We start from the raw sequence: 105,464 nt of genomic DNA on the forward strand, positions 1-105,464 counted from the left end.
CTAACAAAACCAAAACTATTGTAGCAGTAAAAATAGACATATTCTTAGGGCTGAGAATTTTATGCAAACTTGAAGTGGAAGATTTGAGGACTCGACAATTTATGCTCCAATAAACACAGGGAGATTGTTTTTGCTGTATTCCAATATTATGGCAGCTGTTCCTAGCTAAAGGCTTAACTGTGGCTACCGAAGAAAAGCAGCAATGAAAACAAAACAGAGACAGACAAACATTTGGGGAAAAAACCCCACATACACACAACCAAGTAAAATCCTGTAAGTTAAGTCCAACTGCCTCCAAAATTAAAAACATGTTTTATTGTAAAGTTGCACTCCAATTAGTACCATAATTCTTTATAGACATAATATACAGTAAAATATTTTACATGTAGCACACCAGGTGTACGCTTATGATGTTACAAAAATTTACAGTTGAGGATCCTTCTCTGACAGAGTCGGCAATCTAAGTGCGTGACATCGGGTCCTAGAAAGATGTTTAGTGGTACAGAGCAGGCCCTTGTGTCACCACTGACCGGTCTCTAACACGTTCAACACAGAGATGTCAGAAACGCTGCATGTTCTGGCTCAAGTTTCTTTCACACTATTTACAGTAGTTGTGAATGATGGTTCCTTATTATCTAATCTCCTTGTTCTAGAGGCGGCCTTTCACTACCAGCTGTTCAGAAATGGATGGTTTCTCTTGGATGAGGGCAGCTTGCACGAAAACAACAGAGTGGATGACTTAGGAGAGTCTTCACTTGGGGAAAACAAACCAAACAACTTCCCCCACAAAAAAGCGAATGAAAAACCCTGACACACCTCCTCTTCCTCTCCCACATCTGTTATTCACATTCTTCCCTCTCCAGACACACACATTCATATGCACATGTAAAAATATAAACAGTAATAAAAACTTGGAAAGAAAGTCTTACCCACTGCCTCATAAAAGGCTGGGACCTTTTTTAAAAGTGTACATTTCAAATATAAATTAGAGCTTCTTAAAACGTCAAGCTAATAAATGCTTAACATTAGAGAAAGGACGACATTGGAGGAAGCCATGGCTACCTTTGTACTGCAAGTGTAAACAACACATGTCCTGCCACAGTTCACACTGCTTTCTTCCTACCCAAAACTGCAGAAATATCTCCTTCACCTGTGCTTTAAGCTAACTGCGGCATTTCTGCATCATACCCGTCACATGAACGGTACTTTCAGATGGAACCGATACCACCGAAACACGCGAGATTCTGTGAGGACAGTTTACAGTAGTGTAAGTTTCCTTAATGCTTGGGAAAGAGCAAGTTAGCATTTCATTCTGAACCGAGCGTGGGGTCTGTGCTCACGTTTGCCACGGAGCACTGAGAAAAACCAAAGGGGAATAAACGAGACCATTGCCTGGAAATTACTGGAACTTGTGAATTAAGTGGCAGCAGGAGAATGTACAGCTATTTGTTTACCTTCCTGACACTTGCTGGCAGATTTGCAAAACAAACCACAACTGGCAGAGAGAGGAGATACAACCTCTGGCCCTAAACAGAAATATTCAGCTCTCCAAGTACTGGAATATGCTTCGGCTTTGACTTGTTTCCTCGGTGCTGTCTACCCTGGGCCGTTTGGCCAGGGATGTTATTACTGCAGTAGAACCTCTTTTCTTCACCTACAGGGGAGTAGAATACATTAGCATATACAAAATCTCCAAAAAGTTTAAGTTCCGAATTATCAGAGAATTATTTGCTGTGAGAGCACATAGAAGGAATTCACAGAGAATATTTCAAACAGCAGTGCTCTGAACTACCTGGCAGTGCTTAGTGCCTGTACGTGTAAATAATCTACACAACTGGCAGCACATTCCACACAATCCTTACCTGAAGTTTTGACTTCTCCTTTGCCTCTTCGCTCTTCTCTGGGGAAAGCGTATGAAAGACAAAATTCCTTGAGTTTCGAGGTGCGTTTGGATTAAGATCTGACATTGCTGCGAGTTTCTGAAGGACAGCTTTAGGTCTGTTCAAGAGAGACCCATTTTTTATCTGAAGAACAAAGAAATGCTGCATTAAACCACTCCCACGAACAAGGCAGCTCTTTGAGCAGGTTACTCTTAACAGAAAAGACCACTCCCCACTGAAATGCTGCTCGCTGCCACACAAAGCAGAAAAAGGCAGAACCTAGGCTGAGCTGACTTTGCTGGGTTCTACAGATGCAGTTTGGAACCACCATTTTCAGAACCATTACCAACCTGGATGTCACTGGCAGGTCTGAACGCTTCAAAAGGGTTCCTGGGTAAGAGCACTGCGTCTTGTACGGCCACTGCTGGGCTCGCTGGCAGAGACGAAGAGGAAAACGTCAGTTTCTGAACTTCACTTGAAATAATATAATTTTTTTATCAACTGAGGAACTTAGAATTGCCAACAGACAGTAAAAACCATAGGGGAAAAAAAAAAAAACCTGCATCAAACTATACTATGAGCCACACAACCGATAGGTGACCGGCAATTAGTTCTATCAGTTAGAAGGGAAAATTTGGTTTTGAAACAGCTTTGCACACTTGGGAGCCATGTTTTTGCCACAACCAAGGAAAACTTAATTTTATTCTCACTCCATTATGTAGTTTTTCTTTAAGTCACAGGTATTTGGAGAAACTGCTAAGCTGAGTGTCACTTACAGTCTACTCCGTGACTTAAAAGGCAAGCAAATGAAGAATAAAAGTCTACACAAAGATGTAGAGGATTCACTTCCACTCTACAATTTTTTTTCCAGAAGCAGTGTACTATTTTATTAAGTAAATACACACAATTATCATCAACCTTGCAGTCGCGTGTTTTCAATGCTTTTACACCTTTAGCTTTTCAAGTTCTGGAAGACCTGCGCTCGGACTGGCGTAAGAAAACTAAACACTAGAGTTTTCTGATCTGTGGCGTGCTTCACTGGAGACCATGGGTGACGAGTGGAAGTTAAACTTTCTCTTATTTGATTGTCAATTCAATAAAAAGTAAGCTTACCTTTCTTCTGTAGTGACTTAGCAGTTACTTTTTTTGCTAGTTTCATGAATTGGCTGTCTTCACCAATTTCTTCCTCCTCCTCTTCCTGCTCTTTATTTTTTTCCTTCTGTAGCAGAGAGAAGACACTTTGTAAAACTGAAAGAGTTCATACTAAAAATTTACATTTCATTCAGTATTTTAAGTAGACCAAGTCTTTTCATTATGTAAATTAATATATTCATTTTTATTTACTTTCTACTGTAGAAGTTTATTGCAATTTCTCAGATATTTTATCACCCTCATTCTATCAATGAACATCAAACACATAGCATCACATTCAGCTGACAAATCTGACTTAATACGAAACTTCTAAAACTTCGAGTTATACTCCCAGCATAAGAGACTCATTTCAGCTTTGAAGCCGACTTGTTTTGCCTTGTTTTGCCGTAGCTGTTTTGCCTCTCCCTTCTGAATTCTCTGTACAATACTTGTAGAAGAGAAAGAGCAGAATTCACAATGAAAAACAGAGACGTTTACGAAGGGTATTTTTTCCAGAGTTTAACTTGAGGAACTAACAATTTTACATCTAGCAACAGTATAAAGACTGAGCAAGGTGCTTTTCTTGAAGCTAATTAATACCTGCTCACGAAGCCACTGTTCTCGTTCAAATCGCTCTTTCCTCCATTTCGCTTCTGTCTCATCAAACTGCTCATTTTCATCATCATTATCTGAATCTCTCTGAAACAAGTCAATCTGTGAAGCATAATCTAGACAAAGGAAAAAAGTTAACTATCAATTTTAAAAGAGGCATAAAATATGCAGACTAGTAAAAAAATCCCAAACCCCCAAAACAAACAAAAAACCCAAACCAGAACCCCCCCCAACCCAATTTAGTTCTGAAAGACTTTATTTACTTCTGAAGGACTACCGAGTGCTATTTCATACACACACACGCTCTTTCCAATCCTTCACCCCCATCTGTTAACTCGGGATCAGAAAGGCACCTATGTTTTTCCATCTGAATCTCCTCATTCTGCCAGGGCCGTCACTGTGCAGGTCACCATCGATGAGGTATCTCTCCTGGTACAAGCGTAACTGACGCTTGTCGTCATCGAGCATTGCCTTCCTATCAACACAGGAGGAAAGGGAGCAAGTCAGACCAGATTATACCCGAGCCATGACTTCACACACACAAATATATACTAATACTGTCACCAACATGTGAAATTTCTGTATTTGATTTTCTAATTCCACTTCATTAGGGAGTTCCTCATCAATTATCTCTTCTTCATATTCATTCAGGTCTTCACCATCATATTCATCCTCGCTTCCCACATCACTCCCTGACAGCTCTGCTTCATCTTCCATGAAATCTTGCAGTTTTCTATAAAAGAAGGTTAAAAGAGTTCAGCTTGGTAGACCAATAATAATCACACGAATCTTCTGAAAGCAAGATTTGTCTTTTGACATAAAAATGAACACATACCCTAAATGAGAATTATGATTAACTTTTGGTAAGACTAAGACTTGAGTTCTTGCACATTTACATACACAGCCTGCCAACATGCAACACCCCAAATTATTGTCATCCACCAGATTCCTTGCCAGTTGCCTACCAAATGCAATGGCGACGGTAACTGCCAACTACATGGTTTACTTCTTAGAACAAATAAAGCTCTTAAGGCATGAGGAATGACAGCAATACTCTTGCACACCTTTTTTTGGTCAAAAAGTGTTGCATTGCTTTCATCGTGGCTTTTTGATTTCCATCCATAGTGAAAATTATAATGAAATCCTCTATAACCCACCAGCAATGTCGTTAAACTCATGCAACGTGACAGCACCAAAGCAAAAAACCAGCCAGAGTCAACACCATATAAAGCTACTAATGCTGGGGAGGGAATAATTATACACCAAATTTCTAGTGCTATTAATATTCTATTCTGCCTGGCAGTTAAGATACAAAAAAGATATACTTACAGTTTTTTCTTCAAGCCCTGTCTATGTCTCAGCAGTTCTTCCTCCTCATCGCTGATTTCTGCTTCTTCAGCATCACTATCTCCACTTTTTTCATCCTATCAAAGAGAAAGTTTTCAGAAATTAAGGAGTTTCTGAAAGTGGATTGCTTTGTAATGACAGCTTCTTCTGTTCTTCAATCAATAAACACAGACTAAAACACCAGAGATTTTTCAGATGATTTGCTATATCCAGTATATCATAATATTTAGGACACATTTTAAATGATCCAAACATTGCTCAAACATTTCAGTAGCTTCCTATAGAAGTCATGATATTTTGCATTGATGGTTATATTAAAAAAAACTTAAGCAGATAAATGGAATTCTGTCAGGACGCTGCAGCAGTTGCCTTGCTCCATCAGTTCATACCTCTGCACTATCAAAGGCGTTGTCATCTGTGACAAGCTGAAAATCACCAAATTCTTCTTGCTCCTCCTCATCTTCCTCTTCCCTAGGGGAAAGGTAAGTGAAAGAAACACACATTTTCACTTCACCTCCAATGATGGCTTTGCAATAATTCAAGGCAAAATTTCAACGACCACATGAGCTGGTCTTGGGCAATTACCTGTGAGTGCTCAAAGAGCTACAGTCTCTCAACAGCATTTAGCTTTAAATGCACCAAATCCCCACAAGCATCAATGTTTTAAGACCTCAGGTCTTCACTGGCAGAAACCACGGCACAAGCACTAACTTCTGAGTTCGTTTCCCTCTAAGATTCCTCTTGGTTCCCTCTACCATTCCCATTTGTTAAGTCTCATTATCCTTTTGTCAGGCAGCCTTACACCTTTCTAGTTTCATCAACAGAAAAAAAGCAAATATCCAACTCACATTTGGTTATGGTTCCTGTAGTTTGGCAACAGCCCAGAACAGAACCCAAAAGCCCTACATTCTAACCATCTTTTCCCAGTTTGATGAAAGTTCTTCAACACTTCTTTTACTATTAGTGATAGACAAAGAAGAATTTCCCTTCACAGGAGCTGTGGGAAACAGCATATGTTGCTGATTTAAAGAGCGACTGCTTTACGTCCAAAACAGACCGCACTTCGAAATGATGTCAAATAAGAAGACACATTAAGAGTGAAGAAAGACAGCTACCACTAAAAGCTTTTGTAAATTTGAGGAAGAACAATGCTAACCTGTCTGTGGGAAAGGAGCCCGAACAAAGCGCTAGAGCTTCTGCCATTGGATCTTCTATGTCACTGTCTTTTTCTGCCTTGGAAGATACCGAAGATGCCCACGTTGGAGAACCTGCTGCAAAAAGTAGTAAGACGGCAACTTGTTAGACAGATACACTTCTACTCTTCAAATGTCAGAGGGCATCCTAGAAATGACAGTTAACATGCTCCCATAAAAAGAAACAAATTGTTAGAGCTCTCAGAAGTCTCGGAAGTTCCACGTTCTGCATTAGCGCTCAGAACTAAAAGGGACCTTAGCGTAAAGCTTATAAATCAAGCAACTAGCAAAGCTGAAAACAGAATTCAGGACATACTCTGAGACACAAATTTTCCTGAGCAAAGACTGAGCAATTCTTCCATGTTCTGCTTTTTGTTGCTGCTGGTATTTGGCACATGTTCAGCTTGGCTGCTAAACTGTCCAGAACACAAGTCCAGTAATTCATCCATATTGGCATCCATTGCATTCTCATCCATACTCGCCAGAGGCAGCTGATGCTTTGTGGACTGGTATTTATTCCGATGTTGTCCAACATTCAAGAACCTGAAAGAACGTCTGTGATTAGAAAAATCTTGCTGGTCTGTATGTCCTATTTCTGTTAAAGGACACAAAGCGTCACCTTTTACACCTATCACTTACCCATCTGCATCAAGCAGCTGGCTCTGAGTGTCATCTTCCAGAGAAAATTGAAACTGTGACTCCCCAGCCCCCGGAAATAAACTTTTCGGCTCAGGAGAGGCATTATACAGGTCCTGGGAATCTTCTATGGGAAGAGAGGGCTCAGACGTCTTTCCTGAGCTCTAGTCAAAGGAATGTAAAATATACAAATTATTTGTTTTGCAACACTAGAAATCAAAAGTAAGAACGGGATAAAACATTTAAGCTATTTTAAATAATCAACATCATGCAGGAGTTAAGTATGTCCACACTGCTCTAATAAATCACAGGAGTTCGCTGACATCAGATGTTGTATAGCCTGTGTAAAGTATGCTTAAAAAAATATTTATGATTTACACATTTTAGATACCAAAACCAGATTACAGCATCTTTTCTTTGATGTTTTTGAATGTAAGTTTTTATAATGTCATTTTTATCCATTCCAATTTCAAACTTCAAGGACAGTTTGCTTTCCTGAAGCCTTACTCATATAAAAGCATTTCACTAGATGCCTTCTCCTGGTATTACTTTTTTGATAGATATGACAGTCAAGATAAAATACATTTATTCACTACCCATTGTGTTAATATATAATGGGAAGTGGACTGAGAGCCTTACCTTGGAAGCAGAGCTGATAAAGCTTGTTTTGAAAAAACCCGGGGAAGGCGACCTGAAACCTCCTGCTGCAGACAAAAAGGTCCCCCCACGTGATATCTGTTTGTTACAGGGCTGATAGGACGGAATCATGGAGCCAATCAACTCGAAGCTGCTGTTATGGCTGTTCTCTTTTGCTAGTGCTGGTAGAGAAAATGAATCATCATCCTCTGAAAAGAAAACAAGTATTTAAATACAGTGCTTAACAACTTTTTTTTTTTGGTGATCCAGTAAAACCTCAAGATACTATTTTGCAACACAAACACCTTGCTAAAAATTCATTATTCTGTCCTCATGTTGGATTTCTTTCTTCATAGAGGATGCATATTGCACTTTTTTACTGAATTTCATCTTTATTTCTGTTTTAATATTTTTTCCAGTATCGTTTTGAACTTAACTTTCCTCTAGTTTTCTCAAGCCCTCATTTCTTTCATCAGTCTAAACTTTTATAATCACACTGTATTAACTATACAGGTGATGAAATAAGAAAAATATTGAATACTAGTCCCAAATAGAAACTTCTACATGTGCCATGTAAAAAAATATGCTAGGTACGGTAATAGTTCTACTTTACCTAACTTGGTAGGTGCTTTGTCTACAGCTTCTTCCATTTCAAGTTTCTCATCAGGAAGAGAATATCTGCAATTCATTAAATAAAAGGTATTTACTAATATATACAAGATGAATTGCTATTGTCTGTCAAACCAAATTGCAAAAAACAAGGTAACACACAAAAATACATCTAGTACATTTTGATTAAGAAACAGCTTATTCCACTAAACAACAACTACAGTCATTAAGTTTTTTTAAAGAAAATATGCATGAATGCACATATACTTACTAGAACAAGATAGAAAAAATACTTATAGAATCTACTTTAAATCAAGACACCTATGTTTATTGATCAAATTTAAAATTGCTCAGGCACCATTTTTAAAGGTTGGTTTATTTACCCCATTTTGGAGGAGCTGTCCTTAAAAAGCATCAATGTAGACTCTGTTGAAGGTGGTTTGGGAACAGAATCACAGTGCACAGATTTCTCCAGCTTTTCTCCATCAATTGATTCTTTGTCGGTTTCTTTATCACCGTCTTCAACGTGTTTCTCTTCTGTATCTTCATTATCTTCCTCTGCTTCATCCAGCAGAAATTCCACATTCTAAAAAACATCCCCAAACACAGCAGAGATATGGTGATCATTGCTTTGATCTGTCAACTTCCTTGCATACTTTTCAAGAAAGTGTTTTAACAGAGGATGAAGGTGAGGGACGTTCACGGTTCTTACATGCACCTATTCCTCTCCGAGACAACCGACACAGAGGTGCTTGGAACAGCCAAGCTATTCTGATCCTTTTGAAAAGGAAAGGCCATGACAAACCCTACCGCAGATCAGACAGGTGACCTCCATTTGTCCCCTGCTAGCAATGAGCCAAGGACATATAAAAACAGAAAGTGTCACCAAAATCTTTTATACACTTATATTTGTTTTTAATATTGTTTAGACAAATAAAGCAAATACTAATAAATTCAGTTTTAGACAATTCAAACCCCAAACATACTAGCTCGAGCAATTTTTTACCTTCTAGGAAGAATTCTCGGCAATTTCCCTAATATTTATAGTGTACAAAAGTCTCGTGTCACTGGGGAGAAGCAGCAGAATTGAGAAGCTGACTAGGTGATGTAAAAATGTTACACACGGACCTCATGATTGCCTTCTTCCTCCTCTTCCTCAGACTCATCTGTCATCTCTTCTTCCTCCTCCTCCTCCTCCTCCAACATCTCCTCATTATCCAGTTTAAACAATGCTTGCCGCTTTTGGCGTTCCTCAGTCCTGCGGAGTTTCATGGCCTCCTGGAGTTTAGCCTTCAGCGCTTGTAGCTTTTCACCTGGACAGAAAGGAATAAATTAATATATTAGATATACTACAGTGAATCCTTAACTTCACTGCCTACAAGCATCCAATCTAATGTAGCTACACATATAGAAAGGGAATCAAAGAATTCCATGGTTTTAAGTGGTTTTATGCATTGATCTGCCAGCTAGAAGAGCTAAAGCAGTGAGTTTCAACGAGCTCAGTTTAGAGACACCACGCAATATCATGAATTATCAAGATTCATCATTATCCGTAAGTGCCACTGGTGCAGCACTCTGAATGAGAATCAGGTCTGTCTCTCCACTGCGCCTTTTGGGAACAAGAGCATCCAATTGCCGTGGGCAGAAGTGCTATAGCACATGAAATAATTAAGAGCAGCTAAAAATAACACATGCCCATAGAACCAGCCAAATAATCTATTTTTTGTAACAGATACTATGGGAGAGTCACACTCCACACATATTTTTATTTGCAAATACATAAAATTCTACTAGAAACCGCAGTATAGAAATAAGGAATCATGAGAAATCTAATAAATGGTAGTAGTTCACAAGAAGTCTGAGAGTTACATTCCGAGGGTTGATGGAAAACAACAGTGCAGACAAATGTTTATATGGATTTTCGTACAGATGGGCATAAATCCAGAGAAAAGCCATAAAGATCTGACTGAGGCTGTCCTACACCAGCCAGTGCTATTTAAGAGGTCTATCAAGATCCATTTTTAAAACAGGGCTCTCCATTAGAGGGAACACACATACTAATTTTACAGATGAAGATGCCTTCGTCTGCATTTCATAGAGCAGCATTGGGAAAGGGGAAATGAGAGAGAGAAAAAAAAAGGACAAAGAGTTTTCCAATTCAACCATCATCACTTCTCCTCCCAAACCAACCTGGCTTCGTGTGGACTGTTTCATCCAGGCTCTCTGCAGCTAATACTGCTGGCACCACATCTGCTTTCAGTTCCTCTTTTCCTTCAGATGTAGTCTCCTTACGAATAATGTTCATGTTTACGGTCCGTTCAACTTTGGATTTTGACGTTTTAAGAGTGTGCTTCAAGAAACGTGCTTTCAAGGCTTCTAATTCTTTAAAATACAAATTAATTAAATTTCAAAATGCAAGTTTAATTGATAGAATTTAAAAGCATTGACTGCTAAAGCTGTATGAAGAGTAGGTCTTGAGACTATTTTTTTCAAGGAAGTCAGTTAAAAACTAAACCTTTACTATTTTAATATTTGCTTAACCGTTCTATTTGAGTAACAAAACAATAAAACATTACAGCATATTTTGCTCTAACTTGTACTTAATTGATATTAGCTAACATTAAATTACCTTAGCATTAACTGTGATTTATCCACAAGACCTCAGTTCACTTCCACTCTAGCCTTCCAGCCACCAGGCTTCTCTACATTTCTGCTAACACAGATACCTAAAACCAGACTCACGCCTGACAAAAACATTGTTTCTTGGCAGAGATCAGTTTCCTGCATGCACAGAAGCAGCATCCAATCCAGACATCTTCTCATACATAATACATTTAATGGAATTATAGCATTGCCTAACCATTTGCAATCTTTCCCTGAATCAAGGTCAGCTATTTAATATTGATTAATAGACGTTAAAATTCCAGTACCTAAAAAGACATTCAAAACATTCCTGCTACAAAAGTAAGTTTTCCCTTGCTACCCAGCCTTGCCTTTTAACAAAATCCATGGTAAACACTCTGGAACACAGGCCAATTTTGTTTCCAGATAATTACTGTACGCCTTGTTTTGAATCAACTTGAAAAAAGTGCCAACATAATCCACTATAACAAAATGGAAACAAATTATCCATCATTAAATAGCATTCTGAGCAGAGCATTCCTTCAAGCTTTCAAATACTAAGGACTCAGAACCTCCCTTTTAAACACTATCTGAAAGAAAAGCGATACCAACATCAAGAAAAGAAACTGTATTGTTAGGTGAACATGCTTGACTTTTCTACCACCTAAACATTTCTCAGAGATTTTCCAGTTAAACTCAGATTAACTCTGCTTCCTTGGGCAGATATGACAGGATTACAACAATAAAAGTGATACCTTTATTTGAATCGGCTTCATCGAGGTTTATAAAGGATTCATTGCCAGAGCAGATTCTTGGCCTGATGGACAGGTCTATTCCCAGCTCACGGAGTTTATCCAACTTGGACTTCCTCACTTTTTCAGGCTGTGCCCCCAATCCAGGCCCCACTTCTTGATTGCTTTTTTCACATTCTAAGTCTGGTGCTGCTTCATCTCTTTGCTCAAGGGCATCTCCTCCAACTGCTAGGGGAATTTCATTCTCTTTTTGCGCGCCACAGTCAGTGCTTAGCAAGTTAGAGTGCTGCTGTTCTTCTGTGTTATTATCAGCTGTTACAGTCCTAGGTGTAGGAGTCTCATCACTGTCCTGCCAGGGCTTTTCACCACAGTCTTCTGACAAGTTCTTCCCTACATCAGCAAGAGGCTTGTTCACAGTACTATCAACCTCTCTGCCAAGGCTTGTTTCTGGTTCATTAGCTGCTGATTGATCACCTTTGATTTGCCCATCTTTGCAATCCTTGCCCAAATTCTTAGTGTCTGCAGATTCTTCACTTAGGGATAGATGGTATTTAGTGGACCTAAGGCCAGCAGAAAGAAATATCACCCATGGCTATTGTGAAAGGGGAGAAGAGGTTGACAACAAACTCAGAGAGGAAGAGATCATTTCCTAATTATTGTCATTAATGTGTAGGAAGAAGTGAAGGACAGAAGTCTGGAAAACTTCATTTTGAGGAAATAAGGAAGTGTAGAGTAGTGTAATGACTTTGTACTGGTTACATTATCAGTAAAAAATTCCTGAAAGATTTTGTGACTACAGTAGCTTAAGTACTTTACTACATATTACTCAAAAGAAGAAACAGTCCAAGTAAAATGTCGTGGTCCAGTCTAAACGACAGCAAAGTAATTCTGCATGAGCATGTTACTTCATCTGGAGTTACTACTAGGCCCTGATTACTTCAACAGTACGACTGCGTCAAGAGTGCAGAATTGCCTTATGTTAACGCTGACACACTCCCGATTTCCAGGTGTTCACAGAATTTAAGAAGCCTAAGAAGTTTCTTAATAAAACTTTCCAGTCACAGCAACAGCTAAAATTAAACCACATAAAATCTGTGAGTGTACACAGATCAGGTGTGTACATCATACAACACCCATAGCATGCAACAGTCTGGTTATCCCCAAGAGCGAAGCTGGCATCTCCTCAAAATTTATAAAAAAAAATGTAAGGAAGGTTTAAGTCCTTACTTCAGCAATGCCATGGCATTTCCTTGACATACGGGTCGAGGTCTACGCTTGAAGAAGTCGTGAATGCTTTTGGTCTCAGGCACATGATATGGGAGAGACACGGATGATTCTACCAGAGAAAGAAAGTGAAAAAAATTTAAAGAGTCAGAGGCATTTATTTGATACCTCTGAAATTCAAAGAGGCTTCACACAAGTATTTTGCAGCAAGAGTTGGGAAAGTCTGGGAAAGAGTTCCAGCAGCAACAGTCCTGAAGACCCAATTTGCAACATGTCCATGGATTCACTAGGAAGTGAACTGTGATGTTAATACCAGAATGGCAGGGCCAGTTTCAATGCTATTACACGCCTATCAAACTCTAAATATTGCATTAACTTTACACAACAAGTTTATCGGCTCAAGTGTTTGTAGAATGATTTTTTTTTTCATTAGTTAAAAAGATACCTTTTAACAGGTCCTTGAATAAAAAGTCTTGCACCCTTCAACCCAGAGTAACTCATGGTAATTCTCCCCTGATTTTCTTACCAGTTTATACCCTCTATATAGAAAGAATTTAAGTTTTACCTCTAATAAGTCGTTGGGTCTCACTATGTAGTTGTTTAATGGCTTCTTTACTTAACCTTGCTGCTTTTCGCTCCTTAAGGAAAGGAAAGAAATGCTTTTGAAGTCAGAAAACAAAATATGGGACTCTATCTATACTTTCTAAATAGCTTATTTTTCCCTTTCAAATACAAAGCCAGAGTAACGCAGCCAGTTAAAAAAAAAAAGATTAAAAATAGCAAATCAACAATAACATTGGACAGCATGCATAAAAAAAAAATTTGAGCGACTACAACAAACAATGGAGAGCTCTAAAGAGAAGAATACTTCACCTTCCTTTTTGGTTCTTTTAATACAGGTTCCTCGTTCTCATCATCAAATACATGTTTGTAGCCTTCACCCTCAGAAAAACGTTCTTTGTTCTACAGTGCATAAAAAGAGATTCGCTTATTTGTCTAGAGACACAGGCAAACAAGAAACAAGGAATTGTACAGAATCATTGCTAGTCGTCAAAATCAGCAAGTATTCTCGTAAACCAACACAAATGCCCCATAATACTTATGGTAGATTTCCAAAGCTTCTACTGTAGCATTATCTTTATAACTTTCCAAGACCACACCCCACCATCTTTAAGAACAAAAAGCAGAGAACTATTCTCTCCTCTGTCACAGCAGAAGTGCACCATTATCAAAAAGAGTTTCATACACGCCCAGGTACAATACTTCCCACTAATAACCAGTAATCTTGTACCGCTATCAAATGTTACCTTATATTTTTTTATTTTGTTTTTCACTGCCGCTCGTATTGATTCTATCGACTCTTCGTCCTCTGGGGGGTAATCATTTTCCTCTTCTAAGCCATTATCAAACAGTTCTTTGTCATCAAGAAGACATCCGCTGTCATTAAAAGGATACCTCTCACCACCATCTACCTGCTTGCCATAAAAATAAAGTATTGGTGTAATTCATTTCAGAAGGTCCCCTTCAGTTCTTTGACATTAATTTTACTGTCAAAAGGTCTTGATGAAAGAAGTTAGAAAAAGTACATGCCAACTTCAATCTAGCATCTTTTGTGTCCTATAAGCCAGCTGTATTCCCTTTACAGCACTGCAAAGTTGATAAGGGAATTCATGGAGCAGTGTTCCCTACATCTATGATAAATAGGGAATTTCAATAATTACTGAAGACCAAAATGGCTTAGAGAGAATCAATTAACACTTGAAACATGCATTTTATAAATAGCAACAATATGCAACCTCCCAAGCAGCCATTTTATTTAGACCAGAATTCCAGCACGAAAGTAGCCCAAAGCTTCCTCCAGAAACTAGCACAGCAATGTAGAGAAAAGCCAAATCAGCAATCAAAGCAGTTTGTGCACGTAACAAACCCCCAGCGAACCCAAAGAACTCAAAGAATTTCTGCCTGGCTTAACATGCACTGACATTAAATAACCAAGTGTTGGGGTTTGTACTTTCTTTGCAGGTGAAACTGGCAGACTTATGCGGTGTTCCGTGGATCCCACAGCTGCTGTAGGAACGTGGGCACTAGCAATGCTGAAGCATTGAAACACAATAAGCAAATACAGTAATAAATTTAACTTAGTTGAGAAAACATCTGAGATATTCTGCCAAAATACATACCTCTGCTCTAGGCTTCTTTTCTTTTTTCAGCTGTTTAATGGACTCCGTTCTTCCCTCCTTCTCCTTTCTCCTTCTTGATTTTCCTACAGCTTTTTTTTCTGTCTCTTCTTCAAAATCACGTTTGTGTTGTTTATGTTTTCTGTACTTTTTCCCCGATTTTAGTGGTCTCTCCTCTTCCAACTCATTCTCAGGCAAGATAGAGTTTCTGCTTATTTCAAGGTTTTCCATCTGCAAACGGTCACCAGTGTCACTGTCATCACTGTCTAGCAGACCCTGGCGAATCCGACGAGGTTTCTTCTTATTCTGGGCAGTAATGTTCTCTTTTTCCTCTCCATTTTCCTTGTCTCCACCCAGAATATCATCCTGCGCAAAAGTGCCACCATCCTCTCCGTCTTCGCTCTCGCTGTCCTGAAGCGCCTTCTTTCTTTTTGCTTTTTTATGTACAAAAATCTCTTCCTCTGAATCTGACAAAATACATTAAAATAAAAGAAATGATGAAGAGGAGAGGAAAATTCCATAAGTTAATTAACAAACAATCAGTTAAACACAACATTACACATCTGTTAAATTTCACAATATCAACATCTATAGCAAATCAGCTTGAACTCAAGTTTTCAAAATCCACTTCTCCCTGTAGTGCAGTATATAGTTGACCCAAATTGATGTTCTAGGCTTTTAACCTTTAAAAAAAAAGGCAAAGCCGAAAATCCTTCACCAATAGATTAGCAACTTGCCTTGATATAGTAATAAAACCCACAGTAAGTAACTAAATAAGTACATAAAGGAAATACGCAATTAAGACACACACATCCCATTTACTATTTCCCTTTCTGTACCTCAAAAAACACTTTTCAGAGATTTACAGATGTCTGCCCACATTCTGAGAAACACCAAAGGCCATTTGGATTCACACAGGTCAAGCAGTGACAACTTCCTAAACAGGTATTTATAACATAAACGAAAAACACTCTGCTGAAGGCAGCGGCCACCAAGCAGTGCAGGCTCATGGGAACAGGACAGACCTCCGCCATCGAGGGATGCCGTCCCTTTGCCGAGGTGACGCGGGGAGGCCGTTTCACAGCTGCCCTGTCCACTGTCGGAGTCACTGTCAAGGGTCTTCTGCACGTCTGAATTCAGATCTTCTAATGGAAGCTATAAAGCAAATAAAACATCCTTACTATGATAAGCATGGTGAAGGAACAACTCTTGGAGCCTAAATTAATTCCAAAGCCTTGGCAAATCCCTTACACACAATTATATACACACACATTATCGTTATATTTTAAGAATTAACTGGCATTTACACGAAGGGAGATCACGCTACATCAACTATTAGTGCTATTTAGGTATGCTGAAGGTGAGCTTCAACACACAAAAATAAGAGCAGGCACACTGGCTGAGCGCCACTGATCATTACTTAAAACCATTAGAATGAAGAGAATAACGATAAGTGCAAAACTTTACCGTCCCACACCCGCGTTTCACCTGAATTAATTCAATTACAAGGGGCGGCGCGGCCCAGCCCTCGCACCCCTCCCGGCATGCCCCGCGCCCGCCCGGGCCCGGCACCGCCGCCGTCCCGGCATGCCCCGCGCCCGCGGGGCCGGGCCGCGCGCCGCCTTCCCGGCGGGCACCGCGGCGGCCAGGCGGAAGGGCGCGCCGCCGGGTACGCCGGTAAGCGTAGTCGGTGCGAAGCGAGGAGCGAGCCCGGTGACGGCGCGGTTCCACCACCCAGGCTCAAGGGCGGCCTAGGAGGCGCCACTACTGCTGCCGCCGTCCGCCGCCTCACTCGACTACCCCTCCCAGCTTTTCTCCGCTCCGCAGCCAGCTGACCCCCGAGGCCGCTGGCAGGCCGCGGACTGCTGCTGCGACAACAGCCACCACCGCCAGCCGGTTGTGTGGAGCGGCAGGACTCACCTCAGTGGGGGCCGCCGCCATAGCCCCGACCCAACACCGCTCCCGCCGCACAGCCGCCTCGGAAACCGCTTCGAGTCTTCGCGCGCTGCCCCGGCCGCGCCCAGCCGCGGAGACAGCCAACGGCTGCCCAGAGTTTCTCCGGAAGCCCTTCCCCTCGCCTCTTGATTAGGAATTTTTTTCCTCGTAGCCCCGCCCTCTCCACCTGGTCCAATCACCGCTGGCGCTCCGAGGCCACCCGCACGCCCTGTAACCCCGCCCTGCGGATGAGGGGGGATGAGGCGGGATGAGGCGGCCGCGGTGGCGGCGGACCCGGCGGTGCCCCCGGGGGCTCGGCCTGACTCCGGTCGTGCCCCCGGGGCCAGCTGGGCATGAGAACATCCCTGCTGGTGCGGCACGAGGCTGCGTGGGTGCCTTTGGGGTCTGTGGGCCTGGCCCGGCCCCCTGGGCTACGCTGGCCCTTCAGAGTTCAGGCCGGGCCCTGTCCTACGAGGGGCCTGCGTTGTGAGGGCAGCCTGGCCCTGCTCCCAGAGCCAGTGTGAGCGAACGCCAGTGTCTGGTGCTGCCTCACTTCTGGAGGCAGCAGACCTGCTCCCGGGCATCTTGCAGGCTTGTGCTAGTGCGAGTGCAAAAGCCATCCCCCTTGCGATCGGGACAGGTGAGTACAGATGAGCCTGAGTAGAGTGAAACCCCGCCTGTAGTGCTGCATCCAGCTCTGGAGCCTCTTGTGATAGGACAAGGGGTAATAGTTTTACACTAAAAGAGGGAAGATTTAGACTAGATATAAGGAAGACATTTTTTACAATGAGTGTTGAGACACTGGCCCAGGTTGCCCAGAGAGGTGGTTAATGCTCCATCCCTGGAAACGTTTGTTCCAGGTCAGATTGTATGGAGCTCTGAGCAACCTGATCTTGTCAAAGATGTCCTGCTCATGGCAGACTACATGGTCTTTAAAGGTCCCTTCCAACCAAAATCATTCTATGATTCTGTAAGTCTCACACCTCAACTCTTTTCTCTGCATCTGCTCCATATAAAGCACTGCCACCACATAACACCACCAAGCCTGCAGTACATAGGCCCCCAATTCTGCCAAAGAGGGGAAAGGATGGCAGGTTGAGCTCAACCCTCGTGCTCAAGAGGCTTCTCCAGATCTGTAAGAATTCGTGCAAAAACATAGAACTGCTTGATCTGGTTTAAGTGGCTGTGAGGTGTGTATCACTGCTTCTTTCCCTCCCCAGAACTTGGAACTTCGAGGGGTGTTTGCAACCCACTTCCAACTGCTGACAGCTGGAGGGAGAGCAGCGAGCTGGGGTGAGTGTCAGGGCCCTTGTTCTGAACAAGTGACGAATGTTTGGCACTTTTTAACAGTTAGATCTGTTTTGTAGAACATACTGCTACAGTAATTTTTTTTTCTTCCAAATCAAAGTGCAGTAATCTGCTGTCACTGAAGGCAAGTCCAGAAAAGAAGTATGTGTTCTGGAGTGTTCGATACTGGTCACAGTTTTGTGGGGGATAAGGGGCAGATGGACTAATCTGCTACAATAGTTCCATATAGCCAACCAGGCTGAGAATGGAGGAAGTGAGAAAAGCAAATGTCCACGAAACCCACTGCAAACATTGCAATACAGCTCTGGTTTCCTGTAGCTGCTACAGGAGCTACAGTAATTTAAGAATTACTATTTAGTAATGGGGGGGACAGATGCTGGCTCTGCAAAACCACCATTAATCCATATAATTAAGAGATTGGCTCTAACCTGCTAGATAGAGTCAGAAAGAAGAGAAAAAACAATCCTCAGTTTTAGTAACAAATGAAATTGCCTGCTTTTAAAAAAGGTTTTCAGTTTTGTGAATAAATAAAACCTTGGAGGTTTTAGACTGTTGCGCAAATGTAAACAAAACATATTCAGCTAGTATTTAAGACTGTCTGCCCTTTTTCTACAGAACGCTGTGTTCTTTGCTGAAGGAGCGCTTAACTGTGTAGACATTTGCTTTCTGATACTGCTCTCTTAACTAGTAACTGGCAATGCAAAAAGGCATTACACTAGAAATTCCTGGAATTTGGGGATCTTTCCCCAAAAAGATTAAAAAAAATGCTAGCAAACCATTTATTGTACTTACGCAAAGCTGTAACCTTATTGCTATGCTGGAATGGTTTTGAGAGTCAGTGGGCAAGAAAAAGGTGGCAAAAAGATGAGCTACCTGCCACATCAGGTTATTTCTGATCCCAAGGTCTCTTACCCAGAGCGGGCGCACAAAGGCAGAATCGGTAACTCTGGGTAAACTCTTTGCCATTAAGGAGATTCTAAACTAAATTCAAACTTTTTTTTTTTTTTTTAGCACAGGGTAAAGTGCCATTTTAAAACGTTCATTTTTTAGAAGCTAGTTTATGAATCTTTTTTTTTTACTAAATAACATACCCCTTCCACACCTTCTAGCCTTCTAGCAGGTGAGATATTTAGAAGAAAATCTTCGGAGCTCAGCCTTGTCCTCACCAAATTAGGTCTTTCTGCTGGAACCGTGTGGCTGTTTCTAATGGAAGGGACGCTTAACATACAGAAATAAGGTTCTGACTGCTTTGGCAGTCAGGATGCCTCAATGTGCGTGTAATATTTATCAAGTTAATTGCTTTGCTGACTTTTTTGAATTCATAACGCTTTAAGTATAGGCTTGAGTTGTCATACTCAGCATCTTACAGGACCAAGCCTTTGTATTGCAGATTTCTTGAGGCAGAGATTGTATCTTTGTTTTTTTTAAAGTACTGTTTGCGTAGCCCTACATATACGTTTTTTTATCCACAGATATGCTGAATAATAGCATGGAGATGTTGCCAGACATCACGGGGGTTTGTTACTGGTCTTGTAAAACTGGTGTTTCCCTGAAGTGTCAGCTGGTGTCAGGCGATGGTGTGAGAATCTCAGATTTCATTTCATTTTAAAATACGGTTTTGATGTTTCAACTTGGAAAATATCAACCCTGCAGGTTAAAAAAGGCAAATAAAATGGACTCGGCATTTATTATTTATAAAATGTTTTGACTTCTGACCTTCTTGTGAGTCAGCTGAGAATTGTTGGCTAAACAGAACCCGAGGGGCGTGCGAGGAAGCAGCTCACCGAAATAGCACAAGCTGCTCAAAAAGGCGAAAAGCCCGTAACCCCCTTATTTAAAGGCACTTGGCCTGAAATGTTGGCTTTTAAAAAGACAAATGTATTGCCTGTGAGCCCTCTCCCTGCCAGCGCTGGCCAAGACCAGCCCGCGGGATGCTCTCTGACAGGAGGGCCAAAGGGTGGCCATGATGCCCCGGAGCCCAACGCCCGCGACGGTGGGGCCTGGCTGGTTCCCTGCCGCTGGAGTGAGCTCCCACGATGGCTATTGATCGCTGTGCCAGTGGCCAGGCAGCCATTAGTCCTCGCTGGGCCCACCATCTTGTGCCTGCACAATGGCTCTGGAGACGGCCCTCAGGTGCTCAGTGCCCAGAGGTTCACACGACTTACACACCTCAGGTGTTTTAAACCCCTTTAGGGCTGGTTTATTCGGGGTGTAATTAATTAAGCTGGGCAAGTTCCCCGTTTCGGGGTGCAGCGGGGGACCGGTGGGAGCCGGAGTGGGGTGGCTGTGGGTGGAAGCACCCACAGAGCTGCTGTCACAGAGTGGTTTTGGTCACGGTTCGGTTAATTATTAAACCGGTGAACAGATGTCGGGTTCGGGGAGGGGGGTAAAGCGGGAGGGACGACACCGGGGTCGCGGACACGGGGAGACCCCTCAGGCGCGGGGCGGGGCCGCGCGCGTGAAGCCGCCGCCGCAGCCGTCACCTGTTGCCGCCGCGGGGCCGCGCCGGCGTCGAAAGGGTGCGGGCGGCGTGCGCGCCCCCGCCGGCAGGGGGCGAGCGCGCGTGCGCGAGCCGGCGGCGCCGGGCGGCGTGGAGGGGCCTCATCTTCCTCCTCCACCTCCTCCTCCTCCTCCTCCTCCTCGCCCGGGGGGCGCGCGCGGCGGGAGGCGGCGCGTGCTGGCGGCAGGGGCGCGCGCGGTGCTCGGCGGCGCAGCGGGGGGATTGTTTGCGCCGCCGCTCGGGGAAGCGGGGAGCGATCCCCCCCTTCCTCCTCTTCCTCCTCTTCTTCCTCCTCCCCGCGCCCCGACGCCGCCCCCACCCCCCCAGTTTCTGCACCGGGAACCCCCCCAGCTGCCAATATTCCCGAGATCAAGCGCTACGCGGCGGCGGCGGGGCCGGCGGCGGCGCCCGGGGCGGTCGGCGGGGCCGGGGGGGACCGCAGCGAGGCCGCCGCCATGGAAGCGCTGGGACCCGGTGAGAGCCGCGGGGGCGCGGGGGGGAGCGGCGCGGGGGCCCGGCCGGCCGCGGCCTGGCGGGTGGCGGTCAGCGCCGGCCCTGTCAGGCTGCGGGCCCGGCGGGCCGTGTCAGCGGCGGGGACGGAGGCCGCGGGCCCGGCCCCGGCGGGGCAGCCCCCGCCAGCCTCGGGCGTTCGCGGCCGGGCTGGCAGCCGCCGCGGGCTGGGACGGACGGGCCGGTCCGTGCCGCAGGCCGGGCCCAGCGGGGAACCGGCAGCAGGCCGCCGGCGGCGGGGTGACACCCCAGCAGGCTCGGAGGCGCGTTGGCACCGCTGGGCGCTTTCCCTTCCCGAGCAGGCGGTCGATGAACTTTGGGAGCGGGTCTGCCCTGACAGCCCGTGCCAGGCGGGCGGCCGGGGTTTGTGCCGGGGCTGCGGTGTGAGGGACCCCCCCGGAGCGAACGGGCCGCGGGGACGGCCGGGCTCTGCCCTGGGGGGGACAGCAACAGGGCGAGGGGGGATCGTGGGGGGACTCCGCTTGTGCCTTGTGCTGTGCCGCCTGCACACCAGTCCTGCGAGCTGCACCGTAGCAGGTTGTGTTTTTGACATGAGGCCATTACTAAGAGTTTAAGGTGATGCCTTCTGAAAATAGGGGTGTTATTTTCTTTAACAAACTTGGGTTAAATATCGGTGGTATTTTGTATGTGGCATTTTCCTGCTTCTGTCTTATCCCATGATTACTCTTGTATTAAATGTCTGCAAGATGTATTTTGTGACCTAAACAGTCTGTGCATCTTACCCATCAAGTTCCAGATCAAACTATTGATAGTGTTAATTTTGGTGTGATAGGAAATGTTTATTGACACACAGGTGCAATTCCAGAAGAATCCAGATTTTAAGCCAGCGGAGGGCCGACTCGGGGAGTCTGCTCTATGTGTATATGCTGTCGCGTGTCCTCTCTAGCTTGCAACTGTAGAAGTAGATCCTCTTTTAGTTTTGTAAAACTGCTTCCTGTCTGAAGTAACTTGGTTGAGGGTGCTTAGTACACAATGGACACAGAGTAGAAGAAATTAAAAGAGTAACAGTGCATGTAACCCTAGTCAGGCTGATCAGGTAAAAATCTGGATAAAAATCAGTGTGACTTGCAGGGTGGCCTGGCTTCAAATGGGAAAACAGTTCTGAGCTTGTTGTCTGGAATCCTTTGAGAAATAACTTCAGAAAGGAGTAGATGTATGTTTTATCTCCCTGTATCAAAACCGACTGAGGTCAGCGTTGCTATGCTGTTTACAGAACTTGTCAATACCGAGAGAGGAAAATAGGTAAATATAGTTGTCATTTAATCTCTTGCAGGAGATCAGTGCCTGCACTTACTTCAGACTAATTAGCATGGGATTAATGGATCATCTCTCTAGTATCCAAATAAGCACAGCAAACTTTGATTGCCCTTGATGATACATGCTTGCCCAGACAGCTGTAGTGTTTTAAAGTAACAACTGTACCCCACAGCTGGTTTCGCTATTGCTCTGCGAGCTCCTCCTGACGGGTGGCAATTAGTCAGGGGGTGCGGAGCCAGCAATGTGTGGCGTGGGACGTCTGTGGCCCAGCAGCCACCCCGCTGCTGCAACTTCGGGAGCTGACGTGTCGAGTGGGCTAGGGCTGCTTGCATGCTCTAAGTGTTACTTCTGCCTAAAAATACTTCAAGGTTACTGTCCTCAGACCGGTAATTTTAATTGGTAATGTAGTAGCCATTGGATGGCTTACAAACCCAGTGTAGAAGGCTCCTTGGCTTAGTTTAGGATTGTGTTAAAGTTTATTGCTGCACCCTGAAGTGTACCCAAATAGGAGTTTCATCCTCCCACAGCTGATCTGCCTCTTTTCTCTCCTGGTATAAACTGTGAGTCTTTGACTTAAATGGATACTGGCAGGTTGACACAGTTTTATGATACTAAATTTCCTCTAAGTTTTATGATTGGTTTACTATTGCATTCTTGTATTGTAATATTTATTTTCCCCTCTCCTTTGCTACTCTACAACAGAGGGAAGAAGCTTTGATTGCACTAAGCATTGGCAAATACAGACAAAATCCATGAAAATATACTAATTCAGTTTGCTTTGTGTGCAGTGTCAATTGAGGCAGTGACAGATTTTAAAAAAAAAAGGTCTGTTTAATCTTGTTAACATGGTATCTCAGATCTTAACACGTTGAGGAAGTTAACTAAAGACTTAACTAGTAACTAGCTTGCGTGTGAGTACTTTTTCATGCCTCTAGTAATTTCCTTTCTAGAACTGTTCCTGAAGTCCTTACTTTTGTCCAAATAAATTATCTTCCCCACATCTGTTAGGAGTCTATACCTGACTTTATGCTTTCTCCCTTACTCTTCTTTTTAGAAGAAAGCCTAAACCTTTCCTCACTCCTTTCCTTGTGTTGGAATTTTAAATTGGCCGAAATTTGCTGTAGGGGAAAAGTATTTCACTATTAACAAAAGCGATCTGTTTGTGATGTAAAGGAAATGACAAAACTGTTTTAGCTTAGATCCAATGTGGAAATATGCTTTTAATTTAGTTTAGAATAAAAATATCCCTTACCCATTTCCAGATAATATCAATTTTCAGATAAAAATTAGGGACGTATGTCCTAAGTATGCAAGGAGTGACGATCATTAACATCTGGACTTTATAGTGGAGGGAAAAAAAAAGAAAAAAAAAATGTGTCTTGTGTGGCTATTGGCTAGTTCTAGAAATGGTGGCAGGAATATATTTATCTTTATGTTATATAAAAATGCTTAATATGTAAATGGTTGCATTCCATCTCAGGACTATGTCAAGTTCATAACCACAGTCATGAATAAATGTCACTAAAATTTTGAGGATGAATTATGGCACTAACCTATATATGCTTTAGGGAACACATTTTTTACCTGGAAGTTCTGAGCAGCTGGGAGGCTGCGAGCCACTTGGAACACCTCCATTTGCAACCTCAGAAAGCTACTTAAGATTTCTTTCTGCCCTGTCAGAAAGATGTTTCAGCTAAAGTACACCTGAAATGATACTGCACTGAATGATCAATTACATCTCATGCATATTTATTTGACTTCCCTAGGGCCCCCAGCAAGCCTTTTCCAGCCGCCCCGTCGGCCAGGCCTGGGAACTGTTGGGAAACCCATCCGCCTCCTGGCCAATCACTTTCAGGTTCAGATCCCCAAGATTGATGTTTATCACTATGATGTAGATATCAAACCAGAAAAACGCCCCCGAAGAGTGAACAGGTATGAGTTGTTTAATAAAAAAAATTAAACAGTGTCTATGTCTCAATTGAAGAAAACTGTACAACCTGGAAATTCTTCATCTGCTAAAGGCCAGTTTCTGTTCGTACCGTGGTTAGCACTTGCTTTTCAGTGAACTGTAATATAATATTCTCCTTATTTTTATTAAGGTGTTTTGCAATTGACCTGTAATCTGGAAGGCTCTAGGAAATGTACTAAGCATTGAACTACAGTTGGTTTTATTTTCCGGTCTACAAGTGAATGTCCCTGATAATTGTTCCACACTCTATTACACAAGCATGTGTTAGCAGCTGAGGGGAGGGAATTCAGCTTGTGGATTGATGCTAATCTTTTAGGGTCCACACATGGATGCTTTGCCAGTAGAATCAATCCACAGAGCACCCCCACCCACCTCAAGGCAGATGTTTGCTCCTGCGTTTGAACAGCTCTCCAGATTCCACTGCCCGTGTCTCTGCTGACAGTACGGGTACCTGCCTCGTGTGTAGACACCTGTATGCTGAAACTTCGCTCTCTTAATCTGGAAGTGACTTTTAAAACTCCTGGTGTTGACTTGGGTACCCTCTAGTGCACTCCTGTTTCTGCTGTCTTGCTTATTTAAGAAAATGGGGAAAAAGGAATACATAAACATATAAACTATCCAAGACTGTTGTTGGATTTTTGTGTTCTTCAACCTAACTCACTAACTTCCTCTGTAGAGAGGTGGTGGACACTATGGTGAGACACTTTAAGATGCAGATATTTGGGGATCGGCAGCCTGGGTACGATGGGAAACGCAACATGTATACTGCACACCCGTTACCTATTGGCCGGGATAGAGTAAGTGTTACTATAAGCAATTTTAAGTTTTTGTGGGAAAACTGTTACAGTGTTGTTTGAAAAGTATTCTTTTATTGACATAAACCCAAACTGCCGTCACCCATATTAGTATAGTCTTGGAAGTGACAGGCAGTGCCAGTCAGGGATCTCTAGGAATTTATTGGTGTTCTTTTGAACTTTGTCGTCTTTGGATTTCTGATTCCCGGCTCTTTAGTTGGAGAATTTGTCAGTGATAGTGTGAATTAGTATGTTGTGCTCTTTCAGCTGTAGGGGAAAAGTATTTCACTATTAACAAAAGTAGACTTTTTATTTTTTTTCACCCTGATGGAAACTTCCTTTTTCTCTGTTCTAACCCTTGTTCTGGTTGCTAAGTGCTAAAGTAGTTGTAGATGACAAAATATACTGTTTTGGTTTGGCTGCGCTGTTGAGGTACGTCCTCCTGTTCCATAAGAACGTGTGGCGTAAGTACCGGCAACAACGAGATCAGCTGCACTGGCCCTGTGTGTTCTGGGCCGTGCTGCCAGCACCCTGGCTCTAACGGATCGCAGTCTGCGTTAACAGGTCCTGATACACAACTTAACCTGTCTGCTCTTCTCCCCGGGGATCTGGTTCTTGCTGGTACGGTGCCACGAGGAACACATAAAATGAGTTCACACTTATGCTTGGGGCTGATAGTGTGTGAGAATAATCATAGAATCATTAAATAGTTTGGGTTGGAACAAACCTTTAAGGGTCATCCAGTCCAATCCCCCTGTAGTGATCTCAAGTACTGTGCTAGAACTCTGAGACTTGTGTTTCCCAGTGAGCCTTCTTTTTGACCCAAAGGGTTGGTTTTGCCTTATGTTTGGTTCACAAGACATCTTGCTATTAATCGTCTGACATAAAAAAAAAAAAAAAAAAAAAAAAAAAAGACTCACAGTTCTCCAGAGCTTTGATGTCACCATACTAATTACTACTTAAAATTTACACTTAAAGATACCTCACTGCGGTTTCTCAGATGAATAAATTACAAGCTTTCAAGATCTTAAGGAAACCAATTGTAATATTTCAAGAGAATTACACAAACTAATCGTCAGAAATACAGATTCAGAGGTTACCTAGGAGAAAAACTTAAGGTTGCTTAGTGTTGTGATAGTCTGCAATCCATTACAAAAGCTTGTGCTTAATTCTGTTCTGACTCTTGTCAGGTGGACATGGAGGTGACACTTCCAGGAGAGGGGAAGGACCAGACATTCAAAGTGTCCATTCAGTGGGTGTCAGTCGTCAGCCTTCAGTTGCTGCTGGAAGCTCTGGCTGGGCACTTGAATGAAGTACCTGAAGATTCTGTACAGGCGCTTGACGTAATCACACGGCACCTTCCCTCCATGAGGTGAGTGCTTTGGGTGCCTTCCTGACTGCCTTAATCTTATCTCTGTCCTAACGTTTGTATTAGTTATTACTTGCTGCTATTATACTGCTTTTACACGTTCCTGCAGTAGAAGGGATGAGGGATGCAGTTGTGTAATTCAATGCCTGCCTTACAAATTTGCACTAGAATAGGGAAATCTGATCTGAACTCAGGACTTGTATCTGCTGGTCATGTTTCTAATAGGAATTTGTCGTAGCCTTTCCAGCTGCGCTGTCGGTAAAGGCTTTGTGTGCTTGCCATAAGTTCTAACGTACTGTACAAATTTACCATAATTTTAAACACTATAGGCATGAATCGAACAAGATGTATCAGAAAAGAATGAACAAAGTGTTAATTTTCTGATTTTTTTTTTTTCAGGTACACTCCTGTGGGTCGCTCCTTTTTCTCCCCTCCTGAAGGTTATTACCACCCCCTGGGAGGCGGCAGGGAGGTCTGGTTCGGTTTCCACCAGTCGGTCAGGCCTGCCATGTGGAACATGATGCTCAACATTGATGGTATGTGGGAAATTCTGTCTCGCTAATGTAACGGAGTTCTTGCTGCTTCTAAATTAAATGTCCTCTTTTTTTTATCTTAGTGTCAGCAACTGCTTTCTATCGTGCCCAGCCTATCATTGAGTTCATGTGCGAGGTCTTGGACATTCAGAACATCAACGAGCAAACCAAGCCTCTTACGGACTCCCAGCGTGTCAAATTTACCAAAGAAATCAGAGGTAAAGGCTTGTTCTAAAGCTGCTGCAACAAAATACTGGAAACAGGCTCGCATTACGTTGTAATGAAAATTTGCAAGGCATTGGGAAGCTGGTGTGTTCCTTTTTGCCCTCATTTTTCTCAACGGTGACACCTATGCCTCAATTTATTTAGATGACTTTTGTGTTGGGTTTTCAGGTCTAAAAGTAGAGGTTACCCATTGTGGCCAGATGAAGAGAAAATATCGAGTTTGCAACGTTACTCGGCGACCAGCCAGTCATCAGACGTATGTATACAAGCACTTTCTGACCATTTTTAAAATCCTGAACCCATTAGATATACTAGGTACATTGTTTATGCAAGAATAGTTGGTTCTGGAGGTGAAGCAGCTGTGTCGCTTTACAAGCATGTTTAGTCTTAGTGGAGTAGAGAAATAGTGTGGGTTTAGACCACTGCTTTATTTCCTTCAACAGAGGAAAATTGAAGCTATATCCTGACTTCTTAAATACAGTTATCAAAGGCTATAATTTTTAAAATAGCTATGAAAAATTCAGTATATAAAATCTTTTCATAAAGAAGAGATACAGTAGCTAAGGAAAATAAATGTTTTTCCATACCATTTTTTTCCTTAAAAAAAAGAAATCTTGAAAAGTCTAACCAGAACAAATGTCCTTTATAGGTTTCCTCTGCAGCTGGAAAATGGGCAGGCTATGGAGTGTACAGTAGCTCAGTATTTTAAACAGAAGTACAGTCTGCAGCTAAAATATCCTCACCTTCCCTGTCTCCAAGTAGGACAGGAACAGAAACACACATACTTACCGCTTGAGGTAAGAATCTCGCTTTCTCTTGCATTGCGGTGGCTCCTCTGTGGAACGGTACCAGGCTGCCTCTCGCTGTTCCTGTGCAGGTGTGTAACATCGTGGCAGGCCAGAGATGTATCAAGAAGCTCACGGACAATCAGACCTCGACGATGATAAAAGCAACTGCAAGATCTGCACCGGATCGACAGGAAGAAATCAGCAGACTAGTAAGTGTTTTTTCCAGCTAAACAGTTGGCATTTGTCACTTCTTACGGCTCTTCCAGAAGCATTGTAGCATATGTAATGATAAACAGAATGACCAAGAACTGCAGAAGTTAAAAAATCTGACTTCTTTAAAACAAATCCTTTGAAATAGAAAGCCTGTTCATGGCAAAGAGGACAGAGCCACCTGAAGCATTCGGTCTAGTTACATACTTTCCTTGTCACCAGGTGAAAAGTAACAGTATGGTTGGTGGACCTGACCCATATCTGAAGGAGTTTGGAATTGTTGTCCATAATGAGATGACGGAGTTGACAGGCAGAGTTCTGCCAGCACCAATGCTGCAATATGGAGGCAGGGTGAGTTTTCCATGTCTTGTACAATACCTTGTCCTGAGGTTATTTAAATTCATTAAGTGTTCTCTATATCTTCTCATAAGGCTTCCTTTGTATGAGCGCTGTGTTCGGCTATAGTCAAAACAAAGCAGCATTTTATTTTTAATTTGCCTTTGGATTTTTATCTAGAACAAGACTGTGGCCACACCAAACCAAGGTGTGTGGGACATGAGAGGGAAACAGTTCTATGCTGGCATTGAGATTAAAGTTTGGGCTGTTGCCTGTTTTGCTCCTCAAAAACAATGCAGGGAAGACTTACTAAAGTAAGTATTTTCCTCTTTATTCAGGAAACTTATTTCAAGGTTTATTTTCCTCCTATTTCTGAAAGGCGTTATGCAGTATAAGTTGATTTTAATGCATCGAACAGTAAAAAGAGGAAATGACCGTTCTGCAGTGCCTTAAATATTTACAATTTGGGAGGAGACTATGACAAAGTTCATAACCTAATTGGCCAGCTAGGAAGGCATTAATTCCCTTACCACTGAGGCTGCGTTTCCTGCTCTGGAGACTGCATTCTGCTTGTATTCTGTTGTTTTTACAAATTGTTCATTCTAAAACAGGAACTATTTTTTTTCTTAAACTTTTCTGCCTCCCAGGCAACACACCCCGCGTTTTTTCCCCTGTCCTTCAAATTACTCTACAGAATCCTAAAGATAGAGGTGGTGTGAACCACTGAAATGTTTGGCAAAAATCATAGCTGCAGTAATGCTCAGATAAGTTTGATGGAGGAGTAAAAATCTACCAGAGCATCAGCATTAGTTTGGGAATCTGCCTCAGTGTTCAACTCGAATGTATGTTTGTTTCCCCAAGACTTCTAAGATTGCAGAAACAGAGGCTTATGAAACCTCCTCAGACAGGATTAGAATCCTCTTAGTGAGTTTCTTAGAGTGATAGAATTGTTAAAAAATCATTACTGTAGTGTCAAATTGGAAGCGCTGTGAAATAGCGGAAATAGCTTATATCTTGTTGATTAAATTAATAGCAAAGTGAAACATAGTGAAAAAGCCAGGACAAATCCATTTATATTTCATTTACAGGAGTTTTACTGACCAGCTGCGCAAGATCTCAAAGGATGCAGGGATGCCCATCCAAGGCCAGCCCTGCTTCTGCAAGTACGCCCAGGGCGCAGACAGCGTGGAGCCCATGTTTAAACACTTAAAACTGACTTACGTTGGTCTGCAGCTGATTGTGGTGATTCTACCCGGAAAGACGCCCGTGTACGGTATGGAGAAGAGGCTGTCAAGTGTTAAATAGTTGTGTGGCAAGTGGGCATCTTACTGTGCACTCCCATGGTAGGAAGCAGGCAGAGCAGGCAATATGTTCCATTTAAAAGGTGTTTATGAAAATGGGTTTGCCAGACCTGATTGGAGTACTTGTATATTACCAAAGAGTGAACTGAACCTTTGTTGGTGAACTTTTAAGGATATGAATTACGATAACATTTTGAGGGCGGGGGGAAGAGAAAGCAGATGGAACTACTGACCGTTTAGGTCATTGGAACCACTAACTTCTTTTTCTGTCACAGCTGAAGTGAAGCGGGTTGGTGACACTCTCCTAGGAATGGCCACTCAGTGCGTTCAGGTAAAGAATGTGGTAAAAACCTCACCACAAACGCTGTCCAACCTGTGTCTGAAGATAAATGCAAAGCTTGGAGGAATCAACAATGTGCTTGTACCTCATCAAAGGTGAGATTAAATCTAAAGCTTTCCTTGAAGTCTGGATTGTCAAGCAAGACAGTGTCATTTGGTTTTGTCTGCTAAAATGATACACTACGTGCTTTAGAAACACTCCCAGTCTGAAGTGGACAGAGAAGGATACTTACACATTCAGACTCTGCCTAGTGTAAGCCCTGTGCCGAGGCTCATCTCTAGTGTTAGAGCCATCCAGTAGTGCATGTGAAAACAAGCTCTCAAAGGCTTTTTTTTTTTCCCCCCATATCTCTTTTTCCTGCCTTTCATAAAATCATAGAATCATAGGCTTGGAAGGGACCTCTGGAGATCATCTAGTCCAACCCCCCTGCCAGAGCAGGGTCACCTTAGAGCAGATTGCGCAGGAACGCGTCCTTTGGGTTCACTCTTCCTCTTGCCACAAGCATACTGTATTTCAGTCCAAATTGAAAGAAAAGGAGTAAGGAAGAGTGACTTGTGATAAATGCTCATAACTTTATCTGACTTCAGTCCTTTCCTTTTCACTTTCTGTTCTCTCTGGACTGCAAGAGTTTGAGGCAGAGAAACTTTGTCCTTAAAGATTCTGGTGGGTTTTAGTTCTGTTGAATGGTTTTGGATATACCTTCCTTGGTTGTAATTTTTTGTCCTTCCTCACCCCCCTTCTTTGTATTACTGTTGTTAATATTTATTACTTAATAAATCTTAATCATATTAAACAGGCCCTCAGTGTTCCAGCAGCCAGTGATCTTTTTGGGAGCAGATGTCACTCACCCTCCTGCTGGGGATGGGAAGAAGCCGTCCATCGCTGCCGTGGTGGGCAGCATGGATGGGCACCCGAGCCGGTACTGCGCAACGGTGCGCGTCCAGACCTCCCGCCAAGAGACCTCCCAGGAGCTGCTCTACAGTCAGGAGGTGATCCAGGACCTGACTAACATGGTGCGAGAATTATTGATCCAGTTTTACAAATCCACTCGTTTCAAGCCCACAAGGATCATTTACTACAGAGGGGGAGTATCAGAAGGGCAGATGAAGCAGGTATTGTCTAATGATTTCTTGTTGCTTGTGAAAAGGGATTGGCCTTGAAAAATATATATATATTTAAGTGGATTGCATTTGCTAAGGGGACAACTAACAGTTTCATTGAGTTTTCCTGGGCAAGCACAATGTACAGTTATCCTGTCTGATTGTGTTCCTCATGAAGTGGCATTTGTACAGGGGAAAAAAATGAAAGTAATATTATATGTACTGAATTCAGCACCTAATAGTGAAATCTTCTACTTCTAGGTAGCTTGGCCTGAACTGATAGCAATCCGGAAGGCCTGTATTAGTTTGGAAGAAGATTATAGACCAGGAATAACCTACATTGTTGTGCAGAAAAGGCATCACACCAGACTATTCTGTGCTGACAAAACTGAAAGGGCAAGTAATGTTGACTCCGTAAGAAGGAGGTGATGGCAACAGGAAAGTAAGATTGTTTGGTTAAGTGGGGTGGAATCCATCTCGCCCACTAAAACGGAATTAACCTGCACGAGCAGTAGCAGTTCTGTGCAGTAACATGCTTTCTCTACCAAAATAACCAGTTCCTCCCCTTTTTTATTGCTCTAGATCAAGCGGTCAGATGGAACAGCTTGTTCCGAGCCCCTTTTGGAGTGGGCGTACTCTATATCCCTGTATTTGTGTATCTGGAGCTGTAGCCTGGGTTTTTATAGTCTGGGATTCCTGACTATAAACTGAACTGGCTGTTCAGCTTGTTGCCTGTTCTGTCTCCACATGCATCTGGAAGAGTTGCCTATGGCACAAATCCACAAGCCGACTAAAGAACCTTCTTTAGGAAAGTTCTTGATCTTGGATTTGCTGAAAAAATACAGATCTCTGGGGTGTGAGTGCATACAAGGGTATGAAATAAATTTATTACAGAAAGCCTGCATTTTCAGATCCTGAATTACTTGTGTAGGCTTTATCCCACTCTGCAATTTTAATGGTACTGGCAAGTATTTTATTTTTCTCTGATGACACACCAATTGGATTTGGTGAAGTTTCTAAAAATGGACTCACAGAGAACATTTTCATTCCTCCTATGTAAATGACCTTGATATTTTTCCACCTTCTTGAGCAGTAAATTCTCAAACAGCTTTGAGTGGAGCCTACCTTAGGAGGTATTTTTGGGTCACTTCCAAAAAAAACCCATGGGCTAATAATAAACTTTCCTCAATAGGTGGGTAAGAGCGGCAACGTACCAGCAGGCACGACTGTGGACAGCACGATCACGCATCCTTCTGAATTTGACTTTTACCTCTGTAGCCATGCGGGAATTCAGGTAACATTTCAGCTCTGCTGTGCCCAGGCTGTGGCACTAAATCCTTGTGGTTGTCCTGATGAGTCCCGTTGCTTCTGTTTACAGCTTGGCAGACTTACAGTCACGTCAGTTCGGTGCCGTTGGGCACTTACTCTTCAGTGCACTGGTGGGAGGCACAACCTGCCGGTACCACCTCTGTCTTAGTTGATGCTCTCCAGCTGACCGCTCGTCTGTTCTCCCCAGGGAACCAGCCGGCCCTCCCACTACCAGGTCTTGTGGGATGACAACTGTTTTACTGCAGACGAACTCCAGCTGTTGACGTACCAGCTGTGTCACACGTATGTCCGGTGTACGCGATCGGTCTCTATTCCAGCTCCTGCATACTATGCCAGGCTGGTCGCGTTTAGGGCCAGGTACCATCTTGTGGACAAGGATCACGACAGGTAAGGAACTGCACCTCGTCATCTCGGTAGCCGGATAACAGACCTGAATTATACGCTGCTTGGCGCAGTTGTTCATGGTTCTGTGTGTGTGTGTCTGCGTTCTTGCAGTGCCGAAGGCAGCCACGTGTCAGGACAGAGCAACGGCCGTGATCCGCAGGCTCTGGCAAAGGCAGTGCAGATCCACCACGATACTCAGCATACCATGTATTTTGCTTGAGAGCATCTGGGCAGATGAGGCAAAACCAACAACCCATGCAGTCCTGAAGTGTTTGGAATGCCGACTGCTATAGCTCGGGCCCAGCTGCCTCCAGCCTGCCCACTACCAGCAGCTCTGAACAGTCGCACTGAATCTGTACTTCACAGCAACGTCTGATGCACCAACACAATTGAGCCATTTGTTTCATTATTTTATGTAATAGAAATTCATAGACTGTCTTTTCTGATGCATTGGACTGAATTTTTACCTCAAAGCGCAAAAGGCCGATCATCCTAAAATTTTTAAAGGACTTGGCACGAAAGGTTTCTATTGAATATTTTGCTAGCTATCGTTTTTAAGTTATCTCCTCATCCCATTAGTTTATCATGACGACTGATTCCCCGTCTCCATGCGCTGCTTAGTGAGTATGCATATTATGGCAAAATGTTTTACTCCAGTTAAATGTAATTGTTCTATTGTGTGGGGCCATAGATTTTTTAATGGAGATTTTAGACTTCACTACTGTAAATGCCTTTTAACAAACATAACTTTCACAGGTATTGCAGTTTTTTGTCAGTTTTACTGATTATCTTTTTAATCTCTGCAGACTTCGGCTGCAAAGCAATTGCACTATACTGCGAGTTCAAATAGGTGGTTCTTGTTCTGTGAATGTGTAATATAACCAGATAGTGATGCCTGTCAGTAGATTTTAATTATAATGGTTACAAATAATACTGCCATGGTATCGTAACAAGTACTGAACCATCATTTCCCCCCTCTAAAAATTATAAAAACAAAAAAAAATTAGCTTTTAGGTATTTTGCAGACTTTTACAAAAGTGCCCACTTTATGCTGCTGTGTGGTTTGATAAATCTAAGTGATTTTAAAACTTTTTTCTCATAGAAGGTTTAACTTTGGCAATAAATATTTGTTTTTTAAGCCCCCCCTAACAGTGTAATTTTCTAGCTGAGGATTGTGCATGAGTTTAACCAACATTCTCGTGTCGTTTTCTGAACACACAATTTGGCAGTTTCTGAAACTAATTAGAAAAGACGCACTTCCATGCTTTTTTTAAGAATTATTTTTAACTGTTTTATATTCACTGTTGGTGTCCTGTCTACAACATTTTTTATAAGCTTGGAAACTGGGTGTTACGTGTAGGAAAGGCTTGCCAACCTGTACAGTCTGAATGGACTGTGTGACAGGCAACCTAAGGACTTGTACCAGCATTTTAACCTCTTTTTCCCTGGGAATCTGGGTTGCGCACACAACTGCATCCAACAGCATGTTTAACCAATCTAAGTCTCATAATCTGATTCTGTCCCAGCCTAGAAATTAGGGTTTTTTAATCTGCTTGGCTTTTTTCAACTGCAGTGTGTGATAAAGAAGAGGGGCTTGGTTTCACTGAATGCTCTTGGAATCCAGGAACAGGGTAGGTTAAGACTAGGTTCCTCCTGGTGTTAGCATGAGTTAGCGCAGATGAAAAGCTTATTCCTAAACTGAGTAGAGCCAACAGCACTACTTTGATAACAGAACTTTGCGAAGTCCAAGAATTGCACTGTGGTCTCTGATGCTCGGGTGGGGTTTGCTGCTAAGTTGTCTGCTGTTCCAAAGCTTAGGAACCAGCCCCCTCAAAATTTCAGCAATAGGAAATGCTGTTTCCTTCAGTCTTTAAGCTTGTAAATACATTAAAGTTTACATTTCTAAATGCTGGTTTTTTTCGGTTGTACCAGAGTACACTGAACTAAGTCTTCAAACAGTTTTATAACCTTCTTTCAAGTAGTATGTCTCATTAAATTAAGTTTAAACTTTTTTTTCTGTTGAAAATGAGACTGAAGTGAACTCTGCTCCTGGCACGTACTGTGGACAGGTTCGGATTGAAAAAAAAAAAAGTTCTTTTTAGTTTTTTTTTTGAATTTTTTTTAAAGAATACCTCACTTGTGTAATAAAATCAGGACATGTGGGTGGGAGACTGACCGCTGCTTCAGCTAGATGGCTGCTTTTCTCAGTACTCGTTCAGGGAGAATACAAAAATCCCCTTTTTAGAATGAACTCTGACTGACCCAACACACATGGAGAACTTTGGCACCTTGAAAAAAGACTGAGCACCCTTTTTTAGGTTATAGGATCAAAGATCGCTATTTTGAGTTTGTGCACTAGCCGAGAATGTGACTGGTTTAATCAAGGGTGCATAAGAAATACTTAATTTTATCACCAGTTAGTTAGTTGTTCAGTGCCAAGCACTCCTAGTTCAGATTGAGTGAAGCGAGAGCCTCTCCTTTGTTTGCCTGTGACCGGACGGAGTATTTAACCTCAGACTGTGCAGAGTGAGACCTCGGCTGGCCCTGGGACGCAGGGTGAGATCTGCGACTCCATCTCCGGCTAAAACGCCGGTGACAGTGCAGTGCTGCAGCTTCGGGAGGGGAGCGCTGAGGCTCAGCGCCGGGAGAGGTCAGGGTCTGGGCAGCGCTGTCCTCTCCGGGTCTGATCCCAGCCCCGAGGTCGGGCTGGAGGGTCCGGATGAACCCCTTGGGACTGACCGAATCGTTATGCATGTGTCAATCAATGGGAAGATGTGCATTCTGTAGATGTAGTTCTTAGGGTGTTTTGGGTTTGTTTTTGGTTTTGGGTTGTTTTTTGGTTTTTTTATAAATAAAGCCTGTTGGCCACTGTTTAGCTATGTGGTGTGAAAGATTTTAAATGTAGCAAAGTTTAAAGAGTTGGGGAAGGGGGTGGTTGACATTTAAAAAAAAAAAAAAAAAAAAAGGCAGAAATCCCATTTTCAACCCAGTTCTGCTTGCTTTGTGAACAGCTGAATTCTGAACAAGCTCTGGCAATCAGTAGTTAGCCTGTCTCGACCATTTGAACAGCCTGGCTTACGTGTTCTTGTTGTGAGCACCACAGTTCTGTGTCGTGCCTGTAGCTGCATCCAAAGGGCGCAAGCGGTGGCCGTGTCCAGGCAAACAAGCCCCTTCCCGTGGCGCGTCTCATCCCCACACCCGCCTCGGAGCTGCCCAACCGCAGCTTCGCCCAGCCCTGGGGAAGGGCGCCCCTGTTCAGATCCAGTGTTTGACAAAACCTACCCCCGAACTACCTTCGTGGATGTGCTGTAGGATTTTTCTTGCTCAATAGCAAGGGAGTAACTCTGCTTTCATTTTTGGAAGGCAGGGTTCGGAGGGCATTGTATCAATACTGTCTCGACTACAAGGTTTTTTCCTTGTGCACTGGAGGAAAGATCTTGTAATATCACTTACAGATTTTCTTATACCTTGCTATTGACATTTTCATATTTCTATGTCTAGAGGCTGAAACTTCAGTGTAAAATGTTTGCATTTGTTCATTTTGACTTATGATGTAATTTTTGTTTCTCTATTGTTAGACTTGTAATGTTTAAAACTGTATTTTATTAACTTTGGACTGGATGTATGTCTATAGCAATACGAGGTACTCTTTCTAAACTGTTATGGGTGGGTTAGCAGCCCCATGTTGCGATAAGATGCTGGTCGTGTACAACTTGCAATGTATTTTTTTTTTTTTTTAGCCTGCAGGGATATTTTGTGTTCATGTGTCCAAAAATAATAATAATAATAAAAAAAATACTGGCATTCTTGTGCCAAATGTTCTGTTTTTCCTTGTTGATGTCTAATAAATGCAATGTACAGAGTGAGCAACCGCTACTGTTGCCTGTAAACAAATGTCTTAAATAATTTAACTTCTAATTAAAACTTGTACACAATGTGTAACCTGTGGAACTCATTGCCACAACATACTTATTTCTGACCTGGTAGGATTTAGAAATTGATGGAAATATACGCGGGTAACATCCGTAGTGACACTGAAAGGAGGCCTTACACTGCCCGTGGACGGAGCCTGTGCCCACCATGGGGGAGATATTCAGAACAGGTGGGTTTTTTTAACCTTCTCAGAAATTATCTAGCAATGTCTAAAGAAAATATGGTGTCAGCAGACTCTGTATCTACCTCGAGAAGTGGTTCTATAGTAGAGAGTCACAAATTAATAAATGGAGGAGGTCTTTGCTTCTCTTATTTCAGGTGACGGTTTCTTTCCTCAGACAACTGTACTTCACTAAAAATACTACAGAAAGGGCAGAAAAAGCTTTTGGACAAAGCCAAAACCTGACAGCACTAAATGAAATTGGGATATGTGATGGTTTAAAATAACCTGCGTCTTCAGCAGACCCCTGCTCTGGGCTTTAATTCTTTTTGCAGTAGAGATCCTGCAGGTTTGGGAACTGGGATTGTTCTGCCTCAGGCTAAACCCAGAAGTGGTGTGGAACTTTATCCCAGCGCCTTCCTAAAACAGTGTGAAAACAGCCCGGATGGAGCCCAGGGATGCGGGGCCAGAGCTGCCCGAGGCCTCCACAGCGGCCCCTGTGCAGGGACATCCCCATGTGCTGCAGCGAGGTGTGAAAACGCTTCAATAATTGGAATTTCTGTGGCTTTCGTCCATTACCTGACACAATTCAGACTGGGATTACAAACCTGCTCCCACCTGGCGTTCTCTTGAAGCAATGCTTCTGAGGTTTCTGACTTCATTACCAAAGTCACACCACCGGGTCAGTATTTTCACTCGTCACTCTAACAAATATGGTGGAAAATGGGGTGTTCTGCCCAGTTTCGTTGGAGCGGGACCACAGGGGGGTCCTGACCCGCGAGGCCCTAAGCACCTGAGGAATAAAGCAAAAGCGCCAACGCCAGAAGTGGTTCCCCCGCCGCTTCCTCCTGGGCCTGGCACCCCAAAATGGGTCGAAAAAGGGGAAAAAAACCTAAACATAAAAAACGTCTCTGGCTGTGGAGTGGAGGACAAGCCTGAGCGCGGCCACCCCCGCGTCTCCCCATCCCCGGTGCTGCCCGGAGCCCCTCACCCTCCGCCGCCAGCCCCCTCCCGCTCGCGCCGCCTCGCTCGGGCCCAAGATGGCGTCAGGCCCGTCGGGCGCCGCCTTTGTTGGTGGCGGGGCCGGGCGGCGGCGGCGGCGCGTGCGCGCTGAGGCGCGGCCAGAGACGGCTGCGGCGGGCGGCGGAGCAGCCTCGGCCCCGGCCCTGCCCGGCCCTGCCCGGCCCCGGCCCCCGCCCGCCGCCCCCGGCTCGGAGCGGCGCCCGCGTGGATGGGATGGAAGCAGGACCCTCGGGAGCAGGTAGCGGCGGCGGCGGGGGGGCGGCCCGGGGCGCACCGTGGGGTGAGGAGCGTGTAACGGGGGAGGCTGCAGCGGGCGATGAGCGTGCGGTGGGGGGAGGTGTGCACAACGGGGGCCCGCTGGGGCGGTCTGTACGGGGAGCGGTGAGGTGGGGGGGGACGGGGGGTGGAGGGCGATGGGGGGAGCCCGCAGCGGGGGGTGCGGGATGTGCAGTGGGTGGGCTGTGCCGTGGGAAGCGGGGGGCCCTGCGGTGGGTCTCGGGGTTGGGGGGGGTGCGGTGGGGGGCGAGGGGCAGAGCGGGCGGGGGGGGCGGTCTGTGTGATGGGGCGATGCGGGGAACGCGGCGGGCTGGGCCTGCGGCCCGCCCGGAGGGGCTGAGGGGCAGCGGGGGCGCGCAGCGAGGGGACGGCGGGCCCGGTCAACCCCGGGGGGCCCTGGGAAGGGGGGCGATGGGGCGGCCGGGAGCAGCGGAGTGGCCGGTGCGGGACAGGGTCGGGGTGCGGAGCCGGGGAGCACGGGGAGCCCCCCAAAGCGCGGTGCCGGCCCTGCGCGAAGGGCCTGCTTCGCACCGGCGACCGGCACAGTCCCTCCAGCTCCCTGTCCCTCCCCACTCGTGTCCCCCCCGGCTCCCCGTATCCCCCTGGCTCCGCATCCCCCCGGTGCGGTGTTTCGGGGAGTGGGGCCGGCGATGCTGCGCGTCGTGACAGCACGAAGCGGTTCCTCTCCCCGCACCGGGGGCATGCGCGGAGCCGGGGCTGCGCAGGGTGAGGGGCCGCGGGGGCTGATCTCCAGAGTCACCCTCGTGTCCCCGGGTCCCCCCAGCCCTGCCTCCACACACACCTGACGGTGCTTTCCATCCCAGACCCCTTGTGCTGGGATGCTCCGCGAGGGTTTGGAGAACTGTTCCCCAAAATTCATTTGCCCACATCGGCAGATGCTCGCTCGTGAGCATCGCAGTCTGGTGCTCCTCTAATTTGCACAATTTTGGTGCCTAAAATAAGGCAGAAGGAGGGGAGGAGCAGTGGGGACCACTGGCCTTTCACGGGTCTCGTGCTGGGAAGTTTGCTGCCAGCTGTAATGCGGTGGTGCGGTGAGATTTTGACATCAAACGGCTGCACATCTGCAATCAAACTTTGGTCCTTCCTTACGGTATTTAATTTTAAGCGTGGCATGGAGATCTCTTCGTGTCTGTGTTACCTTCTGGCTGTCGGCGCTTTGTGTTTGGGGCTGATTTATTGGCCTCTGGAAGCTGTGATTTGGTGGCTGCGCGAGGGTATCGCCGGCTTTGCCGGCGCCTCAAGGCGACGCAGATAACACTGCTGGCACCCTCCTACCGCCAGCCTTAAATAATTCTGTTAAGGTGCTTTAAAACAACCTGTCAGATGGGATGTGGCCATGCTCGGGGGGCGTGGGTTTGGGTTTCGGTCCCGCTGATGGCATGGGGGTCCCCAGGGCCGTGGGGGTTGTGCTGGAAGTGGGGCTCTGATGCTGAGCTCTTGTGAGTTTCCATTTTCCTCCCCAAATCTGGCTGGGGGGCGTCTGCTCCCACCTGCATCACCCTGCATGCAAGGGAGACTTTTAGCCCGTGTCGCAAGAGCTGCTGGGGATCCTGCGCTGCCATAGCATCCCTTTGCCCACTGACAGACCCCAGGTACAGGGCTGAGCCTCATGTACAAGCTCTGACGCTGCCACGCTGCGACCTGCCAAGGTAATAAAGCAGAGACCCGGCGTGTGCCTGGATGTGCCCAACGTGAAGATGCCTGGAAAGGCGGCAGGGGAGCCTGGGACATCTTCTGACCTGCAGGCACTGCTTGGGGGCACACACATGCTGATTTTAGAAACTAAAAGTCAGTTTCCCGCCAACTTTTAGTTTTCTTTATCCCTCACAAACTTCCTAAAAGCTGTTAATCTTAACCGTTGTCTTCCTGTGCTAAACCCTGCAAAAACCCCAAAGCTATTCCGTCTGTTGGATCTCTTTATCTTCAGGAAACATGAAATCGTACGTGCCTGTTTCTGGGACGGGATTATATCAAGAAGCAAAGCCGAGAGAAGCACCTTGCCTGGAGATACGGCACGGATGATTTATCTCTAAACACTTTGTGCAGCCTCTCTCTAAACCCAGGGAAGAACAAAACAGGGACGAGTTACTAAGATGGCAGACGTTAAAAAGAAGCCAAATCAGGCAGAAAAGTGCTGCCCTTTCGGCAGGGTGATATGTGGCCGAGCTGCATGCGGGTTTTAACCTCCTCACTGGGAGCCCCCCGCCGGTGGCTCTGCAGGGCTGCCCATGGTGCGGGGCTGCAGTGGGACACAGAGAGGAGTCGGCATTGCCTTTGTCCTGTCCCCTCCGGCGCTGGGGCTGCCTTTGTCTGCTGCTCCCGGCTTTGTGCGTCCCTGTCTGCTGCCTGGATGGTCTGCAGGAGTGGCACAAGACCCCGCGGGGCTGGCAGGAGGGGTGGCAGCCTTTGCCAGCTCCAGGTGCCATTATCGGGGACCCCGGGCTCGTGGTGCGGGGTCACACAGTCCGGATGAGCCACCTGGTGCATTTGGTGCTCTCATGGTGCTTGGTCGCTTCTCACACCCCATCAGAGGGACCGAGAAGGGGGACGCAGAGCCGCTGGGCAGCCAGGGCTGGCTCAGCAAGACCCTTGTGGGCTGGCTCATGCCACCGTGGGTCGAGCCCTGTCCATGGGGCTGGCGTCGCCGCACTGCTCTCCTTGGAGTCAAAGCAGCTGGTTTGCAGTCCCTGTGAACGGGTGCGGCGATGCTCTTGCCACCATTTGTTGTGCTCCATTGTACCATCTGCAGGTTCGATCTCTGGCTCAGCCGGGACTGCAGGACTGCGCATGTCTGGGTGCGGGGGCACCGGCCTCGGCTGTGGCAGGGCAATTTTTAACTTGACACTTTCAAGTTTGTCACCTGTGATTTCTGAGCGGAAAGCTGATGTTTGGCAGGGCACAATGGTGCCCTTTGCAGTGCTTGGCGCTCGGTGTCAAGGATACAAAGAACTAAACTGCTTTCAGAAGTAAATAGCCTAGTAAAACAGATTAGAGCCTGTTGTGGCGCGTTTCTTGGACGCAGCCACCACAACGCGAGGCAGGAGCAGCGTTTGGGCAGCTCAGACTTTCCCTCGGAAGACAGGCTGTGGTGCAGAGAACACATTTAATGCTGTGCATTGACGGCTGCAGCCAGAGCCCTCTGCCCCGTGTGGGTGTGATCTGCTTAAACTCAGTTTCATGCCAAACCAAAAAGCGCCTGTGGCCGCCTGAACCCAGTTGTGCTCACGGCGACTCAGGGAAAGAGCAGGTGGCGGGTGCGACGTCTGGGCTGGCAGAGATGAGATGGTGCTTTTTGAAGTCTGGGCTTTGTGGGTCGGCATCGGTCAGTGCTTAGAGCTGGTGGTTTTGAAGATGTTGAGCCTGGAGACTGGGAAAGCCAATTTTGCTCGCCACGCTAGCAGTTGCCTTTCCAATTGGTGCTGCCGCACGATGCAAGGGTTCACTTATCTGGGGGTCTTCTGGGGCTGGTTTAGGGTGGGAGGTGGCTCAGGGTGAGGATGGACCATGCCGTGTGTCTGGCAGCATTGCGTGCCGCAGCCCCGCTTACTCCTCTACGATTCCCACTGTGTTTTGGCGGCGCCGGGTGTGTGGGGAGGGGGCCGTCGGACCCGCCGCCGACACAATAAAACTGCCTTTTGTCTCGTCCCCGTTCCTGCGGCCCCTCGGCTGAATGCGGCGCTGGAGAGGATTTAAATGACATGGTAATTTCATGCCGTCCCACCGGCGGCTTTGCCCGGGTGCAGGCAGCTGTTGGGCAGCGGGTCATGTTCCCCAGCTGTTACAATAAATAATGGAAACAAAGCGTATTCCAGCACTAATTACCCCAAACGGACTTTCACCTTGGTCATGCTGCCCTTGCCGCCGTCTCTGCCCGCTGGTGCTTCGCGCACACCCGGCGAAAGGCTGGCAGCGGCGGCAATGCTCCCGCCGCCGGCGCGTCCCCAGGGCACGGCTTTTGTGTGTGAAAGTCTGTGATTTCTCCCAGGCCGCTGAATTTATAATGGCAGGCGGATTTCATCCCGCTCACTGGCCGCATTGTGCTGCAGGAACAACACTCCAGCCCCCGGCCCGGGTGCCTGCAATTTACATGACAAAGTGGGAGCCTGTGCAGCTTGCCATGGAGAGTCGAGGTATGCAGAAGCCCCCTGGCTCCCGGAGGTTTGGGTCGCTTTTTAAAGAGGCTTCTTCTACTGAAGGGGAACCGGCACATTTTGCTGCTGGTCCCTTTTCTGCTGCTCCGAGCAGCAGCCGGGGGCTGCGGGCACAAGGTGCCTGGGGATGCTACGTTGCGCTGCCCAGGGTTCCCCAGCACAGCATCCTCCGAGCCAGGCAGAGGGCGGCTTTTGGGAGAATTTGCACTGAGGCAAATCATGGGGGGACTCTGAGCACCCCGGGGCAGGGACGTGGCATGGAAAGGTGTGAGCCCAGCCTACGTGTTCACCAAAGGGCTTTGGGGTCTCTCCCACCTGGGCTGAAGCAGCCGAAGCCAGGTGAGAGCCTGTCTCACATGTCGGAGATGCCGGATGCTGCAGCTCCTGTTGGGCACTGAAAGTCACCTCTGGTCCCCCTCCCTGTGCTGGCTGCCACCACATCACTGTCCTTATAAATAGCTATGTCCTGGGTAGGGACTGCTGCACTGTGCGCAGGCAGTGGGGGATAATAGCTTTTTAAAAATTTTTGGATCTCAAAGTAATTTAGAAAGGAAAAGTTGTTATCACTCCCTGCTTTGCTGTTGAGCTCCAGACAGACTGCGCGACCCCTGCAGCAATCCTGGGGCTGGGCTGCTGGGGTGGCTGCTCCGGCTTGTCGTGTTCGAGGACCGTGTGTCTGTGGTTGCCAAAATTATACCCTCTGAGTCAGCCCAGGGGTGAACTTTCCCATCCTCAATGCTGGTCTTGTGTCCTGCCCTGGTCTTTGCAGAGCATCTCCCTGCCATCGTAGTGCTGCTCCCTCCAGCCAGGCTGCCCATTTATATTATCTTGCATTTGCAATATCTCATGGCTTGTGTCAAACTCCTGAGCCAACTTTTGTGTTCCTGGAGGCTGACTCCTTCACCTGTGATTCATGATCCTAATTGCAAGGCTTTACGTTCATAAAGCATCTGGTGATCCTCTGGCGAGAGGGTTTGTGTACAGCAAAGTGTTCTTTTCAGGCTGGCTGGGGTTGCGGGAGCATTCCGTCGCCCCTCTGCAGTGCGGCTCCTGCCAGCCCCAAACCTGCTTCAGCTCCTCTCTGGCACTGAGGTGCCACCAGGCAGCTGCTGAGCCATGGCTGCTGCCCTGCAGCTGCAGGGACACCGTGGGCACATGGAGATGTTGTCCTGCTCACGCATGGCTGCTGGTATCGTCTCAGGGGTGAGAAGATCCAGAAGAGGAGAAACTGCGGGTGCTGGCATTGACGTGGTCGCAGGGAAGGCAACGAAGAGCTGCTGATCCCCAGCAGGTCTTATGAGTGGGCTGCATAGTGCCTTGCTCAAAAGGCAGAGCAGGGACCAGAGGCTTCAGCAGCGCTGGCAAATACCTGTTTGATTGTGAACCATGATTTAAAAATGCATCAGCTTGCAGACAGGGAGCTGGCGATTGCCAAGAAATGTTCGTCATGTGGAGACATGAATTACACCGCAAGTAGCTCATCTGAAAATCAGTTTCTTAAAATTAGTTGCCCCTGGAGCGTGGTGCAGCCGTTTGTCTCAGTGGTGCTGGCAACCGCCCTGTCCCGGAGCAGCTGCGAGTGCCTGTGGGGTCCAAGCCCCGCGTCGGCCTCCAAGATCCCTGTCCTGCTTATTGGACTGCTCCCAGTCCCACATTGCCTCATCCGAGGAGGTGCTGGGGCTCAGTTAGGCCCAGGCTCGGGCTTCTGGCAGATTTTGGAGCTCCCAGGCTCCTGCCGCAGGGCAGAAGCAAGAACAGAGGTCGGCTTTGCAGAAGTCAGTGCTGCGGTTCAGCCTCCGGATGCTCGCAAGGGTCATCCCATCCCCCTGGTGTCCTGCAGCATGGTGGCCTGTCGGCAGGAAAAGTCTTGCAGAGATGGGGTGCAAAATAAAAAGCAAATTTGAAGCTGAAGTTGCTGTTCTTCTGGTTTTCTGCTTCTGATATTTTTAGCCTGGGATTGAAATTTGGATTTAAAAAGAATGTGGATGGGAGCAAGGGGTGCTAACAGCACCATGTGTTCAGGAGCCAAAATTGGAGCTGGGACGCTGTTTGGGGGCTGACTTGGACAGTTGGCCACCCAGATGGAGCGCTCCTAATGTCCCCATGCTGCGCCCCCCGCACCCGACCCAGCTGTCCGAGACCTTGCAGGGTTGGAGAAACAGAGAGAAGATGCAAACTGGGGTAGGTGGAGATGGGCAAAGTGGGAACAGTGCAGCAGGGGCAGATCTTGCCTCGGAGAGCAGCGGTGTTGAATGTTTCTTTGGCAACATTTTAAGATACCTTTGAGTCCAAGGGTGCCTTCAGTTTAGAAACATAGTTCAGTCCCGTGGCCGTGCATTGGTACCCTTCCTTCCATCTCCAGAATTTCATTAGTAAGTCTGTATAATGGGCTTTGTGGAAAAACTGGTACTTCCCTCTGCGGGTTTGGGGCCACCCTGCTTTAAGTGGGGATTTTTTTAATATTTTCAGCTACCTCCCATAATCCATAGGAGGTTTTCATCAAGTTGTTAATTTTTTCTGGTTTTATCAGCAGTTTCTCTGGAGTTAGTCTTCCTCATCGATGTTGAACAGCATGGGTTTTTTTGTTGAACAGCAGTTGAGAATTACGTTGAGGAGGGGTTAAGGTTAAAAGGAAAGGTCAGTTACTGGGACTTGGGTTATCCTGCAACGTGGAGTTTGAAACGCCGTCTTTAATCACCAGTATAAAACCAAAGTGCGCTGTTATCCTGCAAAATCTAGCAGTTAAATAATCGGGTAGTGCAGATGCGATAATGTGTTTCCTGTTCCTTGTGGCATCCTCCCTCGGGCAGCGAGTTTGGTGGAGGATGGAGGGGAAAACACATGTGTCTGCAGGTCCCTGGTGACGGAGTATCCAGGGAATCGCATCCCCTTGGAGGGGCACAGGCAGCTCGGTGCCAGTGGAGCTGGTTCTGCTCTGCCATGGGAGGTGGCAGATTCCGCAGCCTGTGCCACATGAGCGGGTGGGGAGGGAGGCAGTGGGGCCGCTGACAGTTCCCCAGCCCTTTGCTTTGCCTCCGGCAGAAGTCCTGGGCATCTTGACAGGACTGTGTTTCTGTCCCTGGAGCAGATGCAGTCCCTCCTGCTGGGCAAAACCTCCCCATTGTGCTGGCGCTGGCTTGTAAATCAGCAGGACAGGGGCTGGCCTGGCCGTGGGACAAAGGCTGCCGGGATGTCCTGGCTGAGCAGTCTGTGGCAGGACCACCCCAGCCCTGGCACCAAGGGGGCCTGCGGACCCCTTCCCCGCTAAAACTGACCCCAGGTGTTCGACAAGCTGAAGAGCAATGTATTTGGAGGAAAATGGGTGGAGGAGGGGGTAGAGTGTATCCATCAGCCACAACTGGCAAGTGTGAAGCATGGAATTGGGTGAGACCGCTCTGCTCTCTTCTTTGGGGTTCGCAGTAGCATCCCGTTTCTCCTCACCCTGCGACCCAGCAAGTCCCGCGCCACCTCCGGCTCGGCGCTGGGGAGCTGTCAGACCTCTATTTTTTGGAGCTATTTTTGGAGCTGCCCTTACAACAAAGCTCTGCATGCCGGAGCCCAGTGTGGATCGGCTTTGAAGTCACTGTCGCAGCCATGCTTGGCCTGCTCTGTGCTTCTTGGTTGGCAAAGGCTGTCCTGTGGGATGGGATGCTGGGGATGCCCCAGAGGTGCTGCCAGAGGGATTCCTTCCACAGGAGCCGGGGAAGGGATGGGCAGTAGAAAAACACCGCAGCCCTGGGAGGGCCAGCCTTGGTCTAAGCGCATCTCCACTAGTTCAGTGAGCCGATCTCTCCCACACGCTTCAGGCGAAGGTTGCTTCTGCTGCTGCAGGCCTGTGGTGAGCTGTCGGCACAGATACGAGGCTCTATGTGCTTTTTAAACCAAGGGCTGGAGAGTTTCTAGCTGCTGTTCTGGTTGTTTGCATAGTGGGCACTTTCAAAGCTCTTTTAACGTGGATATTAGGTACAACCTGTCCTTTGGTGCCAGGAGAACCAAATGTGGCCTTCTGTCCCCACATCTGGTCGGGAAATGTAGTTACGGGTATTGCTGTGTATGCCAGAATGTGGGTGTGCCTGTGGCTGGGGCAGGTGGTGGGGAGTCCCTTGTCTTCTGAAGGTCTGTACTGCTGCCACGCGTGGCCCCAGATGAGTTACCTTCCCTAAGGCAAAGCAGAGATGATTTATCTGCTGGTGGATAGTTTGACACCTGCACAGCTGGTCAGAGCAGAGCGGGGGGCCTGGCACTGCCCTTTGATGGCTTGGCTGGTGCCAGCGCTCACTGGATGGTGCCCAGGGAAGCTGCTCCCAGCTGTGCTGGTCTGAATTCTGCCACCACCTCCTCCTGCCAGGAGCTTGACTGGGAGACCTCCTGGATCGGGATGCAGTGATGGAGAGTGCTGTGACTCTGCATTGTGTGTCTGTCTGGGCACGGGATTTCTCCCAACCCTCCTGACCCATTTTCTCTCCCCACAGCTGCAGGCGCATACCTGCCACCCTTGCAGCAGGTATTTCAAGCGCCGCGTCGGCCCGGGATAGGAACCGTTGGGAAGCCCATCAAGCTCTTGGCCAACTACTTTGAAGTGGACATTCCCAAGATTGATGTGTATCATTATGAAGTGGATATCAAGCCTGACAAATGTCCACGCAGAGTCAACAGGTAAGGCAAGTATTAGAGGTTTTGCCAGTCGTTACCCACTTCCAGTTTCCTTGTGGAGGCTCCAGAAGTGCCCGTTCTCCATCTTCACTGGTGGAAGCCATCAGGGTGACATTGTGGCAGGGGTCACAGTGCTGCCCAGCGCCTGCGGGTGGCTGGACCTCACCAGCCGTGTTTGTACAGCAGCGCTGGTTCCTGCCCAGGACAGCCTCGGAGGTCCTGAACCTCAGCACAGTCCCCTGCTTCTTCAAAGCAGCTGTGCTATTTTGGCAACAATCCTGTATTTAAAAATAGCAAGCCCCAGACCTCGGGCCATCGCGTACTTTTCTGTGTTTTCCTTTTTGGCATCCTACTCGCTGTGCGTCCCCTTGTGCTCCAGCAGCCTGGGTAGCTCTGCACCCCAAAGGCTGGTGAGCAGATGCTGTGGATGCTCCCGGTGGTGGCCGTGGGCAGCGAGTTGCTGCCTCTCGCCCTCCTGGCATCCACGGTGGGTTTGCAGCCAGCTCCGGCGGGTGCACATTCCTGCATGCATGTAAACTCATTCTGCCGAAGCTGATGTACTGAGCTGCGGGGCAAGGCATGTGGATGCTTGTCCTGGGACCCTCCTTCCTTGGGGGGACATGGCTGTGCTCTGTGGTGCCCTGCAGCTCAGAAGTGCCCCGGGTAGGGAGGCTCGGGGCCGGGCAGGTCACAGTAGGTGTCAGGCTGTAAAGAAATCGGCAAAACAAACCTCACCCTTCTCTCCCCCTGCCCCTTTCTTGTCCTGCTCGCCTGTGTAGGGAAGTTGTGGAGTACATGGTACAGCACTTCAAACCGCAGATCTTCGGTGACCGAAAGCCAGTCTATGATGGGAAGAAGAATATTTACACTGTCACGGCCTTACCCATTGGAAATGAGCGGGTAGGAGGGGGAAGCGAGCCCCGTGCCAGGCGAGCACCATGTGCCTTGTGCCTGGGAAGGACCAACTGAAAACGACCTCCTCTCCTTGTCCTGTGAGGATGCCATGATTGTTTCCCTTCCTTCTGCACCCAGGTTGACTTCGAGGTGACGATCCCAGGGGAAGGCAAGGACAGGATATTTAAGGTCTCCATCAAATGGATGGCCATCGTGAGCTGGCGCATGCTGCACGAGGCCCTGGTCAGCGGGCAGATCCCTGTCCCTCTGGAGTCCGTCCAGGCGCTGGATGTTGCCATGAGGCACCTGGCTTCCATGAGGTACCTGTGCCAGGGGCAGCCTGGCAGGGGCCATGCCATGAGCACCAAGCTTGCCAGGAAGGGGACTGGCTGCCTCTTGCAGGCTGTTGTGGCTGGGACTGGCCTCAGAGGTCTTTGGGAGGAGGCAGCTGTGCCTGTTACACTGCTCAGTGTGATTGCTGTGAATGCTCCTGCAATAAAAATAAACGGGGTGATGCAGCCAGTGGGGCGGGTGGTGGTTTGGAGGGCCTAGGGGTGCTTCACGGTTGCTGCCATGGGGCTGGCGTGTGCTGATTGATGCGGTTTGCCCTGGTTCGCAGGTACACTCCTGTCGGCCGCTCCTTCTTTTCGCCCCCCGAAGGCTACTACCACCCCCTGGGAGGCGGCAGGGAGGTCTGGTTCGGTTTCCACCAGTCAGTCAGGCCTGCCATGTGGAAGATGATGCTCAACATTGATGGTGATGTACTTTTCACACTGGGGAATTGCAGTGGTGGGGCTGGGTGCGTGGGCTGGATCCGGCCAGCCCTTAGGCCGGGTCTGTCTGCTGGAAGAGAGCAGAAACGCATCGTGGTATCTGTCCTGCAGTGTCGGCCACTGCCTTCTACAAAGCCCAGCCCGTAATTGAGTTCATGTGCGAGGTGCTGGACATCCGGAACATCGACGAGCAGCCAAAGCCCCTGACGGACTCGCAGAGAGTGCGTTTCACCAAGGAGATCAAAGGTAGAGCCCCCGGGGAGCGCTGGGGCTGCCCCAGACACCAGCCACGGCTTGTCTCCCACCCAGGCCCTGCAGCGAGGTGGGGGGAGCAGGGGCTGCATGTTTAAAATGTCTCCTGGGGCACTGTTGCCTCCCTCGTGCACTTCACAGGGCATCTGCAAGCACATCTGCTCTGCAAATGGTTAATTATTTAAGGAAGGTGGTGGTGGTGTCCTGGGGAAGTTGGGTGAAGGGGAATCGCTCCCACCTTTACTAGTGACTCTGCTGTGTCTCCCTGTCTTGCATCAGGTCTGAAAGTCGAGGTTACCCATTGCGGGCAGATGAAGAGGAAATACCGTGTGTGTAACGTTACCAGGCGTCCAGCCAGCCACCAGACGTAAGGCGGGTGGGAAGATGCCCTTGTTGGAAAAATCTGAGCTGTTCTCCTTTTTAACAGCTGCTGGTGTCGTTAGGGAGAGCTGGACAGGAAACTCCAGCCTGTGATGGCAAAAGGAGATGTATTCGGTGCTCCGCAGTGGTGCTGGGCACAGCAGCTCGCACAGCTCCGTGTCATGCGCGGTGAAGGCAAGCGGGATGCAGGGGAGGGTGGGAGTGCAGAGGATGCTTTGTCTGGCAGGCGGCGCGCTGCAGCGGGCGGGAGCTAACATGCCAGGAATTGTCCTAGTTTTTACCTCTGAGTTTGGTTTTCTTCTTTCTTAAAATAGACACAGCTAAAGCAGAAGCTTTGTCAGGGAATAAAATGATTCCCTGCCTTGTGGGGGGCTGCTCTACTCCCTGCAGCCCCCCACAGATGGGGACAGCAGCACCGAGCTGTTGGGTGCTGCAGCCCATGGGTGTTTCCAGAGTTCATCACTGGGGTTTGCCCCCGCAAAGGTTTGGAAGCAAAACGGGGTTTGAGGCAGAGGCTGGGGGGAGAGCAGGCAGACCCTCCAGACCTCCCTGTGCGGGCAGCGATGGAGCTGGAGGGGAGGGAGGGATGTTTTTCAGGCTGTTTGCCCCCCCAGGTTTCTGCAATGTTTCTGGAAATTCTGCCAACAGTGGAAAAAAAAAAAGAAAAAAGGGAAAACACAACAAGAAATTTTGGCTCATGCTGTGCAAACCCGAGTGCTGGCAGAAGATCTCTCCTCAGTTCTTGCCCGATAGCAAACCATCAGTCTCGCTCAGGCTGGTGCCGTCAGGTTTCAGAGCCCCTGGCAAAGGGGTTGCACCTCCCTTGCCACAGCCATGCTTCCTTGTTGCATGACCCCGTCTCCAGGTGTATCTCATTGGGGTTTATGAGCCCGTTGCCATGTACACCCCACTTCACCTCCCCCATGCTCCAGTATGCTTGTGTCCCAGCCCTGGGGCCTGCTGAGCACAGGAGGAGTGTGATGCCTCGCCAGGGCGTGCGGGCTGTCTCTCCCATCTAATTTTGGCTCCATAAAGAATATCGGGTCAATTCTTCATTTTAACAGAGCTCTTTATGGAGCTGGGAGCAGCTGGTGCTGGGTGAGGCTGGGTATCGTGCGCTCCGGCTATGGACAGTATGGCACCCCTCAGCCCTGCCACCGGGAAGTTTGATTTTATTTTTTGCCCCTTGTGATTTTGAAGGGATATGCCCCTTCTGCCCCGCGCCCCCGTGCTCTGCCCACCCCGGAGCTGCTGCCCCATACTGGGGAGAGGCCGGTTAACCGTTGTCTGGAGCTCGGCTCCCAGGGAGAGCACCAAGCTCAGAAGTCCTCTTGAGTGCCAGAGTGCTGTATTTATGTACCTGACAGGGGCATGCGTGGCATGTCCTGCAATAAACATTTGCCCTGATTAGCTGGATTAGTGAGGGAGAGCTTTATTTAGGGACATCAGTCCCACACTGGGATCAGAGTATTCCCGACTCAATTTCTGAAAATACTACTGTTGTGCTTTTTATTTTCCTTTATGGTAGCTTGGAGTGGGAGCCTGCCAGTTCCCTCTCTTCCCAGCCAGAGTAAGTAGTGCTTGAGGTCTGGAAGTGTCTGTTTTGAGTAGGTGCATCCTTCGTGTCCTGCCTCTGCCAGGTTTCCCCTGCAGCTGGAGAGCGGTCAGACAGTGGAGTGCACAGTGGCTCAGTACTTTAAGCAGAAATACAACCTGCAGCTGAAATACCCCCACCTACCCTGTCTCCAGGTTGGCCAGGAGCAGAAGCACACGTACCTGCCCTTGGAGGTGAGTGTTAGCTGTGCGCTGCTGGGCACCCCGGCTTTTGGGCACCATGCAAAGCAAAGGCAAGTGGCCTTTGCTGGCAGATGCACGGTAATGTTCTGCAGCTAATGTGTTGTGGGCACTAGTTGCCTCAGTGTTGACCTGGCAAGAGGCACTTCTAGTAAGTGAGGGAGGAGACCGTGCTGTAAAATGCCATTTTCCTGCAGCTGCAGGCTTGGCACCTCCGGTTGGGGGCTGGCTGCCGGGCCCGAGTGCTGTACCCGCGGGGCAGCTCAGTCTCCCCTGTCCCTAATGCGTGGCTGCTGTTTCTCCCATGCCTTGCAGGTGTGCAACATCGTGGCAGGCCAGCGGTGCATCAAGAAGCTCACAGACAATCAAACGTCAACCATGATAAAAGCAACAGCCAGGTCTGCCCCAGACAGGCAGGAGGAAATTAGTCGCCTGGTATGTGGCACGAGTCCCTGGCAGGGATGGGAGGGACGCTGTTAGGGGCTGCAGCTCTGATGGCAGGTTACGGCATTGTGTCTGTGATGAACCTTGTTGTGGGCCCGCTCCTCAGCTGCTCTGCACTGGAGAGCTGCGACCTGCTCAGAAGATGCTGCTGGGGTTAATGGCTTGGTTTTATTCTCCTCTTATCACTGAGTCCCCGGTCAGAGATGCCTGCGTGTGTGTAATGGACACTTGCAGACAGGAGCCCCGCTCAAAGTGACTGTGGAAACTCATGTGCAGCAAATTCAGGTCCTCTCGCTGATGGAACCTGACCCAAAGGGAGCTGGAACTAAAAATAGGAGAACAAATCAGAGAAATGACCCCGGCTCCGAGTGTACGTGGGGACTGTGCGTTGTGGGGCAGCAGTACGGGAACTCTGTCTGCAGGTCAGCCTGGGACGAGCCAGGGGAACCCAGCTCTGCCAGCGGCCTGGCCAGAGCTCGTTAATGGTGCTGCTGTTACCTAAACCAATGTCTCTAGGCTTTCAAAGCTGTGGACATTTGATATTCCTTCTGGGAGTCTTGATAACAGTTTCTTGCCGGTCTGAACCTTCCCACTGAAGCCTTAAATCTCGGGATCAGGCTCTACTTTGGTCGTGTTGGTCACTGCGTTCAAAAATCAGGTCTCCTGTGGGTCAGTTTGAAGGGCAGGGTTTGGCCCTTTGTGTTAAACCTTACGGAGAGGACTTCAGCTCTGTAGAGAGCATGACTTTACGTTTCCTGGCCAGCTGAAGCCGTGTGGGATGCAGCAGTCAGTCTCACTCCCTCCCATGGCCCTTCCTTCCCTCTGCAGATGAAGAATGCCAGCTACAATCTGGATCCGTACATTCAGGAGTTTGGGATCAAGGTGAAAGATGACATGACGGAGGTGACGGGGAGGGTCCTGCCGGCACCCATTCTGCAGTACGGAGGCAGGGTAAGCAGGGTGTTGGGCTGCGTTGTGCAGAGAGATGCTTTCACACCAAAACCCACTGTTTCTGAACCTTCTGAACCTGAAGGTAGCACCTTGTTTGTAGGTTAGAACTGGAATTTTCTATCCGAGCACCTTGGGTTTGGGTTTTTTGGGTTTTTTTGCAATATGACTGTACTGAAAGTGTAGCCAAGAGTCGTTTGGTGACAAAAAAGTGAGCTGAAGGGGAGAGAGATGCTCAGGGTAAAGCAGCTTGGGTGAATTGTCCATCACCTTTGAGGAGCCGAGGTTGTGAATTGCCCGTTACCATGCGCCGCAGCAGCCCCTGGCAGTGCAGGGAGCTGGCTCCAGTGAGGGCGTACGGCTTTGTGATGGGGGGCACAAGCACGGCAACGTGTGGGCACTCCCCAGGGCCTGCCGGCACGGGGCCAGGCAGGATGCAGCAGCGCTCTGACACTCTGTTTGCCTTGCAGAACCGGGCCATTGCAACTCCCAACCAAGGCGTGTGGGACATGCGAGGGAAGCAGTTCTACAACGGCATTGAGATCAAAGTCTGGGCGATTGCTTGCTTTGCCCCGCAGAAGCAGTGTCGAGAGGAGGTGCTGAAGTAAGGAAAGGGGCAGCTCCCGTGGGTGGGATGACGTGGGGAAGCTCGTGGTGCGGCCACCCTGCTGCTGCCAGCCTGGGGCTACACGTCCTTCATCATTACCACTGGATCTGAATTGCTTGTGGCACAAATTTCATCTGGGTTCGGGCTGGGTGTTGAGTCTTGTTTCTGTTAGTTTATCCAGAGTGCCTGACTGTTTACCCTGGCTGCAGGCGGTTCCTGAGCCATCACAAAGCCCGCCAGGTTGGAGTGAGCACGTCGCACTCCAACACGTGGGAGCTGACAGTCTGGCTCTCCTCGATCTGCTCTTTGCACCAGGTAGCTGCAGTGTCATGACCTGACACTGCCAGCCCTAAAGCTGTATTGAACTTTTCTCAGCTGAATCTCCTCAGAGAGATGGGGTTGTGAGGGATATTTAGTTAAGGTTTCCCTAATGCCCTATCTGAAATAATGTAATCAATGTAGAAAGCATCCTAACTCGCCACGGGTTTTTATTAGAGAAGTCTTTCTGAAAAGCTTTGGTAGCTTAGAGATTCTCTGCTTCGATAGCGAAGTGACACAGAGCAGGGACGATGTATTTGATTTAGTGAAATGGTCACCTTGGTTTTGGGTTCTGCTGGGGACTCTGATTTCTTCTGAGTGAGAGTGGATGCATCGAGGCAAGTATTTTGTGTGCCTCTTCTGGGTGTTTGGCACGGTTAATGTTTGGGGTGGTTTGGAGCAGCTCAAAGTCTCTATGTCTGCAGTGACTGGGTGGAGGTGGGAGTGACACCACACTCCTGCCGTGACTCCTTGGGGCAGAGCTGGGAGCCCTGTGCTCCCTCTGGCTCTCCCTGCATCAAATTTATGCTTGGCAACCCAAAAATCCAGAGTGTGGCTGAGCACTTTGTCTGGTTTGGTGAGTGAAGGCTTGCGTCAGCTTTGCAAATCACCTGGAAATCAACTGTCCCCAGCAGCAGGTCTGCTCCCCACTTCTCCAGCTTCCTAATGGAGAACAGCTCACAGCTCCATCGCTCTTCAGGAAGAGTCAGTACCTGGGTAAGAGGGTACCAAGAGGGGACGGTTCAGCTCAAACATGTGTTGGTCTTGCATTTCCCACCACAGATGTGGTGATGTGATGTCCCCATCTCTGTCCTGTGCCACAGCACTCCAGCCGTGAGTCCCTTCTCACTGGGTGGCCGGGGTGCATGGCGGAGCTGCAGTGCGGAAGGGCTCAGGGCTGATGCTTCTCCTCCTGGGCACAGGAACTTTACGGACCAGCTGCGCAAGATCTCCAAAGACGCAGGGATGCCAATCCAAGGCCAGCCCTGTTTCTGTAAATACGCCCAGGGTGCAGACAGTGTGGAGCCCATGTTTCGACACCTCAAGAACACCTATTCGGGGCTTCAGCTCATCATTGTCATCCTGCCAGGGAAAACACCGGTGTATGGTGCGTCTGGGGCAGGGGCGAGCGGGGAGAGGAGAGGGGCTTTGCTCTGGCTCAGCAGGGCTGGCTCTGCTCCTCATGTGGTGCTTTCTTCCCCCATTTCCAAGGGCACTGCTGAAAGCGGTGCGTTGGTGATTGCCTGTGTGTTCATCTGCTTCCTCTGCCCGCAGCCGAGGTGAAGCGTGTTGGGGACACCCTCCTGGGAATGGCCACGCAGTGTGTCCAGGTCAAGAACGTGGTGAAAACCTCCCCACAGACCCTTTCCAACCTCTGCCTCAAGATCAACGTCAAGCTTGGCGGGATCAACAACATCCTTGTGCCTCACCAGCGGTTCGTACAGCCACTGCCTCTCGCAGCTTTGGGGCTCGTTTCCCAAGTCCCTGGCACTTTGAAACGTAGATTTGCAGCCTGTCTCACCTTGTAATGAGCTGTTGATGTGCCCAGGCCAGAGCCCGGAGGTTGAGAGATGTCCTCTGTGAGACCTGGTCACCTCCATTGGGCTGTGCATCGCCCTGAGATGGCTCCGGAATGCTGACTGCGTCTTTCTCTTCTCCCACCAGCTCTGCCGTCTTTCAGCAGCCAGTGATCTTCCTCGGGGCCGATGTCACTCACCCGCCAGCAGGAGATGGGAAGAAACCCTCCATAACAGCTGTAAGTTCCCTGTCTGGGGCCAGGCTCTGTGCCCAAGAGCCCTGCAGGGAAGAGCTGGAACGGCACTTGTGTGTCTATAAAGGGGCTGTGCCACTACTGTCCCTATAGTGACACTTCTCAGGGTGGCCCCATGCCCTTTTGGGTGTTTCAGTCCACTCCCAGGGCGGTGGGTCCCCGATCCCGTCCTGCCTCTCCGCAGAGGAGCTGTGGTTTTGGGGAGCTGCTGGGAGAGCTGTCAGCTGCCAGCAGATGGGGCTCGTGATGTGCCCGACACCGCGAGCGCTGTCGGACAGGGTGTGCGGGGAGCTCGGGGCGGCCGCTGGGCTCACGGGAGTCATCCCCAGGCAATCCTGGTCCTGCAGGGCAGCGCTGGGAGAGACCTTCCCCAGGTGGGAGAGGTAGGGAGAACTGGGGTGACAGGGCTGCTCCAGAGCCTTCTGGGGAGGAGGATTTCCCTTCACCCCAAATGAATAATGAGCACCCCTCAAATGAAGTGCCTCTCGCATGCCGAGTGGCAGCTCAGGCCCTTCGTGGGGCTCTGAGACGTTGCCTTGTGCTCGTGGAAGCGAATGAAAGTGTCAGGTTCTCGTAGCATCTGTTTTAATTAAGCACATCAGCATTTTCCTATTAAGTTCTTAACTTTCCAGGACTCATAGCTCAGGTTTTCCTTGGCATGCAAATGTGTCTTTGGAGGAGTGTTTTTTTCTTAATTAGAAGGGGTTGGGAAATGCTTTTGGCTGTTTGCTGTAGGTGTGGGTGGGACAGAACAGTGTGTTTCCTGGCAGCAGCACTTCCCCTCTGAAAACATCTTTGTGTTTTTTCTGTGCAGGACCACTGTGAGGTTTTTTTCTTAATTTTTATGAAAGCTTTTTTGAAGCTGCAGGGGAGGAGAAGGGTAGAGTCTTCAGGTGGCCTTGATCTTGTCCGTGGTGTGTTGTTAATCAGACAGTAGAAGGGGGTCTGTGGCTGAGGCCAAAGGAAACATTTCTGTTGAACACATCGGTTCCGCTGGTGCAGCCCAGACTCTAGACCTCTGAGAAGCAAAAGTGAAACTGTCACTGAGTGCAGGGGTGACAGGCTCAATGCTGCTGAGGATGTTGGGGTCTGCGGTGCTTTCCCTCCGCCCGAGGGGATGTGGACCATGTGGTGCAGTGAAGCAGCCAGGCATTTGTCTCCCAGCATGGGCCAGCACCTCCTTTGACGTCCATGACTCACACTGCACCCCGAGCCCTGCATCACGGCCAAGCCCGGCTGCTCTCGGCCTCTCTGCCCTGACGTCTTTGAGGTCTCCCCTCCAGAGCACCCGGCTGCGATGGGAACTCCCTGCTCGATGGCTGCCGCCCCATGACTCAACCCTGCCATGTCCTCAGGAGGCGGCAGCGCCGACCACAGTCGTCTGGGGCTGAGCGAGGGCAGGGAGGTGGTGCCAGCAGATGCTCTGTGCAACCCTTGGGCTGGTTCAGTTACCTTCTGGGCAGAGGGTCTCTGGGCGGCCTGGGACGGGCAGGGCAGTTGTGCCACAGTCGGAGGGGTAAGGAGCGGCCGATAGCAGAGCTCCCCGGTGTTGCTGTGACGTAGAGCTCCGCAGCAGCTGTGACAGCAGCAGTATTGCAACTGCAGGTGGGGTTTTGTATCCTGGGGGTGTTGTTGCCCTGGTGAAACAGCAGAGCAGAGTTTGGGGTCACACAGTCCTTCATGGAAGCCAAAAACCTCTGGAGTGAGGGGTGGAGGGAGAAGGGCTTAGGCAGGCAGAAAGGGCAGCCCCACTTCCCCCTCTCCCCTCCGCTTTCGGGCAGGAGGGTTGAAGCTGGGGCAGAGCGGCAACAGCCTCCACAGCCACATCACTCAGTGGCACCAGCTCAGTTGTCTCCATGGAAATTCCCATAAATACCGCAAAGGGCATGGCAGAGTGTGAAATGGGAACGTGACCACAACCAGGGATGTCCTTTTTGGGCACTAGTTGCCTGTACAGTGTTTGCTGTCCCATCTCCTGACCTGTGAGCGTGGGTGCTCTGCCCACAGCCAGCTGTGGGTGTTGGAAGCAGGCGGAGGCTGGGAATGTCCCATGTTCCCTCCGTCCTTCCCGTTTTAACATGCGGGCCTGGCCTGTCTGTGTCGCTGCAGGTTGTGGGCAGCATGGACGCCCACCCCAGCCGGTACTGTGCCACGGTGCGTGTCCAACGTCCTCGCCAGGAAATCATCGAGGACTTGTCCTACATGGTGAGGGAGCTCCTCATCCAGTTCTACAAATCCACCCGTTTCAAACCCACCAGGATCATCTTCTACCGCGATGGCGTTCCCGAGGGGCAGCTCCCACAGGTGAGGACCCTGCGGATGCCCGTGGGACAGTGGGGCTCCACCGGCTCCTGTGGGATTCTCTAAGGGTGCATGGGGACGGCTGGGTGCTGGTGTGTCCCCTCAGTCTGCATGCACTTGTCTCTCCAGATCCTTCACTACGAGCTCCTCGCAATCCGAGACGCCTGCATTAAACTGGAAAAGGATTACCAGCCTGGCATCACCTACATCGTCGTCCAGAAAAGGCATCACACCCGTCTCTTCTGTGCAGACAAGAATGAGAGGGTGAGTGTTGTGGGGTGCTGGGGTGGCCGGAGGCAGATGATTCATCTCTTTAGGAAGGTTGATTCCAGCCTTTAGAAAGAACCAGCCTTGACTTTGCCGAGGGGAAGGCTCACCGCTGGCAGGCAGAGAGCTCTTTCTTGAATGAAACATGCTGCTCAGTTGACTCCCGCATCCATGCGGATTAGGTTGCTTCTAGAAATCCAGACAGCTGTTTGCTGTTATTATGAGTTACTGGGTGCTGATGATCCTGGTGACTCTCTTGAAATAGCCTCTGTCAGCTTGAAAACATCTGTTGTTTTGGTGATAGCTGTAGCCGCTGACGTGACAGGATGAATAACCCCTTGCTCACAGCTTGTTCGTGTGTGCTGTGCAGTAAGACTGATTGCTGTAGCTTTTCCTAGATTTGATCTAAATCTAGTGGTTAGATCTAGTTTAACCAGACTCTGGCTCTACTCGAGCAGGAAGATTTAATCTTGGGAACTGAGGACAGTTTTTTGATCAGGGTGCAAAAGCCCCAGTACCTTGTGGCAGAGACTCTAGCATACACTCTGTAGAGACCCCTGGAGTTTTGCTCACTTAATCCTCATTTCTGCAGTAGGATGGGCCAGTGCCCAGCCTTCATCCTTCCTGCTTTCCTTCCCTTTGCTCTATCTCCATGTCATGCCTGGTGTTGATGCTAGCAGAAAATGTCAGCAAGCCTGTCGGGGCAGGGAGCAGAGCGGGATGAGATGCTCCTGTCCCCCCCTTAACGGGCACTTTGGGGAGCAGCTCTGCACGGTGCTCTCAAACTGAGAGGCTGAGATGGGCACCCTGCGCCATGGCCCTGATGCCAGGCAGGTGTGTTACAGATGGTGCTCTGGCCAGCTGGAAATAACCACGCTCTGCAGTGCTTGGTTCTCTCTTTCTATTCTCTGTAGATCGGGAAGAGCGGGAACATCCCAGCAGGAACAACAGTGGATACAAATATCACCCACCCCTTTGAGTTCGACTTCTACCTGTGCAGTCATGCAGGCATTCAGGTACCGCGCTGCGTAGCTGGCTGTTGTGCTGCTGCTGGTTTTCTTCAGCTGTTGTTGCAGGTTGCGCCCTCGTGCATCTGACCCTGTCACAGCCTCCCACTGGCACCGGAGATGTGGGCAGTTTGGTCCAAGCTGCCGTTGTGGTGGTTTGGCGAGCGGGTGCCGGGATGGCACTGCTGCTGCGTGATAGTGGCACATACACTTGGTTTCTCTCCTGGAGCCAAGGATCTCTCCTCTGAGGTTTTCTGCCTTCGGAGCGGCCCATTCAGCAGCTTGTCAGCTGGTGTCTGTGCGTGCCAGGCTCGCTATGGTGCCTGCTCGTCAGCAGGGACCTGTTGTCTGGCCGTGGGCGGGAGAGCTGCGGCCAGCCGGCCCTGGAGCAGGCGACTTGCTTTGCAGCTGCCTTTCTTCAGGCAGCCAAGATTAGTCAGAAACCATACTGAAAAAATTGCACTCCATTTAATCTACAGCTGCTTCCACAAGGGAGGCTTTTTGGCTTCCTCTCCTCCTGCAAGGACGGCAGGGAGCTGGCCCGGTTCGGTGAGGAGCCAGTGGGAGACGTGATGCCGTGGGCTGTGCGGTGTCAGGAGCCGGGGGCGGCAGTGCAGAAGCACGGGCAGTGCCTGGGCACGGGGCAGCTACGCTAATGCTGGTTTGCACCTCGGTGCTAAGGGCTTTCCTGCCTCACGGCGCCTGTGCATGTGTGGGGTTCTCAAATTAGGGAAGCACAGGCACCTCTCCTGCCCTGGCTGTCTGCCGGGTCGGTTTGATCGGGTAGGGAGTGACGAGGATGCGAGGCAGCTGCCTGTCTCTGGATGCTGGCAGCACCTCTTACGCTGCCCCCTCGCCTTCCCAGGGTACGAGCCGGCCGTCCCATTACTACGTGCTCTGGGATGACAACCGGTTCACCGCGGATGAGCTGCAGATCCTCACCTACCAGCTGTGCCATACCTACGTGCGCTGCACCCGCTCGGTCTCCATCCCGGCCCCGGCATACTACGCCCGACTGGTGGCGTTCCGAGCGCGGTACCATCTCGTGGACAAGGAGCACGACAGGTGAGGGGGCTCTGCCCGCAGCCCCGGGAGGGCAGATCCCAGGGATGGGCAGGGGCACCAGCACCCTGCCTTGGTGTTTGAAAGCGCCTGTGTCAGAGCAGCGCTGCAGCAGACCCTTTCTCGGGGGGAGACCCGCACGTGGCTGCATCCCGTTAGGTCCCAGCCTAGGGCGAACCGGGGGCAAAGGAGGGGTAAATCCCATCCTGAGCTCATCCCGGGCCTGGAGGAGCATCCCTGGGGTGTTTGAGCATGTCAGTATCTCTGCAGTGCCAGGCACAGTCACCAGCACGCATGGCATCCCTGTGTGCTGCGGTGAGACGTCTCCCTGTGCTGACAGCGCTCACAGACCCTCATCTCCAAGGGAGTTTCTTAGTGTTCCTGGGGGGAAAATATGAAGTAATTATGCAGTGGTTTCCTTGATTTTCAGTGGCGAGGGCAGCCATATATCTGGACAGAGCAACGGCAGAGACCCCCAGGCCTTGGCGAAGGCTGTGCAGGTTCATCAGGACACTTTACGTACCATGTACTTTGCTTGAAAGCCTAACTTTTGTTACCTCACTCAAGAAAGCTTTCAGATTTGTAGGAGCCATACAAAAAAGGAAGCATTGGGACACCTTGTTTTTTTTCCAATGAGAAATCACTGCAGGGCAGGCAGCGTCGATTCGAGGCAGGAGACCAGCACCACGGGACAGAAAGATCCAACACCTTTGTAGGATTGGAAGAGACTGATGATTATTTTTTTAATTTTTCTGGCTTTGCAAAATTTTGACCTGACCAAACACATGAAGGCATTCAAGGAAGGGATAAAACTCCCAGGAGGCGGAAGCAGGTTTTCATTTTTAAGATGCAATACTATAGACTCCTGACTGTGAAATGGCGGATTTGGTCCTCCGTTGCCCACCAGGCGCTGGTAGGTATTTTTTGTGGGGGTTGGGGGGAGGGGATTTTTAGAGCCTTAAAACAGAAGACTAGATTTATAAAACTAATATTTTAGAATATGAGATGCTTTAATGGGTTAAGGGGAAAAACAACTAGTTTATAGGAGAATTCTAACACTAACAGTTCCCCGCCCCCGAATAATTCCCCCCCATATAATGTAAGGCACCCTAGCACTTAGCTCAGAACTGAAAACTGTCTTCCTTGTGTTAAAAGCTAGTTAGCTGCTGCCATTTGAAGCAACAGTCACAGACTTTTCCATGGGTGAGTGCCTTACTATGATGCTGCAAAATTTCAATGTTTTTAATCTTGTAAGGAAAATAGTAATCTTGTCTTGATGGTGGTCCATATTTCCATCGGAAGGAGTTAATTTCTATGGTCCTAAGTTGCAGTTTGTGTTAGATCACGACCTCATGGTGGTTAAACTCCATTGAAAGATGTGCACTTTCATACAGGACACGTTTAATGGCTGCTGACCCATTTTTGTTTCCAATGTACTACTTGTTATTTAAAACTGTTTCTGACAAATGGGGGCGTCTTCATCCCATGAGGACAGAAATTGCTATCAATTTTTTCTTTTTTTTTTTTTTTCCTGAATTTTTGTGATGGACACCGGGATTTTTTTACTAAGCATTATTTTTATACGATACTGAGTCTGTTGCCAAAATACATGAGTCATTAACACGCTCAGAGTTTACATCACCACACTTCCCGAGGCTGTGCGCTCACGCCAGAGATTTCTAATGTTTCCTGTCCGATGAGTGTTACCGACCGCAGTCCGTGCAGCGCCAGGTACTGCTCAGCGCCCATCTCCCGCGTGCGTTCGGCACGCGTCTGCCCGAGTCGGCTGCTTTCTGAAGTACCACGTACCCCAACTCCGGCACCTCCAAACTGCCCCCCTCTCTGCTGCTAGGTTTTGCTGCTCTTTGTGTCATGGTATCACCGATCTCATGCACGGGGTTGTTTTGTTTTTTTTTTTATTCTGAAAGCACACCAGATTTGTTCCTTAGTCAGATTGATGAAATCCTTATTATTGTCATGGAGGAAACTCCGACTGATTTGTGTTTTTAACAGGAAAAAAGCCTTTTTCCCAACAGTAACATAGGGACTGCTTTTCAGACTCATTTTGCTGCACAGAATGACCGTTATGCACAGCGGGGCAGTAGTAGCAACTCATTACCAATATCATATGGGCAGTTTATTTGGGTTTTTTTAAATACAAGTGTGCACGGCGCTTCCTTCAGGAGAGAAAATGACGCGCACACTCTTACCAAGCTCTTAAAGGGAAGAGCTCTGTTATCATTTCACTGCCAAACGTGAATGTGTTTCCGAGGCAGATCACCACGAGCGCTGCCCCTTGCCAGGACGCGTGGATAGAAGCACACCTTTTTTTGTTTTGTACTTTCTGACGTTTAAACTTGCCTTGCCTTCATGAAAACCACACTGGTCATGTTGGCCCGTTGATCTGTCCTACCACCGGGAATTCACTCTACCCGTTTTCTTTTTGGGCAACGTGTTTGTGAAAAATGAAGACATCAATATGCTATGCAAACTTAAGTGCTGAGCCCACTGATGTCACGTTTTGTGAAGATCCTACGTTTAGCACAGTCCTGTTTTTCCTCAAGACTACAGTATTTGGTTCATATTCTCCTTTGCACCTTGTGTCAACCTCCACTGCTGTATATCCGCAAGGTGACGGGGAGGAGACCCGGAACTAGTCGTGGTCAGTAGGGTAGGGAACTCAGAGGAAGGCTTTTAGAGAGCAGGGAATGCATCAACACTAAGTGTCAACATGAGAAGCCTACATTCCTATACACAAGTGCCTGCATCGTGACACAAATTCAGCACCTCTCCATCTCACCCTCAGAACTCTGGCTTGTGCTCATGGGAAGCGAAATGCTCTCAGGGGGGCTGCACCCGCTCACCTTGCGTTAGAAAGCCCCTCGCTGAGAATAAGGTCGGGGGTAAGGTCAAGGTTCTCTCTGCAAATCAGTTTGTTCACCAGCATTACAACGGAAAGCACCTGGCTGCTGCTCTGCAGCGAGGGGCAAAGGTATTTTGGTTTCTAGTTTTTATTTTAGTGTTTTAGTTGGGTCTAGAATTCTGAAATGTCTTTTAGTAGCTGTGGCATAGCACGTGCCATTTTTAACCATTTGAAAAGAGATAGTTGTGGGCATTTACAGAAACAGCTTGTTGCTCTGTAACAATTTTTTTTAACCTTGAGACTTGAAATGTAAAATGGACCTTTAAGATTTGCACTCATTTGTAAGGTGGCTGTTCATAGAAAACTATGAATGAAGACTTGCTGATGTAGCACCTACTTTTAACAGCAATTTTAACTACACAAAAGCTTCACAGCTTCTGAAACTCTCAGCTGTTGACTTGCAGATCGTGTTCTGCCCTTATTTCAACTTCTGCGTTGGGTTTTCATGGTTTTGAATAAATAAAAAAGCCAAACTCAGTAGCTGCTGTGCCCTTTAAACCCTATTTCCATTTTGAAGAAATTTAGAAGGGGTTTGAGTTACCCGCATGTTTTCTATAATGGACTATGCACTGTACCTTCGATGCAGCTCCAGCATTCAGCATTTCTACCCTTTTCTTGTCCGAGATGCAAACGAATAACTGCATGTTGAGGTGCTGTGCATTTTGCTACCCGTAGCGGATAGGCGTTACCCCCGATACATATCAGGATTTGTAGTTAGCCACAGCCCCCACACGGACATCCCCAGTGGCTCCCCAGTCTCTGCCTTCTCCACGGGCACGTGTTCCTTCCGCAGCTGGAAACACGGCCGGGTGCACGCAGTTTTGTGGGAAGAGGAGTGACTTCCATTTACCTGTCAGTTGTTGAATGCTGTTTGTTTCTCTTGTCTCATACCTGAGCGTGACGGGGGGCGAGAGGGCAGAGCACCTTCTGCCCAGCGGTGGTGGGGGTGCTCTGGTGTCCCAAACCTACGACCTGATGTCTAGTGTCAAAAAGCCCAAGCATTCAACGTTGCCTCGCGGAAGGTTTTCTTCTTGGAAAATTAGCGTGAAATAAAAAGAATGTGATTGTTTCAGGAAGGGAAGCCAGACAGCAGGACAGCAATAAACAAGTGAAATTCATATCTTGCCTGAGTGATTTGCACTTCAATAGTTGTGAAAGAAAATGTACGGGACTCCAGTGCTTTTGTGTTTGATTTCTAGCCCCTTTCGTACCTCCTTTATACGAGCAAGTGTTGAACTGTACATAGGGTGTTTTCAAGACACTCTCTTTGGGTTATTTTTCTTGTGGTTTTTTTTTTGTTTTTGCTTTAGCTTGAACTCTGTATGGTCCATTTGTTAAATAGACGTGAACAGTTGATGTACAGTGCTTACTAAACAAGCAGCAGCACAAAACTTATTTTATTAAGAAAATATGGCTTATATTTTAAAGGTTGAGTATCAATTTTTTTTTGTATGCGTGGAATTAAGACTGAGAAAGAGTAACAAAATCCTTGGATTAGGCCAAAAGAAAATACTGTAAGATCATAACCACCTCTTTATTAAAGAAAATGGTATGATTAAAGAGCTCCAGAACATTGTATTTATATTTGATTTGATTTGATTTGATTGCCTTTGTGGATTTTTTTATTTTTCTTTGCCTTGGTCCTGATTTTTGCTTGCAACTTTGACTTTGCAGTCCCAAGTGTCTGTTACCCTGTAACTGTTGGCAGAAGACCTAAATAAAAGCAATGTGAATATGTTGGGGTGACACTCCTGCGTCAGATTGCGTGGGGAAGGGGCGGCGCAGTCCTGGCTGCTCGCTTGAGAGGGGCTCAGGGAGAAATGGCGAAATGCCGACCAGCGTGGAATTGCATCACAGAATCACAGAATCCTCTTCATGGTTGGAAAGGACCCTTAAGATCATCGAGTCCGACCAAACAACCTACAATTTCTGCCACTAGAGCAGATACTGTGGAGGATCCAAACCCCCTCACTTTCCAGATTTCAATTTAATGAAACACTGAAATGAACAAATCGATGCCTAAAACTTCTTGGAATATGGTAGCCAATTCTGCCTTTTATTAGTGTCACCCATCTGAGAACTGACGGGTTCATTTGAGCTCCTTGGCTTATTAGATGTCAGCGTACAGCAAAATACGCTGCTTCTCCAGCTGCCTTATGTGGGGCTAGCAAAGGCCACTGGCTCCAAGGTGCTTTAAGGACAGATTTCGGACTCCTTTTGGATCGGGGTTAAACTCGATCCTCTGCGTTTCTGTGCTGCGTGTCACGTTTTATATTTCCCAGCTTTGGAATTCCTTGAACGTCCTACGGCTCATGGTTGTGTCTTAGGGCCCAGCCCTGGGGGTTGTTTGCCATCCTCAGACTTCTTCAGATCTGCTTGTGCTTTAAGTTGCAAATGTGTATTGACATACCTGTAGACGATGAATTATTTAGCAGTTGAGCTGTAACTGCAGGTTTTTGAATAATGCTAAGCAATTTTAAGGAACTGCTTGCTAATGGCATGCACGTACTCGTTAGCTAATTTACTTGACCTGTAGCATGCAGAATCTGAACTGAGCATCTGTGCAGATTCTGCACACATCCTCCTGCCGTTTCTAATGTTATAGCACCTTTTCTTTAAATCCTACTGTATAATAGAAATCTTTTGCAGTTTCCAGGGCACTATGCCTTGTGGGTCTGGGTCTGAAGTCCTGGAAAACAGGTCAGGCTCCTTGGTTTCGAATGCGAGATGGGCATTTGAGCCCTGGCCCTCGGTTCTGGTTACCTTGTCCTCAGCTGCAGGAGCAGAGGTGCTCGCACACCTCTAACGTCTGTGCATTTTGCAGAGATGTCTCCCTTCCTCCGCCGTATCTGCTTGATCTTGGTGATCACGTTTCCCCTTCCCTCTCAGGCTGTCAGTTAAGGAAATAGTCTAATAGTTTACTTTTAATTTGCATGGGTTTAGAATCCTTACTGTGTAGCTTGCCTGATAACTAAATTTACACTCTTTAAGACTAATTTAGCTGGCAGTCTCCAGGATTCTTAATAATGATTCTGAAATCTGGATTAAGAATCTCCTTTTCTGCTGGCCCAAAATTCCAGTTCTTCACTACCTCCCTGGCTGTTTGGCTGGGGAAGTGCCCCTCACAACCAGGAAAGGTGACATCATTTCTTCTTATCGACTAGCAGGCTCAAACCTGCTTGGACAACTCTCACTGTACTGTTCTTACCAAAAAATGGTCTTTTGGGGAAGAGGAAGTAAGAGATAAAGGTGCCACTGCCCGGCCCAGCTGAGCCCGGTATCTCTGAGTCGCTTCCCCACGTGCACAGAGCTGCTTTGCTCCTTTCACCCTCTGCTGCTTTGTGACAATTTGGGCACCACATCTCTAACAAAGTGGTAGCAAAGACTGTTAAAAACACCGCCAAAACCTGAGAAAAGGGCAGACATACGTTCTAAGTTTATGCCGTCGTACGTGACGGCTGCAGCGTGCTCGGGAGGCTGGGGGAGGGAGACCACAGGGCAGCTGCGGGCTGAGGCGGCTGAAAATCCTGAAGTAACGGGAAACCCGGGCCCTGTGACCCCCGCGGGCGCCCGCCTTCGGCCCCTCCGGTGGGGACGGGCCCGGTGTCCGGCCGCGGGGCCGGCTCACGGCCGGCCCCATCCCTCCCGCCCAGCCCCGCTCCGCGGGAGCTACCGCTGACTGACGGGCCCGGGCCCGGCCCAGCCCCGCTCCCCGGCCCGGCCCAGCCCCGCCACCACTCCCGCCGCTCCCGCCGCCCGCTCCGTTGCCGAGCGACCACACCGGCCACTTCCGGTCCCGCCTCAGTCCCGCGCGCTCACCCGCCCGGAAGCCACGCCCCCGGAAAGGGCGCGCGGCCCGGCGTGCGGGGGTGGGACTTCCGGCGGTTGGGGCGCGCTTGCGGCGGGGCCAGGGCGGCAGCGCGAGCCGGGGCTGCGGGCGGCCACGCAACTTCCGTCCGGGGGGGGGGGGGGGGGGGGGTGTCTCCGGTTGCCGCGCGCCGCCGCCTCAGGGGCTGGGCCGGGCTGGGCCGGGCCGGGCGCTGCGGGCGGCCGAGGCGACGCGCCGGGCCGCGGCCTGCGGGGGAGCGGGGCGAACCGGGCCGCCGCCCAACCCAGCGCAGCCCCGAGCCGGCCGTCGGGCCCGGCCGAGCGGCGGAGCCCGCAGCCCCGAGCGGCTGCGCCCAGCTCCATGAATGGAAATCGGCAGCGCAGGTGAGCGCGGGCGGCGGCGGTGGGGCGGCCTGGCGGGGCCGGGCCCTGCGGCCCGTTTTGGGGCCGGGGGCGGTTCGGTCCTACCCCGGGCCCCGCTGCCCGGCCAGAGCGGGGGCTCTCCCGGTTCCCGCCCTGGCGGAGCGGCCTGTGCCGGCGGGAGCGGCGGGGAGGCCGTGCGGGTTGGTCTGGCGGGTCAAGCGGGCGGGAGGGGGTCTGCCCCGCCGGCCGGGCGGGAGGAGCCCTTGCGGTGCGTCTCCGGTAACCGGGGAAAGCTGGGCACCGCGTCCTGCGCCGCTGCCGGTTCTCTGTGCCAAAAACGGTAGGGAATTAACTTATTGTATTTCATAACGAGCGTTCCCAGGCAGCGGCGGTAGGCCAGCTTGCATAATCTTGTAACTGTGATGGTGACTCTCAGATGCCACCTCGGAAACTGAACCGTCACCGTCGGCACAGGCAGTTACCGGTAACTGCTCGTTTCAGCATCTTCTACTGGGTAAATACGAGCTGCATACCGTTGTGCAGCTACTTGCGGGTGCTGGAACTTTAAGGCTGATCATACCTTCGGGAGTGAGTGCTGCTGCACCGCGACAAAGCCAGGAACCGTATGGTTTTGCCTTCGGTCGTTTGACCCTTTCCCATGGGAAGCAGATGCCCAGTATTTGTAACCTGGGTGTTTGTGGGGTATTTTGAGAGTTGGAGAAGGAACTTCTGCTTCAGTTTATGGAAATAATTTGTCTTCAAGCTTGACAGAAAAGTGGAAGGAGAGTTCAGATTTGGGCAGTGTTTGGTCAGCAGCTTGTGTCATAGCTGGATGGCAAAGGGAATGTTAAAGCCACTTGGAATTCCGTTTCTGTCACTTCAGGATGTGCCACAGCTACTGAAAACATGAGGCTGAAAGTGTCAATGCAAAACATGTGTTTTCATCATGTGTAGATAGATACTTTTGTAACTTACATGGAGATTTAAGATAACGATGGATTTGGATGGAAAAACTTGGCACCTAAGCTATGTCCTTGCTTAATGAGGTATATGATGGGGTTGAAACCATTTTAGGAAGATGCTGGATTTTAGCAATCTGATGGAATTAAGATGGTGTGCTCGTATACTGTGTATGTTAACTTTAACTATAACTTGGTACAGTTCTATTTGTCTCATGGTAAATAGGTGGATGTTTCCTTCCATGTCTGCTGTGTAACGAGGGGAGCGTTAAGCGTGATGTTAACATTCCGAGTTTGAGGGGACCTTGTGGTCATCAGGCACCAGAACTGGTACAGGAGGGCACAAACAGCAGCAAATGAGGGTTAAAGTTCTGTTATAAAAGGGAGAAGGACATTGAGTTGTGCTTCCTTTTCTGTCTGTGAAGGGAAAATATAGGTTAGAATAAGCAGAGTCTCACCATAAAGCGGGGAAGCAAAGATGGGATCGTGAGTATACCTGGAGTAAAGGATGGAAGCATGAAGCAGTGCTGTAGGTGGCTTCCTGTTTGTGGGACAGGGTTAGCCTGTGAAATCTAGCAACTATGCCTCTTCTGGTCCAAATAATGCGAACATAGTTTAAAGCAGAAGGATGTGAAGCTGTCTGTTCAGGGTGCAGGTAGTGGTGAAATCAAGGAAACCAAGGAATAGCAGTAAAATGCTCCCTGTAAAAAAGGTGAAGCAAAGTAAAAGCAGGTCTTGGTGAAAGATCGAATTCAGTGTCACACCAGCAGAGCGTTAAGTAAACTTCCAAAAGGCAGGTATGTTAAAACAGTGCTGCCAAGGAACTGAGGGTGCTCTGTGGTGTAATTGAGTCAAATCGGACTGCTGTGTATGTCTTCACGTGTGTTTCATAAATTGTTCCTTCAGAGTTCACAGCTCTTTGTGTTAAGTGTCAAATTGGTGTTTCTTGACTCCAGTATAGTATGTTTTTAATGAAGCACTGCAGACACCTTTGATCTTCTTTTCGCTTTTCTAGACAAACTTTGGGCAGATAAGATTCTGAGAATTTACTTTTTTCTTCCCGTGTTAAGAGCAGTGATTTGGGAGCCCCATTAAAAGTTACATTTTTGTGGGTGGGGTAGAGGAGGGAAGGGAAATGAATCATAAGTGCCTTCAAAAGTTACTCTATTCCAGAACACATGTGGTGGAGTTACAGTGGCAGCTCTCTCTGGAGCTGCAGTGGAAGCTCCTCATAGCTGTACTTCCTTAGCGGTAAAGGTGTCAGGGTATTTATTCGGCTAACTTACAATAGAAATTGAAAGAAATGACAGGAATATACAGTTTATGTGCCTTTCGACACATCTGGTATGTGTTAAACACTAATCGAACCACAGCCTCCCACTGTATGCGGCTCCAGCTGAGTCCCGCAGTGGAGCCAGCCTGCCATTGACGCCGTGCCGTCTTGCTGGATACTCTGAAAATTCAGCTGATACGGTCCTAAGACTTGTCTTGAATTTGGAGCGAGAAGTCACAGCAAGCAGGGTGACTTGCCAGCTGATCACAGCTATTTGATAACTGAAGGGATTTTTCTCTCTCGTTAGACTAGACTGCATAACCAAACTGTCATGCAAAGCACTTACCTCTGCATTAAAGAAAAGGTTAGAGTTGGACACAAGTCAGTTTTGTTGTTAATGTTCGTCAGTCACAGTTTCTTATTACTTCGTGCTCTAGTGCATTTTTCTGAAAACAGTGACATTCATCATGAATTTATTGCTTCTTTCAGTTTTGTTCACATGCAAAACTTGTTAGGATGTGAAGTACATTTCAGTATTACATTTAAAAAACTTCAATTTAGTAACTGTTAAAACTGTATTTTATTCTGTGAGCGGCTTCCTGGTAGCGTGGTTTGAGGTTGAGTAATATGACCGTGTGTCTCAGACCTTACTGCTCTGCTCTTAGATATTTTTCAGACAATAAATTGGAAAAAGGGGAATTGCTTGCATCTTAAATTTGAAACCTCAGTGGCAGGTAGATGGATGTCATGTTTTGCTCTCTCCCTAACGGCAATTCAAAGTTAGTGAGTAAGGGGGAAGAATTATGTCGTTTTCAAAACGGTAAATACGAAACCAGGAAAATAAAAATGAGTGCATCAAGAATTACGTACTTGATTATAAACTGGGATATCTTTTTGTGTGTAAACGCAAGTACATGTGCGTAAAGGTTTCTTTCGGTGGCAAATCGTGGTATATCTGCACACAGTGATAACAGACCGTCCTGTTCTCCGGCAGTACCTTCAAGGGAAGAGCATTGTTGTGTTACTGTGGGTTTCTGTGTTCTCTTCTGGAGCAGTTAGGTATTAACTTTACAATGTGCATATAAGCTGCGCTTTTTTAAGCTTAAAGTTCTTTATGATTATATTTTTGTAATGGTTCAGAAGCATTTATTACCTTGCAAATGCTTCCAAAACACTTCACTGTATGTTCTGTAAATTTGTTAGGATAGAACAAGTCAGGACACCAGTATTTACTTGTGCAGTTGGCTGTCACTGAGCGTGGCATCAAAACGTTGGCTTTTGATGAGTTCTAACATGACTTATTATCTGCAACCTTAAAAAAAAAAAAGCCTAAATTACAAGTAGGAATGTTTAGAAAACGTGGATTGCATTACTCATAAATAATGTAATGCCACCAGCGAGGCTGCAGCTACGGAAATAAGGCAAGTCCTGATTTCTGGCATAAGTAAGGAGCTCAATTATTGAAACCAACATTTAAATATAATCTTCCCTATCTAGTTTTTTAATCTAGAATTAACTTATTTTTCAATAGTGATAGGATTTTCTTTGAGCTCCACAGGCTGGGCCTCTGAGTCCAAGCAGAGACCAGGGGCCCTCTGAAAGGGACTCTTTTCCCCCCCACCCCGTCCGTCCTCTCCCTGCTCCAGGGAGAGCTGCTCGCCTCAGCTGAGATCGGGACAAATCTGCCTTGTGTTACTGAGCCAGAGCTTAAATAATATTTTACCTGTTAAGTCCTCTATCGTGTTTTTAAGGCTGTTCAATCACCCATCCAATTAGAGATTTGGAACTGTTTTCTAAACAAAAATAAAACTACTAGGTGATCATCTGTTAATATTTTCTGGTTTTATAATGCTGAAACCCACAGTTGCTGGAAGCTTGGTACTGATGTCCCTTTCTGTAAGGAAAGGATCATGTAAGGAAATCTCTATTGTCTGTTAGCATCTTACTAGAAATCAGTATTTTCGTTCACGCTGTAAAACTGTTTTGCATGCCAAAAGCTTCAGTTTAGTTTGTTGAAAGAATTTGCAGGTTTCTGTGCTTTTGCTTTTTCTGCTCAGGCTTTATTGCGATTAGGGCTTTGCTTGGTTGCTAGGTAGACTCAAGCCTGTGCTTTGGATGCGGGCCAGGTGTGTTCTATACTGCTGGCTGTATTGCCGTAGAAATTACAGACAGGTTTTGCTGTGTTTAACCTTTACTCTAACATCTATAATTTCGCAGAAGAAAAGATTGTGATTCAGGGCTCATTTAAATCATGAGAGGGACTTCCATGTTGGTCTGGAATATGATCTGACTTGAATGGGAATTTTCAAATTGTGGCTCTGAATAATGACAACTGCAAATTTCCGCTCTTTTCAAGTTCTGTTGGAGTAGATGGTTCTGTTGGTGGAGGTGCCACACTTGAAATTAATTTCTTTGTCCATGTATTTTTAATGTTACGCCACACCTTAGCTCTTTGAAAAAGTAGTATTGGTATGAGGTTTTTCTTCAGAATGTATTTTATAAACAATACACTTATTCTGTTTTAGCGATTTTTTTTTTTTTTTTTTAAGTTTTGAAACGTTAGTTTCCTCATTAGGCCTTCTAAAAGTGACAATTCCTTTTTCATCTTTTTTTGGGGGGGGGGGGGGTGTTGTTGAAACATTGGGTTAAATATAAGCAAAGCTCTTCAAAATCTTGTCCCTCTCTGCTGGTGACGGGACGTAGGTTGCCTGTCCCCAGCCTGGCACCGCTGGCGTCCCCACAACGCCCATGTGGGAAATGCCGCTGTAAATCCCCTGTGAGACATAGCGGGTGCGAGACACCAACTTCTGATGGTGGCGGGGAGCAAACCACCGTCTCTGCTGCTGGTGAACAGAGTAAACGGAGCTTTCCTGGTTTAGTATTCAATTTTTGCAGGCACATTACAAGGGCTTTGGCTCCTACTTGTCTATTGAGCATTCACCTGGGAGAAAAAAGTCTTCCCACATTGCTGAAGGATGGTCATAAATAATGACTTCAGCAATGCTGTGATTGGTAATTTATAAATTGATATACCTTTAGGTCCTGAAGAGGTATTTTTTTTTTCCTAGCTTGTGTTATTACTGATTTAAATGCTTAGTTAAAATTTTCTCTGCAGATTTTTCCTGTATGTTTCCTAATGAGTAACTGCACATTCAGGAGGTCGAAGTGATTTAGTGGCGGATCTCGTATCTTCTTGAAATGTACTCCCTTGCTGTAGAAAAGCCTTCCAGGAATCTGTCTGTAGCACCAGTTTTAGTTCCTGTCTGTGTGTTCATTGTTCTGCTGGGGACTTTACTTAACTGGTTTTATGAATTGGGTGCTATTCTGGCATGCTAAACAGTCTTGGTTTATGGGGTTTTTGGCTTTTTAAGAGTATATGAGTATATCTGCGTATCTGATGCCCTAATGGCAGAGTTGTAATAGTTTCTTAAACGCAAGTTTCTCCTCTTGAAAATCCCTTGTGTACAACTGGGCAGTACAGAGCTGCTGTTCTGGGGGCACTGGGAGACCAGTACCTGCCGTCTGCCATGGGGCCAGGCTGTGCGGCAGCAGGGCTTCTGCAAGGATTTCTGAAACTCTCACGACTTCGGTTTTGCAATGGTTAAATAACAGGGAGGAATTGGTCTGCCACTCACAGTCATCCTGTGCTATTTAGAATAATACTACTTTTAGTGTTTTTGGTTGGTGTGTTTATTTCCATGAGCTTGACACAGGACTTAGGCATGAGGCTGCGTGAGTCACGGATGTGATACGGGAGCAGGAGCTGTCCTCAGAGAGTCGCTTGTTATTTATGTTCTATTGGGTTTTGAGTCACAGGTTTGAAGCCAGTGACACAGACTTTCACAACGTGCAATCTGGCAACTTAGTGTATTTTGAAAGCAGGATATTCCGAGTGGGTGCTAGCATATTTGGACAGTGATAGCAGAACTGAGTTACAACACGCTCCTGTTCTTAAGTTAACGTGCCCAAGGGAGCATGTGTATCACAAAATGACAGCAAAATAGCTGAATTTTAAAAATTATTCCTGAAGAGTGTGTAGGACCTGCACTTCTTATTCAGCTATTGGTCACTTCTGTTTGCCAAAGTGGTAATTGGCAAAATTCCTGTTTGCCAAATTCTGGGTTCTACTTTCTTGAAGAGTGAGCTGTTTCCTGAGGAGCCGTGCGTGGTGCCGCGAACAAGGGAGGCGAAGGAGCCTTTGTCAAACAGCCGGGAGGTTCTCGGTTTGTTCACCACTGTTGTCTGGAGCGCGGAGGCTGGGGACACGCTTGTGTGCTTGGCTTTGGGCAGAGCATCTCTCTTCTGAGTCGGGACTCTGGAGCGCACCCTGCCTCGCTTAGTAACTAAGAGCAGCATTTCTTACAGGGCAGACCAGACTGTAGCAAGCTTTTTAATGTTATCTTTATTTCGGCAGTTTTGTCAGCATTTCCTACGGATATGAACTAAATATAAACGATGACATGTATGTCTTTGTAATATTAAAATAGTCTATTGAGTCATTTATGCCACTCAGATGTTTAGTAGTAACTTTTGCATATGCTTGTATTCTGAAAATATATCTGGAGTAAATTGTAGACCTGCTTTTACTCGTGTGACGGTATTAAAATGAAGAAAAAGTTGAAGAGAACAGATGCTTGGAACAAGTTTTGCATAAGCATAGTCTGTGAGGGTGTTTTAAAGGATGCTGCTTGGTTTATGTTTTTGTTTTATCTTATGGCTGGAAGCCAAGCCTGCTCAGAACTTTTTGGTAGGTTTCTGGGTAGAGCCAGACAAATGTTACAGTGGAACTTCGCTTTGATGTTCACCTAGTCTCAGTACACAGTTTTCTTCAAGATATTGTGAGGTTTTTTTCCAGGAACGGTGGAGATTAATCAAAAGGCAAATAAGACATTTTTACCAGCACTTGACATTTTAACTCTTCTATGAAAATGAGTGGGCTGGAATTGCTGTCTGCGTCACTGAGTGGGAGGAGAGGGGAGAACTTTTAACTAACTTAATCAAAAGCTCTGTAAATCATGACATTTGTTCCATGAGTAATTTTTTAAAACTCGGGCTACAAAGCATGTTGGTTTTGTTGTTGTTTCTTGATTGGAAAGAGGTAATTTTTAAGTGGAAATACCAGTAGAAATTCTTGAAAGTGGGCTGTGTTTACTAGTGTGTTTGGTTTTGTAAGGTGTGAGTAACCCAGATGTTCAGCTGAGGATTCTCATCTGAATGATGCAAAGTAAATTAAATAGATAACCAGATGAGGATATAATGTATATTACTAAACAGGAGTTTTTAACTGACTTTCAAAATACCCATCTCTTATTGCAGACTTTGGTTTCTCTGAGCAGCTATGGGTGTTCTCTAACATATAAGTAATCAAGAGTTTTACAATCCTGTGTCTTAATCTGAGTCTTTCCTCTTCTGGTCAATCGGCTTTATCGGTGCAGTTAGATGGGAGGTAACGGTTTTCTCTTCATCTATTTTCAGCCAGCAAAGTTCAAGAATAATCTGTCTTCCAAGACTAAGCTAATAATGGTAATGAAATTAAGAGTTTATTGCAAAAAAAATACATCAGTCCAGAACTACTTTCATATTTTTGTATTTTCGGACAACTTTGTTATTACTAGGGTGTTCAGAAAAGACTTGTAAAATATTTTGTGTTTTGAAGGCAGACGGGCTTTCCACAGTAGTAAAGTGTGGCAAGGAAAAGCACACTTTTTTGTTTGTTTTGGAAATGTCCTGATTTTATTCACGCTAACCACAGAAGCTGAAACTCATCAGTAAGGGAACAGTCTAGGTGTGGGTGGAGGAAAAACAGGGAAGTGTTCGTTTGGAAGTTAATAGATTAGTGTGCTGTTCGTGTGCTGTGTGGCACTGCCGATGTTCCCTGGTCCCTGCCTGCTCCTCCTGAGCCTTGGCCTAAGACTTGAAAAGGGGGTACAGTCGTGCCTCTCAGTGGGAGAGGAGTATGTGTATACCTGCAAATGCGCAGACCCTTACGTATTTTTAAACTGCTGCAATATAAGCAAGTGGTGCTTTTGCAGCACAGCCTGTCTGTTGTGCTTATCTTCTAATGGGTGATCTGTTTTTGCTTCGCAGGACCCGTCGGGGCACAGCCCCTGCTCATGGTGCCCAGGCGTCCTGGCTATGGCACCATGGGCAAACCCATTAAACTGCTGGCCAACTGCTTCCAAGTTGAAATCCCAAAGATTGATGTCTACCTCTATGAGGTGGATATCAAACCAGATAAGTGTCCTCGGAGGGTGAACAGGTAAGAAGGTGAAATTTGTCTTTTAAATTATACTGATACTGACATTTTTAAGCAACAGAGGAACCTACTGAAGTAAATATAATCTCTGTGTAGCTTAAAATCTGAGCATTATGCTGTGGAGACCTGTGTGCAAGTTCTTACAAACATCTGTGAGATGGGTACAGCACCTTTTCCAGCTTCTCTTCAGTTTGGTTATGACCAGATGCTATGAAGTGGGCTGACCTTTAGTGGCTAAACCTCGTGAATTTTGGGAGCCAGAGAAGCCCCCCCAGGAGTAGTAGTTAATTGAAAACCTGACATTAGAGCTGTAATCATTCTTGCTTTTTAAAGATTACAACATTTCATATTTCCTGTATTTCTTCTCTGCATTGAATAATTTTTTTAGTAGGAGTTACATGTTAGTCTCTTGTGAAATCTGTTTCATCAGTTATAGTTTAGGGTAGCTGAAAAAGCAATTTTTTCTTCTTTCATCTGCAACTCTGGCTTTTTGAGTTTAACCAACAAAATATTGCTATTTAAAAATACTGCTACTTTACCAGCTTTCATGTGTGTGAAAATGTGGCAGATGTTAGTTAAAAACTGCAAGAGCTTGTATAAACAAGCCCAATAAAAGGATATAGTATCTGCTGGATAAATAACTTTGGATAGCGTGCCGTGAATTACGCAAATAAGAATGGCTTCCGTTAGCCTAAATTGAAATCAGGATGCTGAAATACCTGCTTTGAAGAATTTTCCTTAGAAATATATTGTCCCTTTCTGTTGCACGCTGTGACAGTTATTTCTAAGAAGTCAGTGGATTTACGTAGATTCAGCTATTCTCAAATAGTTTCTGAGTAACATCCTGTCTGCATGCTTGTATTTGGAATAAATGGGGTTTTTAGTTCCTGAATGGTTGCTGGATAGACGGGAGCAATGTGCCGGTGCGGAGCAGGGGTGTCAGATAAGAGGGACTGGGGCAGGCGCACAACTGAGGAGACATTTTGAAGTTGCTTAAGTGTATTGACGTGGTTTTAGCCAGTGAAAGAACTTGGATTCAGAGAGTTTAGTAACATAAGTACTGTGAAATGGAGAATTTTTCTTCCCTTTCCCCAAGTCCCAGCTGAAAGGTGAAAGTGCTGCTACTAATTTGGCTTGAAGAGGAAGTCAATATTTATTGTCTTCCTGAAGTACCTCAGGTTAATGTTGCCAGGTCAGGAAATGGTATGCTAGTAGGCTTCTGCTTTGTGAGAATGCTAGTTCGCATATGCTTAAGAAAAGTGTTTAATTTTTGTAGAATAAGGGAGTTAACGTTGTATCAAGTAAGATACAGTTGTGCCACTGAAACGCAAAGAATCCCCAAAGAATTCCAATCCTGAGGGGACGTTTCAGTTAGAGGTATTGCAAAAGTCTCTTTGGACCTGACCTATCTACTACTTGTATCAAGAAGCCTTTTTTTATATAATATAAAAACTATATGGGGTTTTTTCAAGTGCGATTTCAGTGCTTGTATCAGGTTACTGTTTTCTTTATTGTCATCAACTCCTAATTTTGGGAGGCTCTGCCTGCAAATTTGATCAGGCTTTTACTTGATTTTGTTGTAAAACCTCAGATTATTAAGGACTTAAAGCTATGACCTTTCTGTTAAGGTACCTCATCTTTATATACAACGTAGACAGAAATCAAATCTCTTGTTTATTGAAGAGCAGATGGACGCTACTAGGTAGACAGTGCAGTTACCTTCTGCTTCAGCAACTGCCTTTCAGCTGTGAGTTTGTGTTAGTTTTTCATGATACCAGCTTGTGGCTTTTTCCAAGGTGAGCGTGTCCTTGTTTTCTATAATAAAGGTTATACAAAGGCCTCAGTCATTTCTAGGACTTTCTGAAATTATTTCAGTAACAGTATTTTCGAGGATTTGAGCATTTGCATTGATTATGATTTCATTCTTTAGCGTCTGTCTATTATTTTCATCGAAGTATGTGAAGCACCTTTTTGGAATATCAGTGGGTGTTCTGGAATTCACTGGAGTAATAAAACACAGGGAGCGTGGGAGCCAGTGCCAGTCTGATGCTTCTCTGAAAACATCTTCAATGTCATTATCAACTTTTCTAGGGAGGTGGTGGACTCAATGGTGCAGCATTTTAAAGTGACAATATTTGGGGACCGTAGACCGGTTTATGATGGGAAAAGAAGCCTCTATACGGCCAATCCGCTTCCTGTGGCCACTACTGGGGTAAGATAACTGGGAAAAAAAGATACTTGTAACAGCTTCTTAGGGAAGAAAAAGAAACAAGCCCAACTTCTAATACTGCTGAGTTCAGAAAAAATGAAAGTATCTGTATTGAAACGGAGTTCTAATGTATTTTCTGCAAATCCTGATGTATGTAAATGTACATGTAATTGCTCCATTCAGCACCTCCCCTAGAATTTAGTAGCCTCTTTCTACAGCAGTATCTATTAAATACTCAGTTTTACAGACTGTAATACGTTATCTTATGACGAAGTACTATTAAAAAAACAAATGACAGTTTCTCTGGAATTAAGAGTTTTCTGATTCAAGGTAATAAAAAGTTACGTGATCCTCTTCTGCTTGGTGAGGACCCAGTTCCATTTATTTTGTGCATTTGATAATGTACTCTTATCAAATGTGCTGTGTCCTAAATATCTGAGGTTTTGAGTCTCTGGGCCAGTTATGGGAGGGAGGGAGGAGTGAAAACTCTGGTAAGGCCACCAGACTTGAGATTAAACAGCTGCTTTTTAAAAAAATGTTATTACTTTTTTCCTCCCTCACCCAGGTGGATTTGGATGTGACATTACCGGGAGAAGGTGGAAAAGATCGTCCCTTCAAAGTGTCAATAAAGTTTGTTTCTCGGGTGAGCTGGCACTTGCTGCATGAAGTTTTGACAGGAAGAACCTTGCCTGAGCCTCTGGAACTAGACAAACCCATCAGCACTAACCCTGTCCACGCTGTCGATGTGGTGCTACGACACCTGCCCTCCATGAAGTAGGTTCACTGTCTTCCCGCAGTCTGTCTTTGCCTGAAGTACCCTCCCGGGGAGGCCTTCACCCCTCTTTCTTCACAGGTGAAAAGAAAAAGCGATGGTTCCCCTCGTGCAGCACAGCTGGTTAGCTGAACTGGGGAGACTGACGCTAATTGTGTAGAAGTATCTGTTTCTGTAGACATTTAAACTCCAGGTGATGTATTTGTTTGAAAAGATCAAGAAACAGGAGACACTTACAATAGACCTTACTTGAAATACTGAGAGGTTATAGTATGCTGTAGCACTGCTTTCATGTTTTCTGCTCAAGTTGAGCCAAGCATCGTGCTCTTGATGGCAGTGACTGTCTGAAAGCATGAGTCTTTCCAATTCCTTGATGGAATTGGATATACCCATCAACGGTGCATGCTTCCTGTGTTTTAAAGACGCAGTTGAGACTAGATGCCTCTCCTAACAAAGTCTCTTATTCTTCATCTCAGAACTCGTAAACATTAGTGAAGGCCAAATTAATTTTGCTTTATTTGGTCAACGAAAGTAACTTCTGAAGTCTGATTGCTGGTGTTAGACAGCTTTGCACTGGTGTTTTTCATTGGGTATAACTGACCCTTTAAAAAAAAAAAGACTTATGGTCATTTATGGAAGCCAGTGCTTCTGAGGTGCCTGGATCCTAAGGAAACATGAAAGATGTTAACCTCTGTACTAATGTCTGACCATCACAAATGTGAGAAGTTGTGCAGGTTCCTGAACAGCTGTTTTCTACCTGAGAGACACATTAGTTTCTCTAGTTCTCTGTTTCCACCAAAGCTATTACTTCTCTCAGTGTACATTGTATTCAAATGTTCCCTAGTTAAACATGTAAAATGATATTTGAGGGTCAGTGCTGGTGTACAGAATCTGCTGTGATGGAGATTATATTTTCTTGAAGTGGAAGATCAGGAAGGGGAAGTTAACTTAGTTCTTGATTTGTGAAAACTGAAAGTGGTTGTGCGTTGCTAAAACTGGTAAGTCTTGTGTCTAAGTTTAAAATCCCTCTAATGGGAACAGCAGCATTCCGTGTGTATTGCTTAAATTTGGTTCTAGGCACAAAATTTCCAAAAAAGAAAAATAATGCTTTGTGTTATAATCTTTATTATAGATGTGTTTTTTTTTTTTTAATTTGGAAAGCAATAGCATAAACGTGTGGTCATCTCTTTCACTAGGTACACCCCTGTGGGCCGCTCCTTTTTCTCAGCTCCGGAAGGCTATGATCACCCCTTGGGCGGGGGTAGAGAGGTCTGGTTTGGGTTCCATCAGTCTGTTCGGCCTGCCATGTGGAAGATGATGCTCAATATTGATGGTGAGTTGGGATTCAGGGTTAAGAATAAAGATAATGACAAAGATGCCTGTAAGAATAAAAATGACCTTGCCATTCGGTCATTGTACTGCCACGTGCTTGAGTTTGTGGTACTACGTTTCTGTGTGGTGATAACTTCTGGTGCCATCTGTGCAGAGGGATTTAGTAACCAGAAGCTATCTTGTACTCTGATTTCTTAATTCATACTGTAAATAATAAAGAGTTAAAGTAGCTTGGGGTATTTTGCTAGAATTTGTATCAGAATAAGAAAACTTTCAAACTTTAATTGCTTTATAGGTAAGGGAGTTTCACCTGAAAAATACTTGCATCTCATTACTCAGTTTGAAGATTTAGTAGTTGTCTTTTGTAATATCCTCATGAAACACAACATTAACTGGGAAGTCAGTCTGCTGGTAACAGTAGGAGATTGTAATAACGAAGTGTACAGATGCATACATTGCCTTCCTGTTCAGCCAGTTCAGACCAGACCTATGCAGCAAAGGCTCCCTAGAAATCCTAGTCTTTTTCTCTGGATTTGTCATCATGTTAGTGTTACGGCAGAAATTTACCTGCTATATTAAAAATAATTCCTATATAGGAAGGAAAAGTCTAGCATAGCTAGTTTTCCTACTTAATTTTCTGTATTGGTACATCCACAGTAGTACAGGCAAATTGCTTAAGATGTGTCTCTGTGCAGCTGCCCACAGTAGGTGTTGTTCAGCACTTCCAAGAAAACTCTGTAAAATGTATCACAAACACTTTAGTGAATAGGGCTAATTGAGATGGGCTTTCTTATGCAAAATCAGATCTGCTTTGCACCACTTTATTAAGCCCCAGATGAATGCATCTGAGATCAACTGGTGCCTGTGTCAGACTCCTCGGTGCTGTAAGCGCTTTGGGTCTATTTAGTTGTTAAGCTGCTATTGAAAAATGTCAGTGTTTGAGATGCAGGTGCTACCTAAAGTTTTCTCTAATTCGCATTCTGTTCTCTGTTTGAAATGCTTTGCAAAACCAAGGTAAACAGTCTGTCTCTTTTGCACTAGGTTAAGCACTCTCCCTCAGGTTGTGCTTAGCATCTCTTTTGGAGCATAATAAAATGTTGCAGATGATACTGAGTTTTCAGCATGAAAATTTGCAAGTCCACGTGTTCTGCTTTACCTAAATTGTGGATGATACTCATGTTGACTTCAGATGGGCTGGTTCTTGTGAAATTGCCTTTCAAACAGCAGCCATGGTGTAGCTATTGTTTGAAAAATAGATGAAAAAATCTTACCAGTCTGAGAAGTAACCGATATTAGTATTTATATGATAGGTACTGAGATAACTACAGTTCAGGTAGGACAAGAGTGTTAATTTACACCAATTTATGATGTACTGTGCTGTTACTTTCTGTGAAGCACACTTTCTCATCAGCATGAGAAGGTGTAGTAGTAACTCTTGCAGTAGAAATTTTTCTGTCCTTTCTGTGAGTGAGAAACTTCAGAACTTTGTAAGCTCTGGTTTACGGGGCAATCAGTTTATGGTGTGGTTTGAGGCTGTGCAGATTCCGTTCAAATCCCATCGCTTGATTTTGGTTGAGTTGTTTAACTTGTTGGGGGTGCTCTGCAAAGCCTGTTTCTCCGTGCCTGTGTTGCAGCGGGAGCCGGCACAGTGGCCATGGGGGCGTCGCTCCCTGTGTTCGTTCAGGCAGCGCTGTCGGAGGTGTTGGCCCCCGTGCGTCACGCCAAGCTGGCAACCTGCTGACGTGACGCATGTCTGAAGAATGTTTCATTGTATTAGCGCAGAGATGTGGTGGGTTCGGTACATGAGATCTGGAAAGCTAATAAAGTGCTTGTCAAGTATTTCTTTTCCGTTGTTGCTATTTAAAGTCTTTAATGTATGGAGTAGCTTGCTTGTGTTTGAGCTATATCTAGTGCCGCCTCACCTCTCTTACTAAAAGGTATGTTTCAAGTGCTTGGAACTTCATCAAGCAGATTGTTTATGGTCTTCCATGGAATGAGTCAGCCGGCCTGTTTAAAAAGTGTATTGTCACTTAATGTGATTGTGTTATTAGTTATGCAGGGAGAGTGAGAGATTTTAGTAGATGAAGGGTTGCACTCACCACTACACTCACGTGATTTCTGTATAGTCAACACAGTGCTCATGTTTCTACCAATTAGTCTTTCAGTAATTGAGCAGATTATTCAATATGCAATATAATTTTGTTAATGATACAATCTTAGCTTTTTGTGTTAAATGTCTTCAGTAGAGAGATGTTAATACTGTCTCTGCTCGCAGCTCCATACAGAGTCAGGAGAGAATGTCTGTCTGGGACGTTACAGCTCTCTAGAAATAAATGTTATCTGGGGAAAAACCCTTTCAAAACCCTGAAATGCGAAGCAGTTGCAGGATGACTGTGCTGGAGACTGATGTGTCACTGTGGGCCCTACACGGCTTCTGTACGCATAGTTGTTACAAGGCTTGCTAATCTGTTTTTAAAAATGTGTGCTGCACAATATTTGCTTGAGGGTTACGTGGAATTTTAGAAAGCATTAATTTACATATTGCTCTACAACATTCTGACTTGGCTTTTTTTACACTTAATATTTTGCTCTTTTTAGTTTCTGCCACTGCCTTCTACAAAGCACAACCTGTAATTCAATTTATGTGTGAAGTTCTTGACATTCATAATATTGATGAACAACCAAGACCTCTGACTGATTCTCATCGGGTAAAATTCACCAAAGAGATAAAGGGTAAGTAGAAATGTTTCTGTTCTGTCCCAGGTAACACAATCAAGCTAATTTTGAGGGACTTGTTTTAACTGGAAGCCTCCTGGTTAGTGTGCATCAGAAGGGCCCTGGAACTGCCAAGAGAACTGCAGTGTGTCCTGTTTGTAGTTCTAGTCCCAAAGGAAACAGTGCAGATCTAGAAATTAAAGATGAAAAATGAGGTATGTTCCCAGTGGCTTAAAGAAGGAAAGAGAAAGCGTGTTGTTTATTTCCTGGAGAGAGGTAAGTGGCTGCCGCCTTTCTGGCTGGCTAACCTTTTGTGAGCGAGGGTCACTGAGGCCATAGTGGTGCTGTGCTGTGGGTCTCCCACTGTTTAGATGCTGAGGCAAAGTGAAAATTGATTTCAAAGCTAACATAATTGATTCTTTGAAAGTATGCTGTTGCTGTGACTTCTAATAACTGATTGCCTTATGGAAAAACGAGTACCACTTGCTGACTTGCAGCTGAAGGTCAAATTCCATTCCAAAGGAATTGCATAAGCTGCTGGTTTGGGTAGTTTCACTCCATATGTGCTACTTTGCTTTGCGTTTTCCCATATCCTTTCATTCCAGTGTAATTTGCAGAGACAGCAGTCTTGAAAGAGCTTGGCTCTTTGAAGTGCTGCCCTTAAACACTTGTGTTACTTGATGCAAGTTTAAACTCTATTGAAATGCTGGGCGAAAAAAAGGGAATTTGAACTGTATTCATAAACTGATGTGTTTGTAGAATAGTCATTAGTGGAAAAAAAAGTAAAGGAATTATTTTGTAGTAGTCCAACATGCCTCCCTTTTACATCTCCCTATCTGTCTTTGTTCTGGAAGATGGGTAACTGGTGAATGAGGAAGTGTCTCTGCTTGATTTTGGATGCCTCAGCCGCTTTGTTACCATCGTCAGAAGATGTTGAAAGGTTACCTTTGCTGTCAATGTTTGGTTTTAGTACCGTAGTATCTGGGAACTCAAGCCAAGATGCGATCACGTATAGTGAAACCCTGCGTTAAAGAATTGGCAGTCTGTGAGCAGCACTGTGGGAGGGTAGTGCCTTCTGTGGTGTCACAGCGGATTAATGACAAAGCAGTGAATGAGTTCCAGATATCTCTCTATTCACAACCCTCTTCTGCTTGGCCACAGTGCTTCGTGGCTTCATCTTTGTATTTTCTCTTATTGCTGTATCAGCTCAGTGGTAGTTTATTTTTGACTGTGCCATCCTCTAAGTAATACTGATGTTAATGTTGCAATTAGTGTTGTCAGGAATCAGTGAAGTACAGCTGATATTTCTTTGGGACGTCTGTGTCCCTAGTAAACTAAACACAGTGTCTGCTCTCTGGTGCTTAGGGACCTGATTTGATGCGGGGTGTTCAATCTGTGGTCCACAATCCACACGAGCCTCAACAGGGCAAGTCATCCAAGTGCTTTCTCAGGAGCCTTTACTAGTAGACTGTAGGTTGAATCCTTTGGGTAGCGAGGCTCTGTTTTCAACTGCCTTTTCTTCTCTGGCGCTGGGGAAAGACATAACAGTGCGACGATGCTATGTGGCATTGTGTAATAAGCTCAGTACTTCCAGCAGATGTTGAGTCTGCTGTCTCTGTACAGACACTGCGCACACAGTTAATAGAAATAGCCACTGAAAGCCTCTCGAAGCTGCAATTGTTGCTGTCATTATTGTGGGTAGAGAGTCAAGCCTGGTGAGCCTCCGGTGTGTCGGCTGGGTGCTTAGATGAAATCTTCAGCCACTCAAAATCTAAAGTTAAACTTGGTCAGTGAAATTGAAAAAAAATTCCAAGCTGCATGTGGACGCAAAGCTAGGGGGAAAAATGAACAATAAGGTAGAAAACTAGGGTTTAATGTCAATTATATTGGAACTGCTAGTTTTAAGAGGAATAAGCATTGAGAATGAGAACAAATACGGTGAAAACAGCCGTCTGTGCCTGAGATTAGTCACATGCCTGTAAAATCAAACTGCTGCAAGAAATTCGGATGATATGGAAGATCAAATATTATGCATTATGATTTGGTTTTGAGGATAATACCTGATTAGTCAGAAATCAAATTATAATGAAAGCAAGATGTTTAGAGAATAATAATTTCTTATGTTGTGCTGTTTGCCACTGACCGTCAAAGCTGTTGGATTAGAATGTGTGAACTCATATAATAACGTGCAAGTTTTTGTGTGGTTGTGACACCAGGTTTTTTGGTACTTCTGTGCAGGTCTAAAGGTAGAAGTGACTCACTGTGGAACGATGAGAAGGAAATACCGTGTTTGTAATGTAACAAGAAGGCCTGCAAGTCATCAAACGTAAGATGCTTTTTTTCCACAGCATGAAGTGTGTGATACCTTAACACTGAATGTGTAGCAGGAGCTAATATTTTATTATTTTGGGGAACGGCGATACTTGCCAACTAAGATTTCTGTACATTTTATTAAAATGCATGTCTTTTCAGCTTTCCTTTGCAGTTAGAAAATGGCCAGACTGTGGAGAGAACAGTAGCACAGTATTTCAGAGAGAAATACAACCTCCAGCTGAAATACCCTCATCTTCCTTGCCTACAAGTGGGACAAGAACAGAAACACACCTACCTGCCTTTAGAAGTAATGATCTTGTTCTGATGATAAATCAGCTTGTTTAGTGGTAGATGGTATCATTTTGCAAAGCATTAAGAAGCAGTGCGCAGTGCAGTACAAGCGTGTTTATCTATTTACATGTTCGTTATTCTTCTATTTCACTAAAGACTGTCTACATCTCAGAGAGTGCTTTAAATTTTAGAACTGTGAGTAAGAAGTATGTGGCTGCTTAAACCCACTGGGGGTGTGGTTTGTAGTGATGGCACAGTACTGTGTACCTGCGGTAGGCTGGTCTCTGTTTCTAGGTGCTCCTGTTGTGTATTGACGCCTCTGATTTTCCTTTAAGGTGTGTAATATCGTAGCTGGCCAGCGGTGTATCAAGAAGCTAACGGACAATCAGACGTCGACTATGATAAAGGCCACAGCGAGATCTGCTCCAGATAGGCAAGAGGAGATTAGCAGATTGGTTAGTTCTTTAATTTCAGCTTGGTGCGATACTACTCACTAAATGACACCGGACTAGAACACATTAATGCAAAAACTTCTCATATGACCAAATTAGTCTTTTCATTCCTTCTTCTAGCCCCTTAACTTAATAGACTTTAACTACTTTTTTTTTAATAGGATTTATTTAAAATAGCTTGCAGTAATAGCATGGGTCCAGCACTCAGCAGTATCAGCTCTTGTGTTCTAATCTTTACAATTACTTCCAAGTAGGTGTTGGAACCACTCAGGACTAATAGTTCAGTGTTTCCCTGTATCGGGCCCTCAGGGGTTTTAAACAAATTTGTGAAGTGGACTTGGGTTTTAGTACCCAAACTCATGGAAGCCCTTGTTCTAGTTACTTTTCCTTGATTCCTGTTGATATTTGAACACTGTACTTTTTTTGGTTATTGTAGGATGCTTATATTTGTAGTGGTGCTGAGTACTTTTAAAATCATGAGCTAGGCTCTGAAAACTTGGGTCAAAATTTCACACTTTGTTCTGTTGGTGGTTTGGAGATGGTGGCATCGCTCTAACACTACTTAATTTTAATAGACACTGAAATCAAACTGGAACAACTTGACTGGTCCAGAATCATACGAGGAATCTGTGAAAGGGTAGAGGAATGATTCTAGGTCTCCTGCACGACAGTCTTGTCCTGGAGGTGTTTGATTGCTTTCCTTAGTACATGCTAAATGTTTTCACCTCATAACTCCAATATCTTTTCTTGGTGCTGAGTCCAGACACTCTCAACATCAGTGTTTTTTCTGACCTGAAATATAAAACTCGGATATTTTTAGTTGGATACTCTTATAAACAGATAGCTCTTATTTGAAACTGTCTGGGTTTTGAGCTGACAAGTTAGCCCAAAAGTTTAAATTAAAATTCTGGAAAAATACAGAAGACATGAATGTGCAGTCATAAAAGGAATTTGTTTAATCTCGCATGTGCTTGTCTCTAAAAGAGAATGCTTTTTGATCTGTCCTGTGAGGAAATTAAATGCGCTTAAATCAGCATACTACAAATGAGCACTTGAGTAACTAAGGGAACAAAAAAATCTCAGCCAATATATCTCATGGCATTAATTGTTTTCACTTGGGGATAGGCTGACAGTGTTGAGCCGTTAAATCTGAGCCTTTTTCAATGACAAGTGGAATTGTAGAACACTTCTGCAGCATTCCTGTCCATCTTTTGTTTGTTATATGAATTATAATTAGATACTTCTGTAATACGGAAAACCTCTTCGTTTAGGTGAGAAGTGCAAATTATGATGCAGATCCATTTGTTCAAGAGTTCCAATTCAAAGTCCGGGATGAGATGGCCCATGTGACGGGGCGCGTGCTCCCAGCTCCGATGTTGCAGTACGGAGGACGGGTGAGGCTTTAGCTTTTTCTTTTGTTTCTCTTTTTTGAAGAGCGATTTGCCGCACACATGGCCTGTTGCAGTCAGTTCAGGGGATTTGTGCGATACAGGGATCAGAGTTGGAATAGTAAACTTTTTTTTGTTACCTTGGAACTGTAAATAGCATAGGCTTTTTATTTTTCTTTTTTTGAATATCTGTGTTGGTTTTGTTTCTACAGAATCGAACAGTGGCAACACCAAGCCATGGAGTATGGGACATGCGAGGGAAGCAGTTTCACACTGGTGTTGAGATCAAAATGTGGGCTATAGCTTGCTTTGCAACACAGAGGCAGTGCAGAGAAGAAATACTGAAGTAAGGCATGTCACGGTTCAGGCTTTGGACTGTTCTCTTAATGAAGCCATCTTAGTGAAAACATGAACATAGGACTTCAATGAGTGTTTCACCTGGTTTTAATAATCTAAGATGTTAGCGGGGGATCCAAGCTGGTTTGCTTCCTTGCTGGAAGCTACAGTCAAAACACTGTACCTGGGTATGCTGTGGGGGTTTGGTCCTGTGACGTTGCTGCTTTGCATATAGTTCCTTCTGGCATCTGGAATGAAGTACTAAAGGTGTCTAAACTTGTTGGTTGGGTGTTTTTTCCATTCTAGTCTATGGTGTTTGCAAGCTGTACAGCCTCCACAGAGTGAGCGTTCTTAAATGCTGCTTTAAGAGCTGTTTGGAGTTCTCTTCGTTTGAGTAACAGTTCGTCCCCTTCTGCTTTAGTTGCTGTGTGCTGTTGCTGCTGCAAAAATTCAAAAAACTTCTCATCTTTAGGGGTTTTACGGACCAGCTGCGCAAGATCTCCAAAGACGCAGGGATGCCGATCCAAGGCCAGCCCTGTTTCTGTAAATACGCCCAGGGTGCAGACAGTGTGGAGCCCATGTTTCGACACCTCAAGAACACCTATTCGGGGCTTCAGCTCATCATTGTCATCCTGCCAGGGAAAACGCCAGTGTATGGTGAGGGAATGTCTCTGTCTTTACCTGTTTGGTCAAGTATCATTCAAAGAAATTTGCTGCCCAGCACATGTTAGAAAATTCTGGACCATTCTTTAGATATTAGAAACCAATGTGTTGTCTGAAGTTAAAATGAATTGGAAGCAGATCTGAGCATGCAGATAAGTTGGAAGTTATTTTGTGGAGTATGTACGTTTAAATTATTGTGACTTAAGCTAAGATGAAAATATACTAATAATTTCCAATCTTGTACCCTAATATTTGCTTCTCAGCGGAGGTGAAGCGTGTGGGAGATACGCTGTTGGGAATGGCCACGCAGTGTGTTCAAGTCAAGAACGTCATTAAAACATCTCCACAGACCCTGTCAAATCTGTGCCTGAAGATTAATGTTAAACTAGGAGGAATCAACAACATCCTTGTACCTCATCAACGGTAAGAATCTGCGTGGAGGCTGATTTGGGTTTTGTTTTAACAGATGTGGTTAAGTGTGATACTTAGCACCCAAAATTTAAATGCGGCCAAGTTTTAAGTAGAAATATTCTTCTGGTAATAGCATGTGATATTTGAGGTAGAATTAAATTTCTTCTAGCGTGGGCTCTGAGTGGTTTTTGGCCCGTGAGTTAAGACTTAAGCCAAGGTTCTTTCCAAATGTTAGATCAGTATCAAAAGCTTGAAGAGAAACTACAGATTTAGAGATTTTGAAATATTAATATAATCAGAACTCTACTGCAGGTTTAAGAGCACACAACACATCACAGAAGAATGTAACTCTTGGTGAACCTATCAGTGTGCTGTTAATAAGGGTAGAGGAATCTTACTTCTCTGACTTTCCCAGGCTGGGTCATTCAGCTCACGCTTCTTTGCGAGGCTGTTCTGCGCTCTGTGTGTGGGTTCCAATTGCTTTGATGCCTTTGGTGAGAAGGTTTGACGAGTCCAAGCCGTGTGTGCTCTCTTCTTTCTGGAGAAGCACACATCTTTTGGTCCCGAAGACTAGAACTTCTGTTTGACTCTAACCTTTCCTAGAGCATATCTGTTCTTTGAGTGGAAATACGCACAATGCCAAGGTAGCAAGCCAGAAAAACTTTGGGAGTGCAAAACTGAAGAACTTTTTCCTGCGTCTTCCTGAGAGCTTGGAATCAAAAGTTTAAACATGAAACAAAGATGTGTGGAAGAATATTTTGAAGGCAATGGGAGCCCATTGCGCTGCGTAAATCCTGTAAGGCAGCGTAACCTGTGTGGTCCTGCACCCAGCTGTTTGTCACGCGGCTGATGCAGTAACCGCAGTACCAAAGCGGTGCTTTGCTGACCTCTGAGCGCTGGTGTAATCAACCTGTGAAGTGACGGTTTCTGTGAGAAGCTGTCTGTACCGTTCAGGTGTAGCTCTGCACCTTTTCTCCACTAGGACCATGCCATGGTGCAATGGCAGTGTGTTTTGGAATGACCGCTGTGCTGATTTCGGTTTCACATCTTGTGCACAAAGGTTTCATTGTTTAGCTCTGGCCGGGGCACCTGATAAGGCGCTTCTCTGTGCAGCTGAGCTGAAATAGAAACAAACCCCATATTGAGCAATAACCTTGCGCCAACTGTTCAGCTACAAGTGTGACTTAGCACTTTTTTCTTTTTGAAGACCTTCTGTGTTCCAGCAGCCAGTGATCTTTTTGGGAGCCGATGTCACTCACCCTCCTGCTGGAGATGGAAAGAAGCCTTCCATCGCTGCTGTAAGTTTTATTAAATCAGCATTGGTTTTTCATCTTAGGTAAATGTTAGAATAGTAAATGCCACTCATGGACTACGTCTATGTCAAATACCTTTCGGGGCTTATGCTAGTTCTTTGTACACGTATCCAGTGTTACTAAAAATCATGTCTTTAAAAGAAAAACACTATTTGGATACTTCAGACTGTTTTCTTAGCTTTTTATTTTTTAAATCAAGGTAAAATGGTAGTCATATTAAATAATATATTTCTGCAAAAATATTCTAAAGGAAATAATGCAGCTTTGATGTTAGTTAATGAAAATTTTGTATTTTTTTAAGGAGAAAAAGGTAGTTAAAGGCCTGGTTTGGCAGGAATGTTTTTGGTGCTTCTTACCTTTTGTGTTGGTGCAGTCCAGGAGATCAAGGTGGTGGTTGGGTGCTTGTCAGTCCCTTCCTATTTTGTCTCCTTGGCATTTTACTTGGCATTGATTGCAGTTACAGAAACTGCATCCTTGTTTCAAGGAGCTAAGGTAAACTGAAATGTTTCTCTGTGTAAAAGGTGAGAAAAACTCAAAGAAAAAAGTCTGTGTCTGGATTATCAGAATATGCATTAGTGCGCTGTCAGCAGAGGGAAAGACTCCAACTCTACAGATGCGTTTCAGGGTGCTTGGAGAGCAGGTTTTATACCTTTTTTCAAAGGTGTTAAACCTGTACCTACTACAGGTTCCAGCTGAAAATATTGCTGTGGTGGTTGTTTTAATGGAAGCATCTTTTACTTGAAAGTTGCTCTTCTTGCCTTTTTCTGCTATTTTAGTTTTTTATATAGATTTGATCTTGAAGCCTTTGCTCATGTAATCTTCCCCTAAAGGTTGTGGGTAGTATGGATGCTCATCCAAGCCGGTACTGTGCCACGGTGAGAGTTCAGCGGCCCCGGCAGGAAATCATCCAGGATCTCGCCTCCATGGTGAGAGAGCTTCTCATCCAGTTCTACAAGTCAACGCGGTTCAAGCCCACGCGCATCATCTTCTACAGGGACGGGGTCTCTGAAGGACAGTTTCGACAGGTTGGTTCGTTTGTGGGTTTCTTGGACCGTGTTACTACGTAACAACTCCAGTTCTCATATTTGAATAGCTCTGCTGTTTCACTTGCTTACATTTACACCAAGACACCACAAAATAATTGAGACTTTTAAGGGGAGAATTTCGTAAGCATGTTGCATAAGAAAAGTTGCAACTTCTTTCCTGTCTGGGAAGGAAAGGGCTTAGAACTTGGGAAACAATATATTTCCAAGTACTTCCTTAGATTATTAATTGTGTGGCAAAGTTGCACTCAGTGTTAACTACAAACCATTTCTTAGGTGTTGTGTAGAATACAATGGAAGGAAAACCTGAACTATTCTGTTCTTGTGCTTGTAGGTTTTGTATTATGAACTGCTAGCTATTCGAGAAGCCTGCATCAGTTTGGAGAAAGATTACCAGCCTGGAATAACGTATATTGTGGTGCAGAAGCGACATCATACACGGTTGTTCTGTGCTGACAGAACAGAAAGGGTAATCATTGCCTGCTCTCATAGTGGCCTTGTGTGAAAAGCTTGATGTCAAGCACTTATGATGCCGGAGGAAAATATTAGCATGGGTTTCTCTCTCAGTTTGGTTGTCTTTGCCCTAAATTGAAAAAACATTAACCTTAAGTATGCTTAAAAAAAAAAATAATCCCCATCAGTCTTTGACAAGTCTTTGTCAGTGAACTATCGCTGATATTCACGTCGCTAACTATGACCAAGCCTGCAGCAATTGTAGTAGAAGAAAATACAAAATGATGGAACCCTTAATTTTCCATTCTTCTGAGTGACTTGACCCGACCTCAAGCTGACAATTCTAAATAAAAATGTATGTGCAGCTCTTCTGTCTGGCTGAGATGGAAAGTTCTAAAGCGCTGTAGGTGCAGCGTTCCATGTTGGGATGGTAGAGAGCCATGCAGTGTCCTGTCAAACGTCCCAGGCTGCCACATCGACATGTTCCAAACAGATACTTCATTTGCTGAAGCCTTGCATGTGTTGAATAGAAACTTGTATTTTTAATTACAGTTGAGATGTATAAACAGTTGTTACCTGCGCTTCTTAACCAAAACTTTTCTCTAGGTTGGACGAAGTGGCAATATTCCAGCTGGAACAACTGTAGATACAGACATTACACACCCATATGAGTTTGATTTTTACCTCTGTAGCCATGCTGGAATACAGGTATGAATGTTTCTTTGTAAGTAAATTTGACTTTAGAATATGTTGGTTTTTTCCCTTTTGTGACGCTTGTGTTTGCAAACAGTTATTTAGTAAGGAAATGTCATTTAGCTCAGTTTTATCTGAGATACCACATTATTATGGGATTAATAGTATTATTTGCATAAGAGGTGATGTCTGCTACACCTTTAAAACTTGCACTGATGGTAAGTGATGCTTTTTTAAGTTTATTTTAAAGAGTTAACCTTTGTTATTTCTGAAAATAAGACTTGCTACTTCTATAATTTATAGCCACAAGGAAATTAACATAGAATCAAGGTTTCAAATGCAAACAACCTGAAAAACTGAAGGTGATGTTTGATTATTTGCTGACTAAATGCAGACTAGTGAATTACAGGCTGTGGAAATTAAACCCAACAATGTGGTGGTGTTGCCAGCAACAGAGTGGAGAGTCAACTTAATGACAAAAATTGTATCAGGATATTGTTTAAAAATAGAAAAAACTTAACTCCTTACATTTTTATCATGTGAGTCTGACCATGTTGTCATAAGTTTTGTTTAGGTTGGGTGGGCGTGTTTTCTTTTCCACCGCAACGGTTCAAAACTGTTTTTTTTTATTCAGGAGTTTAAAAGTTCCACTGCTTTTCTCCACTTACCTGTCTGTCTTCATGCAAGGTCTGGGCGAGCTGGGTTTTGGCCCCTTGGAAAGAAAATAGTATCAATAGAAGTTAAAGCAGAAATGCCAGGTGTAGTTGAAGCTCATTGGTTTTAATATAGCAAGCCACAAAAGAGCTCTCAACTAAATTGATAGTTCATATATTTTATTTAAAAAAAAAAAAAAGAGAGAGAGACTTTCTAGCCTGGCTAAACCACAATTATTGACCTAATTCAGTTACACTGTAAGATTTAACTCTAGTGCATCACACCTTTCTTGGGGGGGAGCAGGAGGGAAGAGGAGTGTTCACTCCAAAATAGTGTCTTTCAAAGTAAGTGCAAGTCAGAGATTTAATTGAGGACTTCTAAGAGTTCCTGAGAACTGTGCTGAGAGTTCAGTACTTAGAACCGTTAAAGTACTGGTCGTGAAAGCACGTATCTGGGGGCAAACTTGGCACAGGTGACATGTAAAAATCTGCTTGAGCACAATGCCGAAGAGCAACGCAGCTCCTGAACCTGCCGGAAAGAGAGTGTTGTGTGGAAGTAAGGAAATATATGTTCTGGTGTAGAGCTCTGTAGGTAACTTCTGAAATGCTGGAGCCATCTCTAGTGTTCATACTTGAAGTTAGGGCGCTAAGGAATGGGAAGGAGTTAAAAGCAGCAGTTATTTCTCTGAGGAATGTGTCTTGATGAGAAATGGTTTTAATTGAAGGTAGTTAAGGGGTGGTGTAATCATGGTTTAGTCATGTTGGGAGCAGGTTTTAATCGTTGAATGTTATCTAGAAGGCATGTGGGGTTTTTTACAAGCAAGAATAATTAGAATAACATAATCATGTGAATGTTAGACTTCTTATCTTCAGATACATTTAGGGCTGATATAAGACTGCATTTTCTTTAGCTGCAGTTATGTAGGAGTTCATACTATTTAGTCTGGCCCTTTCTGAACTTAAAACTCTGACTTGATTGTATGGAAAAGCCAGATAAGTGAATTGATGTTCCCTTCTTCTTAGGGTACCAGCCGTCCTTCACACTATCATGTTTTGTGGGATGATAACTGTTTTACTGCAGATGAACTTCAGCTGCTGACGTACCAGCTCTGCCACACATACGTGCGCTGTACACGATCCGTTTCTATTCCTGCACCAGCGTATTATGCTCACCTGGTAGCATTCAGAGCACGGTACCATCTTGTGGACAAAGAACATGACAGGTAAATGAAAATGTCTGCTTAAGTTTTTGTCCCCGTTGCTCTCTGCTCCGTTGTCAGGCATAAAGACATCTGATGATAGATAATTACCACTCGTTTTGCAGTTAATTTTTGTTACCTCTGGGACTAGTCTTAAGATAATCATTCCTGACAGCTGCTGCTCAGTACCAGACAAGAGTGGGTTGGTGGATTCTACTGAATAACACTCAGATTAAAAGAATTAAGTTTAGTTTAATAAAGTATTCTGTTATTGCTTTGACGTGGTCTGAGGGAATCAAGCCACGCATTTAGTTTTTTGCTTTAGAATTAGAGTAGTCATGAATGAAGCAAATGTTAAGTGCCTTCCACTTACCTAACTCCGCTTTGTACGTCACAAGTATTTTATTACCTTCAAGCCATCAATGTATTTGTAACAAACAGGCTTATTTTTAGATGCACAAACTGAGCAGCCAAGGTAAAGGGATTTGTCAAAAGCCTCGCGGCTGCTGGGTGAATAGACGAGTAGATTTTTCCTGGTATCCGGTTCAATTGTTATCGCCATGTTGCTGTCCTAAACGTTGAAGAGATGTGAAGGTGGCTTTTTTGATCCGAATTAATGTGGTTTTCAGCCCTGCTTGTCTCTTTCTCGTTTTGTCGCAGTGCTGAAGGAAGCCATGTTTCAGGACAGAGCAATGGGAGAGACCCGCAGGCCCTGGCGAAGGCCGTACAAATTCACCAAGACACCTTACGCACGATGTACTTCGCTTAAGTCAATAAAACGGGAGCATACTCACTGACAGGAAGAACTGAAAAATTAAGCCACATACAATGTATGTTTCCAGTGGGGTTGGTTTATGGGGTGTGCCTCCGATCATGCTGACAGCGACACTGTGCAGGGCGAGAGGCAAACCCTTAAATTGACACAAGGAAGATTGTTTACTTCATCGAGGAACACAGCACTATTATGCAATATGAAACCAGCCAACTGCTTTTTTGGCGCAGGCTCCTGTAGGAAGCACCGCCATCATTATTATTTTTTTTTTAATTTCTCGTAGTTTAACCCTCTTATGCCTTTACCTCAAGTTGCTCGGCAGCACAACTATCTTTGCAAAAAAAAATTAATAATAATAAAATAAAAAAAATCAATGGTGTAATTTAAAAAAATAAAAAGCAAACCACCTTTATAGGAACAATCACAATGATTGTTTGGGGGACGGAAGTGTGCAAAAGAAAAATTAAGTTTTTTACCCCACTGCATTGAGGAATCTTTCTCCCAATATTGCCATCAAGCATTCGAATGTGAACATATCCAAGTTCATTTGAATGTACAGCACTAGCTAGAGAAAAATTGAGGGGGTGGAAGAGGTTTTGCACACTAATCCGATAATTTGAACATAATTCAGCCAACTGCTGCCTTTGTGTCTTTCTTCACAGCTTTGGAGTTCTCGGCTCCAATAGTTCCCTTTGAAAAAGCAAACACAGAAGCTCGTGGTATTGTGTGCAGGCAGTAGTGACCCAAACTTCTCGCTCCCTGGTGAATTTCCTAAAGCTGCTGTTTTACCTAGTCCAAAAGTTTCAATTGTTTTCTATCTGGCAAGGCAAATACGCTGAAGCTTCACGTGAGATCAGATGCCCCAGGTTTTCTGGGATTTCCTGTAGTAAACACCAGAACTGAAACTTTAGAGCTAAGGTCTTTTTGGAAAAATGCTAGTTTACTTGCTGCCTCTCACACCTTAATGTGATTTCATACGTATGTGTTTTTGAAGTTTAGCTTCCTTTTGTTTCTTTTATATTTATTAGAGTAATAATAATGCTTTAATTTAATTATTACAGAACATATGGTCAACATCAACTTTTATTTTTTAGAAATGTAACCATGTTTATTTTTAAAAAAAACTGACAACTTGTTTTGCTATCTTTTAGTGCAATAAGCGTTCTAAAGGAAAACTGTGTCCATTGAGCTGTACTAAAGCAGTGTTCGTACCACTAACTGTGGAAGAATGGACACCTCCATGATTTTAAAAGGACAAAGTAAAAGCCTTAATTTTGAAAGGAAAGTTTTATAGTCAGAAGGAATCTTGAATTTTCCTTTTTTAAATCAAAAAATAACAAAAATGCTTCTAGAATCCTGCAAGCTTTACTTGTCACTGCAGTATTTTGATTTAACAAAGGAATTGGCCATATTTTTGGCTTTGAAATGTGGAGGATATTTGAATTAAATGGAAAGAGTTTTTTATTACGATCTAAGTTTTTACATGCTTAGTTAAATCTATTTGACATCAGTAAAATGTGTGGGATTAATAAAAGTTTTTAGGCTTTTTTCCTCTTTGATAATGACTTTCCTTTTAAAATTAAGTTATTGGTAACTTCATTTCACTTTGCAAATAAAGAGGGCTGGGATAGTTCTAACATGTTAAATCACTGAAATGTGAAACAAATTAATGGGACTCTTTCATTCCACTTTAAAGGTAAAACAATATTTAAGATGTCAGAGACGAGCATTTATTCAGTGAGGGGGACTGGGGAGTTTTGCACTTTGTAAACTCGTGAACTGCATTTTTGACTGTTTTTATTTGCACTGGTTCATAGTATATATACTGCAGATCGTTTGTATGGGCATTGCTGTTATCCCAGCCCTTCCGCGCTCCACTTGCTCTCCACATGAAAACCGGGGCTTGGTATGAGTAGCTTATCTCCTGTCACTCTCACGAAATCCGCTGTTTTGCCAATATACTGTATTTTGAGCCTAAAATCTGAGCCCGTTTTGCTTCAACAGGCATGACTCTCCCTCCCCCTTTTTTTTTTCTGCCAGAAGACAAAGTACTGTATTTTGTGCATTTGTATATTGTCTTGAAACGTCCGTATGCTGTTCACAACACTGCCTCAAAGAGCTTTACTAAACACCCCATAGACTTATCTCCCAATATCAAGGAAGATAATATAAAAAGACTGCCTTTGTGAAGTTCAGCTTGCCCTGGACTAGTCGCGATGGCGGGCGGTTGGCTGGTGGCTCGTTGTCGCGGTGGGAGGGGACGGCGGGCAGCTGCGGGTGCCCCCGGCGCGGTGTCGAGCCCCCGCTGCCGCCCCAGGGGTCTCCAGTGCCTCCCCTGGTCCCTGAGCCCGCGGCTTTCTCTCCAAAGCACTCCAGCTTGTAGTTCCGTTTATAAAAGGTTCAGGTTAGGCTTTTTACAGAAAATTGTTTTAAAATGAATAATTTAGTTTAAAAAAAACCAAACTATTTTACAAAGGTTTCTTGTGGATTTCTGGCCTTTAGATGAAAATTCCTGTTTAAAGTCTTCTTTCAAAGATGCCGTGTGCTTCTCATCCTGCCCAGCTCAGTGACTGTGATTTGAGAAGCTTTTTTCGCTTGCTACTTTCACCAAAAAATAAAGAAACTTCATTGGGAAAGTGACTTAAATTACTTGCCGAGCTAGCGTTTTACCTGGTTTTCATGTGAAGAGTATTTGGGAGTTTTAATCTCTGTTCTTGGTTTTGCAAATATCTACGTAAAGTGCCGATACTTATTTGTATTACGATATCAAGTTACTGGCGTTGTGAGGGCCACACATTTATGATGCTGTAGCTGCTATATTTATTTAAATGGAGATGGACAATTACTGCACTAAGGAACGAGGAGATAAGCAAGGAATCAAGGTTAGTTAGATATCTTGGTTTTTTTTCAAAAGAGAATTAATGGTGTGAAATATCAAGTGTAACAAAGGGTGCTGTCATTTTAACTGAGATTAAATAGCCAGATATTCTTCCTTTGTTTAAAAACATATATATTTTGATGTTTGCAGTTTGGGGGTGGGGGGGACGGGATAAATGGTACCTCATCTGTGGTGGCAGTTTCCAGTATATTTTCAGAGTATATGGATTTCTTTTATTTTTGTACCTGCTCTCCTTTAAAAAGAAAAAAAAATAATCTCAAATTTTATGTGCTGTTTGGGGAAATCTCGAGTGGCATACCAGACCCCCCCTCCCTCGCTGGGACCCCAAAGAGGGCCATGGGCGAAGGCTGACAGTTCTCCTTACTTTGCAGATAGACTGGCTGCGGGTTTATGCCTGTCTAGAAAAATGGTTCCCATCTCCTAAGACACTGCACCGAGACCTCGCTTGTACTTAACAAGTGCCACTAATTGCTCCCGTGGCGGGAGCAGGCGCAGGGCCGGGGGCTGGAGCAGCCGTGGGTATGTCCCTGCAGCCCCCCGTGCCGTCCCAGCCCAGCGGAGAGCCCTGGGACTGGGAGCTCCAGACTCGGAGAGAAGTAGAGCATTTTCTAGCTGAGGCGTTAAACTCGCAACATCTGCGAACAGAGTGACTGACTCCACTGTAAGTAGCTTTTTTTTCCGTTGTAGGGCACTTCAGCTGTGGCCATTTTACTCAGGATCGCTGTGTTGCTGTTCAATGTGTGATCTGGTTAAACGCCTCAAAGTTATTTTTATAGGGTTCATTCTGGCATCCTTTTCGGAAGTTTGTTTGGCCATAGAAATGGTGTTCAGGAGTAAAATGGGTTTCTGGAAGTTGTCAGTCAAATTATTTCAAGATGCTATTGGTCCTAAACTATTTTCACTACTTCATTTTTGTCCTGTAAAATGCTCAACGTAAGACAGCAGATAGTCATCTTCTGGACAAATTCCAGCTGTCAATACTGGTTTTCTACTAGTCTTGAAGTTCACTCTGGTGAAATTCCAAGCTCAGCCTACACTTAAAAAAGCTTGAGGCCTTTTTTTTACACTTTCGTCATATCTTGTCCTCTTTTGATATTTTCCCAGTTTTGTGAACTGAGGGTTTAGAACCTTACTCAAAGCACTTTTATAACCGAGGAATCAAAAGCTCAGATTATGTACATTGAAACTATAAATTCAGTTTTCGGAGATCGTTCTTTCTAAATGGCCATCGTAGTCTCTGGTCACGCCGGGCAGACACTTCTCCCTTCCAGTGCTGTGGAGTTTCGTGGCTGCGACTGGTGGGTTGGTTGGAACCGGTGAAACAGTCCGTAGGGATGTCAAAGGGAAAGATCCCTGTCTGTCTTTTCTACCCAAAGATGGTACTTTAGATCGATATGGGGTATTAGGGTATCATTTTTGTTTTGGCACACGTTTAAATAAAACTTCACGTAGCCAATTCACTCATCATTTTTTGTACACCTGAAGAAATCGCGGTTAGAGCTTGAGCTAATTGATGCTTTCTGCTAGTCAAAGATTTTTGTACTTTTGGTAGTTGAGGTATGAAGGAGGTGGGTACAGGATCCTGCATTTTACCTCCCTAACAGAGTCTCTGGAATCCTGATCTCTAGAACACTAAACCAAAACCAAATTGTTGTCCCTGAGTAGGCAAAGGTGCGTACGGCGGGGAAGGGATTGCGAGGGAGAGCCTTGCGAAGGGAAACACCGAAGCATCAGTTTTATGGAAACAAGGGTGTTGGTGGAGAGACTCCATCCACTCCCATCCCACGCACCCCGGCCATCCGAATCTCGGCGGAGGTACCCCCTCATCTAACACGGGTAGTTACCATAGGGTCCTTTTAAAACAAAGCAGTTTCACTGTTTAGAACTTGGAGTGACTTTTTTTTTTAAGCAAGACAGTCCTCAGAAAGTGCCTTTTTAGAAGATGGTGCTGTAGATTTTTATTTTCCAGTTGTACGTGGCTGAAAATTTAAGATAAATTATTGAAAATGCCAAGTGTTTGATGGTATCTTTCAGGTACTTTCAAGCATCAGCTTCTCTGAGTCAGGACCAAGAATAACCAGGAAGGTGTTTCCATTTGGAGGGAGAGGCGTTGAGGAGCGATCACCAAATTCCGCTGGTAGGCTAGAAGCAGTTTTGATGTAGTTCATGCAATTTACCTCTTCACATTGAGGGGGTACGTGGCGGGTGGGTGTAGGAGAAGCAACAGCCCGGGAATCCTGGGGCAATGGGCCTTGTGCCGACGGGGATCCCATGGCTGTTGAAGGATGTTGTCTCTGAGATGTAGCGAGCTCCCAAAGATGAAGTAGCCAAACTGAGAGCTGTCTGAAGACTTAGGAGGTGGTCGGCCCTGCTGGGAGCAGACCTGGCGTGGCGTGGGTGTTGGAGGGGTGATGCACGTGTGGTCCCAAGCTGGGAGCCGAGGTGCTCGGGACGGGAGCAGCTCGGTGGGGTGGGGGGTGCTGCCCCCTCAGACGGTGGCAGAGGCTCTGGGTCCACGGAGAGTTTGGTGAGCGTTCCTCCGGGCAGGAAAAGCTGTAGACTAGACTATGAAACACTGCACCTCAGTAACCTTGTAATGCTGCATAAAGTAATAATAATAGCAAAGTTCTGCTTTGATTACACTGTAATGTGCTTGCACATGCCTGCAAAAAATACACACTTAACTTTCATTTTTGTAATGGTCTTAATAGCAGTTATCGGACTTTTTTCTTTTACGATGAACCTTGTCCTTTGTTGTGGTGTTTCTGTATATTTATTGGTAATCTGTGTGCAGCGCATAGGTCTGTGTGTCTGGTCTGTATGTTGCTTTTAACACTTATTTTTAGGTGGGAGGAGTTTCTGAATGTTCTGTTTTTTCTTCTCCAAAGTCAGCTTAACTAGCCACGTTTGAGAGGAGACTGAATAAAACACCGTGACAGACAGACTACTTTAATTGGTACCTTTTTTCTTTAAGTTCAAAACTAAAATGAGTTTGTGTTCATTTTATTACTGTTCATACAGTATTGGGCATTTAAGATGTAGATAACTTGATGTCAGTCAGGATATTTTTGAATATAAGGAGCTTAAGCGCAAAACTCCCACTTGAATTGGAAGTGGGTATCGTTGCAGGAATATGTTCGTGTCCAGCCTTTTTCTAGCAGTAAGCAGAGCTTTTTGACACCTACTAATTTGGACGCGAGCAATGAAATATTTTGGGTTTACAGTCCCGGAGCGGGGCAGTGACGCCTGGTTGGAGTTGCCCTCACTTCTTTGTTGAAAGGGACGTCGTCGCATTAATTTGCAATATCGCACTCCCGCTCGCGCTACCCACGGAGACTATGAATCGCGTATCTCTTTGCTGTGTAGATTTCTTCCGAGTCAAGTTAAAGGAATGAGCTGATGTTTCTTGTAGTTTGTTACCAACTTTCTTGTCTTACTACAGTGCCCAATGCCACTTTGTTGGTATTTAAGCTTGCAAAGATGTTAAGTTATTTTATATTCCCAGTTTCTTAATGTTGTTAGGCTAGGATTTAGAAAGCATTTTTTCAGTCTAAATTCTGAGCCAAAACTGTGTCTTCTATCCCTTTTAGTAGTAGGCGTTTTTATCTTTTAGACTAAAAAGGGCCAAAAATCTCGCATCATCAGCTTGTTTGCAGCAATACTCTCCATCTCTTCCCTTGCCCATCAACCAGTTTATTTTCTATCTACGTTTAGCTAATACTGAAGCTGTTGAGATTTAGAAGGAAGTTGCTGCCTCCTCTTTCTGTCAAAAGAAATGAAATGCTGGTTTCTGTTGGGCAGAGGCCTCTTCCTAGAAGTCTTGCCTTGGTGGTGGTGAACTGTAGCACATGGGTTTCTTTACAGTAGAAATGTTCTGTATGTTTCTGTTGCATTCACTGGAGGGTGCATGATGTTTTATAGTATCCAATTTAAATACCACTGAACATGTAGACACTCCATTAAAATACTTTAAATTAAAAAAAAAAACCAAACCACAAACCAAAAAAACCCAACAACCTACTGCTCATGGGTAAGTTTTAATTCATCCTCCTTCCTGACAAAGTTTGAGACTGAAGATTTGCTGTAATTGATGCTACTCATAGTAAATCGTGCTGGGATTAATCCTAAAACTGAGCTGATTTAACTGCACGTTTTATGAGGAGGAGGAGGAGTGGTGGTGACTGTGCTATTAAATGGTAGAAAGCTCTAAAAAAATGTAAGGAGGAAACTTGTCTTCATATTGAAAAAGCTGAATATACTGAAAAAAATCTCATGCTGCTAGAGCCTTGTGAACGTGTCTCTTTGCATCCACAGTTTACCCCAAAAGACCCCACATGACTACTTCAAAAACTAATACACAAGGGGGAAAAGCATTTTCCCATGTTTTTTTAAGAGTGCCTGTTCACCTCCTAAAAGGCCCATGCTCAGAAGCTGGTGGCAGTGCCTGTAACAGCTGTATACTTAAATCAAACTGTGTTTTCTATCTAAACCTTGAAGCTACCTTACTTGCTTCAAAACAGATACAAGTTCCAGTAGATCGGTGCTATTTGAAACAACGGAGCCAAGGGGTTTTGTGAGCAATACCTGACCCCTCCATCAGATGTAGATGCTCTGATAGATTTCTGGTTGCGGTTTTCATGCAGTTCATGCTCCAGGGTGCCTGGCCACCAGGACAAACAGCAGCAGGCAGTTGTAGAGTTAATTTTGCTGTAGCACTACAGTTGCTCTGCGCTTCCTCAGCTTTTACCTACCTCCCTGTTCCTGCTCACTCTCCCTCCGCTGCCGACACGGAATGAGCCACGCTGAGGATGCTGTAGCTGTGGGGAAGGTTGAACCGGCTCAGTGGGAGGGTGGTGGGAATGCGATGGTGGCAAAAGCAACTGCCTGTGGAAATAAAGGACTGGGTAGGAGTTGGGTGGATGTCAGGTGAGCTGTGGTCAGCTCCCCCCCTTCAGGGAAATTGTTGAGAACGTCAAACATTAGCTTAGGTGTCCTGAACTGTTTGTGTTGGACTTGAACTCCTTGAGAGCAAGCATGTGCCTTTTTCTGATCAAGAACAGAAGCTGGGAAAACTTGGGTTTGCATTGGTATAGTATGGTTAGTGTTTTTCTTGAACTGTTTTTAAAGCTTGAAGTCCTTGGTCAGAATGGAGTTGGGTTTGTGTTGAATTCCTTAACCGAAGTGAGCCCTGAATTATATGTGAGTTAGAAGTACCCAGAGAGGAGAAGCTTTTAAAATAAGTGGTTTCTGGAGAGTAATGTCATCCAACAAACATGCTTCCTGGTAGACTTGCAATTTTTAAAATAAAATTTAACCTTGACATGTTTCTCTGTCTTATGAGAATCATGAATTTTGCCTTTATTTGAATGTTGCCTGTCCAGTAATGTCTTCACTCTTTGCTGTGCTCCTGCAGCTTTCCATACACTCCATTGCTTCTTCCCCCTTACCCCTTTTGGTGGCTGTAAGGACACGAAGAATGTTGTCCAGTGAATGTCGGGGAGCAGTGCAGAGGTCTGATTAAGTGGGAACGTGGAGGTGAGGATTTAACATCACAGAGAATTCTTCAAGAACCAGTTTGCCGGCAGCTGAGGGCAGTGATGTCCGTGGACAAACTCGCGTAATCTCCTGGCTATGGGAGGAGTCGGTGGAGAGGTACGAGGGGAGAGAAGATGCCTCTCCTCTGACAGCAAGGTACTCCGAGAGGAAAGGCTGGTGTAGACTGTGTGCTGCACAAAAGTAGACGCCCATGTCTTAGATGCTAGTTTGGGCTTAAAGCTGCTAAAAAAGTGGATTTTTCAGACCAAAATGGAAGAGCTTTTCAGATAGATTATATTTTATTGCAGTATTGAGATATTGGTGAGTTACCCAGCCAGGAGCTCCGGTATCGGCGCTGGCTCTGAAATGGGTTCCCTCTCTGACCTTGGTAAATGAGTCTGCCTCGTTTTTTCACCCTATCTAGAAAATATTTACGATGATTCACTTCGCCTTACGAGAGCTAACTATTAGGTGTTCTGAGGATGACCCACGTTGTGGAAGTGCTAAACTCTTGATACGAACCTGTGCACCTTTTTGCAAGTGTGTGTCTTTGATTAATGCGGTTCTGTTTGGAGCCTGTCCCTGCCGCGAGCCTGGGCTCTTTCCTTCCGTCTCACGGCAGCTCCACTCCAGGAAGGCGGTTGGGATTGCTCCCGTGATGTTTACCTGCTGCTTTCTTTGAAGATAATCCATGTGTTGCAAAACAGACTGTCAGAGGGCAAGTTTATTTAAATGAAATTTGGGGTTTTTTTTTTTCATTGCTGAGAATTATACAGATCTTTCAAACACATTTGGCAGTTGGAAAATCAATACCTACTGTAATACTATCTAGCAACACAGAAAACTATGACTGTATGTTGAGTTTTGGGCTGTGCTAGCCCATTAATCATAGGTCCACAACCCATTTAAGTACAGGTGTGCAAAAATTAGCTATTGAAATAGTTACTAATAAACTTTCACTACGCTTACACTTGCAGATCTCTTAAATATATTCACAACCAGTTTCTTTGATAGAAAATCCGTGTCTTGCCAGTTAGTGTTCACTCAAACATAATAGCAAAGTAATACCCACTGGAGCAATGCTAAATTTAAAGAACCTTTTGAAGTTTTTGAACCTGATGGTGTGCCAGCAAAGTGGAAACTTGAGTAGTGCTCTTAACTGGTGAGGAAAATTGATTGCCAGAAAAACTCGGTGAGAGGAAAACTGCTAGAGGTGAAGTTTGTCTTCTGACTTCTGGCAACTTTGCAGTGCAGAATGGCTTCTTTTGGGTACTTGGTTTTGTACATCACTTTCCTCCTGTGGCTATAGTTTTTAGTTTTCTTTGGACTTGATTTTTATTCTTCAGTGAAATGTTCTCATTTCTGTAGTTTTCAGTGTTGAATCTAGCCTTGAGACAACTTAAAGTTGTTTTCCTGTAGAAAAACCTGCTTCTAGAAAGCTGCGTTTTGTGTCTGTTTTGCAGGCAGTTTCTAAAAGCTAACCTCAGCACAGCAATAGAGTTGGCAGAACGAGTTTTTGGTCTGAAATGTTGATTTTACAGGCTCGTTTCCCAGCCCCAGCTGCCACGACCAGCGACACCGGTGTACTGATCTGCGTTTCATGGGTTAGTGATGCACTCTGGGCTCGCAGGGTACAGGTTCTCCTCTCTTACATTCTTGTTTCTTCCCTTGGTGTAAGCAGTTCAGCTTCCCCAGGTAGCCTGTTGGTGGATTAACAGCGTTGTTGCTTGTCATGGGGAAAAACTAGGCTGTTTACCTGGCCTGGAGGCATGTGATCAAAGATAAGAACATTGTCTATCAGCAGGTATTACTTTAAAGCTTTCACAGTAATTGGTAGCATTCGGTTATGAGCCAATACGGGAATTAAAGTATCTTCGGGAGAACGTGGCTCAGGTGGCATCGTGTGTGCCATAAACATTGCTAGTGATCAAGCTGTATTTGTTTAGGAGACTGCTGGAAGCAATGTCGTGCATATAAATTTTGCGTATTTAATACCGTATGTTTAAATCGAAAAAGAAAAAATAATATTGTGCTGTTTGGGATTCCTTTTCAGAATAAAATTCTAATAAAGCAGTCCGGTGGATTGAGATTCCCTTCTATGTGTACGTCTCGCTCTTTCTCACACGCTGGTAACTGCTCCCCCCTCGTTTCGGTGTTCCTGTAGCAGAACTGGAGCGTTTTCCCACCGTGAAGGTACTGGGGGCCTTCAAAGCAAAAGGGAATTGTTTCAAGAATAAAGTAGAGCTGTGACTTGAGACATTGCACAAATAAGATTGTAGATGGATGGCAAACAAACTGGTAAAAGCCTTTATTTTTACTTAACCATCTTGACCATGTGTGCCTATTTGTACTGCGG

The 105,464-nt window shown here is 45.8% G+C and overlaps 4 protein-coding genes across 13 annotated transcripts; 3 read left to right on the top strand and 1 right to left on the bottom strand.

Moving 5' to 3' along the window:
* Positions 1-300: 300 nt before the first annotated feature.
* Positions 301-16,852, bottom strand: CLSPN (claspin). Of its 3 annotated transcripts, none has more exons than XM_054223643.1 (25): positions 16,740-16,852; positions 15,845-15,974; positions 14,823-15,286; positions 13,950-14,114; positions 13,516-13,605; positions 13,208-13,280; positions 12,646-12,754; positions 11,422-11,978; positions 10,235-10,426; positions 9,173-9,357; positions 8,428-8,630; positions 8,049-8,113; positions 7,439-7,644; positions 6,803-6,963; positions 6,480-6,706; positions 6,127-6,241; positions 5,360-5,441; positions 4,953-5,047; positions 4,192-4,356; positions 3,977-4,098; positions 3,612-3,739; positions 2,994-3,099; positions 2,231-2,313; positions 1,863-2,024; positions 301-1,654 (listed from the first exon to the last, which is right to left on the bottom strand). In XM_054223643.1, the coding sequence occupies exons 1-25, from the start codon at positions 16,758-16,760 to the stop codon at positions 1,541-1,543; spliced, it is 4,020 nt and encodes a 1,339-aa protein (XP_054079618.1). In that variant the 5' UTR covers positions 16,761-16,852; the 3' UTR covers positions 301-1,540. The 3 variants fall into 3 exon arrangements, with proteins under 3 accessions (XP_054079618.1, XP_054079619.1, XP_054079617.1); XM_054223644.1 differs by having other exon boundaries at positions 7,439-7,617; positions 13,950-14,117; XM_054223642.1 differs by having other exon boundaries at positions 13,950-14,117.
* A 399-nt stretch (positions 16,853-17,251) lies between these two features.
* AGO4 (argonaute RISC component 4) lies at positions 17,252-37,243 on the top strand. Of its 3 annotated transcripts, XM_054223647.1 has the most exons (19): positions 17,252-17,394; positions 17,975-18,047; positions 24,117-24,282; positions 24,996-25,116; positions 26,304-26,485; positions 26,882-27,018; positions 27,099-27,233; positions 27,409-27,496; positions 27,890-28,037; positions 28,118-28,237; positions 28,461-28,589; positions 28,755-28,888; positions 29,663-29,847; positions 30,151-30,310; positions 31,012-31,327; positions 31,577-31,711; positions 32,508-32,609; positions 32,832-33,031; positions 33,140-37,241. In XM_054223647.1, the coding sequence occupies exons 4-19, from the start codon at positions 25,012-25,014 to the stop codon at positions 33,246-33,248; spliced, it is 2,385 nt and encodes a 794-aa protein (XP_054079622.1). In that variant the 5' UTR covers positions 17,252-17,394; positions 17,975-18,047; positions 24,117-24,282; positions 24,996-25,011; the 3' UTR covers positions 33,249-37,241. The 3 variants fall into 3 exon arrangements, with proteins under 3 accessions (XP_054079622.1, XP_054079621.1, XP_054079620.1); XM_054223645.1 differs by lacking the exons at positions 17,252-17,394; positions 17,975-18,047 and adding an exon at positions 20,656-21,036 and having other exon boundaries at positions 33,140-37,243; XM_054223646.1 differs by lacking the exons at positions 17,252-17,394; positions 17,975-18,047; positions 33,140-37,241 and adding an exon at positions 20,655-21,036 and having other exon boundaries at positions 32,832-33,035.
* Positions 37,244-38,269: 1,026 nt separating this feature from the next.
* AGO1 (argonaute RISC component 1) lies at positions 38,270-64,722 on the top strand. 4 transcript variants are annotated; one of them, XR_008469779.1, is made up of 20 exons: positions 38,270-38,382; positions 47,065-47,248; positions 48,025-48,145; positions 48,278-48,459; positions 48,759-48,895; positions 49,024-49,158; positions 49,444-49,531; positions 51,186-51,333; positions 51,655-51,774; positions 52,612-52,734; positions 53,202-53,335; positions 54,580-54,764; positions 54,932-55,091; positions 55,322-55,412; positions 57,537-57,731; positions 57,858-57,992; positions 58,910-59,011; positions 59,868-60,067; positions 60,495-60,977; positions 62,248-64,722. XR_008469779.1 is itself a non-coding variant. In XM_054223827.1 (19 exons), the coding sequence occupies exons 1-19, from the start codon at positions 38,358-38,360 to the stop codon at positions 60,601-60,603; spliced, it is 2,574 nt and encodes an 857-aa protein (XP_054079802.1). In that variant the 5' UTR covers positions 38,270-38,357; the 3' UTR covers positions 60,604-64,722. The 4 variants fall into 4 exon arrangements, 1 of the variants encoding a protein (XP_054079802.1); XR_008469780.1 differs by having other exon boundaries at positions 62,341-64,722; XR_008469781.1 differs by having other exon boundaries at positions 62,536-64,722.
* A 2,322-nt stretch (positions 64,723-67,044) lies between these two features.
* On the top strand, positions 67,045-101,560 carry AGO3 (argonaute RISC catalytic component 3). Of its 3 annotated transcripts, none has more exons than XR_008469738.1 (20): positions 67,045-67,199; positions 75,498-75,669; positions 77,758-77,878; positions 78,441-78,649; positions 79,844-79,980; positions 82,578-82,712; positions 84,933-85,020; positions 85,167-85,314; positions 85,634-85,753; positions 87,022-87,144; positions 87,351-87,484; positions 87,947-88,131; positions 88,401-88,560; positions 89,756-89,846; positions 90,692-90,886; positions 91,239-91,373; positions 91,964-92,065; positions 93,727-93,926; positions 94,563-98,234; positions 99,608-101,560. XR_008469738.1 is itself a non-coding variant. In XM_054223577.1 (19 exons), the coding sequence occupies exons 1-19, from the start codon at positions 67,181-67,183 to the stop codon at positions 94,669-94,671; spliced, it is 2,583 nt and encodes an 860-aa protein (XP_054079552.1). In that variant the 5' UTR covers positions 67,045-67,180; the 3' UTR covers positions 94,672-101,560. The 3 variants fall into 3 exon arrangements, 1 of the variants encoding a protein (XP_054079552.1); XR_008469739.1 differs by having other exon boundaries at positions 94,563-94,732; positions 97,945-101,560; XM_054223577.1 differs by having other exon boundaries at positions 94,563-101,560.
* Positions 101,561-105,464: the final 3,904 nt, after the last annotated feature.

The sequence above is a fragment of the Rissa tridactyla genome, chromosome 18 (genome assembly GCF_028500815.1).
Source record: "Rissa tridactyla isolate bRisTri1 chromosome 18, bRisTri1.patW.cur.20221130, whole genome shotgun sequence".
In the NCBI taxonomy this organism is placed as follows: Eukaryota; Metazoa; Chordata; class Aves; order Charadriiformes; family Laridae; genus Rissa; species Rissa tridactyla.

Coding starts and splice junctions, on each gene's coding strand:
- CLSPN (XM_054223642.1), bottom strand. CDS start 16,760: ATGGCGGCGGCCCCCACTGAG. Junction 6,964..7,438: donor TTATCAGCTCTGCTTCCAAG/GTAAGGCTCTCA, acceptor TCCTTTGACTAG/AGCTCAGGAAAGACGTCTGA. Junction 2,314..2,993: donor TAAGTCACTACAGAAGAAAG/GTAAGCTTACTT, acceptor CGTCTCTGCCAG/CGAGCCCAGCAGTGGCCGTA.
- AGO4 (XM_054223645.1), top strand. Junction 24,283..24,995: donor CGCCCCCGAAGAGTGAACAG/GTATGAGTTGTT, acceptor CTTCCTCTGTAG/AGAGGTGGTGGACACTATGG. Junction 32,610..32,831: donor GTAGCCATGCGGGAATTCAG/GTAACATTTCAG, acceptor TGTTCTCCCCAG/GGAACCAGCCGGCCCTCCCA.
- AGO1 (XM_054223827.1), top strand. CDS start 38,358: ATGGAAGCAGGACCCTCGGGAGCAG. Junction 54,765..54,931: donor AGGGAAAACACCGGTGTATG/GTGCGTCTGGGG, acceptor CTCTGCCCGCAG/CCGAGGTGAAGCGTGTTGGG. Junction 55,413..57,536: donor AGAAACCCTCCATAACAGCT/GTAAGTTCCCTG, acceptor GTGTCGCTGCAG/GTTGTGGGCAGCATGGACGC.
- AGO3 (XM_054223577.1), top strand. Junction 88,132..88,400: donor AGGGAAAACGCCAGTGTATG/GTGAGGGAATGT, acceptor TTTGCTTCTCAG/CGGAGGTGAAGCGTGTGGGA. Junction 88,561..89,755: donor ATCCTTGTACCTCATCAACG/GTAAGAATCTGC, acceptor TTCTTTTTGAAG/ACCTTCTGTGTTCCAGCAGC.